The following is a 104,552-nucleotide window of genomic DNA, read 5'->3' as shown; positions in this document are numbered from 1 at the left end:
GACCAATTGGAGTGGTGATGTCTATGACTTTGTGTATATAATTTGGAATTTTGTACAAATGTAGGCCAATAAGGAATATATGATATCATTTCATTCTTTTCAAAGGTTTATTTGCATGACGCACAAACAGACACAATTGAAAGGTACAAATGTGCATGACACTTATTCAAAAGTGGTGCAGATGTGTGTCACCAGTTGATCTGGCTGTAGGCTGTGGCACTTGGCCAGAGGTGGCGCTGGTTGACTCGACTCCATGTTAGTGCACAAAGTAAACTGCTCGCTTTAGTTGTGAAGCAAAAACGCTGAATTCGGAGAAATAAACCGTGCGAGGGGAACGATAACGACGACAAGGTTCTCCCGATCGTTTACTCTTGCTGTCCTGTGAACAACATCGGCGTGGTGTTACTTGTTTGCTGTTTTCGCGATCGCGTCGCGCATGAGGATATCACCAGATAAACTCGCCACATTTTTATACATTTTGTTGTTCAACAGCATCAAGACTGACGGAGTGTGTTTGAGACAACCTCACAAGTGTCACAGATGACACATTTGGCGTTTTTTTTTGCTGGTTTGTCGGTAGTAGCTACTGAAACGCAAGACTGCCACACATCTGTTCGACCAACGCCAGTTGATCTAAACGCCAGTAGATCTGGAACACCGGTAAAAGTGACCCAAAATAGGCACTCTGGTGGAGTTACTTTGTGTGTGTGTTTATAAGTAGTTTTAAACCTTGTGATCCACAAAACAGCATAAGAGTAAAAGAGTAAAAGAAGAACTGACTGCGTTACAGCACCTGCTGCTTGTTGAGAGTAAAAGCCATACGTGCTTTCACGTCTTTTTTAGGGGTCTGAAAACTCGCTAAATATAGCGACAAAGGCTACGTTCACACTGCAGGCGAAAGCGCATCAAATCCGATTTTTTTGACCCTATGCGACCCATATCCGATCATGGTATGACAGTGTGAACGGCACAAATCTGATATTTTCAAATCCAATCTGGGTCACTTTCGTATGTGGTACTGAATCCGATACATATCCGATGTTTCAGAAAGCAACTGCTGTGTGAACGGTCAAGTCGCATTAAAGCCATCTTTTACGTCACTGACACGAGACAGACGCCACAGACGCAAGCTCCTTTGACTACGATGACCTGGATGACTGAGAACCTTCACATACAAGACAGACGCCAATTATCAGCGCCAAAGAAGCGCCCGAGAAGACATCGCGAACGCCTCCTGGCCATCCGGTGAAACTGCTGGGAAGACAACGTTGGAGAAACGTGAACATTTTATTTGTACTGCATAACCTGCAGATTCTGACATAAATCTGCAACTATCCTTTGAAGCACCGCTCCTCTAAAACAGCAATAAGGATCATTATTAGGTTATCTACATTATTATGTAAATAACAAAATAACTTAAAGCAAAAATTGGAAAACATGAAGTCCGAAGTCTTTATATTAAGGGCCATCAGTCAAACAATATAGTTTGCTCTGGGTCTAAACAGAGCGCGTTGTGTGTGACGTCTTCTTTTGCGCATGCGGGCCGCTTTGAGCGTTCACACTAGAGCGCGTTTGCTGTCGCATTTTATTTGTAGTGTGAACGAGGAGACAAAAAAATCGGATTTGATCAAAAAATTGGAACTGAGCATTAAGACCTGCAGTGTGAACGTAGCCTTAGGCTACGTTCACACTGCAGGTGAACGTAGACCTGCAGCCTATAAGGCTACGTTCACACTGCAGGTGAACGTAGACCTGCAGTGTGAACGTAGCCTTGGCAACACTGCTCATTTGGGCATGTCCTTTACGTCATGCGCCACGCAATTGCCGACGCCGACCAATGAAATCGTGAGTTGAGGCTGCTGTCACTTGGACTTCCTGGCATTGATCATGGCTGCGGAGGGCGATTTTCTGGCGAGATACCGAGCTGTGTCAAATAAACTGAAAAAGTAAGGCTTTGAAATGGCTTTGTTTAAGAAGAAAGACGGACGAATATCGGGAATAGCTAAATGTTATTTAGACTGAATGCGAGGTAACGGCTTTCAGCTAGTGCTAATAGGCTAAGCTAGCGTTACTGTTAGCCATTTGCTCGTTTTGTAGTGAAATATTTGGTCATTTTGAGATATTTAGCCCAGGTTCATCGAAAAATAAGCGATGAGTTGTTGGTGCTGTTTGACAGCTAATTGTAAAGCGCTTTGAGGGCCCCGAAAAGCGCTATATAAATGCAATCCGTTATTATTATTATTATTATTATTATTATTATTATTAACCCATAACTAGCCGGTAGTTTGCCACAGTACTGATATTCTATGTTTATCTAGCTGGCGTGTATCACAGTTGGCTATCTAAGATGTTTTAAAATGTGAAAATACTTTGTTTTCTTTTGTAGGCGTTTTCTTCGGAAGCCCAATGTGGCAGAGGCAAGTGAGCAATTTGGTGAGTGCCACATTAGTCCATCCATGTAAATGCTGTGATCCAGCCTATACTGCCGCACAGAAGAGTCAGCGCCTCTCCTGTGCTGTTAAATGATAGAGGCTGAATAAATGTCACCAGGCTTGTCTTTACCTGTGCTTTCAGGTCAGCTGGCAAAGGAGCTGAAGCAGCAGGACTGCCTTCAGTATGCTGCCTTCTGTAACCTGGCCATGGCTCGGTGAGTGGATCCGTATTCATTTTAACTGAATTGTGCCAAAGCACAGCAACAGGCACCTTACGGTGTAAAAGCACCTCGCACAAGTAAAGACCCCACAATAATCTGGAGAAAAACCCCAACAATTAAGCAACCCACCATGAGCAAGCACTTTGCAATGGTGGGAAGCAAAAACTCCCTTCTAACAAGAAAAATGCTCTTGCAGAACCATGTAGAACAGCAGCGTTTGTCCTGCATACATAGAGCAACAGGAATAGCAGCTAGCCAGCCTCAACAGCTAAGGACTGGACAACCAGAGTCCCAACTAGGGAATTTGTGTAACTAGATGGCTTGTTGCTATTGTCACTAGTTTGCACAGGATGTACTAGTCGTTTAATCTAATTGTTTTGCATTTTAATTGATAACCAATTCTGATAAATTGTTGCGTCCTAATGCTATGTAGCTATCTGCCACCAGATGGTGTGTCATTGCCAGAGTAGTGCAGGGCTTTCTAGATCAGTGGTGTATCCTGAGACTTCCTTGGCCAGCATTAACCCTGATATGTTTCCTATCTAACATGCCTGGAACATGCTGAGTCAACAAACAGGGTGCACTGCACAGCTGCAGACTGCACTCACCCTGGAATGGAGAGCAGTTCCTCAATAACATAATATATCCAGACACTTGTGCAGTCCATGCAGAAACCGGTAAAAATGCATAGATTTCAAATACAGTAACACAGACTTATTGCCTTAACACAGACACACACTTTTGCTTTTCTAGTCTAGCTGAGCACTCAAAGTGCTTTACACAACTTCCCTCATTCACCCACACAAGCACTTTTATTCTATCCTCTTTCTTTAAGCGCTTTCTGCCTAACATTTACACACATTCATATTCTGATGGGTGAGACTCTTGGGTTGGTATCTTGCACAAGGATATTTGGCATGCAGATTGGAGCAGCCAGGGATCGAACCACCAACCCTTCTGATTAGCAGATGACCTGCTCTGCCTCGTGAGCTGAGCCACTCCACTCAGTAACGAGGCGCTTGATTTCACTGATGTTCTTGTAGAAGACTGTGAGTAAATCCTTCATGCTTGTTTCCAAAATTTCTGGGATCTCTGCCAGGAAACTGCAGAAACTTGCTCATCATCATTATTTTGGGGTGAAATGCTCAAGGATCACACGCAGGTTTATTGATCAAATATTCACACGCTTGTCCTACATTCAGGTCATAAAAGATTCAAGTGTAGAACCAAGCATAAAAGACTTTAAGAGGGGGCTGACTTGAAGCTTGAAAATAATTCTGTTACTCATTGTGGTTTCACCACATAACGCTGCCGTGTAATAAGTCAATTTTAGTTATTTTTCCTACATCCGCTATCATTTTTTTCAGAAACAAATGATGAAATTTTTGACAAAAGTATAAGTAGCATGTCCTCATGAGGACAATTAGATAAAAAAAAAAAATCACACTTTTGTTATTATAATTATGTCATAATTATCTTATTTAGCTTTCAAATGGCACGCATGTTTGTTATCAGTTTTTTAAGGTCTATAAATCTAATATTATATTTTTAGCTTAAAATATTTAGAGCAGATCACTACTTTTCTTGTTTAAAAAAAACAAAGAAACAGCATGTGAGGTTATTACATAAAGGTACAGTCGGTGGAGTGATGAGTCCTCAGTGGTCAGCAGTAGTCTTAATTGGCCCACAGGGAGAGCGTAGCATTCATAGTCATGACAGTGACCTATCAGCTGTTGTTATACATCCTCGATGTCTTGACTGCAGGTGTGAGCAGACTCTCTTTAATGCTCCTGGAGAGGCACTGGCATTAACTGACGCTGCTCGCCTCTTCCTCTCATCTGAGAAGGAGAACAGGGCACTGCAGGCTCCAGGCTTTGATGAACACCTCCAGGCTGCACTCAACTGCTACAGCTTCGCCACTAAGGTATGATCAGCTCTAGTTTTCAAATCGATTTTTAGAGTTTGATGCAGTAAATGCACTCCAGAAGAAATCAGCAAATAAAGCAGATTCACCATGGAATATTTCATTAGATCAGGGTCTGGAGAAAAGATTGTGGAGTACATTCTTGTATAGTGACTGAATTCTGATGTACAAATGAATCGCAGGTGTATATTGAGATGAACCAGCCTGTGATGGCAGCCAGCCTGTGTTTGGAACTTGGCAACGCGCTCAAGGTAAAGCTGCTGTCTCTGAGGATAAATGACCCAGAATTGGTTTTTTTGGGGATTTTTTTTTTTTTTTTTTTTTTTTAAGCAAATGATGGAAAAAATGATTCATCGTTACTCTCCTGTCTTCCTCAATAGGAGATTAACAGACCAGGAGAGGCTATTGTTCATTATCAGAGGGCTGCAGAGTTACAGACGCAAACACCCATCGAAGCTTTGCTGTCAATGGGAGAAATGGCCACGTGTAAAATCCTCACCCGTGAGTTCTGTCGGTTCTGATTGAGTAGCTGCAGTTTGTTTGCTGTGCAAACAGGATCTGACGGGACTTTTGTTTGAGTTTGTGTTACTTGTGTTTTTATGATTTTCTTTTTTCTTTTCCAGGTGATTATGACGGTGCTTTGTCAGTGTTCACAGAGATGCAGCTGATCTGTCAGGAGAAAGGACTGCAGCTACCAGGCTCCATCACCCCTGTTGGTGAGCATCTGATAAAAAAAATGATATTAGCAGAGTTTTGTAAAGATGGGGTGTTATTACAGCCTTAGCAGTTTGTGTTTTCTTAACTAAAGCTGTATCCAGCATCTTAAATTGATTAACACAATTCAACTTGAAAACTGGGATAATTAAGAGCTGCATTCCCTCGTGATTGTCTTTTTTTTTTCGTTGCTGTGCAGATTTTTCATGTTATTTGCACTAAGAGGAAAAAATGTCTTAATTTCTCATCTTTAATTTTACTTTCTTGACAACAAAGGTGCCTTTTTGGACATTGTGGCAAAATGTGAGATATCCAGGGTGCTTCTGCTCATGTTGCTTGAGGTAAGCTCATCGGTTTTGCTGATAATTAAAACAACCTCTCTCACTGCAGACTTGAGTGCAAAGTCATGTTCAGTGTTGTGTTTTTGAAGGTATGATTCAGGCCATTTGTTTAAATTTATCTAAATATGCACTTTAACAAGTTTTTATTTATAGGTAGTTGCAATAAATACCTTTAAATTCACTCTTCAAACATACTATATTGCCAAAAGTATTCGTGCAGCTGCCTTCTCACTCATATGAATTTGAGTGATGTCCCATTCTTAATCCATAGTGTTTAATATAATGTCGACCCACCCTTTGTAGCTATAACAGCTTCAACCTTTCTGGGAATTCATTCCACAAGGTTTAGGAGTTTGTTTAAGGGAATTTTTGACCAGTCTTCCAGAAGCACATTTGTGAGGTCAGTCACGGATGTTGGGTGAAAAGGCCCGGCTCGCAGTCTCCACTCTAATTCATCCAAAAGGTTTTCTGTCAGGTTGAGGTCAGGACTCTGTGCAGGCCAGTTAAATTCTTCCACACCAAATTCGCTCATCCTTGTCTTTATGGACCTTGCTTTCTGCACTCGTGTGCAGTCTTTTTGAAACAGGAAGGTACCATTGACAGACTATTTCTACAAAGTTGGGAATTTGAAATTGTCTGAAATATCTTGTTATGCTGAAGCATTAAGTTTCTTTCACTGGAACTGAGGGGCTGAGTCCGAGGGGCAACATGAGGTTCGAAGGTCTGTAGCAGTCGACTCTGCAGAAAGTTGGAGAACTCTTTGCATTGTGCGTCTCAACATCCACTGACCCCACTCTGTGATTTTATGTGCTCTGCCACTTCATGACTAAGTTGCTGTCATTCCCAATCACTTCCACATCATTATAACACCACTAACAGCTGACTGTGGAATATTTAGTAGTGAGGAAATTTCACAACTGGACTTGTTGCACAGGTGGCATCCTATCACAGTACACAGTTGGAAATACAGTGTACTTTAAATGCACTGCAAGGAGAGAGGAGGCACAGAGTGAGAAAAAGCTGGTCCTAATGTATCCTGACACAAGTACTGCACCTCCACATGCGACACACAGTTTGACGTGACGTGAGACTCGAGCTATTAATGCAAGCATTTCTCATTTGGCAGCTTTGGACCCTCCGGTTTCACGTCTCTTCACTGTCTCTCGCACTTAATTCTCGCAGCGAGGAGCTGAGACTCGAGTGAGAGAGCTGAGGAGACACATTAGCATAATGAAAGCACCTGTTGTGTGCATTGCATAGAGTTTCATTTCTTTATTTTAACCACATAGATTCAGCAGCTTAAACACTCACCTGTACTTGAGTGTCAAACAGCCTTCCGCTGGCCAATCAGTGAACTGTTAGAAAGCAGAATAGTTTTTTAAAGCTGTTTTAAACAATGCAATTACACTTAATGACAATGTTAATTATTTATCCAGCATCTTACAGTAATTACTGTGCATCTTGAAAAATTCAGGATTGTTGGTGCAGCAGAACTTAAATGGTCCCACGTTGTTGTGGTTTTGTTTGTTTTTTTTTTTGGTGCAGCCTCCACCTCAGAAGTTGTTACCAGAACACGCCCAGACCCTGGAGAGATACGCGTGGGAGTCCTTTGATCCTCACAGCCAATGTAAATTCACCTCAGCACTCGACTACTTGAGTATAATAATGTGTCATTAATCCTGCGCACTTATTGAAGTTGCGTAAATGTTGTTTTTTGTCTTCTGTTTCAGTGACCTTCCTGCCTGAGAATGTTTTCCTGCTCCTGCAGTCCGTAGTGGTGAGTTTCATGATAACACGGTCTGAGTCTTCCTGTCTCGTACAGGAAAAATAATGGTCTTCACGCCCTTCATATGACAGTGATGTATTGTGTGTGTTGAAGTTTGTTTTGTTTTTTTTCCTTTGGCAGTGAAGTGATTCTTTTTTTGTTTGTTTGTTTTTGCTTCAGCATTTGCAGTTTGCCAGCTTTGTGTAGGTTTTCTGCCTCAGAATTTTTCCCTCTTACACTAAAGATATTCATTTTTTTCCCCAGTCACAGTAAAAAGAAGCAACACATGACACATTACATCATGTCGGTATTTTTACAGAGAAGCCAAAATATAGAAGCACTGTGTGAAAAACACCTTTAGTTCTTCTGTAGGTATTAAGAGAGTAAGAAGCAACCAGGTGCTGCTAATCAAATGCACAGACGTTTTGGCAGTTTGTTGGCCTGCAGCATTCATAATCACAGTGCCAATGTGGAAGACATCAGCAATGATGTGAGAGAAGCAGCTGTCGCTGCCCTTCAATCTAGGCAGGGTTACAAAGCTGATTCCAAACAATTTGAGGTCCATCATTCTGCAGTGAGACAGTCACAAGTGGAAAACATTCAAGATAGCTGTCAGTCTTCCCAGGAGTGGACGTCCCAGCAAATTAATCCCAAGATTAGATTATCCAGTGGTCAGAGAAACCGCAAAGAACCCAAGAGCTGCATTTCATAGGCTCAGTTAGCAGGTTACATGTTAAATTGCATGACCATACAGTTAAAGCATACGATAAAGCCTCTGCTTTCAGAATATGGAAGCATGACTTGGGTTTGCAAAGTTGCATCTGAACAAACTACAATACTTCTGGAACAGTGTCCTTTGGACCCCAAGCACAGCAGCAAATCTTAAACAGAGAATGGCTGAAAAAGAAAAGAAACAAGGCCCAAAGTTTAGACCACAAACTTAAGAGAGCTGTGCATAAACAAAGGACACACACCTCACCACTAAGGTTGTTCTACAATTTACTGAATCTTGAGTTGATGTTTTTCACACACTGCTTCTGTTTTTTTTGGGTTTTTTTTAGCTGTTTTGTTAAATAATGATGAAATGTCTCAGGATGTCTTTACCTAATTTTAAGACCTACTATGGACCAAATAATATTTTTTACTGCGTCCTGATAAGGAACACATAAGAATTGACAGAGGCCATCCTTTTTTCTTTTTTTTTTCTTTTTTTTTTTAAATAACTGTATAAATAAAAAAAAAGTTAATAAAAAATAATCATGTGTAATGTAGAGAAAGATTCTTCTCGAAGGAGCACGCTCTGTCTTTGGGAATGAATGGCCGGTAACAGAGAATAAATATTAACAAGTCAGAGGCCTCGTCAGGGTCCTCTGAATCTGCAGTTATGTTTTTATTAGTGCAGTGAATAACAACAGATCTGTTTTGCAGATGGCGTGTCAGGAGAAAGACACAGAGTCTCTAAAGTCTCTTCAGACTGAGCTATGGTAAGCATTTACAAATGTTAATTTCCATCATGTGAGAAAATATCTTTTACTGCTTGTCATTCTTAATTTTCCATATTGATCACATGCTTTATGCGGTTTTCCCATTGCAGGCCGTTTCTGACAGCTGAGCAGAACCATCTTCTCCACCTGGTGGTTCAGGAGCGCATCACGCCGTCTGGTCAAGGCATTTAATACAGTCCAGTTTTTATTCGCTTCCTCTGGGAACGATACTTTATATAATGGAACATTCCTGTTTCTGAATGGGTCTGTTGTAAGGCCCGGAGAAGGGTTGTTTTCAAACTCCAGTGTTGTAACTTGGACTCAGAGAAATGTTAAACTTTGTGCTTATTCAGTCACGTAGGTTTGGAAATCAAGCTGAACTGTCTTTGTTGTCCTCAGACGTGCAGATTGCTGTTGCCAGGAATGCTTAGCTAAGAATAAATGTTGTGTATGTATCTGAGTGGAGACTATAAAACTGGACCACGTCATATGTTTTTATTATGTAAAAGTTTCAAATGTAGAAGAACTTATTGTGTTTACAGCTGGTTAGTAGATTAAACACGAATGCTTTGTTTTATCATTTTTATTAATAAATGACATAACATGGCTTAAATTCCAATATAACAAAATCTTCTACTGCATAGTTCTGTAATATGGTGCAATGACACCTCTGTCCTCCATCCCTGGGTCACTTAATTTTCACTTGTACAAATGCATGTACTTTTCTTATGATAGCAGCCCCCTACAGACACATAAGTAAACACAATAATAAAAAAAACAAAAAGGAGCTTAAAAATATATGATGGTTACAATGTACATAGACTGATGTATAATGTATTTGTTTTTTTTTTTGTAGCTGTAAAATAACGATTAACAGCTAGTCGTAAATGAAGGATTGTTATTTCCTGATTGTTCAAGTACTACAACAGGAATGTTATTTGTCGTTTTTTACTCCTCAGTTAGAATTTTAACATATTAAATGATAAGATTTAGTCTCCATCAACCTTTCTGAACCTTAAAGGAACTGGTAAACATTTTGGGACTAAATTATTTACTATCTTGCTGAGTAGGAGATTAATACTACCGTAATTGTCGGGCTATAAGCCGCTACTTTTTGCACAAGCTTTGAACCCTGCGGCTTTTAGTCAGGTGCGGCTTTTCTATAGATTTTCCATGATTTTTGTGATATCGTAAGACGATTTGTTTTGTTTGTTCCGCTGTTGTACGGCACTACGTTGCCTGGCGGAAGGATCGGGGTTCAAGAGTGGTATGTTGGTCACATGTCCATCCGCCAGGCAACATAGTGCCGTACAAGTAGCGCGAAAAACAAACTTCAAAGTAGCGCTATGCGTTCAGCGGGAGTCGTGGATGACGAGCGGCGATAAACTTGCGAAAAGCAAGTTGTGCTCAACTCCACCGGTGGATTCTGACAGCGTGGAAAAGTGTGCAAACATCCACGATCACCAACGGATTTTGAAGGGCTGGACTGCTGCATGATGAAGAGGAGGACACCGCCACGGCCCTTCAGAGGGTGTTCGACTCCGACAATGACAATGAGGATTATCTTTGGTTTTGAAAGTGACAACGAAGGAAAGAAGCTGAGAGTGGATGACGTAGCCATCCTGAGCCTGTTCGTATCCGACACTGGAGAAGAGGACTTTGGTGGTTTTAGTGCGCAGGAAGATGGTGGTGAATGACTGACTTTTCTTCTTGTTAAAGCCGTGTCACTGCACCTGAGCCTAAAAGGTAGTCCGAATCTATTTTTCTGGTGTGCTGTAGGTTACTGTTATGTACTACATTTGTTACTCATTTATGAAGCACAGCACATGTGCAAATATGTACCCATAACTTGATTTTCAAAATATTAATAAAAGGGGTGTGTCTCCAAACAGCCATCTCTTTCCTGACAATTCGCTTTGTGCATATTCTCTTACATATGATAAGTCAATATTGAAACACCTGCGGCTTTTGGTCAGGTGCGGCTAATGTATGTACAAAACAGGATTTTCCCCTGATTTTAGCTTGTGCGGCTAATATTCAGGTGCGCTTTGTAGTCCGGGAAATACGGTAATTGTTTGACTTTGTACACTAAAGAGGACCAAGGTTTTAAAAAACAAAACAAAGACCGTGACCATGTAAAGAGAGTTTCCTGAGCAGTTTTCTCTTCCCATCGTCTTCTACGCAACCACGCTGCACAGATTTGCCCCCTGCTGGTCATTAGGAAGAATGCAGCTCGGAAGTTGTGACCATCTTTTATGCACAGTCTTAGCAGAAGAACTGAAAATGTGAAAACACTGGCTTCAAACCGCCGTCACCTCTGAAGTTAGAGTCTCCCCTTTTTGTTTGCACCCAGCCAAAAATGCTCATGTACAGCTCAGTGACTGTTTCACTAAAGCTAAGGTGACCAAAAGTTCACTCAAATCAATCTTGCCATTTTTTTTTTTTAGCACAAAACAACAAACAAAACAACCCAAAGCGATTATAAGCCTTTCTCAAAATGTCACACTATTCCTTTAAAGTACTTATGTCTGAACTACTACTACTATTTAAGACTAAACTGATTTATTAGCTATGTTCTGGTAATATTCCCAATAATTCAGCTCTATAAGGCGTTTTAGTCACATTATTAAAAAGAAAAAACATTATTTTGTTTGTCAGTTTTGCTGAAAAAATGTGTTTCACACTTGTAATGTTAGCATTTGCTCCATATCATTTTATATATATATATATATTTTTTTTTAAAAAAGCTGTATAAACAAATGGCTCTCATTAGCATTTGGACATTTTGCTACAGTCGTAGCTTCAGATGGTGTTCATCAATTCTAAAAGAGGAGAACGAGCCCTGCCCTCTGTTTTTCCTCTCACTCTTTCTTCTTACGCAGGATGAAATAGGTGAGCGCTAAGATGAAGGTGAGGACAAACGAGATCCACGCCAGGATGTAGCAGTGTCCGTAACCTCCAGATGTGTCATTGACATGGAGCTTGGCTGTGTAGATTGAGGCTCCTGTCATTATGCAAAGGCCTGCAAGAGGGAAAATTATTATTACATGCAACCAAGACAAGGCAATCAAGAAGTAATTATTTTTCTATTATAAGATAAAGCTCGTGATGTGACCAGTGCAATCACAAGGAAATGAAAGACATGACACTTCCACCTTGTTAATTTTCCAGTGTTATGAACTCATGACATTCGCACTTTGTGTGAGTTTCTCATGTGCTCGTAGTACTATCACTGATAATGCATAATTAACTTAAAGCATGAAATTTTAATCACTCGGGACCTTTTTTTTTTTCTTTTACATCTGACATGGTGGCAAAAAACTGACTCGGTTTGTGGTCTTTTTGTTAGGGAGGATTTGCATGAAAATGTTTCTTGACTAAAATAAAAAGCAGCCAATGTCCAATGAAACTTTAAAGAACCTCCAGGAAGCCTGGAGAACTATCGCTTACTTTAAGAAGAAAGCCTGGCTCCTTGGAAGCAAAGCATAGACATGACAGGTGGTTCGGGCTTTTGTGAGTGAATACATTTTCTAGATTTTGCTCCTCAAACGTGAAAACATGATGCTTTGTTGCACATTGACGGCAAACAAAAATGTTTGGGGGTGTTGTTGAGAAATCAGCACACCTGAGAATGCTGGAGCAGGTGTGCTGGACAACTTTTCTTTCTAGTGAACCTCATGACATTAACAGAAGCAGCACACTGTTAAATGTGATACTGTTAACTATTTGAAGTGTCAAAATCATTCATTTGTGACACCTAAAAGACTAACACACTGCTGTGCTGTGGCTGAGATCAGCTTCTACTGATTTTCTACAGATTTCATGTGTCTGAGATGCAAACACGCTCACCTTGCTGATCCATCACAGTTCACTGGTTATTGCAATGTGTGAGGTACACACAGAAAGTGAAGAACTTCTAATCACTGGTTCGCTGTTTTGTACAAACTAATGAGAATTCAAATCCACTGAGTAGTCAAGGGTCTCTCAAACAGTCATATCGAGGGCAGATTCATCTTGTTCAGCACCAAATGAAAGTGTTTGAACTCAGGACTACTGATGATTACACGACAGGGCTGCAGCTACCCATTATTTTAGTAATCTATCTGTCTATTATTATTAATGAGAAATAACAAATATTCAAAAGAGAAAAATGAACTGTTCATTGATTTTCAGTTTAGAAACTGCAAGAAAATAGCAAGTTTACCTGCAAACATCTCTTAATAAAAACAAACAAAAATAGACCCTTTCCTTGTTTTTACTCGCCATATTAAAATGATATTTTTAAAAGACAACACTTTCTTAATTGCAAAAACAAATAATAACAAGTACAGTAATCTCAAATACATACAAGCTAAACTAGCGCATGAAAATGAAACGGCTTTTACTCTCTCTTCTCAGAAGTCTTTCTTACATTAAGAGCAGGCCAAAAGAGTTCTGGTGGTATTAATATCTCCTTAATGAGGTAGATTTAGTGTGTGTGTGAGTGTCTGCATGCTTAGATGTGGTAGTGAATGCGCAAATATGCCTTTAAGTATTTACGCAAGTATGTGGCGGCTGCTATGAGGAAAAGCAGGCTAATCAGCATTTTCAGAACTGAAGCTTTGCCCTGTGCTTCGATGCAACGTTTCGTGCTGCAGAAGACAAACATTACCATGGTGTGGATGTCAATAATGTTAATGTTAATAATAACAATTTAGTATCCAACCTCCAGCCTCAGGTCAGTGTCTCGGAATCTGACTGGCCCACTTAAAATAAATGATATAATTTAATTGACTTATTTATATTTTATATTATGAGATAAATCTTATTTTTTACAGATTACATTGATCTAAATCTGCATAATAGTGTTGAAATTAAATGATGTGCACGCATCAGGATGTCACTGCTCTGACAGTATTACTCATGTTATCAACACTGGTAACAGGAAAGCCCTGACCACACCTTCCTAATTTGGGTGTCAACCAGTCAGACCACTTCATCCACATCCATGTAGTGAGAAGCCATTATATGACCTTTGTGTGTAAGTCGATTAAACTCTGCCCAGTACTGAAAGAGGAGTGGTGATTGTTGTGAACTGACACAGATAGATAGATGCCTCGCCATGCAATGAGCTCATTGGTCTGTTGAACGGATGAGGCTAAAAATTAGTTTAATTATTTACCAACATCCTTTATGAAGCTTTAAGTTCGAGCGTCGTGCTAACTTATTTAGTTAGACAAAAATCACATATGTCAGGTTTGTCAGTCGCACATCCTCCAGAGAAAATCATAAAGTCAGCCAAAAGAAACAAGACTGCAGGTAACTTACAGGCGATTATCTGTAAAATGCCAGTGAAGGTGAACCTCATTCCTTTGGGCAGGGTGAACAGCTGGGCCACAAATACAAACAAGGCAAGGATGGTGAAAACGCAGGCCAGCACTGAAGTGGCCTGCACCGCCTGGAGATAATCTGCAGCAACAAGATAATAAAAAAGTCAACAATAACACAGGCGTGAGGAAATATTCGGCCTTTTCAGTTTTATGTTTGTATTAACACCACTACCTACAGATCTACTCATTTCAGACTGACAATATTTACTGTAAACAGTGTAATACGTGATTTGTTCCGTCATCATCTTTGCCCTTCATTATATAAATAATGAAAAATCACTAACTTTAACAGGGGGACAATCTGTGGAGTTTACCTTCTGGGTAGCCTTTCAGATTTGTGTAATGCCACACATTGTTTGATAAGTCCCACCTGCCCCACAGGTCAGCTGACACTAAATCGTCGACCCACCAGGCCTGACGACACAAAGGAAAGATTTAAAGTTCATGCAGATATGTTACACATTTTCTAGAAACCGCTGTCAGATCTCCTCCAGTTAATACAGAAAATAACATCATCTTACATTGTCAATGGCAGCCACCAGGAGCAGGATGATGGTGGTTATGTGCAGAACAACGATTGCTGCCAGCATCAACATTATGGCCTTCTGAAAACTGATAATGGGGTGGGGGAAGTGGAAGGAGGCACATCGTTATTTATTTTGCAAGCGCAGACGTATGTAACACGGACTCGTACATGAGGGAGTATTAATTACACACACACACACACACACACACACACACACACACACACACACACACACACACACACACACACACAGGGAGAGAGAGAGAGAGAAACTGTGTGAAATAAAGAAATAACAGTAACAGAGAAGAGAGCCGTTTTATACAAGCCCAGACTTGCCGCAGAAATCATGCAGGCATAAACATTTTTGAATAAAACACATCTGGTGTCAAACACATCAGTGCTTTCAATCTTTGTCATTACGTTTATTTATTATTTATTATATTTAATCAGCTCAGATTCATTAGCACCAATCACTGCGCCTGTAAACGCCCGCAGTTTGCTTTGAGCCTCTTTTTTTTACGTCTTTTGAGCGTTTCCGTCGACAATAAAGGCGCATTTGTTAAGACGGCATTCCCAAACGGATGACACACACAGGGCCCGCACTGTAGTCGATAACTTTAAAAAGAGCGCGATAGTACGACAACAGAAAACAATAATAAGCACAGCATAAACTCACGGACTATTCAACGCTATGTTAGTGCGCCAAATTTCCAGTTGCGCGTCTTTTTAGGACTTTTTTGCGCTCACGGTCAGTCATATTTCTTGCGCTTAAAGTAACTGAAGTTTTTCCTACAGGCTTAAAAAAAACCCACTTCAGCCATCCGTAAGAGGGTTTCACAGAGTGTGCTCCGTAAACCGTCGCCTTTCTACAAGTAAGCAAAGAGCAGAAACGTTACCTGAACGCTCTTTAACGCACCGCGCGGGAGTTATTTGGGAATGTGAAACTCTGTGGACCCACCCAGCTTTGAATTCACAGCACACACATCACCGTGTTTTCCCTCTTCTTCTTTCCCCTCACCAAGCCCCACCCATAACGTTTCTCGAGTGAAAAGTCCCAATGAAATAAACGGTGTCAGGTCGCCTCTTCCTGCAACTCCAGTGTGTGCGTAAAGGCGAGTAAGATCTTCGAAGGATTGCGTATCGTCAGATTCATTTACAAACGAAACAAACAAATAAACAAACAAACACGCGACAGCTTCACACGCACTATTTTAGTTGCTTCTTTAGTGTTTTACCTGGAAAATGTTTTTAATATAGAAATATCTTCATTCTCTCTGAGCGGCTCACCTGTGTGAGCTGTAGCTTCACTTTTTTTTTGTCGCACATGGATACAAAATGCCATTTTGGACACGCTTGCAGAGCAGCCATAGTGTATCCTGGACTTGTTTTCAGGCCACTCACGCGCAATTGCCGCTTCATTGCGTACCTAAATTGACTTCTCCAAAGATGGGACATTAAGAAGCCGTGCATGGAATATCGCAGTGCATTGTGAGCCCCAGGGAGCTCATATTCAATTCAGCAGCAGTTTCACTCTGATGGCTGAGACTTACGTTCAAGCAAGTGAAAAACAGAATTCGTGTTCATGCAGATGCATTTTTGACTGCTACAAACAAATGAAAGTAAGATCGTTCCATTGATAAAAAGATATAAATAGATTCTTACCTGCGCCTCACACGCTATGCACTTTTATGTTTCGTGCGCCACTGCCAGAAAGCAGAAAAAAAAACTGCTGAAACATCAGAGGGTCTTAACATATTCATACTGTCCGAAACAATACATGGATAGTTTCTTTACTGAGAGATGTAATTACCTCTCAGTGAAGAAAAGTAAGAAAAAGGTCATGTTACTTGATGTCACACAGACTGCAGATCTCAGTGGGCCGGGCTGTGTCACGGCTTTGGAAAAACTCTGTTTACCCCATAAGCAACCAGCCGGTACAAGGATTTGCACACTTCACACTGTGTTTTGAAAGAAAAAAAAAGAAAAAAAGATTTTCCTCAAATGTTCGTCAGAAACAAAGAAGAAAAGATGGATGTTCAAATGTAGACAAACTCCAGCCGAAATAAGAGATGGCTGAAAAATAATCAGCGCCCAGCTCACTTCATTGTGTTTCGAGGCCACATTTTAAGAGAAGTTAGTGCTTCACTCATCCGTAGCACAAGATATTTATATAAAAGTCAGTAATTGCAAGTCATGTGACATGTGTTCACAGTGAAATAGTTGCTGCTGTGCCAGAGCATGCTTAAACTTTTGTTTTCATTATTTATTGTTTCAGTCATCATAAAAAGAAAGTACTCTCCCTGTTAGCTCTACATATCAGGACACAATTGGAAAAAATTATCTTCACCGAGTCTTAAAATTAGGTAAATACAACCTCAGATGAACATATGAAATATTACACCATGTCTCTTGTAAAGCAACCTTTAGCAGCACTATCAGGCCACTCACACACAGTTTCTCAGTCTCTTACATCATTGTGGAGGAATTTTATCCCAGCGTTTTTTTACAGCTTTGCTTCAGCTTACTGAGGTTTGCTAACATTAGTTTATGTGCAGCTCTCTTAAGGTCCCATCACAACTGTTCAGTCAGGTTGTGGTCTGGACTTTAAACCATTGCAACACCTTGATCTTTTTCTTCCAACCTGCTGTAGTTTTGCTGCTGTGCTTGAGATCATTGTATTTTTGCATGTCCCACAAGCTATGCTTGTCTTTAAAATCCTTTGCTTTACAGAGGAGCACATGGTTGAGTCAGAGACTGTAAGGTACCCAGGTCCGGTGGCTGAAAAATAAACCCAAATCCTCAGCCCTCCACCACCGTGCTTGACAGATGGTACGAAGAGTTTGTGCTGATATCCTGTTTGACTTTCACTAGACATGGCACTGTGCACTGTGGCCGAACATGTCCACTTTGGTCTCATCTTTGCAAACGTGTTCTTCTAAGACAGAAGACGTGTTGCAGCCCTCTCAAATAAATCCATACTGTCTGAGTCTTTTTCTGATTAACTGTCATTATATACTAACTGAGGCCTGTAGAGTCTGAGGTGTAGTTCTTCGGTCATTCCACCTCAAATCAACACAGGCCTTTTGCTGATGAAGCTAAAATGTGACAGAAATCGTTGTAATTCTGGACATAAAATCTTTATGCAAATCACAGATGGTCAAGCAGAAAATGCTCTAAATGTTGTCTGATTGGTGATGGACTGACCCTCTTGAGGGTTTTAATGGTAACCTCTCTGCTTTTAAGATTAGGCTTAAACATAAATTAAGCATATAGTTATGGCTACATCAGAATGAAATGTATCTTAGTTTTACTGCAATACGCTTAAGCTGCTGGGGCCTTCCCATGATGCACTGTTTCTTCTTCACTCACCTTTTTACACTCACTATGTGTTTATACCTCTCTGCAATTAATTAGTGTAGATGCTGATCATCCACAGTATTGAGATCCAAATCTTTATTATTAGTTATTATTTATCTCTGAATCTCTTCCACAATGTATCTTTGTCCTGTCCTGCCGCACCTCTCTGAGCCTGGTTCTGCTGGATGTTTCTTCCTGTTAAAAGGGAGTTTTTCCTTCCAACTGTCGCCAAAACACTTGCTCAAAGGGGTTCATATGCTTGTTGGGATTTTCTCTGTATTATTGCAGGGTGTTTACCTTACAGTATAAAGCGCCTTGAGACAACTGTTGTTATAATTTGGTGCTATATAAATAAAATTGAATTGAATTAAATTCCTCTAGACATTTCTGCAAACTCAACCTTTCATGGGGGAGGAGGGGGTCTTAAGTGAATTCCTAGTTAATTTCTGGTGTTTTAACTCATGAATTCTTAGTTTTTAGAAAGTGTTTTTAGTTTAGTAACACTGTGATACTATGGGCCACAAAATACAAAATACCATATGAGTGCAATCTCCAAATAGTGATCATACTCAAAAGTGTGGTTAATTTTACAGGTGATTTACAAAAGTTGTGCTGTTTTCTAAGGATAGGAGGCATCAGGTCATTTCAATATAAAGTGCAAAAAAATAAGACGTGCCCTTTTTTGTGTTGAATATCGGCGCAACTAGCAGCAAATTGCATGTCACGATCTATTAGTAAATCAGTTTGTGTATTTAATTCAAACATTTTCTTCCCTATATTTTGTGCCTTGAGAAAGGAATTCCCAGAAATACATATGCAGCAGGGACAGTTACAAATATTCGGCAATTTCCACCTCTTGCACACAATTTTGTTGCTGTGTTCTAGTTGTAAATACCGATAGTGCTTTTTTAAAATGTAAATGTGAAAAGCCAGTTTGTCTGGTTCGACTCATTAGTTAGTTTGTTTGAGTTTTGGATTTTTAGTTATTCTTCTTGTTATTCTTAGTTTGTCCAGCTCCCTCAGTTTTCCCGTCTTTCTCATTTTGTTTCTTTTCAAAAACACAAAGTGTTTTACTCAGGGGGTAAAAAACAGAGACCCAGAGTGTGATGCCAGCAAACAGTGATGAGGTTAAAGCAAAGGTAGGGTTAAAACAGAGTGAGAGAAAATATGCAGAAATGCCAAAATGTCAATATAAAATAATAAATACCAACAAAAAGAATAAACTCAATAAAAGAAATAACAGTAACAAACAATAAAAAGATAATTGAAAATGATAAAAGGACAATAAAAGACAACTGCACATAAAAGGACATTTTTGTGTCTATGTCAGAGTGTTTTATTAAGCCATTTAAAGAAAATTACTCTGTTCTGCAAGTCTCATCTCTTCAGCAAAGTTGTTCCAAAGCTGAACAGCCCCGATGACAAACGCACAGACGGCTTTAGATTTAAGCTTCAGCGTGATGATCTAAGGCTGCCAGGGGGTTTGCAATCCCAAATGACATTACAGGGTTGTGCTTTAAAACTGGCCAGTAAAATGCAGAAATCAATAAATCAATTCTAAACCGTACAGGAAGCCAGTGGAGAGAAGCCCAGACTGGGGTTATGTTTTGCTCTTTGCTAATGCTGGTAAGAAAGCAGCTGCTTTCTGAAGCAGCTGGGACTGAGATAGGCAGTCATTACCCCAGAGACACAGACACGCAGTAAAATACCAAAAATACTGAGGTACTGACATTCAAATCCTGGGTATTTTCAGGTAGTTTAATGAGGCACGCAGTGGCCTGAGCTTCCATCAGAAATGCAATTTATATAATATACACATAAACCTTTTCTGACCTTTATGAACTCGTGATAGATCGCCGATAGATTTAGTTTTCCTCCGAAACGCAAGCCTTTGCTAAATAAGAAAACAAAAGGGTAGGAGTAACGCAGAGAATAAATGTCAGTGATGAATATTAATAACGCCTTATGTTAACATACATGAGGCTTCAGTTATAGACAAACTGTCATACTTGAACCTCAGAAACTGTCATATTCTAAACTGACATTGTCAGATAGCTCTGCTTGTCGGCTCTGGTCAAATAGAACCGCGTAATTAAGGGATTACTTGTCAGACAGTGCACATCTAGAAAAGCTTTTCATCATCTGTCTTGGGTTAAAGCAAGCTTAAGCGGTTATGGATTTTCCCATTTTCACATAAATAGCTTTATAAATGAACGTTTCTATCTGGATGTGAAGTTTGTTTGCCTGGCAGGCCCCTTATCTCCCCTCGGGCTCTGGTAGCTCACTAAAGACCAGACTCAGGTCGAGACTGAGGAACTTCTGGTGTTAGTGCTACAACGGTGGCTTTATCCTGCAGGAGGCGGGATGAAGACAGATACAGTAATTGCTTCCTTTGCTCTTTCACTTATTCCCTCATTTGTTGACAGTATAGATTCAGTCCGTATGAGCAGCCTAACCCGGACAGTTTACACAGTTCAGTGTTGAAAGTTGAGAATGTACAGTAGAGCAGGAGGGGGGATGTATTTTTGTGCAGTTTAGCACGGAGCTCCACTTAATTACTTCAGCCTTGAGCCAGAGTGAACATGTGTGCCAAATCTGATGAAACCTTTTCATAGAGGGGGAACTTGGATACATAGACTCACTTTAAGTATTCCTTCCTAACACCGGGTTGGACCTCCTTTCGAGTTCAGATCTGCCTTAATTCTTCCTTGCATAGATTCAACAAGCTGCTGGAATCCTCTGAGATTTGTACCCATATTGACACAATAGTATCACTATTGTGTGGATGCTGGATGCTGCACATCCACGATGTTTCACCACATCTCACTGGATGGGATCGGGTGACAGTGGTGGAAATTTGAGTATGTAACCTTTTTTTCCCCCCTATTTTATTTTAGTGTAAAGCACTTTGGATTTTTTAAAACTGGAAGTGTTTTTCAAATCTTCTGTTGTTCAATTTTGGTGAGCCCGTGTGAATGTAGCCTCAGTTTGCTGTTCTGGGCCAACACTAGTGGCAGCCGGTCTGGTCTTCTGCTGCTGAAGCTCATCTGCTTCAAGGGTCAACGTGTTGTGGATTCAGAGATGGCCTTTGTGCTTGCTGTGGTTGAAATGAGTGGTTATTTGAGTTACTGCAGTACGGCCAGTCTCCTCTGACCTCTGATGGGATTATCATCCACAGAACTGAACTGCATGCCTACATGCATTGAGTTCCTGCTATGTGATTGATTGATCGGGTATTTGTGTCAACCAGTAACCACCTTTTTTAAGGTATCCTTAATAAAGTGGTCAGTGAGTTTTTATAGATGTACATATGTCTGATTAGGTGAAAATCCAAAAAACATAATAAAACAATACAAAGCCAAGCCTATAAGCATCCCTAGGCCCATTCCTGTTTAGTGTGAGGAGCTCAGAACAAAGAGGAGAGACCTGTAGGCATCTTCTGTTCAAATACATTTGTAATGATCGGGCAGAGATATTGATCAGCCTTGCAATACATTCACTTAGCCAGCAGTTTATTTGCCAGCTTTACTTCCTGTGTTTGGCTGCAGCTGCTGTATTACTTATTTAAATTCATCATATTTGTTCATGATTGTGGCTGCTGATCAGGCCAGAGCGTATAACTGTCAGATCCGTCCCGCAGTGCTAGACAGCAGCTCCAGAGTGAAGTGGACAAACACAATCCAGCATCCTCCTTATTTGGTCAGAGAGGATGCTCTTTATGTTTATGTGAATGTGCAGATGCTTTAAGCACTGTTGTGTGATCACTTGATTGCAGTTAACCATATATAATATAATAACTGGGATAGGCTCTGCCCCTTTGTGACCTTGAACTGGATAAGAGGAAGAAAATGGCTATATAGAGGGATGCATGAATTTTGCCAGATCAAGCAATCAGTGATTACAGTTTTGGTGAAGAAATGAAATATTTTTGGATTCTGAACTGACGGTGATAGATCAGGACGGCATTTTTACTTTTTGACATTTAGCTGACAATTTCATTGACAAAATAATCACCAGAATTATAATAATAATGATCAGCTGCAGCCGTAAATACATGACAGACACACAGTTGAAATGCCATTCAACCCAAATGTCTCCTTTGAAGTGAATACATTTCTCACAGGCTCTGTGTTACATAACCTTTTGCAATGGCGTCTGGGTGATAATAGAGCTAATAGTGTAGGCCTCTGTTTTTATTGTAGTGCTGCTGAGATGAAAATCATTTGAGAGCTATATTATTGTCAGAGGGTGTGGGAATGAACTCGGAGAAGCATTTTCTCCTGGCAGTAAGTCTGAATAGATGTCAAAACCATTACATCTGACCCCTGACGGTTCGTCATATCCTCACAGTAAATGTTGAGTGGGTGCGGAGCAGCGCTGGTTCCCATTTTATGCCACTTCTGACTCAGTGGAGTTTTCTATTCCTGTCACAACATGTGGGCCTCTGCAGAGTGTGCAGTCTAACATCCATTGTGCAGTGGGTGTCCAGTGAAAGGGTATTATGCAGAAGTAGCTGCTTCTAGTTTAAAATCCCAAGGAATCGATGCGAGCTCATCTTTATCTTTTACTGGGGTGTATTTTGGGGAAAACTTTGAACTGTTAGTCTTTTCAATTATGTCTGTGAATAAAGGTTATTACAATCATTTGTCTGCTGTTTTCTTGGTTAATCTGTTTATTTTTTGGCCTTAAAAATATCTCAGTTTTATGGAGAAGGTCACGTTTTTCTAAAGCCCCGTTTAATGTCCTCCAGTGTTGGCGCACAGCTCATAAAGTCTTCTATTTGCTATCTTAGCAGACCAATAAAAGCCTCCGCCTCTTCCCCTCCAACTAAAACACTGATGTGATGAAATAGTTGCAACACCCATCTTCCCACATCAAATCACTTTGCTCTTCTTAGACCAGTCTCCTCAGCTCCCTGCAGTACTGTCGCGGCACAGGGCGTCCAATCTATTAACAAAGCCATTTAACTTTAGGATTTAGCCCCGTCCTCAAGCAGCGGCACAACAGCCAAGAAATATTCCACCATTATCACGCTCCCATGAATCTCCTCCTCGTGTCCTAACACCTCGCGACTCTCTTCGCCAAATCATGTAAATATGGAATAAGGAATAAAAATGCTGAGGGACTTCCAGTCGCCCTGTCTGCCTCCTCCTTGTTGACAAATTTTAAGTTGGGTACCTTAAAATTCCTGGAGTGCTGAGAAAATAACTTGAAATTTGACTCAGTGACTGAAGCAAGCTTCCATCTCTGTCAGACCATGAACACTGCAACTCAGAAAACAGTATTATTTAAAAAAAAAAACAAAAAAACCCCCCCATAGTTACAAGTCCGCAAGAAACAAAACATTTCACAATAATATTTCATCAATTCGAATTTTAAAGTAAAAATCAACTACTTTGATAATTAGGTAATATTTTAAGTTTGTATTTAATTTCATAAAAAAATTACAAAATACTGAGCTTCCAAAATGTTCTGATGTCTTTGAGTTTCAGGAATTGTTAGAAATGACGTTAAAAATTACCTAACATACTAAAACTGATGGACCATATAATATAACCTTAAAACAATAACAGCCAGACTCACCCAAAGACTTGCAAACATATTCATTCTGGTGCTAACGTTATCAAATTTCCCATCAAGCCTTTCGCTCGACAGCCTCTCTCGCTCTCTCTCTGTGCAGGCTTTTTAATTGGCTCGTGCTTGATGACTTAATTGATCACCTTCGCGTTCAGGTGAGGCCCTCTGCGCGCACGCGGGCAAGAAGCGTCCATTCCGGCGATGTCTTGCAAACAGAAAAGAGGAAAAAGTATATTTTTATTTGTGGCAACTGTTTATTTTTACGTGTTTCAGCTGTGTTGTTCAGTAAGTTTAGGACAGTGGGAGGATGGTTTTACAGCTACAGAAGGGGAGAGGATTAAACAGGACAAAACTCCAGCTGGACAGCACACCGGGACAGGATATGGTGATCTGCGCGAATCTAACGAACAGAGACTTCACAAGCTTCAACTTCAGCCTGGATCTGGAGAGCCACACCCACATCTTAGTGCACAAGACCTTAAGAAGTCAGACGTCAAATTTGTGCCCGAGAGTTTGTCTTGGAATATTGGGAATGTTAGCGTGAAACCAAAGTCCTCGACTCCAGAGTCTGTACATGGACATCAAGCAGATTTTACAGGTTAACCTCAAACTCTCATATGTTATTCACAGGTGGTTTATGTGGTGAGTAAAGGCTGGCGTTTATTAAGCCTTTAGTTGCTTCAGTAGGAATTCCTTTGAGTCAGTTTGGGTCGGGTATAGTAAGGATACCCATATAGCTGCAGCACACCTGAAAACTAAACTGTGAGCGACTTGCATTCTGGGAAATGTAGGGCGCAGCCAGCATGAAGGATAAAACAGTCACTTCTGCTTCTGCTACACATTTCTATCATTAACAAACAATACCCAGCACATCTAATGACTGCTATGCCAAACTGGGTGGGTAATTTAAAGACAAGAACTACATCTTTGATGTGTATTTGGCTTTTTAATCCTCTAGGTTTTCAGGGGGAGGTTTTGGGCCTATCCTCTGAGTCCAGTACACATTTTTCTGAGTGGCAGGCTATGAGTCCTCTGGTGGAGTGTGATGATGATGTCATGGTCTTCACTGCCTCCGGTCAAGGATTTACACACCTGTCAGTGGACAGAGGTAAGTTTGTGGTGTTGGAAGACATGTCTTGTGTGTTTTGTTTTTTTTTGTTTTGGGGTACTTCTTTTTATTTTTATTTTATTTTTTGTGCCATTATACCATTATATTCAGAGGGAGGGCTCACCACATGTGATTTCAATATATAAGAAATTAAAAAAACAACACACCACCCCCCCCCCCCCCCCCCCCCCCCCCCCCACAGTTCTTTACACTTTTTGTTTCTACAGTGGGAACCTCTCCGATCTCGGTGTTTCAGTTGCCTCCATACTGTGGTTACACTCTGAGGACATCGTGGAGTGACCTTGAGATGATGGTGCCATACGACGCCTGTTACATCACCCAGGAGGTACCAGCAGCAGCGTTTGACGCCCATCATCGTCTCTCGTGGTCTGTGTTAACTGCCCCTGACTTTGTCGTGCTGCTTTCTGTCAGAATAACAGTTACATGCTGCCCCTGCTGTGGTGGGGCACCCCGCTGAAGCTCTCCTGCCCAATTCGGATATCCACTCCTACACCCTTGTTCCCTCTTTCACCACCCTCAGTCTTCTGCTCCTCCTTTGGCATGGCAGTGCAGATACATGCACAGGAGAAGGATATACCTGCATTGGGAGTGAAAGGTTTTTTGTTTTGTGTGTGTATTTTATGTAAAGTTAGGAGATAGCTTAATGCTTCTGGTCTTGAAGAATAGTGGAAATTTATGCAATTTTTAAACACTGGTGGTTTTCATTGTCAATTGAGTAAAAAAACAAAAACAAAAGTATGTTCAATGTCTTGCAGTGAATGGAGCTTTGCATCCATTTGTATCTGAACAGTGTGCGTACTATATAGACTCCCAGTCTGAGGAGCATACTTTGTTCATCTACTTCAGTGCTCCTTGTTTCACCAGTAGAGTAAGTTTTCCTATTTTAACTGGATTACCAGACTGTTTGCGTGCAATAATATCTGCAACACTTTAATTTTTTCCCCCCCCCACAGGATGGTCTCCAGCTTGAGCTTGTATTTGGTGATAATGAATACATTCTCTCCTGCCCAGTCACTTCTTGGTTCCCCTATGCACCCTCTACACCTTGGTCTCCACCTTTGTCTCCCGACAACCCTCAGTATCCCAACATCCCAGATCCCGTTGGACCTTCCCCTCCTCCACCTCCAACCCCAGAACACGGAAAATTTCCGGGCTATCCTGACTACAGCTATCCTGGTCTCCAGTTCCCCCAGCTGCCCCAGTTCCTCCAGCTCTACCCTCCTGGGCCACAAGCCAAAGAGCCACCTCAGCCCACTGGTGACAGTCCTCCCGGTTACCAGCCCAATTTTCCTGGGAAGTCACCTTATTCTTTTGGCTCCTTGAAATATCCACCTTCTCACTACCGTTCTCCAGTCATGGTGCTGGCCAGGCCTGATCCCAATCCTCGTCCACTTGAAAATGGACAGTCTCCACATCAAGTGCCTAATTTACCTCCTCAGTATCTATTTGATTACTCCCATATGTCATTCTACTACCCAACAGTGACACCAGCTACAACCACACCACCTCAAACCACCACTACTACTGTTCCTCCACTTACAAAACCAGCCAAACCTCCATCACATCCTCTTTACCCTCAGTACTATCTTCAGATGCCTTACTATCCTGAACCAGTAAACCAGCCACCTGTTCCTCTGCCTCCTGGTCCACAATATCCTCCTCCATCTCAGTCTAAACAGCCTATAGGTCCTCCAGCTTCTTCTTACAGCTCCTATTATGGTTATTGGCCAGTGTCCTACCAAAAACCTTCTGCTGCTCCACTTGACCCTATTAAAACCAGGGGTTACAACTTTCTCTCAAATCTGTTTTACCTACAACCAGCTGAATCTCCAACACCTGCCAATGAGGAACCTCAGAAACCAGTTCCACAAGAGATCTGTCTGCCTTACAGTCACACAATATGTAGCTCTTATCCTTACCATGTTTATCATACTCTCTACCCACCACACTACATTCCACCCCACCCCCCTCTGCCTCGGTATCCAGAGATTCAACCACCTGTGACGACACCAAAGCCTTCCACCACCACTACTACTCCCCCCACCACAAGCTCTACAACCCCAGCTGGGCCCTCTCCATGGACTCCTAATCTCCAGTGTATGACTGGGAGGATGGTTGCTTTCTTGCCTTTTACTCACCCAGACTCTATACAGGTCAAAGGTTGGTGTTTGTCCAAACATAAGAGCTCTTTGTGTTGGCAAGTAGTTAGATAAACAGACTAGCTGTGACACTTTATATTATTTTACTGCCAGCTGCCTCGGTTAAAGAAGAAATCCTTAGTCAGGTATATTTGTGATTTGAGGTGCTGCTGAAGAAATCACAGCAAAATATACTTAATATTTGACATGTATGTTTATTTTATTTTTTAAACCATAACTCTAACTCATAACTAATAAGTATTTAACTAGGTGTCATGTTTGCTGCATTAGACATACAAATTGTGCAATTACTTAAGGGGAAAAAAAACCCAGTGATGTATCCCATGGTGGTGGTCAGAGGGCCCGGTGGCGCCAGTGTCCGGCAGCCTCGCCTCTGTCAGTGCGCCCCAGGGCAGCTGTGGCTACAATGTAGCTTGCCATCGTGTGTGTGTGTGTGTGTGTGTGTGTGTGTGTGTGTGTGACTAAATGTAGTGTAAAGCGCTATACAAATACAGGTCATTTACCATGTAGAAGTCTCAAACTTAGTAAAACTTATGTACCAAAGATGAAACCTACAATGGCTTTAAAGAATTTATTAATTTTTTCCCTCAAAGATTTAGTTTTTTCTAGTGGAAGGTTCGACACAATTTGTCTTCATCACTTTTTGTGGAGGCAGGGGCGCACTGACTCAAGTATAATTTCCTGTGGAAATTAATTTCTAACCAGGCTCTGACCTGTTTAAATGTTTTAACATTTAAACCTTTCAAACACGGTGAAACATTGTTTGTTTAGCTTCCGTATGTTTTTATTGTTGCATTCATAATTAATCAGTTATAGTAAGGTAAGAATTTAGAATCTGACTTTCAGAAAGAACAAGCTGGTTTGTTTATTTTTGTCACCAGAGACATTGGAGAAAACCATGGTTTTAAAATAAGCGTGCATTTACGTCTGAAATAACGTAGCTTTTCCCAGATGAGCTTAGAAACACTGTCAGTATGTTTGAATCAGGTTTTACTTTCAAGATGAAAAATGTATGTAATCTGCAGTTATCTAACTAATATTGGTTCCTACTCCAGACCAAACAAACATCTGGACTTTCGTCTCCAGTGTGGCTCCATTCTGTGGGTACATGCTACAGATGACTGAGGGCTTTGGGGTAATTCTCCACTCTCCTCTGCCTGCCTGCCACAGCTACTTACAGGTGGGATCAGTGCGTTTAGTCTGTCATTTTTGTGTTTGTTGTGGGGTTTTTTTTGCATTGTTGCTTTGTGTGTTTTGTAATGGGAGCATAGCACACTGATTCCCAAAATGCCAACTGTGTGCATTATTGAAAATGTCTAACTTGGAAAATAAGGCAGCCGTTGTATGTCTTTTAATCGCGTAATGTTGCTGATGATGCAATGTCCAACTTCAGGCGTGTAGTCATTGAATTGGAATGAGACGTCAACATCGGTCAGACACAACTTTAGAACCACCTCCTGAAATTTTGTGTAGGTTCAATTTATCCATCAAAGCAGTTCTGACTTGTTATGGCATTGACACCTGACCTCTATCTGCTCAGATTGTAATGGTGTTTAGGTGGGTGTTGTCATACTAATGAGCCAAAAGGATGCCAGGTTCCAGCAGGTTAAAGAGAACACAGCATTGTAATGACATGATCAACGATCGATGTTTCCTTCACCTGTCAGTGGTTTTGTTCTTGTGGACGATTGTTTTGGATATGCAGGATAAAATGGCACATGCATTAAAAACAAGGCAGCTCAAAGGGAATCCTTGAGTACTGTGATATTGAGTGGTATCACAATGACAGACTGACAGGAAAATTATTCAAGTGTTGGTTAAACTGTTAATTTCTGAGTCTGTTGCCTGGTTGCTTTCCATTTTTCTTTTGTCTGTTAAATTTTCATTACTCTATGAATAAATGGATGGGGGGAACAAATGCACAGATGAACTGCAGTCCTCTACAGCAACATGGCAAGATATAAAGCTATTTTGAATTGCTGATGATGGCAGTTTGCACCATTTGTGTTGTCACTACAGCAAGTCCTGCTTGCATATAGAACACAGCCGGGCAGTTCTTCCTAGTCAGCAGCGCATATTTATGATTAATCCCATATGGACTATGCAGCACTGGTTCTGCATGCATCTGTGTTGGGTGGAGTTTTTTTTTTTTTTTTTTTTTTTTTTAAATATGTTCTCTGCAACCCAACTGCTGAACTGTTTTGTGACCTCCACTGGCAGACTTTATTTTTGAATACAGGCGCTTGAAACCATGCGTGGTTGCTCTTATTGATTTTGATTTCTCTTGCTGTAGACTCCCACGACCATTTCCTTACCTCTACGGTTTTGGGACTTCTCCATGGCGCAGTACAGGACTGTGGACCTGGAGTGCCCATTTCAAAGCCCCTCTGACAATCTTGCTACAGATGCCCCACTACCCACACCAACCCCACCAAGCACCACCAAGGATGGGATCGGCCCGTCTGCTGTTCCAAAGCCTAAAATCTTCTGCTCTTCTCATGAGATGACTGTGGAGCTCCCCTTTGGTCCCATTTCAGAAATAGTTGTTAAAGGTGTGTGCGTCTGTGTGGTGGTGTATGCGTTCCAGGTGCATATGTTTGCCATCATCTCTGCATGAGTTGCCTACTACATAGTTCAGGGGCTTTGGTTTACTGTGAGTGGGAGTGGCAGACTTGGTCTTTATTTTGACTGGGGAGTGCTTAAACGGAGCCCCTTACGCCTGCTGAGATCTATAATTGTGCCGCTTTAAAGTGCACACAAAAATAACTTGTTGTGCGTTTCCAAATGTATTTTTCAGACATCAAGGGGAACCAGATGAACCTCAAGGATGCCCCAAAGCAATGTGGGTACTCTGCAAGCAAAGGCAAAGATGGCAAAATCCATTTGAATCTACAGTTGCACTCACGCTGCCACATGAGTGTGCAGGCAAGTATTGACTTGGATTTCACACTGAGCATATGACCTTTTTGTATAATTGACTATTTTATGTGCCTATTAACTCTGGTATAAACATTTTTCTCTAAAAGGGTACACTATACATCATCACTGTCATCTACATGACACTAAATGGCAAAAAGGAGTCTCAGTTTTCCTGTCCGGTTACCATCTCGGGGCCCAGGCAAGGTAGATAGACTTAATATTTACTCCTCTGAAAGGCTGTTCAATTTGCCAAAGGATGTTTTCTCCTGGCCATTCAGAGTTATTTTAACTGTGTGGCTGACATTTGTCGTGCTGTCCCTCAGAGTGCAACCTTCCTCACGAACAGCGTCTCCCCTGTGGATCCAGCTCTCTATCCCAGACACAGTGCCTCTCCATGGGCTGCTGCTTCAACAAGCACCCCCCTGCCTGCTACTACCCCATGGATGGTGAGCTGCAGTCTGCGTCCCCACTGGCTTTTTCACACCACTTAGCTGAGTACATTTGAGATGTTTTGGGTGCAGAAATGTAAGCGCTACAGCTGCTGGATGTGTGAAGAGGGATATTCAGGGCCAGCGCAGCATGATTCAAGCTGGCAGTGACACAAAATGTGAAAAGGGTATAAGATACCTTGGGTCTCATTATCAATTGCCTCCTGAGATTTCTGACCTTTGGTTCATCTGACCTTTACATAACTGTGCATGTGTATCTGTGTTTGTCTTTCTGCATCCCCCTCCAGAGTGCACTATTGACCGCCACTTTGTCTTCTCTGTGCCTGCCTCCATCACGGAGCCCCCTCTTTCCCCTGCCCTGCTTGTCGCTGCCGGCAACTTCACCTGCAGACCTCAGAAAGTGACTTCTGACTACGCCTTGTTTAAGATCCCGATGGATGGCTGTGGGACACGCAGAGTGGTGAGATTTGACCAGTGCACAAATTTACTTCTAATATTTAGTGTTTCCTATAGTTACTAGAGTGCTGATTTAATGAGTCTATAGCTAATTGGGGAAAATAATGAAAAGTCCAGTTGTATTCCATGATTCCTTTGGTTTGCATTAAGAAATTTCTTTTCCCCGTCCTAACAGATGTTGGGGGAAACTGTTGTCTATATGGTAGAAGTCATCAACATGGTTCAGGCAATCAGCCTCAACTATGGCACTATCACAAGAGATTCTCCTGTCAGGTCAGACCCATATTTACCTTTAATATGCCCACAGTGTTCACAGAAAGCTTCGGTCATGTCACTGAAGGATGGAGTGAATAACTCCATGATGGACAGTTTGGTGGATGAATAACATGCAACAAAGATGAAGAAATGACAAATGATTAAACTGTCTAGATATTATTTATCACATCTTCTGTCTTAATTCTCAGGCTGCTGGTGGAGTGCAGGTACATGCCAGGAACAGTTCTGACTGTGAGCTACATAGTTAAAACTCCCACCCTCGGTCCTGAAATTCAGTCCTATGGGGCATTTGGAGTTCAGCTAAGGATTGCTGAAGGTAAATTGTACTAATTTCAAGACAAAATGCTTTTTAATATCAAATAACCATTCAACACTGGTTGGGATGGATTGGAAAAATAATTGAATAACAAACAATTGTTGGGAAATTAAATATTTAGGCAGTGTATGAATATCTTAAACTGCATCCAGTTCAGCTTTGAGATCTTGTGCTTGCTTATGAAAGAGTGAAATGCTATTCCTATATACCTACACGGCAGATGACCAGTACAAAAGGTACTACCCACAGTATCACCAGCCCTTGAAGATGATGCTGGGGAAGCCTCTCAATCTGGAAGTGCGGCTCCTCAACTCTCCAGATCCCACTTTAGTTCTGCTGGTACACTTTTGCGTGGCCTACCCCCGCTCTGGAAAAGCTGTGTGGGTGCTGCTGTACAATGGGTAGGTTTAAAAATGTGAAAAGAACATAGGAGGGGAAAAAACTGAGCTCGTAGGAGGAGGAGAGGTCCGTAGGAGTATCAAAACTTTCTTCTCACAAATATTTGATTTTTACATGGAAAGTAAAACGTGTTATCACATTGGCTCTCATCTATTCCACAGATGTCCCAACCCTTTGGACCCAGCACCGCCACAGGCTGTTCCATCGCATCCTCAGCCACTTTCTCCTGATGCTCAGACCCGCCGCTTCACCATCACAACATTCCAGTTCCTTCCTGATGGTGAGTTTAAGGATCTGGATGAAGAGGTAAGCAGGAACACAGCCACTTGAGTTCTGCATATAATGGTTTTGGGCTACTCTATAGGCATGTAAATACTTCTGTAGACATAGGATTGTTTGTTAAATTGGGATATGACTTTTTTTTTTGATGCCATGGCTTTGCAAAAATACACCTTTCTGTTAGCTCAAAGCTTACAGAGACACAGACCTGCATGTTAAAATCAAACTTGAAATGATAAACATGATTTCATAATGTCCTGTGACATAACAGTTGACATGTATACATGTACAACATTTGTTCTGGATACACTTATTGGGTATAAACTGTTTTAACACATGTTAAAAATTACAAGTGTGACTCCTTGCAAGGAAACTGTAAAGACATGAGGGGTGACTCGGGACTCTTGCACAGTACAGTATCCAGGCTTCCTGTCTTAATTTGGTTAAAATGTGAACAAATGTGTGCTTGTTAGACTCTCTATTAGTGCCAGTTCAGATGAGTTATCTTTTCATCTAGTGGAAACGTGTTGTCTGAAGACTATTTGTGGCTATATCTCTAAATCTCTTAGGCAGCATTCCTAATGAGATGTGGAGGAGCCATTTTGTAAGCTGCAAATTCTGGCCCCATCTCAATTGCCAGCAGCTGTTTGTAATATTACGCTGCACACTCTGGAGACTGGACACAACATTAAATCCTGCTCTACTTTTCTTCCCTCTCAGATCTACTTCATGTGTTCGACTGAAATCTGCTCGCCACGTGATGGTCCTTGTGTTGAAGGATGCTTTGGCCAGTGACGGTGAGGATAATTAGCGCTCTGTCCTCAAATCACCCAGCACACTCTTGTGAACTCGGGTGGATCGCAACAAAACTGCCATGAATGAACTCCTTCACAAGCCGCCTACTCTCCGAGAACAGCCAGAGAGCCAGTAGTAGCTACAGTTCCATATGACAGCAGGACAATGTTTTAGTAATGAGGACAGTTTTGAATTATTAATTCAGACGGAGCCATTTCCTGTTTTTTCAGTTACACCACAGTAAATGCATGAAATTAGCCAAGATGATTGTCTGACTAGTAAAACAGCTGTGTTTACGTCTTGTTTATATACTTCAAAGTTAATTTCTTAACCATTTCTTTGCCCCTTTTTTTTTTTTTTTTTTTTTCTCCCCTTTTCTTTTTCAGGCCTCAGCCATCACTCGTAACTACCAATAAAAGCTCTCAAGTAGCATGTGTGGGTTTTTTTTATTTTATTTTATTTATTTATTTTTTTATTTTAAACTGACAGCCATTAGCTTTTACAGTAGGAAGTGGCAGTACATCAAAAAAAGTGGGAGGCAACTTTGTGTGGACATGCTATCATTGTGGAGTAGACTGAGCCCACATGGGCTCAGTCTATGTGCATGTTTAGAGCAGGATGACTGGAGGCTATGCACGAAGAATGAGGTAGAAACCTCAGCATGGACAGAAATGACATGCTTGACCTCATTACACAGTATCCAATTTTATTTATAAAGCACTTTAAAATACCCAGCACAGGAACAAAGTGCTGTACAGAAAAGAAGTTAAAACAATAGAATAACAGAAAAAACCAAAATAAATAAAACACAAACACAAAATTAAAACAGCCCTATATTAAAACAAAAACAAGATAAAACGGCATCGAATCAACTAAAATAAAAACCAACATCTCACGGTGTCAAAGGCCAGGGTAAAGAGGTGGGTTTTCAAGAGTGACTTAAAAACGGATAAAGAACTGGCCTGTCTAATCTCTAAAGGAAGCTCGTTCCACAGTTTGAATGTGAATGTTATTCATGATTATTATGCAGCTTCAAGTAGTAATACAACTGTGACTGAACACATTCTACAAAAAAGCCACCATGTATGCCAGGGGAAACCTTCTGATGGCACTTCCCAACTCAATTTGAGTACTTAGTACAACACCCCCCCCCCCCCCCCTCCTCCCTCCCTCCCTGAAAGAGGTGTCACAAATGAGACCCAATGGCAAGAATTGGACTGGCAAAGCCTCCAATCTGGCCCACTGGACAACTTTGGAGAATGTAGTGGTGGACTTCTATTTTGGACAAAGCATTACAGGTTGTTTTTTTTGTATGTAAACCTTCCCTACACCCTGATAATTTCTTGATTTTTGGTACATTTCTAAGCTAAAAATTTTATGTAAATCTGTCAGCAGAACTCTTCTTCTACTACAGCTGCACTTCTTTATCATGTAGGAAAAACTGAGACATCCTGTTAATTTAAATTATTTTCCTTATACTAACTGTCTTGGAGATTGTATATTTTAGTTTCTGTACACTCAAAGAAAGGGGTGTTTCACTGGTCTGACCCACATAAGATTAGCCTGCAATGTAAATGAGTTTGACATCCCTGGTCTTAACACTTTGTCTAGCATTCACACATGTGCCGATGGATGCATTAGGGCCAGCTTGGTTCAGTAACCTGCTCAGATATACACTGACATGCAGACTAGAGGAGCTGTGGAACAATCCATCATTACCACCTCAGCCACAGATGCTCCAATGTCGCCCCACTAATAAGGGCTGAGCTTCGAGTTTATTTAATAAGGCACAAATCACCTAAAAGACCCTTTTAGGTGCAACTCACAGTAAACCCCTGGCTCTTGGTGTCCTTGGGCAGTTGTCTACTTTACTATTAAGCTTGAATTTTATTATTTTTGCATAGAAACTAACTCTGAGAATCCACATGTGAAAATGATAAATGTAAGGCTGCAGCTGTCTGTGTGGCATAAAGGCTATAAAGCATGAGATCCAAAAACAACCGTTGCATATTCTTAATGATTAAAATGCTAAACCTGTGCATTGCGGTAATGTGCAAGGGAGACTTTATTGTGCAGAAGTCACTCAACTGTGATTATAAGTGTATATCCCGAAATATCCAGTTATCAGAGTTGGGGAGGGAAAACGAGAATGTTTGCAAGGTAGAGTGGGAGGAGTCATGGCTCCTGCAAAAGGTTTTTTTTCCAAAATAAATTAAACTGGGACTATTCAGGTCAAGCGACTGGAGATTGTGCTGAACCAACACATGTAATAAACCTCTGCAAGTCTGCTCTTGTTTGTATTTTAAATCGCTACAACAGTTCCCCTTTGAAGTGCTCCTTTCCCATGGTACCCTTTGACCACTGGGTGTCATCCAAGCAATAAAAATGCCAGAGGAACATAAGGTACTCCATGCTGCATGACTCACAGCTGGGCTTGTGTGAAGACCTTGGCCTGCGTATCGGTTGTGTAATGAGTTAGGCATGAAATCTTCCCGAGCAGCCCACCCCTTTCAATATTCAGCCATGTAATGTGGCCAACATTAAAGAGCAAAAACTTTTATTTTGAAGAACTGCGCACAAACAAAAATGTGAATAGTAAAAGCAGCTTACAGTTACAGTTTTATTTTTTGGGGAGAGGGGTTGAATTGTAGTGCGTGTCGCCCCTTCTCTCTCTCACACACACACCTCCCCCTCGGTGAAATGTATGGAAGCACTGCGGCACACTGCGTGTATTTTGTAGGCTGCATGGCTGCCTGGCTCTGCGTTCAAAGGCAAGAGCGGAAGATAGGAGGAGGGGAATGACTACACCAAGAGAGTAGGAGGAGGGTGGAAAGGAGGGAGGGAGGACAGTTTCCTTTCTGTAACACACACGCTACATGAACACACCGGGAAAGCGGAGAGCGGAAAGAAAATAATAAGCGAGAGAAAGAGAGGGAGAAGGAAACGCTGCAGCCCCGGCGTCCGTCCGTCCGCCTGTCCGTCCTTCGGTTGGTTGGTTGGCTTTATTGTTTTTGTTTTTTTGGGGGGGAGGGAAGAAGCCGTCTTTTCTTTAAGCGCAGACTTGCGGACTAACATGGGAAGAGAGAGCTCCTGAGGAGGATTGACTTTCAGTGAACCTCTGCTCTGTGGTAAAAGTCTGTGGCTAACAGGGAGGAAAAAGGGCGACGGGGAAGACATGTTGAGGGTTTTTTTCATCTTGAGGTTGCGGTAGGGTATTGATGTTGTGCTCTTAAAAAACACACAGCTCTCCTGGAGTGGGGTTAAAAAAGAGAGAGAGAAAGAGAGGGGGGAGCAAATGGAAACTAGGCAGTAGGCTAAGCTCAGGAGCCATTGTTTTGATCGGTGTTTGTTTAATTGGCTTGTTATGATCTGAAATAACGTAGGCCTCTTAGGCATCCCCGCAGTAAATACATACACGGTCAGCAGACAGGGGCTACAGAGCTGCAAATTAGCCCGACAGAGCTGCTCGCATTACAGGGGACTCTGTTATGAAATAACAGGGAAAACGGTGCTTGTGTGAGATTTCCTTTTATATATATATATATATTTTTTTTCAAGTGACATTTTTTAAGCCAGGCAGCCAAAACATTTCCAGATACATCAACTCACTGGGGGGGAATCATACAAAGGCCCAAAATACAGTGAAAGCTACTTGGATTATTAAAAGACTGTTTTAATCCCTCCGACGATTTAAGCACAGAGGTGCACTAGATTAGGTTATTTTAGCCCCGTTTAGCTGAAGAGAGGGAACAAAAGATTTTTAAATGTTAATGTCGACCGACGTTGCATCCATCATGCTGCCTGTATCCCGGGGTCTCATAGACCGGGATAGAGAGCTGGACCCCATGGCCGGGGTGCATCCCAACCCCGGTGGCGCTCCTGCAGCTGTTCGCGGCATGAAGCGAGGAGACCCGGAGCCCGACGGACAGACAGCGGCGGCTCTGGTGGACTCGACCGGCGCTGAGTGCAAGCGTCCCCGCATCGACGGCACAGGAGGAATGGGCGAGGTTGGTCAGGTACAGAGAGGATTGTTTTTTGTTTTTTTCTTTTTTTTCTTTTTCCTAATACAATAAGGCAAAGACGGCTAAACGCAATCGTGGTGCAAGGCCAGGTTTCTCTTAATAATTTGGCCTATGCTGTTAATGTAATCTCACGATTTACCGGTGTTTCAGATGCGTGATCAGTGTGATAGTTGCGGATAGTTTAGAGCTGTAGCGGAGGGCCCAGCACACAGGCCTGTGACTGCTCATCCCATTACCAGCTGTGCAGGAAATGCCACCACAGCTGTAGATGACTCTACATGCTGTTTGAAGATGGAGCTGGATTAGTAACAAAGTAACTCACTGCGTTAACTGGACTGTTATAGATGCTACGGTGAAGCTCAGACAGTTAATTTAAAGGGGAATGTAAACACATCCAGCATTTTACTACACCAAACACGAAAGAAAACATTCCTATGTGGCATAAGTGTGTACAACATTTGCTTTACAACGAGTCAGTGTCCATATCTGACTGTTTGACCTTTTTTTTGGTGGGGGGGCAGACTGCAGGCTATCTAGAGTAAACAATGATCATTTTACCAAGGAGCCTAAACCTCATCAGTCCAATTGCCTGGATCCTAACACCCCTGCTTTTATGAGCACCACTGCTAAAATGGACTAGCAGTCAGCATAATCAGTTTGTTGTTGTTTTTTCCCCCCTTTCCCTCATTGATCCCAAAATGGTCAAATATTGTTATTAATAGAGCGTCACATGAGGACCCGAAGATGCTCTGGATAACATTAAAGTGGATTATGTAGGGTGAAGTACTCCAGTGGAAGACAGAAAGCTATTTCTCCATCGCTGAAAGCTCCAGTAATGGAGGTGAAGTGGCTTGTTTGCTCCAGTTTGGAAAACTAAATGGCTGGCTTTAACGTCGTCCTGCTGTCAGTCGAGGGAGTGCTGACAGACACGGCTAGAAATGTAATGCACTTAAAAACAGATGTGCAGGGAAAAGAGTGTGTGTGTGTGAGAGAGAGTCGGAGAGAAGAGCACGGATCAATAGCTTCAGCCCCTAAAACGTATTGAACGTGAACTGGCTGGACAGTCCGGAAATTAGAGTAGGAGAACCCCCTCCTTCCCTAGATGGTGCAGGAACAGATTTGCCCTATCACTGGCAGCAAAGAGGCTTTGTTTCCAGCTAATGGGATCACATCTCAAACTGGAGGGGGCATTATAACCGCACTGATCCCTGAGATCCTTATTTAAGGCCCTGGATTTTATGGGATGCCGTCACACAGATATTGGTGAAAACCAGATGAAGCTTATATACTGTAGTCCATTGTGTAATGCTCCTAGTGCACTAGCGAGTTATTAAAAACATCTTCCAGCCCTATATTTTTATATAGCAAGTGAATTTCTCTTCTAATGCTGTCATTGCAGGTCTGATGAAGTCAAACAAATGAAGGGCAGCCGTTAGATTCATTTCCAACTCCACGTTAAGTGTCCTAAAATAATCCTTCTTTGGACCTTTGTCTAGCTCAGGGGTCAGCAACCTTTAACACCCAAAGAGCCATTTGGACCCGGTTTCCACGCAAAAGAAAACACTGGGAGCCGCAAATACTTTTTGACATCTAAAATCAAGATAACACTGTATATATTGTTTTTTACCTTTATGCTTTGTGTGAACAACTAAGGTGTGTTGCTTATGAAATCCATGAAGTGCTACAGAGAAAATTACATTTTGTTTATGTAATTAACACATTTTGAACTCTTAAAGAAATATAACAAAAGGAAAGACACCCAGCTGAACTAAAATGATCCAGCAAACAAAAACTGTTGTGAGCCGCCACCCTTATATCGCCTTTGGGATTTTGGAGCACTATGCTGCTGAAAAAAGAAAAATAGATATTTGCAAAATTCTGCCTAAATATGTATTTTACCTGGTTAATGTGTATGACGGGGCGTGGTCTAGGAGGACGTACCTGAGCGGCACCCGCAATCGCGCCTCGCCGCCTTAACCTCTGTGCCGTCTATGCTGTTGTTGGTATGTGTCGGGTTGTGAGCTGAAAAGCTACAGCCGGCTGTATGCGTACAGCAACCGTGTGTGAGAAGTGGTCAATAAAGATATGCTGAACATATGTTTGTTTACAAAGGGACTTCTGCTCCCGAACCTCTGCGCACAGCGTCTGCAAATCGGGGCTGTACGAAGTCACGTCATCTTTACGCAGGGCTGTAAGGTGTCATCTGTGAGGCGTGAGCGGTGTTTGTTTTTAACATAGCTCACGATTGAGAATAGCTGCTGTCATAATGTGGATCCGAAGATCCATAATTAGCCTACCTGGGGTTGAAAGTCTCGATAAATGCACGGCGTTTCGGCGGGTTAACCGGCTTCCGCGCTTATTTTGAGCCATGGAAAAAATAATAGAATATAATTTTATTTTTATATTTCAATATCACAATAATCTTCCAATTTAGAACTACAAATTAAAAAAGATCTAACATAAATAAAATACACTTCAGCTAAATACTTCAAATTTATTTTCCCAAACCACGCGGAGCCGCACTATACAGACTAAAGAGCCGCATGCGGCTCCGGAGCCGCAGGTTGCCGAGCCCTGGTCTAGCTCATCACTTCATGCTGTGAATCGAGCTGGTTTAATTCCTCTGCATTTAAGGTCACATTTCTTTTAGACTGGATTGGCGGCCCCTCTTAAATAAAAAAAGTGGGCGGAGCTTCTGTACTCTCACAGCAAGAGCTGAGATGGCAGTTTTCGAGATATCCCCTGTCATTGACATCACACAGACCCAAACGTAAAAAATGAAAAAAAAAAGCAGTCTGAAACTAGAGCACCGAGCTTCAAAATTTTGAGTGTTAAATATGATAGCACACCACTGTGACACTGTACATATGACAGAAAATAAGAAAAAACATACGTGGTCCTTAAGTTTAATATTCATACATTCTGTACGTGCAGTTTCACCACTTTTCTATGTTTTCTCATTAAACATGTGCAGTCTGAACGTTTGAAGACATGAAATGTGACCATAAACTTTCTTTCTGACATTTTGCAGACTATAAAAATTAACCAGTAAATAATGTCATTAAAAAAAGTAAAAGGCAGAAAATTCATCCATAGATTTATATTATTACTCCAAAATCTCCACTGGGTTTAAATTTTTACCGTTGGCCTTTTAGGGAAAACAAAAAATAACAACCCTCATCTGTACAGACCATTTTTCCACTGTGCTTTGTGCCACATGCTTAACGAATTACCCCCCTCCCCCCAGACTCAGTGTGTGTATGTAAAACACTGACGTATTTTTATACCTCTTACCCGCTGACACCATTAAGGTTTCAGAAGCAAACTGGGGTGGGTGACGTTCAGTTTTCCTTAGTTCCTTAAATCGGGACGCTTGACTTTCCAAGAAACGTCTATAAAATCACAGAGAAGGCCGTCTGTAAAGCTAATCTTCAGGAGGAGGGTAAATACTGGAAAATGTTACAGCATCTGGTACCCTGGCTCCTGCAAAGCACGCTGTCTCCCTTCCTTATTTTTTTTTTCCATTCTTGATTTTTAAAAAAAGTCTTTATTGCTGACGACACGGCAAGAGTTGAACTCTGACCTGTGAAGCCAGCAGAACAGGGGTGTGGTTGCGGTAGAGAGAGAAAGTAATTTATACCGCTGTGGCCTAATAATGGGATCTTTCCCGTTTGGTTATTGACACTGCTGTTTTTCTCATTAGGCTCTGATGTCATCACAGTGGAGTGGGAGGAAGTGCTCTGTTGAGTCAAAGCTACAAAGTAGCTACAGAGCAGCAGTGCGTTTATAAATCGGTGCAGCAAGCAGTGAATGACTGAATGCTCAGCTAACGAGGGCAAATAAAGCCAGTGAAAGGAAGAAAAAAAAGAAAAAGGGAAGAAGAAGCTGAGTGCTTTCAGCAGTATGAGTTCAGAGAAATTAGCTACTGATTTCCTGCCTCTGCCGTTGCCCTTCTCCGATTTTAAATGAGCGTGCTGCTCTCCCCGCCAACCCAACAACACACAATCAGTCTGTATTGCATTCCAGTGCAGCACCGGGGAAGTCCTGCATTTTTCAGGGTGACAGAGGATTCATAACGGCACCCTGCATCTTCAGCTCTGGTCAGATTTTGGGAATTGTCGAGAGTAGCTTGTCGGCTTCAATATCCATCTGGCCTGCTGCTGAGCGGCCCGTGTTTTGTTGTCACTCTGCGTAGGAACCGGGGCTCTCTCTAACCTAATAAGGTCCTGCCTGGGGCGACAGCGCTGAGGACAAATGACTTGACTAGGACGTTAATGTAGGTGGATCACCCTGCTGTACTTTCATCTCAGCCCCTGCACTGAAATGGTATGAAAATGTCAGCAAGAAAAATGTTCTTTTGCAGCCGGTGGAGAATATTTGTTTAGTTTTTGGGACCCTGATTTTCTGTGATGAATTGCAAGGAGAAATCTCTCGACTGATTCATGTTGAAGACCGGCGGTGTTTTGAGACTTGGCTTTGGGGGGGAAATTTGATGTTGCTACAGTGTACTTATCCTTATATTAACTTCAGTCTGGAGACTTTACAGCATTTCTAGTGTTGATGGTGTGTAACAGTGTATCAGTTCATGCTTATTTGAAAGGTAGACATCAGTCTCAGTGTTCGAGAATTTCCCAAAACGGAGCTATTATTGTCTTGTATTACCCAGTTTTTGCATAATATAATATCTTGGGGTGATTTTTAACCATAGCACTAAAAAGTTATTCTTTTGAGCTACCAAATTGTGCGGTTAGGGGATTTACCAGGATTTCTGGCTTTGGATGGGGTGTAGTGTTATACTGATGTTTATTTAAACATTGCTCTTCAATCTCTATTTGCAAACTGCACAAAACGGTGCTATTATGGTCTTTCTCCCCTATTAATAAATCATTATATATATAAGTGTATAGTGTATAGTATGAATATTAATGACTTTCAACCACCAATAATAAAATGTTTAGTGTTAGATAATAAATTGTGATTCTCTGAGTAGCTAGAAACAGTATCATTTCTTTAATAAAATAAGTTATTACGTCTTAAATCCAACATGCAGATTGTTACTGGGTCTTCTCTCAGTTCCTGTTAGTTAAAGTGAAGAAGATTGAATCACCTTTACCTGAATAAATGAATACTGCTTTAGCCAAAAGAGAAAAAAAAAAGTAGGTGAAGCAGATTTATGAAACCTTTTTCTCTTTTCTTCTTGTCTCCATATTTTTCCTCCTAACTGCTTTGATCTTTTGCTCATACCGAGGCTGCTGGCTCGTGGCTAGCTCTGACTTCTGGATAGCTTTAGCTTTAGCCACTTTCCCTTTGCTAGCTTCTTTAAAATGTCCATTTTCAGTTGAGTGAGGGTGATTTATGACCCCGATTAGGTTTGTTGCTACGAACAAATCTATTCAGACTTGCCAAAGTAAGCCGTAGCTTTTCTTCTGGTTTGCTTTGGCAAACTTTGTGTCTTTGCTTACAGTAAGGAGCTTCAACACTAATGATATTTTGGCATGTGAATGTGAGTTTACGTTTGACTTTTTCCCTGCCCCGCAGTGTGTGTGTTGTGCGTGCATGAAACGGACCAGCTTGTAATCAGACAAATGTGAGGCTGACCGGCCGGTCACCGGTCAAAGCCAGGAGCGCTGGATATCAGCCGATTCCGCTCCCTGGCTGGTTGATCCGCGCATCTCTAGTTTGATTTTTAATTTTTTTTATTGGTACACTTGGTAAATTAATTGGGAAACCATTTGAGCATTACATCTGGGGCATAGGGCTGAAAAATGTGATGATTTTTTTGTAGTTTTTGTGTAATATTTCTTAAATACAGTACATAAAAGAGATGATGTATGGGTCCAGTTATTGCTACTCAGTCTTCCCATCAGGCTCCACCCTTTTACAGGAGTTTAACTGCCTTTTAGAGTGAAGTCTGACATATTAAATGTAAAAATGGGGCCAGCAGCCACAATGTCATCAACATTGGTTCCAAAAATCCAATACTGGTCTCTGGTTTCACTGGAATGAAGGGATAATGCAGATTAATCATTATGGGCAATTATGTGGTGCCGTAAATAATTACATACAAATGTTAATTCTCTCTCTATCAGATCTGAAATAAATTGGGGGATCCAAATCACAATTGTGTTCAGCGGTTTCATTATGTAGCATGTGATCCAGCAGCTGATGCTGCTTCATGATTATCTTCATGCCAGAAGGGTCGAAGCAGCCTCCAAAACCCCCCCAGTGACTCCAACCAGCGTACCCTCAAAGAAGCACGTGTAGGTTTACTGTGTGAGGTATACCGAGGGGAAAATAAACTTTAGATCTTCTGGCCAACAGTTTGGAGGCTTAGCACATAAGTGCTTTGTGGAAGAAGTGGATTCACATCCTCTCGAGTGTATGCAGTGCCCTGCTTTGCAGTTAGGTAGGATGACTCTCAGAGTAGTGAAATGTAGTTCCTATTTTCCTCCTCCTCATCAGAACAGTAGCGGTCCCAAGGCGCGATAGGAATAGACACGAGTCTTGTGACCAAATTAGACATCCCACACGTGCTAAACAATCACACACACACCTACCCCACCTGTATTTATTTTTTTTGAAGAGCGGTATCAGGGTTCATGTGTACAGTGGGATACTTCTGCTGAGTGAAGGAGAAACCTGGAGGTAACTGTGCCTCTCATCCTGTGCTTCCTTTCAGATTTAATTATTACAGGACTGCTCCCGTCTCCCCTCCACCTCCTGCAAGCTGGTCTCTCTCCCCTCTCCTCCTCCCCATCTTTGCCATCTGTTGACTTCAGGTCATTTTGCTACTTTCTCGTGATTGCTCACCCGGTCTTCCCCTGCAGTTTCTTCTGTTGTTTTAGCCCCCTCCCCAGGAAAAAAGTCATTACCATCCCCGGAACGAGTCAGCGCGCCTTTATTGACTACCTGAAGTACAGAGTTTTCTATTTTCTCATGTTCGGTGCAAGTGGCCGCGGTGTTGAGTGACACTGAGATACACTCATCCTGAGCTGACTCCAGTGCACTGCCCCCCTCCCCCGCTCATCCCGCTGAGTTGCTTAAGGAAATTAAGCACATGACTCCACTCGTGTATGAGTCATTGTCTTTGCTCCCTCCATCCCCCCCCCCCCCCACTTTTTTCTTTGCTGCCCATTTCCTGTTGAATTTCCAGTCCTTCCCTATTTTCCTGCTCATATGTTTCCAGATGTTTGCCTGTGAGAGCGCCGCCCTCACTGTGACGCAGCGTGCCCGTTCCATGAATCTCGTGCGCCCCCATACCTTCAGTGTTTTTTTTTAATTTTTTTGTGTTTAGAGTTTGGCCTCACCGTAAAGTAAGGTTCATACTTTATTCATGTTATTCAAGCCTCTAAGAGGTGATTCATTATTTAGAGCTTCTACCTCCCAAAGCCAGTTCACTAAGTACATTTTTGGCTCTGAGATAGACTCGCGCAAGCTGCATTTTTCAATCACGAAGACGCTTCCTGCTCCCTCCTCCTCAACCGAGCCTCTTACATTTGGAAATGTTGTGCTTAGTTTTAGTGAAACGGCCCCATGGGGTCCAGAGTTAGATGGCTACAGTATTAATCAGGCGAACTCAAGCTGTGAAGCGCACAGAGCAAAGTATTCCCCCTGGGTACAGAGCAGACGAGGGACATTGGTTCCAGATGAAAGGAAGATCAGAGGGGGAAGGACAGAGGGAGGAGGGAGAAGCTGGGTTGTTTTCTAATCTAGTGATATGAAGTCAGAGACAGGCAAATCTGTTTTTTTTCTCCCTTCAAAGTGTGTTGTAATTGCTGTGAAAAGCGCCTCCATTTAATGGAATACATTAGCATAAAAGCTGGAACACGGTATTATGAGAGTGAATAAAGTGAGTTACAAACTATTTTAGGGAGTAGAGGAATGATTTATGTTTAATATTTGGCCATAAACAAATTATTTTTTTGTCTCCTCTGCATCTTGTGTTACTGTAATTACTCACCAGATGTTTGATGTATCCGCCGCTGCTTTGCACAGCCAGAACATTGAGAGGGATGTGTTGGAGATTGCATCAGGGCTCATGATCGCATTTCACACCGATGGGCTTCATGCTCGCTGACACTCCTGACCTATTTATGATTTAAGAGCCGCGGTGACACTCATTCTTTCTCTCCCGTCTTTCATCTACTGCTCGCATGATCTCACTCGCCCCCGTTATCACGGCTTTGCAAGCAGACAAAAGATCCACTGGGTGGAAAACTCTGGAGGAGACTGACTTGGGAGATAGCAGGAGTGTGTCACAGAACAGAGTTAATTTGATTAGGAGTCAGAAACGGCACGCAGCTGCAAAGTCAAATATGGAGGCAACAGCTTAGTGGGCATAAAAACAGAAGGAAAAAAGTCTGAGTGAATAACAATGAAGCATGAAAATGTTTTTAAGCGACTTGTCCTTTTTCTTCACAAATTTCTGACCATGTTTCCGAAAAATCTGCTCCTCTCTTTCAGAACAACGACCCCTTGGCGCTCAGCTATCACGGATACCCGTCTCATAGTCAGGTAAGAGGAAAAACATGTGCCAAAATCCACGTTGTGTAATGTGGCCTCATTCCACTCCTTCCATTTATACAGTATTCAGATAACATTAATATGGCTCAGTGTAGCTCTTCAAACCACAAGGTGGGGGTGTAGATTATAAATTAGCAGTCGTGTAGTAAAAGACACGCCTCCACAACCCTCCAGTATTACCCTCCACCCACTTTCCTTTCTGTTCCCAATAATGCACACTTAGTAATCATCTTTCAGATGGCAAATCCAACTTGTTCTTTCTCTTTTAGCACCTTTAAACATGCTGATGTTATAGTTTTCTGCCCACAAACACGCACTCCCACTGCATTGCATCTTGTTTGTGTTTATGTGTGTGTGCGTGTAAGACTACAGCATGTTTGCCCATCTTTGTATTAGCCTGCTGATTGTGTTATTAGACTGCTCAGTTTATGTGGTTAATCCTTAGATCATCCTCCGTTCATCCACTCATCCTCTCATGTTCTGCCCGTAATCTCCTCATCCCTCGCACTCCGTGGTGCCCGACAACCTCCGGCTGCTTATCTGCACTTTATCTGTCTTCACTTGAATGCTTTTATTTGCCCCAGTATGAGAATGGGCTTTTTTTTTTTAGTACAGCTAAGTGGGTATTGCAGAAGCCTGGAAGTCAAACAGACAGTTTTGATTTCACTCTTAATCTTACTTTTGATGATGATGTTTTAAAGTTTCGGCTTGTCTGAACAGCCTCTTGTTGGGATCGAAAGAAGTCATTCAAGGACTGCTTGGGGGCTTGGAGGTGTGATTTGGCCTCTGACCAGGAGGGGGGAAAAAATGACAGAGAGGAAGAAAACAATGCCGGGCAGTGGAGGCTTCCACAACACTGAGGTGCTAAACTGTCAGCAGCAGTGTGAGAATGATGTGATCAAAGACTCCTGGAAGGAAGAGCCTGGAGAGTAGCAGAAGCCCCAAGTGTGAAGGGGAAGACAAGCTCTTTGCAGATGGAGTATGAAACTTGGCAGGCTGCCTATTGAAGTAGTTTTCAAACTTTTTTTATATAAAGTAAAATCATCAGGTAATGGCTTGGCATGGTATTTGTCACCCGGTGCGCAAACCTGTGCCGCGCTGGAGTTCTGCATTTGAGCAAAGGATTCACGTGCAGTGTGCTGTGCTGAAGATTAATGCCACTTCATTACTCGTGTAGTCGATGGTCGTTATTCAAGAAACGATGGCGATTTGTTCGGCGGGTGCTGGCATCTTTTCTTGCATCTTTGATGAGCCTTCCTGCTCAGGGCGTGTTTGGTGCCCCCAGTGGTGTCGTTTTCTTCTGAGAAAAATCTGCTCAATGCTTCAATATGTTTAGCTGTAATGATGCTATCTTTAGCTCTCTGCTGGACGCGGATTACCGTGGGGGTTTGGGAGCTGAAACCAGGTTGATACATATTTTTAAAAATGCAGCGAGCGCGAAGCCAAAACAATGATCTAAAAGGTGCTAAAATGCTCTGTAAACCTAAGGGGAGCTGCAGAGCTTACACCGCTGTGGCTTCATCCTCCTTGTTTTTATAGAAATATCGTCCGACACAGCTTTAAGTTGAATGTGATAACAGCCAGACTTGGGCCATGTTGGCGGTGTTATGAAAAACGCTGCTCGGTATGACCTAGTATCGTTGCAGTCGTGACTTTTGCAGGAAAAAAATGACTGATGTGTAAAATTACCGGCTCATTTGCGTAACAAGGTGCGTGTCTGAGAGAGAGAGAGAGAGAGAGAGAAGAAAAGACGTCTATTGCTCTCTCCCAGTGGTGCCAGCAGCCCCAGTTAACTCACCTACATGGAGAAAGAGAATAGAAGGAGAGAGAGAGAGTGAGGAGAGGAGAGGAGAGGAGGACTGCGACATGAGAGGAAAGCAGAGGGGAGGGGAAAGTTTGCAGGTGTGACAGAGGCAGAGAAGTAGGAAGGGGGAGGCGTTAGGCTATCTGGGTGAGATAGGAGGAGAGGAGGAGGACCGGAGAAGAGACAGAAGAGATGAGCAGGCAAGGGCACAGCAGCAAAACAGAAGGCTGGGGGTAGAGGGAAAGCAAAGGAGCGAGTGGGAGAGGGAAAGAAAAGACTGAGTGGGAGTCGGGGAGAGAGAGAGAGAGAGAGAGAGAGAGATAGATAGAGGGGAAGGGGGGGTTGAAAGAAAAGAAAAGCAAGCAAGTAAGCAAGTGAGGGAGAGTGACAGGGACAGAAGCCAGGAGAGGAGGAGGAGGAGGTGGGGAGGGGATTGGCAGGGCAGACAGAGCGAGCGGGGGCAGAGAGAGGGAGATTTTGAATCTGTGAGACAGACAAGAGAGACTGAGCTGGTGAGGTGACACAGGCTCGGCGAGGGAGAGAAAGCGAGGCAGCGTGAGAAGAGGAAAGGAGAGAGAGGAGAGAGGAGCGACGACAGTTTGAGTTGTTGCACAGAATACGATGATGGGACTGTACTATCCTAACGTGCTGTCGGTGAGTGTTTATCCCCGTATCTTTTCATATCCTCCTCCGCCTGCGTGCACGGCCGCTGCATCTCCTCGTCGGCGCTCGGGCTCGGCCGTACGCGAAACGGCATCAGAACGGGCTGTCATCGAGCATTAAATGTTAATTAACTACTAACAGACGAGGAGTCTACTTGACCCGATCGCTAGAGCGGGTCCAGTCAGAGAGCGTTTCGGGCTCTTGTCAGGACTCGGCAGCTACTTGCTACGAGTGGGATATAAACACTGGAAGTAGTGTAGCAGGCGTTGATGACAGCGAGATACAGGCTGGAGATCGTATCTCCACAATTATGATTCGTTATGCCGAGCCGCACGAGCGGCAGTGTGTTATTGTACGCTGTTATTGTGGCATCTGTCCCCCCCCCGACCCTGCCAAAAGCTAGAAGTGCACGCAGTTTGAACATCAAGGGCTGCCACTGCCAGAAACTGCGCTCAGCCATGTATTATGTATGGTCAGGAGAATCTTATGTGAGCATACAGTACAGCGTGTCAGCTGGATGTAGCGGTTCAGTGGCGCTATTTCTGCTAGTCAACTATTTCGATATATCTGAAGCAGGAGAGTGGAAGCAGAGAGGGAATTGGAGGGGGGAGAGGAGAGGTAAGTGGAAAACTCTTTCTTCTTTATTGGCCCTGCAGCTGTCTCTGTACATCGCTCCAGCCTGTGAGCAAAAGGGACAGGTGTCCACAGAACAGTTGTCCCTGCCCTTGTGTTGTGTTTTCCTTTTTTTATTGCTCGTTCTTTCTCTCTCGTCCTCCCTTCTGCATCTCTTCTATTCAGCTAACAACACCTCCTCACTGTAATTTCTGTGTCACACATTTCACAAACACACACACAAGCTCGAGCACACAGTGGGCTGCAAAGTTGGTGCATGAAGTGTCATGTTCATATCATTACATTTCAATTGGTGTGAGTCAGTATGAGTGTGTGTGTGCTTCTCTTTCAGCTGTACCTTGGATTCCTGCTCTCTTTACTGTTTGACCTCTTTTCTCCCTTCTCTCGCTCTCCCCGGGGCCCTGGCAGCTGTTATCTCAATGTTTTCCTTTAAGAGCCCCTGGAAGAGAGGGGGATGGGGTTTGAAGGGAGAGAAGGAGAGAAGGAGAGAAGGAATGGGAGCACGAGGAGAAGATTTTTAAAACAATTTTAGGGTGATGGGACACCCCACGCTTCCCCACCGCAGTCAAGGAAGCTCGTAGGTGAGGGAGCAGAACAGACACGGGCGAGCAGCATGAAAATCACATATTGTAGGTCAACTAGAGGCGGCTAGTTTGCTCAGTGACGCAATTTCAGTGTGTAAAGCTGACTTTGCAGTTATGTCCATATGTGAGTGTTCCGAGTTTGTTTACAGCGGGGGTAATTTATCAGCTCCTTGATGGCGCTGCATTTGCTAATTTTATATAACTAAATATATATATTTTTTAAATTGTCTCTTTCTCCTGCGAGAGAGTTGAGAGCAGCAGATTGGGTGCAGAAGAAATATTTTCTCAAGCCCCACCTAAGCGTGTGCCCTGAGGCAAGGGAGAGACGCCTACCTGCTGCAAAAGCTATGCGCAGCCTGCCACGCTTGCACAAACTGGAAACGGGTCGTGAGGATTCACCCCCCCACACACTGGCACGCCTCCACCTCCCAAATCTTGTTATCGATTCTTTGCAGGGGTAACAATGGTGGTCGTTAACTGATCCCGATGAACCGTGTTGCCGTGGCAACTTGGATGAGTCACTCATTTTGCGCTGATTGTTAGGTGGTTCGAGGCATGAGGCAAAATGTTGATGGGAAACCTTTTGTGATGTAAACACCTTTCTGGACGGGGGTAAATCTTGAGCGGGCCTCCTCCTCCTCCAGCTGTGTGCTTCCCTTAACTGCTCTAAAAGTGCTCAGCGTGAGGCATCAGTGCAGCTTTAACAAAAAAAAAAAAGGAAAAAGGCAGGGGTTGCCCTTCCTGACTCTTTAGGCGGTGCAGTTGACAGTGACAACACCGTCCTACAGCTGGCTTCCGTATGTTTTTAAACCACACTGGACAACCAGGCGATTAGTGCAGAGCCCTCTGTGAGCGTCAAACAGGACAAACTAGTTTCAGGGTCATGTCTAATGTATTGAAAGAGGCATAGTCATGTTGGGTTAATACATATCTGTTTGCAGGTTTGTATGCTCACCTGCCTGTGTGTTTGTCTGGGATGGCGTGTGGATTCTAATGTGGAATAAATGTGAACAAATAATGTCATCATCCTTTTTGTTTTCGGGTGTTTATCTTTCATAAAATGCCGCAGTGGTGCTGAACGGACCATTTATGCAGCTACTGAGGAGATGACAGGGGAAAGTCGGGGTTGTGCGTGTGTGTGCATGCGTGCACGCGCGAATGCATGTTCCTGTGCACATGTATGAGGCTGGGGAGTCTCCCAGAAATGGCGTGCGAGGAAGGGGAGACCCTACAAGGAAAAGGATGGGGGTGGATTAGGAGGGGTTTGTTTGACAAGCACACATGTTACCCTATAAGGAAATGGAGGAGAGAATGGAAGGAGGAGCCTGGATCGCGCTGATATCCTGTTGCTATGAGGCAAATGAGCTTGATTGACATGTGTGGGGGCGGGACGTATGCGAGGGTCCCGTCTGGATTTTATGAAGCGTAAAGAAGTGAAGCGCACAGCAGAGAGAGTGGGAGGAAAGGGAGAACAGCAGCAGAGAGGAAGAGCGAGTGAAGGGAGGAGGGGGGAACCGATGGAGGAGGGGTTGATGTTGGATGGAATAATTTAACAAGAGGGTGTCTCCTGGCTCATCGGTATGCCACAGGCATGTTGTAAAACGTTTCTCCAGCTGTTTGCAGCTTGGGTAACAGCAGCGCAGACTCGGAAGCCAAGATCTGAGCTGAACACCGAACTTCACCACTTAATCCGATTATTGAGCCAAAATACGAGCTGCTGCTAACAACATGAATCACGTTTTCCATAGTCCAGTCTGTTGAATTAGGCATTAGCGTTATGGCCGGAAGCCAGAGAAAGTACGATTCTGAAACGTCATTATTCATGTGAAATGACCCACTGATGCCCCAGTTAGCTTTTAACCACACTTCCTCTCCTCTCTCCTTTGCTCTTCTCCTTGTCTCCTCGAGTAGCGTAGTGAGACTGCCGCAGACGGGCACATTTTATAACATGCCTCCTCAGACACACTTGCTGCTGCTAACTGACCCGAAAGTAAGCCAGCTACAGCTACCGCTCTGAGTCACTGGCTTTGCCTGGCCAACGCATGCACTTTCACAACCCTTAAAATCCCTTAAAACACCGGGAGCATACACCGAGACAAGCGCAAGACATGCACACAAACAAAATGTACACAAACCTTGAGTGCTGACACAAATGAACAGCCTACAGTTTGCTTGTGCACAGGGCAGCACTTCTCCAAGAATGCCCTCCTCCTCTGCCTTTGTGTTCCTCCTCTTATCCTGCTATCTGTGTGCATTTATTCAGTAGATGCTTTTATCCTGATTCGAATCACAAAGGCCACTCGCAGTCAGCAAAAGGCCCCAAAGCCTTACAGAGGGAGGGAGACGAGGAGGGGGGCACATACTGTTTTTGGAGATACGGGGTTGTTAACACAGTGCATCAGGTATAGAGAGGCCCGTTGAGATGCTGCAAAAATGGATCTCCTCTGAAAAGGCCAATCGTCAAACACAAATACAAGGTTGTTTTTGGCTTGCATTCCCGCTTCTATTTTGGGTCTGGCAGAAGGAGCGGCAACAGCCGGGGTTGTCCATTCTCCTGCGAGGCTGTAGTCTGTGCATGAGCAACAACAATGAGGAGAAGAGAAGAACCGACAGAGTTGTGATCGGGGGTCTGTGTCAGAAAATAACTTAAAGAGACTCCGACTCTAACCACAAATTTCTTATTTTCAGTCCCAGAAAAAGCTCCCAGTATTCCTCGCTAAGAGCTAAATATAATTGAACACGGGGAATTTTAATCCAGAGAAGCTAGAAATGTGAATCAGAGCTGGTCTTGAGATTTATCCTCAAAACTACCAGTGGAGACTGGAGTCAGCAAGTTTGCACTATTACATTTATTTCAGCACAGCTCATTCATTCACTGTTTTCTTGAATTTGCCTTAAAGTTTAGATTATTTAGCCTGATAAGGACAAGACACACATGTATGTGAAAACATGGGTTGCTGTTGATGTTTATTAATACTCAGATCCAGAGAGATCTTGTTCACTACCTACCTCTACTACCTTTACTTTGGTTTTTCTTTGGTTTTTAGTGATTAGAGCTGCAACACAATCGTCCTCAACCAGAATTATTCAGATGATCTGTCCAATATTGGCTGCTATAACTTATTTGTTCCATAGGTGCGACTGTTTGCTTATCAATGAAGAAATGCTTCCTCATTGATCAGTCTCTTAGGCATCTAAAGGTTCATAGAGATTGCTACATTAATGCATTCTTAATGTGATTTTATGCCGTGCCGAGGATGAATCCTGCATATTTACAGATCTATTTCTCTATCATTGGTGACATTCGTCAACTGGTCTATGAAATGAACTGGTTCCAGTACCTTTGATATCGATGATACAGCTGATTCAGGGTTGGTATAGAAAACCTTAGAGAAGGCTGGTGAGGCTCACAGGGTCACAGAGTTTATGTTCCTCCTCCTTTCAGAAAAAAAGATCAAAGATTTGAAGTCGTCATCTCTAAATCTGCCTCCTGGGTCATACCTCTACTCAGTGGTTTGTGCTGCTGAAATTACATATGTATATTGCTGCAATCAGAAATTGAGGCTTAAAGCGTGCGCTATTAACATCCAAGTCACTATCATTCTGTCTAAGTTGCATCACAACTTGTCAAGTCCAAGACTGACTCATCTGTAGTCGAGTGAGATGTGTCATGAGTCATCAATGTTGGGACTCAAGTACGACAGCAGTAAAGCGGTGATGAACAGTAGGAGGGTGGTTTTCCCATCAAATTGGACAAAAGATAGACTTTTATTGCATTTATTCATGTAAGCCTCTACAGCAGGGGGATCCCTCAGTTAAAACAATCTTCCTTTTGACCTTTTTTGCTTATATGTTAAGTTTTTTTTAATTCATTCCATTGAAGCTCTTTAATTTGCAGTAAGATAGAAATATAAAATAAATGATAGCTTTAGACTTTAAATAAAAGCAGAGCTGTCAGCGTATTCACTCAGTGCAGCTTGTTGGACGGTGGAAAAGCATCTGAAGGTGGGAGGGGAGGCGTGGAGGTGCTTTGAGCTCAGCGTTAATAACATGGCGATATTTATAAACAAATATCTGCTCATTTTATTTTAACCTTTGCTTTTTACTTATATGAATATGCAGAATCTTTTGGGAAGTGGAGCGGGAAGCCTTCTGGTTTCCGTTTGTAGCCCGGTTAACACTAGTTGGAACACAAACAGTCGCTTTTGAGCAGGCTTTGTTTGCATGCAGGTAAACAGTCCCAATGAAAGGCACAAGAGAGGCTGCATTTTTGAAAATGCAGCCTCCAAACCACCAGCTATCATCTAATGCCAATTTTGTTTTTAATTAGTTTTAAAAATGTATCTCAAACAATGACTGCCAGATGGAAGAGGAAGTCTTGGCCCAGGTCATCAGAGCAGAAGACAAGCCAGTACGTTCTCTGACTGACGACATGGTAACACCCGTAACGTTTACCGTTTTCACCGTTTTCACCGTTTTTAATTTAGCCTGTTAGCTAAATAGCGAATATTTGGCAGTCAGAGCACAGAACTGCATTATGATGCGGTGATGCCACTAGATCAAAAGTGAAAGAGATCATTAAAATTTAATGGCGCTGCATTTAATAGCGGCTGAAACAGTTAAAAGGTTTCCCTCATTGCCACAAAATGTTGCCAGCCTATTGTCCCCTTTCAGCTTTTCCCGTTTCACCGCTTCACCCAATCTGGGGTCATCAACTTTCCCTTTCGAAGGAAGACACAGGAGCGGGTCGAGTTTCTCTCTCTTTCTGTTTGCCACCCAGGTTAGCTCCTACCTAGTGACCCAGAATTGCTTGCTCCACCTACTCTCATATTCACCTCCGCAAATGCATTTAATCTAGGATGGGTTTATGCAAAGTGAAGTCATTCAGTGTGTCACTTAACATGTCTGTTTTTTTCCCAGCTGCAGTTAAAAGCTTGATCTAAACTAGCTAATTTCCACATCTCTGCTCTCTCCTTTTCTTTTTTTTTTTTGCATCTCTGAATTGAGCAAATGTAATGAATTCAGGATCTCTCATCAGAGGATTGCAGCTAATGTTCACATTATTGCCACCAGTGAAGTAACAGAGTGTTGTTTCTTTTCCCCCACAACAAGGAGAAAATGCATGTTTTGTTCACTAATTGGAGCATAAAATCATAATGGCTAATAACAGAAACCAAATTAATGAGAGGGTGAAGTAATGCAGGAAAAGAGATGCAGCAGTTCATTTCTCTTTATTTATTCTGGGAACTTGGAAGAGCTGAAATTTTGCAAAGCCGCACCTCTAAAAGCATGCATCCTAAAACCCTGGCAGGTTATAATAATCACAGGAACAATCTGTGCAAATCACAAGCACGGCTCGCCAAGGTGTAAGGTGTTTGCGCTGCGACGTGAAACTTAGGACACGGAGGCGAGGCTGTTGAGGAGCGCTATCTTGTATCAAAATCTTAATTTGAGTGCTTGTGGGCGAGATTGGAAGAGGTTCATACAGCTGCAGAGTTTAGATGAGCGGACACAGCTGCTATCTGAAAACGTGAATGAAGTTAAACTTGGACACTGTGGTCAGTAATCTGGTGGCTGTATTGCTCAAGTGGCAGCCACTGAAGATGAGGATCGCGGTTTCTGTTTTGCCCGAGGTGGTGACTCTTCACCTGCCAGGCGAGCTGCGGGGATGTGTGCGCGCGGCGAAATGGTGTGGCAGCGGCGCTTCGGGGTAAGGCTCACAGTGTTGAGACGAGCGATAACATGCATTTTAGTGCCCGTTATCGGTGAGCGAGAGCCAGGGAGATGGCAGGATTTCTGTTTGTAATTACACTCCTGAAATCACAAAAGGCAGAACGCGGCTGCAGCCTTTAACGGACGAGTTCAAAGCATTCCTCTTAAAGCGTCTGGTTCTGCCTCCTTTTTGCCTCACGACGGCGGGAAAGACAAGTATAGGTGCGATGCAAAGAATTTTCTGCACCAGGAATCTTCCAGTAAATGATTAGATGAATAATTATATCATTCTTTTGTTGTTCTTTAAAAAGGCAGCTTAAAACTCATGTGTTCAGACAGACACTATGTTGTTTTTCTTCATTCATGTGTGTCCACTTTGCCTTTGGCGTGGGCTGGATTTGATTAAATTACCTCTGTAAAGCAATTTGTGACCATTCCTTGTCTCAAAAAGCGCTATAAAAATGAACTTTACTCATTTACTTAGCGACTTGTGAGTTCCGGTATATCAGACATGATTATTCTTAAGTTTTAGACCCCGCTTTGCTTTTAGAGCTGCATAAATTCTTTGTGGCATCGATTCAGCGAGGTTCTGGAAACATTCCTCTGAGATTTTGGTCCTCACTGGCATGAAGGAATCGTGCAGCTCATGAAGCCGTTTTTCTTTTTTTCTTTTTTCTCCTTTTGCCCGTTCCCCCACATCTCAAGGGTGCTCGATTGGATTGAGATGTGGAGACTGTGGAGTATACTGAGGATACCACTGAGCCCATTCTCCTGCTGAAAATAGCCATTTGAAGATGGGTACACTGTCATTATAAAGGGATGGGCATGGTCACAAACAGCATGAGGTTCAAAGTTTACCATAAAAAAAAACACATCTGCAATACAATTACACCACCAACCTGAATCGTCGATATAAAAGCAGGATGGATCCGTGCTTTCGTTTTGTTTATGCCAAATCCTGACCCGTCCGTCTGAGTGCTGCACCACAAATCGAGATTCATCGCGACCAGGCAACGTTTTGTCCCAATTTTTAGTGAACCCGTGCCACTCAATTTCCTGTTCCGAGATGACAGGAGCGGCACCCGGTGTGGTCGTCTTCTGCTGTGGGCCATCTGCTTCCATATTCTTTGTGCTGTGTTCGGCGATGCTCATCTGCATATTGGTGGTTATTTGAGTTGCTGCCACGTTTCTGTAAGCTCAAACCACTCTGGCTGTTTGTCTCTGGCCTCTCCAGTCAACAAAGCATTTTCGCCCAGAGAACTGCCACTCACCGGACACACCACCCCCCCCCCCCCCCCCCCCCCCCCCCCATTCTCTATAAACCCTGGAGATGGCTGCATATGAAAATCTCATTAGATCAGCAGTTTGTCAAACCAGCCTGTCTGGCACCAACGGCCATGCCACTTTCAAAGTCACCTAAATCACCTTTCCTCCTCATTCTGATATTTGGTTTTAACTTCGTAGGAGTCTCCTGACCAGTGCCAGTGTCTGACTCAGTCCATTGAGGTTGTATATAGGTACATACAGGAACGAATTTCTTTGAAGTGTGATGGGCGGCATTTTCCTTTTAATAACAAAGCATTTCAAGGACGATGCTTCTGACTGATAAAATGTCTTAAAAAAGTAGTCCAGGAAGAAATCATTAGATTGATGTTTATAGTAAATGTACACAAATCTATGTTCTGTATTTAGAGTTAGGATTTATCCAATAGAAAAAATACTTAAGTTGTTAAGTTTAACAAATTCCAGCTTTATTTGCTTAAGTTTGTCTGCTTGGTACACGGCAGAGTTTCTCTCTCACTGCTCGCTGGGAGCAGCTCAGCTGAAGCTGTTCTCGTGTCACGATATCGATGTGATCCGTGTCGACCGCGTGCATCCCCCGGTTTGTTACTGAGTCGAGGGGCCGGACTACAGTGTCACAGGTGTGACGCTGAGAAAGGTCAAAAGCTGGGAGACAGATGGCATGCTCGCAAACGCACACACAAACACACACGCACACATACGTACATACTCACCCTCCCACACACTTATAACACTCCCAAAGGGACAGTGATCTATTGTGCAGCTCAGATGGGCATCGCTGCAGCCTGTCACTCACACACACACACACACACACACACACACACACACACACACACACACACACACACACACACACACACACTTGAAGTGAGTATAGCCAAGCAGATGTCAGGTAGGCTCAACTGAGTCTATTTAGAAGTGATATAATGCCGACGGGGGGGCGACATTGTAACTTCTTTTACTAATTAATTATTGTATTACTGTCTTTGCGAGTCTGTCTTACATTAGTACTATTCCTAATAAAGCAATGATGATGATGATTGTAGTAATTAGTTGTTACAGTCAAATGAGAAGAACAAAGAGGTTAGAAAGACACAGCAAAGGAGAATAGGCTGAACAAAAAAGGCTACACAATGGGTGCTACTCCGGGTTTCTAGATATCGTCATCATTTGTATCTATTGTGATTTACAAATGTATAATTTAGTTTTTATGATTTTGTTTTCTGGTGCCGGTATCAGGTTGTTTAGTTCTCATTTTCTGGTACATTTTAATGTCATATGTATCAGGTGTGGTGAAAAAAATATTGAGAGTTGGTAGAGTTTTTTGTTTTTTTAAATCAGGGCTAACATGCTAACGTGGCTCACGCCAGATTAATGATGATGGTCAACTGGATTTTGACAATCAGTGTGATCTCTGCAACCACTTGAATGCATTACCACAATAGTTTTGTACATTCTTGGTCCCCAGTAGATGAATCTTACCACTAAAAATTTGATTTCATTCGGTTTGATTTGTATAGCGCCAAATCACAGCAACAGTTGCCTCAATGCACTTTATATTGGAGGAGAGCCTACAATAATACAGAAAAACCATTAGGCAACAAACTATGAGCAAGCAATTGGCGACAGTGGGAAGGAAAAACTCCCTTTTAGCAGGAAGATGCATATAGTGAATACTTTATACCTGCTAAATGTCGGTATGTTAAGTTTGTTGCTTTTAACTGTTTTTACACTTTCTCTGCAGCCCTTAGCATTTCTCACATCACCTGACAAAGGTGTTATGGCAGTGAGCAAATCTCCAGTGCAATCACTTTGGATGTCAGCTCATCTACCAGCATGTGAGAGGTCAGATTGTACCGGTTGACAAATCGCTCCGCTAAACGTCCACTGCGTTCACAGCTACAGTAAGTGAGGGGGTGTCGCTTACTGCCTTCTGCATGTCTCATCCAGGCAATCTGTTTCTGGTAGTGTGACCACGTCGTAAGTAGACCGTTTCATGCTTTGCGGTACTTTGCGTGAAAAAGGACAAACTCAGACAATGTCCTGATTTATTTATTTATTTTCTTAAAACGTGCTGACATTAGCATTTAAAGCATCCCTCTCTGAACCAGAAAACCATCGTAGTGTTTTTATAGTCTTTAATAAAATGACCAAACACTGCAGTTATTGGAATTAGAAATCTGGTGAAGTTTGAGTAATCCTTTGCAGCTATGGATCGGGCCTCGTCTCTTGAATCTGTCATCACCTTTTATCTTCAAATCCCCCAGCCCGGCCCCGTCCTCTCCCATCCTTGCTGCCTCTCTGTTACCATTTAGGGTATCCATACCCCACTGCCAGCAGTAAGGAATGTGTGTGCGCGTGTGTGTGTGTTGTGTTAATGCCTCTGCCATGTTTATGTGTCTCTACCATGTGTTTATGGACGCCTGTGTTGTTCTCCTACAAGCTCGAATTTTGGCATCTTACACATGCATCTTCTTGGGGGTGGGGGGGATAATATGTACGAAGTACTTGGGCCGGCTTCCTTGCAAACAGTTGGTCTTTGTGTGAGCGTTTAGGTGTGTGGGTGTTTGCGTGTCAAAGGTGGTTTGTGTGCAGAGGCGTTTGTAAGTGTGCGTGCAGGCATTAGACACTCATCATTGTGCAACACACTGAGCATGGAGGCATCTGACCCTCAATAATAGATGTGGCAGCAGTGAATATTTAATGGTTGGGGGGTGGGGGTGGGGGTGGGGGGTTAGATACACGCACACACACACACATACACACACACACACACACACACACACACACACACACACACACAGGAAAATGGAAATATAATATCCATGCCTGTATGACTTTTAGACTGACGCTCTTGGGGAAGTGGTCTCTGTGTGGTCGGGTGATGCTCTTAGTAAAAGATACCGTGGTATTTCGCCAGCCGACCACTTTAGTTCTCACTCCCACCTCACTTTTCTCTCTTTTTCTTCCAACAGGGTTCTCAGGATAGTGCTGGCGGTCAGGAGGGACTCGTCCCCCCACCTTTCTCTGCCTTCCCGCCTCCTCCACCACCGCCCCCCCAGAACGGCCTGGCCCTGGATTACGGGGGCAGCCTCTATGCTGCAGGGGCCGTCCAGGGTCCCGTGGAAGCCGGCGGAGCAGCGAATAGCGCAGCCAACGCCGCTAACAGCCTCAGTGCCCAAGTGAGTACCGGCCTCCTTCCTCTGTTGGCAGCCCACACCCAGGCTGTGCCTTGAGAGGGCGCTTAGTGAGTGGGATACACGTTACAGACTGAAATGAGGATATTATAAGAGCACATTACTAATTGTGACCACAATTCAAGTTTTTCTTTTCAACTGAGCTGTAACATTTTCACATGTTGTTTTGTTTTTATCTCGCTCGGATTAAAACGTATAAACCTCTCTGTGTTACGATCGTTCCTCCAAACACAAAAATAATTCCACCTGTCATAACCGATTCTGTGGCCACTTCGCTGTCACAGAAACATACACTGAGAGAGTGTGTGAAGTAGGGGTGGGTTTTTATAATCGATTCATCGATTAAAATCGATTCTGGCTTGGATAACGTAAAATCGATTCATTAAAATCCTGAATCGATTTTTTAATATAAATTTATTTTGTCCGAAATGCCAGAATCTCTGGTGACATCTCACAAAATTTCAAGAACCACCAAACAGTAAATGAGAGCAGGTACAGGGATTCTGCACATAGACTTAAACACACAGCGCGACCCGCGGATCAGAATCAGTTAGATGTCGCCTTTCTCACAGTCGGGGCTGAAAGCCGACAGCTCGCTGATCCGGGTCCGCGCTTTGTGTTCACGCCCTTTATGCGCTGATTCTAAAGCTGTTAGTTTGATCTCTCTCCAAACAATATTGACCGAACCAGCAGCAAAAGAAGATCCAAACGCTTCACATAAACATCGTCATGAATTCACTCTTTTACTGTTTTGCTTCCATTGCGATGCGCAGCTCTCTCTCTCTCCCTCCCCCCCCCACCCTCTCTCTCTCTCGAACAGTTTCCCTTTCTTCATTATTCGCTTGCTTGTTACACAAGTCTACTGTTGTTTACAGCGCTGTCGGCCGCTGTTTTTTTCCCTTTTACATTCTTCCGAAAAGAAAACCTCATTTCTGCTGTTCAATACTGAACAAATTTAAACTTTTTAATATTATTCAAAATGCAAAATGCTTAGCCGTGTGTCTAATAAAACCGCTGTAACGTCAGAGGTAATGTTCATTAATTAATGGTTTTCTTTCGTTTTTGATGTACTGCAGAATATTTTTATAAAATCCCAGGCCAGGAAAATCACCTTCATGTTTTTCTGTGTTTTATCTTCAGCTACTTTGACACAAAGGCATCTGCTGTGATGCTCACACCTTGGATAAAGTCTTGCGAGTGTCAGCTTCCTTTTTATAGATACAAAAATATGTAAATGTTCTGATCTGAATTATACTTCTGACTGTCAAAATTTCCCAGATTTAAATCGAATCGAATCGAATTAAATCGAATCGTGGATCGAATCGATTTGGGACCTTGTGAATCGGAATTGAATCGATTCTAGAAATCAGTGACGATACCCAGCCCTAGTGTGAAGGCTGCCTTTTTCTGTCTGTCATCAAGTTTATGTAAAAACTACCAAACCGTATTTTATGAAACTGTGGAAAGGTGGAGCGCGGGCAAAGAAAGAACCCATTAAATGTTTTGGAGGCAAGAGTGGGAGAGTTCTGGATCAGTTTCTTTGAAATTGCAAAACAGGTCATTTGCCATGGTTTGGTATTCACTCTCTAAGTGCTTTCTATCATTATGATAGGAAAACAGCTTCTTTTTTTTTTAACTCATCCAGCAGTTAGGGTGGAATAGCTACATTTATTTGGAGGGTTTTTGTTTTTTTTTTTCTTCTCTGGTCGACTTGCAAATTACAGCCCAATCTTCACTCTTCTTTTTGCTTTGTTTGTCTTTGAGCACTTTGACATGCAAAAGCCCACACAGCTAAACGCTCACACAAAGAACGACTGTTGGTAACATTGCCTACCCAACTTTTTAAAAAATGACAGAAGTGTGAAAACACAATTTGCTTAAAGCAGGAATTTGACATGGGTGTTACTGCTGATGGCCGCCACTTATATAATGTTATATGCAATGTTTTGTCACCACAGTTAATTTTTATCCACTGTTTTTTCTTCAGGTGGAAAAAAGGTGAAAAATTCAGGTTTCATTTTTTTCAGATGGTGGTATTTAAACATCATCAACAATAAATCCTTATAAATTTTGAAATTGGACAGCTGAGAGAAACTACATGTTTAGATTGGACTGTGTGTCTAATTTTGCAAATCCAGAGAATGACAGTACTGTGCAAAAGTCTTGACCCACACCTCATTTCTTTATATATAGATTTTCTGAAGGTCTTTTGAAGTTTTTCTTTGGACATTGGCTGCTTTTCTACTCACTCCAGTCCCTAAAGTTTCTCATTTTTAAAGTAATGTTTGCTTTTTCCCCCCTTGTCGTTGTTTGTTAAGCAACTTAACACTGACTTATGAATAATTCAAGCAAAAGAAAAAAATCCTTAGTCAAGATATGAAGCGGTGTTGTGTCTCCACACAGCAGACAACTGAGCAAAGAGCCAATTTTAGATGATATCTTTGGCACTTCTGGCACCGTTACTAGCAGTGTGTCACAAAGACCCGTAATTTTTTCCCCATTTCTTTAGTTGAATCTGTGAAAAATGCCAGCGATAACACAATTTGAAATTGAAATTTTATTTTTGCACCAACAAGGTGATTATCAAAGAGCTATTAGCAGAAAACTTGGCATATCTCAGCAGGGTGTGCAGCGTGTCCTTAAAATGCTGAGGAAACTGGCCAAATGGAGGAGAAAAGAAGTGGCAGGGATAAAGAAAACTACCTACACCAGATAAACAGAAAGTCATGTCCTTAAGAAATAAGAAGAAATCCAGTAAAGATCTCACAGACAACACAAATACTTGTTGCCACAAATTTTATGCAGCAATGAATCCAAATTTGACATTTTTTGGTACAAATTGTTGTCAGTTTGTAGAGAGGAGGTCAGGATGGAGGTGCAGCAGTGAGTGTCTACAGCCATCTGTAAAACACGCTGCAATTGTACAAATTCTCTTTTTGCCTTATATACTATATTGTGCATGTATGTTTGCACGTGTTTCAATAAATCACTGCAAACCTTTTCAAATTTTTCAAGCAAAATATAAAGAAATGAAAGGTGGCTCAAGACCTTTGGACTGTGCCATAAGTATTTTTTAAATCAAATACTACAGCGTCACATGAAATAAAATTTACAGTGAATAAAAACAGTCATGGTTTTCATTCGTTGTACACTGCTGCTTATAACCAGAGGCAATACAAATATGTTGAGGTTAAATCATTTATTTATTATGTTCTGTCGGTTGTTTGAGTCAATTCACAGATTTTTGCAACGGTTTTAATTTTCCCTTTAATAATTTTGGACTCTGTTCAAGCAACACGCCAAAAAATGGGAAAAATACTGTCTTTGTGTTCTTCTCACAGGGAAAAAGCACAAAATATCGATTATGAAACATAATCGATATTTTGTGCTTTTTCCCTGTTTCTAGGCAAAGCGAGTACTTGGACATTTTTCCTGTTCAATCCATAATTTGTGCAAGCTGATTAATGAACTAATCAGCACAATAATCAGCTGATTAATGGAAGCAGCGAGCAGCGCCTACTGCAGTGCAAATCTGACAGATGACAGTCTGTCAGCTAATGGTGCATTGCGTATCGTCTTTTCGCAACCCTAACAAGACCTCTTTGTTTTCGTCTGTCTGTCTCTGTTTGTCTTTTTGCATCCTTGTGTCTAAGCAGTCAGATGGGTCCTCCCAGATTGACGGCCAGTCTGGGGTTGGCTCGGGAGGTGGAGGCGGCGGGGGGAACGCTGGAGACGATTCGGACTCCAAGGCCACCCCCAAACGCCTTCACGTATCTAACATCCCCTTCCGCTTCCGAGACCCTGACCTACGGCAGATGTTTGGGGTAAGCGGACCAGAACGTTGCCTTTTTTCCCCTCCACTGTGTATCGTTACATAACAGAGTAAAATCCCCTCTAAACTAAACCCCCCTCATCTAGTGACTGCAGCCCTTTGCTATCTTCTAGTGACGCTTATATAAAAACAAGGGTTTGCCATGCTGTTTTTTTGCTGAGCAGAATCCATTGTTTTATTTGATTATTTAGATTTTCAGCTCTCCAGCAGCTTATCTAAAGTGAAGTGTAATAATCCGGCCTGGTTCCCTCCAGTTTTGCAAGAGGAACGGCTCTAAAATGCAGTGCAGAGAAAAGAACAGAGGAAAGGAAGATATGGTAGAAGACCTAGCAGCCAGTGTAGGCTCAGTGCCAGCTCATCGTGGTTGAACAGTGCTGACACCCCGTGGCGAGAAGCAGTGTGTGTGACTTACATGCTCGCTCAGCTTCTTCATTTTCCTTCTCTTTTTTTAATTAATTAATTCATTATTTTCCTGTTTCTTGTTTCAGCAATTTGGCAAAATCCTTGATGTGGAGATCATTTTTAACGAGAGGGGATCGAAGGTAGGACACTGAGGAAAAAGAAAACATGTCAGGCATTTCAAAATGCAGCAAAAAAAAAAAGAAAAAAAAGAAGCTTAACTGCAATCTCCTTCTCCTCCTCCTCCTGCGTCTCCTTGTCGTTTCTTTACCCTCCTTTGCTTGCAGGGCTTCGGTTTTGTTACGTTTGAGTCGAGCGCAGATGCAGAGAGGGCCAGAGAGAAGCTCCACGGCACGCTGGTGGAAGGACGTAAAATCGAGGTAACGGCACGCTCGCCTCTTTTTCCTATTTTAATTTTTTTTTTCAACAGTGACCATTTTCTCCTCTGTGTCCCCTCCATGTCCAACTGTGACCTTAATTCTTCTGGCCCAGAGAAGGTTTCCGGATGGCTGTTGTTTAAACCCCCCTCCCTTCGGCTTCACTATAGCATGGTGCAGTGGTGCCGCACGCAAAGGCGTCTCTTTCGAAGCCACTTCCTGTTGATGTTCGTGCTGTTAATGCTGTTCTCGTTCTTCTCGATATCGTGCGCTGTCCCATTGCACCTTGATCCTTAAAAGTCGTGTGGTTTGCAAAGCATGCTGGGTGGAGTGGCTACACAACAGGCATGGCTGGTGAGAAGTCACTACGACACGATTGCTGATGATATCTGCTTACATCACAGCATGGATGATTTTTTTTCCTTCTTTTTAAATTACTATTATTTTTGTTTAATCTGTCTTCCTGCACCTTTTCCATCATCCTCATCATCATCGTCACTTCTTCCATGATCATGACGAGTGGCCATTCTTGATTTATGGTTGTGTTTATGACTGGATGAGCAGTTAAAAGCCTCTCAGTTATTTTCCTCTTGGGTGGGGGGGGGGAGAAAAGTGCTTGCTGCTGGTGTAAGAGGCTACTGTATGTTGCATGGATGGAGCACTGGCTCAGATGTTGTCAAGGATTTTTCACTCTTTTCACTTGAAATTGCGCAGCTGCCACTGAGTCGTAGTTTTTTTACGTTTGGTGTGTTTACGAGATTGATGCATGATGGGCGTTGGGGTGGGGCATTTTCAGGGGGGCAGTTTTGGGAATAAGGCTGCTGTGAGAAGTGTGGTGTCATTTCTGATGCTTTTGTAAAAAAAAAAAAGCCAACAAAAAACACCCTTTAATCTCAGATGTGCAAGATGAACGGTTAAAAATAAAAAGAGAAGTGTTGTTTTACACACACACACACACACACACACACACACACACACACACACACACACACACACACACACACACACACACACACACCTGCATCCAGCGCTCCTGAAAAACAACACTAGATCTCATGGAAGTGCTTTTTCTTGTGACTTATTTTTCCTTTTTTTTCCTTTAATTTGTTAGCATGAGCTCGGATTTCAGTTGCAAATGGCCTGGGAGATCAAATACACCGTGCTTTCGCCATTTGCTCTGGCTCTTTTGATTTTAAAATCACGCTTTTGATTTTTTTTTCTTTTTTAAAAAAATATTTCTACTTGCTACTAAAGCTCTTCTGCATGGTCCTGAATGTCCTGCTCTCTTCTCTGTCTCTTGTGTGTGGGTGTGGAGAATGTTTCAAAAAATGAATAAATAAAAAATATGGAGGGTGGAGACAGAACAAACAAGTGAAGAGAATAGTCATCCCCTCTCCTGTCCTTTTATTTCATTGGTCCTCCATCTTTCTCCACTCTATTTTCCCCCCCACCCGGCCAGTCAGTCTGTCTTTCCCACTCTGTGTCCCATATGCATCTTCATCTCTTCTGTCCATTCCTACCTAAATTTCTCTGTCCATTTCCCCCTTCCTGGGATGTAGTCAGGTAGCACAAACACCAGAGAGTGGGAATCAGTTAGACTTTGAGTGATAACTTTGTCAGTTATTTGAATATAACCTGGACAATACTATAACGTGTAGTTTCCTTCCCCAAGTTATATTTTAATTTCTGACGTTTTCTGTTTCCGTTCTATTTCTTTCCTTTGTTCGCAGAGGGTTTTTTTGTTGTTGTTGTTTTTTTAATTGTTTTTTTAGAGGCTAGATTGTTGTGATGTGGCTGATTCTTGTAGGTGACTGTTGACACGTGACCTGTTACATCACTTCCTCTCTACCACAGGGTGGGGGTTGCTTTTCATTACCTCGTTTTGTTTATGTTTACTTTTTTTTTTTTTTTTGGTTTTTTTGGTTCATCATTTCTTTCTTACATATATTTTCTCTATTTCCCTGATGATTTTTGTATGTTGTTGTTGTTGTCAGTCTCCACGGTAACTGCTCGCGTGTCCTCACGCCGTTTCCCTGCCAACGGTAAGTTGTGTACACATGGCATCATCTTTGAATGACCCCTCCCCCCAACCCCATCCGTCCAAATGAAATTAAAAAGAATAAATAACGATGCACCCAACACCCAAATGAAGGACTCCTCTTACTTAAGGGAGGCTTGATTGGTCGATTGACAGAACCTGATTGGCTAATCCTGTGATTGATTTGGGGAGGTGGTGAATGAAACGATTTACGTGATTAGCCATTGACCGCATGGCATTACAAAAAGGCCACTTGTGTAACTGAATGTACTGCATCTATCTGCAAGTGCAACAACTATGACTACCACTTCTTATGCGTTCATTCCAATCACCTCTCTAACTGCATTCAGCATTTAATTCCAGAGCTGTATCCTGCATGGTTTACTCTCTTTCTCGTCATCTGTATGACGTCATATAGTACTATGTCATCTCTCTGTGTCATGTGTCAGCTGATAGCTGCATTTTCTGCACCTTAGTGGGACAGCATGCTAAAGCATGTGTGCAATGTTAGCTTAACTGGAGAGGGGATAATAGTAGTCTGTATATCATGGCGTGCTGTAGTGCTTGACTACAACCTTCTGCACCAATTTGCGGACTGCAGACAGTTGCAGAGATACGGCTGTGCAGACGTGACATTTCCTCTTAAAGCTGTACCTGTGGATGAATAGTGTGTTGCCCTAAAGGGGATGCAAGCATATCGTAAAGCAATTTTACTAAATGTGGTAATTTGAGAAAAAAAAATACAAAAGATTTTAAAAAAGCTGTCATGAAATAATTAGTAGAATTTTTTTAAAATCAGCGACAGCTTTTCTTTGTTCTGATTTCTGTTAAGCGGTTTCCTTGTTTTCGATAAGTTTGGTTCTGGATGGTGTGTGTTGGTGGTTGTGTGCTTCGAGGTGTTTCTGGCGTGTGACACTGATCTGAAATGCCTGGCAGTGTTTCACAGCCGTGGTTTCTGTTTGATTTTTTTCATTTGATTTTTATTTTTTGATTTGAGGAATGATATTTGCATCCCCCATCCTCTCTGTCTTTTATCTAGACTTTTTCTCTTTCTGTACTCGTTCTTGCTCCATCCATCATTTCTCCATCACTGCTCACGTACAGTTAGATCCAATGTAGGCAAACGGTCAGATGAATGTTGTACGAGTGTATTGCATCTTATTGTTCGTTTGTTTGAAGAACTGCACATTTGGATGGACTGTTCACTCGCTGTCTCTCTTCTCCACGTCATGTGTGTGTTTTTTCTGTGTGTTTTCATGTGGACTGGCTCCTCCTTCTGCATCCCTTTTATATTTCTGTCCTTTCTCTGTTGTTCTCTCTCCCTCCTCTTCCTCCTTTTTTCTGTATGATGTGTATTTGATTGGGAGGGCTGCCGACCTTATTTGATTGGTCTCTTGCTGCATCTGATGCTTGCTGACTGGCTAGTTTTGCTCACCTCTGGTGATGTGATGCGCTCTTGATTGGCCGTGTGTAATTTGTGTATGAACTCTTCGATTGATGTTTTTTGCATTGTGTTCAACTGATGAATCTGCCGCTTAATTCACCTTCTTTTTCCCTCCTTTTTTTTAAGGTAGCAAAATAATGGTCTTGGATTTCTTTTTGAATGCCTTTGATCTCAGATATTTTGTTGTTTTCTTTGTTCTGTGTGCCAATGGTTGCATTGTTTGCGTGCAAAACTGCCTGACTACTCACCAGGATCCTTGTTTTCAATGTCTTTCTCCTTCAAAAGAAGCGCATGCAACAAATACCATCGCTGCTCATCAACAGAATTAACCCCTGTCATAAGTACAAAACTGTGAAAAGTAAAACGACACCTCACTGAATATGAAAGCTCCAGTAATCATATGAAGTGTCACAGACAAAACTCAGCGTAACCTGACCTGTGATTGGACTGTGCTTGTGTCAACCATTAAAAGTGAATGAAATGAGCCTCTGATCACTTTCTTTGGTGTCCAGGTTAATAACGCCACAGCCAGAGTGATGACAAACAAGAAGATGACCACGCCGTACTCGAACGGAGAGGGCCTTGCGGCACTGCCATATGGTAATGCATTTTGCACGGTTGGACCAGAGAGAGGGGGCAGAAATTATTGTCACTAAATTAAAGCGGCAGACACTACCCCCACCCCCTCCCCAAAGAAACAAACAACATGCAAGAATGAGTAAATGTCGTGTGAACCCTGGCTGCCCGTCGCTTCTGTGACACGTTTCTGTTTACATGTTGTTGTCAATTTTCTTTATTATAGCTGGATGGAAGCTGAGTCCTATGGTTGGAGGCATTTACAGTCCTGAGCTCTATACAGGTAAGAAAGCCTTCCTTTATTCTTACCTGACTGATACCCAGCAAACATTGCTTGCATGTCTCCCAAAACTGATCACAATAAGAGGTCAGGCCAAACTTTTCTGATTTTTACAAAGTGCAAAACACGGTTCAGATTATTTATTTATTTATTTATTCTTAACAATGACAGCTAATTTAGCTAGCACATTGTTGTGTGAATGTCACCTCAACATCTAATGACATCTTTTTTTAAATAGTTAAATAGATACCCAAATTACATTTCACTTGTTACCGGAAGAACTTGATGCATCACACGCTTACACTTCTCCCCTCGCTGTCTGCGATGTCAGCATCTTAAACTCAGGAAGGAGTGCTACTACTGACACGTGAAATCAATTAACTCAGTGGGAGAAGTGGTGGACCCGAAAGTGTGAGATTGTGAGTTTGAGTCACTGTTGAGGTGTTTTGTTTTTTCTTTCCCATTCTCTCTCCTTTTTCATTGAGAAACATGTTTTCATGTAGATTTTTTTTTAATCTCATCTGGGAATAAAATTCCTTGAAAAGGAGAGCGATGCAAAACAAAATTCTCAAAACTCTTACAAGGATATCCAGGTAACGTTGAGGTGACCTCAAACTGGCGTTATGGTAACTTCTGCGATGTCAGTTGAATTTTTTTCCCGGGGGACTATTATTCAGTCGTGACTAGACATCTAGAAAATACCGCCAGCCCGAGAGTTAGTCTGCATCGAAAAGTTTGCTGTGTATTGGAGAAAAAAGAAATGCAAGGATTACTCAGCGTGCTGTTCCAGTATTTTACAGCTGTTTGACATTTATGCTTAAAAATGAAGGTGCAATACTTTCTGTGTGTTAGATAGATTTATAATAGATGTTGATAGGTCATCTTTAGTTTTTAGTTGAATTTGAATACATCAGTTGAACTCTGGGGAGTTATAGCAAGCATTTGCTGCTTTTTATTGATTTGTAGGACAAATGATTGTGATTTCAGTCAATCTAAATGTTTAATCGACATCAGTAAAAATAAACCGTGTTTTAATTCTGTCTCTCTTGCTCTCAGTACCAGGGTTTCCGTACCCAGCAGCAGCAGCAGCAGCAGCTGCCTCGACCGCTGCAACCTTTCGAGGCGCTCACCTCCGAGGTCGTGCTCGGCCAGTGTACAGCGCAGTCAGGGCCGCTGTCCCACAGCCTGCCATCCCCACCTATCCTGGGTAAACACACTCAAAAATAACAACACCGCTAATAGTGACGATGATGTCACAGATCGGATCAATCGTCTTCTTAGAAGCATGGCTGCACTTTTTATGTAAAAAAATAAAAAATAATGCATGCTGTGTGTTTGAATATAATTTTTTATTGAGAGTTGACATTGATGGTTGGCTGAGCTGAAATACCATTTCCTTGTAAGTCCAAAATGGTAATGATAGCTACATTGAGTAGTTTTTTCAATGTCTAATAAGCAGCCGAAGAAACAGTAGTATCACTTTGAGGCATTTGCATACAAAGAGGTGGTATTTTTGTCCTGCATGTTGCACGGTGTGTAATAATCTCACCCTTCTTTCTCTCTTCTCTCTCTCACAATCTGTTTGGCACCGTTTTCCCATCTTTCCCCCCTCAATCGTCACTCTTCTTTGTTGTTTTCTGCACTGCCCACATGGTGGCGCATCACACCATTTTTTTTCCCCTTTTGTTTCGTTTTGTTTGTTTTGACTTCCCACCACCGCTCCTTTTTCTACTCTCTATCTGTCCTCCCCCCTTTCTCCTGTATTATCTGTTTCTCTCTCAGTGTGATGGCCTATCAGGATGGTTTTTACGGTGCAGCTGATCTCTATGTAAGTACGCCTGCCTCTCCTCCACTGCCTCCCTCGTCACCTACCTTTCCCCTCCCCCTTGTTGCCTTGTGGGTTTTCAAGTGTGAAATGGCACGGATCAAACCCGTAGAGACGTGTACTTTTGAGTGTTTTGACTCATCACCGCTTGACATTTTACTGAAACTTAAACGAGGCCTTTGATTGAAATCAAAATTTGCACAGTCTCACATTCAACGCGCCAGCGTTCGCTTAGCTGTCCAGCACAACACGGCAAAACCGTGCACTCATTCGTGAGTAGACTCCTCTAGGGTTTGTCTCTGTGCATTTGTGAGTTAGTTTGTACCAATGTGATTACGAGTGTGTGCCTGTGTGTAATGGTGTGTGTGCGCGCGTGTGTGACCAGGTTGACAATAGATGTTTCTGTTCTCTCTGTAGACTAGTGTTTCAGGACATTAGTGGCAGATTGCCCCAGGTAGGGTTTTACACACTCTGTGTGAGAGCCAGTGTGCATCCTCCTCGTCTCCAATGACTGCGTGCTGCTAGACATTATTGACCATCTGAGATTGAAATGCCTTCTCTGTCTTCTTCTACTAACTCACTGGATTCTGACATGGGCGGAGTTGCGGAAGGGGGAGGAAAGAATGCAAAACACATTAGGAAAAAACAAAACCAAACGGCGGCTGGTCTGATATGTTTTTCTGTAAATTAAGTGCAGTATCCAACGGAAGTAGTGGAAAAGGGATCGAGGGATATACGTTTGGTCAGAGCTTGAAAAACTCGATTGAATCTGATCTATGCTGACACTTCAGCTTTCCATTAGTGTGCACACACACGCAGTGTTAAACACATTCATTAGACCACCACCAAATGTTTGGTTTATACCACAAGTGCCCTGAATTAACAGGATTTGTAATTAGCAAAATCATTTTTTATGTTTCTGTAATGGTTAATCTGCCAGTATGCACAAGCTCTTACTTTTAATGCTAATTATTGTTGTAACTAATGAATTAAAAATGTACTGTTTGACAGTAAAGGCAGAATAAAATAGTAAAGCTTTTTTTTTTTTTAATTAAGCGGCTAAATTACAGGTATTTACTTGCATCCCTGAGCAGAAAAACATAGTTTTAGTGGTTTTAATGTTAAGCTTGATTAATTTCTGACCTCTTAGGATGCTCGGCTCCACTTTGGGTGTAAAAATATGAAATCGGTCTATTTGTCTAATAAACATAATCCTTAGTCTTTGAACAAGACTCATTTGTGTTTTCTTGTATTTATGACAGGTGGTCTAATAAATTTGTTAAGCCCTGTAGACCCGAACATGATCTTTTTGCTTCTTGTTGATGGAACAAACAAATGTTAGGCTTCATGTTTTAATCACTGCGTTTTGTTTTCTTTATTTATTTTGTGAGAAACTCCCTGAAAATTGGGGTTGAATCGCCGTTGTCATTTTTGAGTCCGAACGCTTGTTCATTTTGTGAAACCTGCTTTTTAAATTTCACTTGAGCGATCGTGCACCGTAGCTTTCCGAGACGTCGCATTTCCTGTATTAACGAAGATGAAATAAGCTAAATAAGTAATACCCAAACCTGTGATTTGAGTACAGAGAGTACTCGCAGTTTTAAAGGGATGTAGAGAGAGATTTTCCTTCATCCAATTAGCAGATCATTCAGACCCCTTCCAGGAATCTCCCTATCTGTTTCACCTGTGGCATGCTAACTGAATCAATGTCAGCATGCAGACATACTTACAAGGCTGACTCCCCGCCCCCCATCCCGTGTATTTTCCTCCCAAATCTTCTCCTTTTATTTCTGCCAACCTCCCTTTTTATTCATCCTTTCCTCCTTTGACTGTTAAAGTAGACCTTTACTAAAGGTTCTTATCTAGTTCAGTACTTTCTCTTCCTCTTCATTTTTATTATTATCAGACCCTTCTTTTCTACTCTTATGTTCTCTGTGGTTTCCCACCTTCCCTCCTATCCTTTTCCATCACCTCTACTTTCTCTGTCTCTCCTTCCCTCATCTTCCCCTCCTCCCCCGGTCCAGCCTTCCTCCCATAGCAGCAACTGTGTGGTCCTGAATGCAGGAACTGATTCCTTAGGGTAGAATGCAGTGGTGTGTGTTTCTTTCCTTATTTATTTATTTTTGTTTCCATAGGGATGTTTGGCCTAATACACTGTTTGTTCTGAATTCGGGAAAGCATGCTGTGTCTGTCAGTGATTGGTTGCTGGCCATGTGAGAGTGTGTGTGTTTGCCCTCTTTTTTTTCATTTTTTAAAATCCGACTGGCTGACTTGTCTTCTTACACCTGTAGTTTTATTTTTGTGTCTGTTCATCAGCTGTTCATCCAAACGTAGATAATGACACGATCATCCTGCCACTCCTTCCCCTTTCTTTAACTGTGTGTTTTTGGTAGGGGAACCGGGGTGGGGCACAGTTATGGCTGTGAACTCTCTCTCCCTTCATGTCTAACTCACTGTGGGATAGATGAAGGCGATTCAGAGCTACAAACGCTAAAAACAACAACAGCATTGTGTGCAATTAAGGGTATTTTTTTCCCCACATTAGCCATGAAGTGAGAGAGCCACACAGAGCCTGAGCTACATCCTTGTGAATGCTGTACTGCACCAGATTAGCCAGTTTTGCTGACTGACTGCTTGTTAATCTCTCGCTCTCTTCTCAGCAGTTTTTTTTCTCACAATGTAACACGTTAGATTCACTGCTAGTGTTTTTTAATAGTCTGCAGAGAAAATATGGCAAACTTTAAACAAGACCTTTCTCTTCTTTCCGTCCCGTCCTTCCTGCCCTTTCATTGCATCTCTTTTTCTCTCTCTCTCCTCTTTTCCTCTGCTCCACTCTTCCCCTCTTCTCTGTCCTCCACCTCTCTCGTCTCCATCGACTCCTCACAGGGTGGCTATGCAGCGTATCGATACGCCCAGCCAGCTGCAGTAGCAACGCCTGCGGCGGCAGCAGCTGCAGCGGCAGCTTACAGTGACAGGTGAGCGGAGTGTCCTGGACACTTTTTTATCACAATTGCTACTTTTGCGTAACTACATCGTGTCAATATCGATATATTAAAAACATTAAAATACTCTGGAAATACTGTGAACAGCAAGGCCTATCTCATGCACCAGCATCCTGAGGTTACATTAGCAACGTGAGCAAACTTTTACAGAAAAACCAGGCTTAGGTTGACAAAGCTACCTCCTGATTCAGAGCCTCAGTCACACGAGTAAAAATAAGACAGCAACCTTTTTACATCTAGGAGAAAATCTGCGGCTGAGTCTGTCTTATGGCAACGTTTCTGGGAGGTTTTGTTTCCTCGACGATCTCATTTTTGCAGAAAAAAGATAAGATACGATAAGATGACCTTTATTAGTCCCACAGGTGGGAAATTTGTTTTGTTACAGCAAAAGTGCAAAGTTATGCAGCAGATATTAGAAAACACTTGAATGCAATAAAATACAATAGAATAAAATAGAATAATATATACAATAGAATAAAATAGAAATACAAATACTATATACAATAGGAAAATATAAAAACACAACAATATAAAATATAAAATACAAAAACACAACAAAATACAAAAAATAACTGAAGTCAGATAATTTTATTTTACTGGATAAAACAGATATTTGCAAAGTTTAAATTTGAGGATCTATTGTACAGTTGAAAAAAAGTGATAAATTGCAATATTTATAATTGCAGTACTGAGCGTCTGGTGGTTCCCATGTCAGATGCATGTAGAGGTGATTGTTGTCATGCTTGTGTCGACTGGGACGCCCTTACAAAAGAGACTTTAAATCTGAGGAGTCATTTAATCCCGGTTAGGTAAAGGTTAAATACAAAAATGAACCTTTAGCTTACACGAAACGATGTGATCTGTTCTTAAACTTTTGCAGTGTCGTGTTTCCTGATCTAAAATACAGGGAAAAGTTTAACATTTTGTTGACGTCCTCCTCTGTAATTTGAACACTTTGGGTGGGCTGTATGTATGACACTGTTGTAGTTTCTAACAGCTAGCAGAAAAAATACTAATAAGATAAAATTAATTTTGTGTGCCTAACTTTCTTCACATTTTGAGGTATCTTGGGCCTTCTTAAAAAGACACAACACTTGTTTCTCTCCTGCACTATGTCAGAATCATTTTGCAGCTAATCTAAATCAGCTTGTGTAACCCTTCCCCCCCCCCATAGTTATGGACGAGTTTACACGGCAGATCCCTACCACGCTGCACTTGCCCCAGCTGCCTACGGCGTTGGAGCCATGGTAAGTCCACGTAGGGCGTGAATACTGTTTTGTGGTCTGTTCGCAAGAAAATGTCAATATTTTTAGTATTAATCAGTATTGTTTGAATATGTTATGTTGTAGTCACTGATTAATATGTATAATAGTGTTTATGCAACTAAGAAAGAGCCTGAATTAAGGAAAAATGAGCAGTTTTATTTTACCAATGTGTATCTGGCATAAGGGTTCTGTGTACTTTTATTAGGCTATGCGTACACCAGCAACTCGTGTTTGACAAATCAATTCGTTTTGGTCTTTTTCTGTGATGTATTGACGAAAATGACGAATCACAGCTTGAAACAACTGCAATTCTGACTCTAGTGAACGATTTTATTCACTAAGTGTTCCTTTTATTGCTTTGTAGGCTACGCTGTACAGGGGAGGCTACAGTAGATTTGCTCCCTACTAAAGACACTACATTTCCCAGGAGCTCCTCTCTTCCATTGAATTACTTTGAAAGAGCTCCCCCTGTTGTCACGGAGGTGGACTGCACCCAGTTTTAAAACGTGGACTTGACCACAAAGAAGATATTTCAGATCCCACCCCAGAGCAGTCCCACGTTTTCTTATATACGCTAATACAGAAATAGAGGAATGCTGTATTAAAGACTGAAGGATGGCCTTAATGTTAAAAAAAAAAGAAGAAGAAGAAGAGAAAAAAATAAGACTTAAGATGGCCTCCTTCCCTATTGCACGGCTGTATTATAGTCTCCCCTTCTTATTCCCTCTGCACTCAGCAGCACAAGATTTGGGACAGAGCCCAGATGTTCTTCCAAAGGCTGCATGTGGATAACTGACACTTAAAACAGCCGTCACCCGTGTGCGTGTTTGTGTGTGTGTGAGTGCATGAAAGAGCCGAGCGTTGTGTGGCCTGCACACGCTCTCCGCTGAAGGAAAAAGAAAGGGAAACACACAATGGAAGTGTCCACAAAACATCAGGGCAGTAGGAAGAAAGACGGTGCGCAGAAAGAGCACCGAGAAAACATTCTGAACCAGAATGACGAGTCAAATGATAAAACCACCCACGGATGGATTTTATAATTCCTCCTCGACGTGGGCGGATAGTAAGGAGAGGATTTCCAATCCCGCGGTGTTCTTTCTGGCAGAGGGAGACTGAATGTGGCAGCTTGGAGAGATGATGTGACGGTTTATAACGCTATAGAAATCACGTCCGAAAGCTGAAGGAGGGAGGGTTTATTAGAGCTGTTCCTTACCTCAAGTTTTCTTAGTATGTGGAAATGGTAAACCTTTAAACTTAAAATTGTTATATGCAAAGAAATTAGTTTAGAGAGAAAAAAAAGTTACCAAATTATTATTATTAATGATATTTGTAATTGTAATTATTCTCATTATTACTCTTATAAAACCATTCTTATGTTTGAGTCAGCAGCCGCTGCTGTCATGGATTCAACAGTGAACCCTGGGGTTAAAAATCATTAACAAAGTACAAATATGCTGTCAGGTATATGAAAACAGCTTATATCCGTGCACGGGACTTCACCCGACACTACAAACATGGCAACACTACACAGAAGAAGAAGGGGGGGGGAAAAGGTTCCCGTTTAGTGGAGTTTACACCCAAACTAAACCCTGGGGTTCAAATAGTGGTTGGTCCTTTTAGTGTAGGAATATATTATTTGGATCCCCCTCCCCTCATATTCCATCTTTTGTAGAGTGTCCAGCAATGGATGAGTCTTCCTGAAACATACTTCTGTTGGTATTGTGTTTAAGATGCTGCAGCAGCAACTGCTGAGCAAGAGAGAGAGATTCAGTTAGTGAGTTTGTAGTAAATATTTAAATGCAAAACACAATTGTGCATATTTCTATTCCATTGTATTCTATATTTCCAAAATGTGGCTTTTTTTTTATTTTTGGGCTTTTGTTTTTGTTCCAAAGATTTGTAGAAAGCACATTTTTCTGCCGTATGTATAAATATATTATCTTTGTTATTGTTATTATCATAATCCTACAGCTGTTTTTATTATTTACTTTCATCTTCTGTGTTGTTCCTTGTCCTGTAAGGTGCAAGGACATTTTCAAGTGACTTTGTTTTTTCTCTTGGGAGTAAAGTTCTTCAGCTGGAAAGCATAGCTGGTTGGGGACAAACAAAGGTATGCGTGTCACACCACCAAACTTTTGTCCTTTTGGTTGACTATTCAGTCATTTTTTGTTTGTTTGTTTGTTTGTTTGTTTGTTTTTGATTGATCATAGGATCTGCTAGCTTGACATTTATCATATTTCAAAATATACAGTAACACTTTTTTTTGTGTACGTGTGTCCATGTTTTGCAAGCGACTGAGCTATTTGGAATGAGTGAACATAGGCCTGTAGCACTTGAGTTAAAGCAGTCTGTATTGTTTTGGTTTGAAATCTTAATGATTCCTTACATTTCACTGGCTAAATCTGTCAGCTTGGCTACTCTGGATTTGTTTGAAAAAAGTGTTATCGCTCATACATGCACAGGTTAAGGTTCCTGGCGAAAAACAATTTGTCAGCATTGGGATATGAAGTTGTTTTTATCCATCTTCAAAGCTACCTTTTGTGTTTTCTGCTTCTCACAATCAGGAAAACATGCTTTTCATTAACATGCTTTTTTTTCTCCCTTTCTTTTAAATGTGCTGCTGTTGGATTTTCTCAAGTCATTTAGTGTTACTTTAAAAAAAAATCTCCATATTAATGTAGAATGTGCTTCAGACACTTTTAATTTTTCTTTTTTTTTAAAAAAAGAAAAAAAAAAAGGCACTAGCCAAAGATGCTAACAGTACCCAGCATGTTCTGGCTTGACATGTGCTACACAAAATACTCTAAGATGGACTTTTGGAGCCACTGAAGGCATGGACAAACCAGCATGAGCGATACTTGTCGAGTTATATATAAAAAAATAGTTTTGCATGAATCTTGTGTCTTTTCATATTTGATTCCTGAGCAGCAGAGCCCAGCTGCGTTCTTCTTTACCACTAAACTCCATGACAGGCAGCTAGCGAATCTAAGCTAGTTAACGCATCAAAGAGCACAGTGCTGTTTGGCAAAAAGGCCCGGTGACAAACAAAATGGCTGCCGCACAAATGACACGTGGCAGCTTCATTTTTTTTCCTGACGTGGTTTTCTTGCCAGTGTATTATAGTAAACTATGTGGTCATCCTTCATAGTTGCTATGGTTTCTCAATGGACAGTCCCCTTTCCTCTGTCATGTCTGTATTCCCCCTTGACTGCCATTATGTTTTTTTGTTATTGAATGTCCATATAAAATGTTTTATATAAAAATGTTTTGTTGTGATTGAACTTCTCAGATTGTTTTTTTCTTTCTATGCATTATTAAAGTGGTTGAGTCTTATATTATAGTGCAGCTGGCAAACCCGGATGCAGATTGACTTTTATTGTCCACACTGGCCACTGCAAGCAAACTGTAACCATGATACTGTGTTCATGATAATAGGATGAACATGATGGTATCTACTATAAATAAGCATCATTATTTATTTCTACTGTCCAATCAATTTATTCCACAGTTTGTCACATTACCATCGCCTTATTTCAAAATGGAATTCATTCATTTTTCATCCCATAATGACAACGTGAAAAAAGTATTCACAGCCATCTCAGTGAAACTCAAAATTGAGCTCAAGTGCATCCTCTTTCCACTGATCGTCTCTCAGATGTTTCTGCAACTTGATTGGAGTCCACCTGTGGTAAATTCAGCTGATAGGACGCCTGTCTATGTAAGGCCTCGCAGTTGATAATGCATGTCTGACCAAGCCATGAAGTCCAAGGGATTATGTGTAGACCTCAGAGACACAATGTATCGAGGGAGAGATCTGGCAAACGCAACAGGAACATTTCTTCAACAGTGACAGTGGCCTCAGTCGTTTGGAGTTCGGAACCAACAGCATTTTTTCCTAGATAGGAAGGCCCTTTTACTAAGGTAGAAGGTCCTTAGTCAGGGAGGTGACTAATAACCAAATGGTCATTCTGAACCTTCTATAAGGGTACCCATTTCTGCAGCACTTCATCAATCCGGCTTGTATGGTAGAGTGGCCAGACGGAAGCCACTCCTCACATAAAAGCCCAACGGGAGTTTGCTAAAAGGCAACTGAAGGTGTCTCAGACCATGAGAAACAAAATTCTGGTCTGATGAAATAAAAATTGACTTTTTTTTGATGTGAAGAAACCAGGCAACCTGGCCACTACCACCTATAGTGAAGCATGTTAGTGGCAGCATTATGCTTTTTGACAGAGGACCAGTCAGGGTAGAGATGAATGCATGTACCAAGCTTGTAGCGTCATTCTCAAAAATACTTAAGCTTGTAATTGCTGCCAAGGTCCTTCAACAAAGTATTGAGTAAAGGCTGTGAATACTTATGTACATATTATATTTTTTGTTTTTTATTTTTAATACATTTTCAATAATTTCGGACAAACCTTTTCACTTTGGGATTATGGAGTATTGTGTGCAGAATTTGGAGGGGAAAAATAAATGTATCCATTTTGGAATAAGGCTGTAACATGACAAAAAGTGGAAAAAGTGAAGTACTGTGAATACTTTCTGGATGCACTGTACTGTAGGTGTATCTGTTTCCACCAGAAAATCCACATTCAACTTTTAGCTCAGTTTTGGTCACAAATAACTCTTGTGAATTGCATTTGCCACTGCCATTTCATTAGGTACAGCTGTTCAACTACTAGTTAATGCAAATATCTAATCAGCCAACCACACTGCAGCAGATCAGTGCATTTAGGCATGCACATACGACCAAGAAGACCTGCTGAAGACATAGTTTTGGTGACAGATGGTCAAGATGGAATTAGGCTTGAAACAGCATAAAAACACTGATCCATTCTGTCTTGATGGTTCAGACTGGTGTTGGTGTGAGTTCACTCTTCTCAGATGGCCTGAGGAGTCCACAGATTTTAATCGACTAGAGGACCTTGGGGATGTGCTGAAGATTCCTATCAAGGATGTGCAGCAACAAATATGCAGCCAAAGGGGGCAAAATGTAGTCCAACCCAACACTAGCAAGGTATACCTATTAAAGTCTGGTCAGTGAATCCGGCTCTTCTCATCTGTAAACCCAGTAGTTTGACTGAAACATCAAAGCACTTGGAGAGACACACACAAATCAGACCTCCCATCGTTTGCTGACAAAGTCAAGTGACTTGTTAGCATGCTGATAAGGATTTTACACTGGATGAGTGTGCTAGAAGTAAAATGACACTATCACAGATTTTAATGACCAACGGAGAATTATTTCAGTTCATCCAATCTAGTTGAGGGCCAAGGAGCAAAGCCGGGTAACCATCTATTTTGTTTTTATGTTTTTTTGCACATCTTCTTACTTTTTTCTTTCTGCTATTAAACTCTATGTAGACTAAAGATATAAAATTCGGGTCACTGTCTGACCTTCAAGCACTCTCAAGCCCTTGAGTGAAGCTGAAGGTGGCTTTAAAAGCAAGTGTATTCTTCCGTTCTTTGGATAAAGCTGAACAAGCATGAGCAAAATTCTAGTTTCAATGGGCTGAATTTATTTCCCCCCAGTCACAAGATGAAGTGGCAGAGACCATCTTCAGATAAAGCCCCACAAATGTCTTATTTTCATTTTACAAAAACAGTGTAACTGTCCACAAGGTTAAGGTCATACCTCATCAATCCTCTCATCTATTCCCAGAAAGTTGATCGTTCATCCTATTTGTAGTGTTTTTAGTGGGAAAAAATGCTTTGTTCAAATGAACACAATTTACTTTCTGGGATTTCCTGTTATTGAGCATGCACTGAGACTCTTTCACCTAATAAACATTTTGACTCCATTTTGAAAAAGTGCAGGCCTTAAACTGGGTCTAGATTCTCACAGGCTAAAAATTTGCAATGAATTTTCACAGCTTACAGAGATAACCTTCAGACAAAACAGATGGTTTTGAGAATCTTCCACAGCTAATTTGCAGACCACTGAGGCTGATTTAGTAAATACAAGTGAGGAAAGTGGAGGGTTTTTTATTTGTTGTTGTTGATTTAATTTTTTAAATCACAATCAGAACAACCTGTGATTGTGCCCAAGTGTTTGGTTGGCAGTATTTGTGAAATACTTTGTTCATAACCTCAAATAGCAACCTGACAGTCATTGATATTACCTGGGAATCATAACAAAGGTCCATAAACAATGTTGTGCCATATCATTGATTCAGTGGATTACTGGATAAGTGAAAGCTTTAATCTTGTGTTGAACACAGGAAGAAAAGAAAAAAAAAAACGAGGATCACAAATATCCATGGAAAGCAGTCTGTGTGATCGATATCTATACATAAAATAATACATTTCTGTCTGTTTGTCTGTTTCTTTGTCCGCATACTACTCCTACATGATCAGGAGTCGAGCACCCAAACCCGACTTGCAGGCCCATCTTAGGCTTCATAAGGTTCTTATCTATATCAGATTTCATGACATAGCCACGTTGCCCAGCAACCACCTATCAAATAGCTATAAATGACCTATGGGAGCTATATAATTTTATATAATTTACGTTAACAAAACTAAATTTTTTCATCATATGTCATGAAACCATGAGGTTCCCTTGCACGAGTTTGTGATAATACATGTAACTAATGTTGAGATGTTTAAATCTCTGACGTTGTCTGGCTCGCATAAATGTTTGTTTTCTTTGATTACCTTAAAAGTATAGTATCTGTTCAAAAAGACACAAAGGTTTTTATAGGGGAAAGTATTTATTGACATAACTTCCATTCCTACATTAATAGCATGTGCAACATTACATTCATATTTCATAAAAATAAAAATATTTTTATTTATATATTCATCATCATCTGTACATTAAGAAAAAATAACTCCAAAGAGGTGGAGGACGGGCGGAGCGGAAAAGGCAGAAGAGAGAAGGTTTAGTGATGATGCAGCTGTGAGGAAACTTGCTTTCAACATATCTGAATGGTCTCTCAGAACAAACAAACCAGCACAAAGTACAATGGAGGGAGTTTGGAGGAGCAGGTTGACACACGGACACCTCAGTGAAGCATATATAAATAAATAAATGTACATAGAGCTATTTAATGTAATATATGATAGCTTTGACACATAGTTGGATCAACCTTGAGGATAGAAGGTTTTGTGTAATTTTTCCCAAACTACATATGGGTGTAACAACCACAATAAACTTCAAGTCGGGATTTGGGGAGGGGGAAAGCCTCCTGGGCTGTGAAGTGAAAGATAAGAGGACTGAGTGGAGGAAAATTAGTGCAGGGAGGTTTATAATTGAGGAAAGGGCACGGGAGGGTTTCTAGACGATTCCATATTTCGCCAGGTCGCTGAGCTCCATGTCCCCAAAGGCTTCCCATGGGCAGACCACTGTGAAGTCTGTACCGAGACCCTCCATGCCGGGGATGTCGTCTCCGAATCTAAAAAAAGCAACAAAAGTATGTCTTAACTCTTGACCTGCTTTCACTGTGTATCGTTTAATGAGTACTCAATATCAGGTGTGTCAAACACAAGGCCTGGGTAAGACTCCAGTCCAGCCCACTGGATGCCATCGAAGAATATGAAGGAGGGGTTAGATTTGGACTTTTAACTGTATTTTCATAAGTTTTACACCTTTTCCCACTGATACACACCTCTCCCATAATATACCAAAATAATGAAGTAATATAGAAACTATTAGTATATTTTATTATCTACAATAGAGATTTCTGAGTTTTAGAATGGGCAGTTAAACTTCCTTAGACACTTAAGATCAAAGTGGGGTGTACATGGCCCACGATGTAAATTGAGCTTGGCGTCCATGCTCTGTACTATGCAAAGACTATACTCGAGCAAGGATTTCATGTGTCAAAGAAAGCAGAAGAGTTCTGTGATTGAAATACTATCCCCTGTGATTGTTTAAGTATTGTGTTGCAAATGTTAGTCCAACAGTCGATGTAACTGTTTTGAAACTAGTTTAGCAAAAATAATCCAATCGATCACAAGTTTGATCCGAATACCCGTGAAATTAAATATTCACGAGCCACTGCTTTAGTCTTCAACACTGTTCTATTATAGGATGTGGCAATATGATTTTTAAATGTCATCCCTCAAGCTAAAATGGACTACTATCTCCTAACTGTCATGCGCTAGCTTTAATATTTAGTGCGGTTGGAGCGTGAAGTATTAGAAATGTTGTGCCGTGTCTTCCTCTCACCCCTTCTGGCCTGGTTTGGGGGCCTTGCTCTTGAAGGTACGGGCTGTCCTCTGTTTGAACTTGGGAGGTGCCTTCTTGTCAGCAGGTGCAGGTGCGTCTGCCATTGTTTATGATCTGAGAGAAAAAGAATAAACAGTTAATCACTTAATCTTGGTGTTTAAGACCATTCGTCGTCCTCCTCCTCTTTGATGATATAACACTTGCAGCTTAGATCAAATTATAAACCAAAGCTACCATAGCACCTTAAGCTTTGTTACACCATCAGTGGCTATTTTTACACCTTGACTTTTGAGTTCATGTGTGGTCAAGTTAACACGGCATATATTTAGAGACCAGGATTTCTGCTAATTCTGCTGTTAGACTGAAGGTTAACCTGCGTGGTGTAAATAATAAGCTCGGGTATAAGGGGATTTGACCTGAACAACAATTTCAGTCTACTTTAATCTGGTCTTTTCTTGGCTCAGTTGACTGTGTCATAGTTAAGCTCATCAGTGCTCCTGATTACAAATGTGCTTTGACCTCACTGATGGACTTTTGTAACAGCAAGCAGATTAACTCCTAAGTATCCCACCTTTATTCAACTTTTTATAATGTAGTTACAACACCTTGCTGCTTTTTATATATATATATATATATATATATATATATATATATATATATATATATATATATATATATATATATATATATATATATATATATATATATATATATATATATATATATACATACATATATACATATATAACATTGCAATTGTGTACAAAAACACAACTACATAAATAAATTAATCATTTTAAAGAAACTAATTAATGAATATTTTTTATTTGGTTTTCCGTAAAATTTTAGTACAAATTAAATAAGGCTATAGTGACAGGTGTTATAACATGCTGAAATAATAAGACAAATAAAAGAGTTAAAAGGATGCCAGTGTAAATTAATTTTTCCTTTTGAAGGTTTACTTGAAGGTTTTTGTTTTTTGTATCAAGGGGAGCGATATATTTCATAGGTTTCTGTTAATTTCGACATTATTTGCAAACCCCCCCACAAATAAGCCTCCCTTGGCTGTCTTACACAATTAAAAAAAAACTTATAATGACTTTTTAAATGCTTTTCTAAACAGCATTTACAAAATTGAAAGCATAAAGAAGAAAAAAATGATGTAAAGAAGACATACAGTGCACAAACTTTAAACTATAAAGCTTGAAATGATCTTTTGGTTTTATTTTTTTAGAAATGTGTAAAATATATCTCCAAAATAAAGTTCTTAAGTGACTCTTACTCTTTAATTCTTCTCTTAGTAATCTTCACTGCAGAATGGAAAGTCAACCAAAGCTCACAGCTGAGTGAAAGTCAGAGTTAGATCTTACCTGTTGTTGCAGTAGCACGGGTGGCTTCTGGATTATGCCTCTCTGGTCTGTTCGTGTTGTTGTAGTCTATGGCTTGCTCCCTGCTTATATACTCTCCCCTCTAATCCCTCTAACATGCTTATCCATAGCTTTTCTGTCCTATTTTTTTACAGCACGGTCTAGGTTTTTCCCTTGATTAGCTTAGGGAGTGGCCTTATATGTTCACCCTAATGCGTCTTGCCATATAAAGACATATGTTCCTTATATAATGAAGCACAGCGGAGAAGAGAAACTAAGAGGTTCATTCAATGATATTAACCTGTTTGGGGCTTGATTCTGACTGTCAATAGAGGAATATTTTCTGGTAGATGCATTTTACCAAATACCTTTTTGTTAATCTACATAACAGTTGAGCTTGAAATCATAATCAGCTGATCGTGATCATTCTTAATTTGAAAAACAAACAAACAAACAAACAATAAATTTGACCAAAAATAATAATAATAATAATAATCCAGTCCTGCCCAGAGCTTTTAGGCACTTCTTCCAGTATTAATCAGATAATTAAATTTAGGGAAGCCCCAGAAAAGCTGTACAGTAGCCTTAAAGCTCAGATTTTCTTTCTTTCTTTCTTTCTTTCTTTCTTTCTTTCTTTCTTTCTTTCTTTCTTTCTTTCTTTCTTTCTTTCTTTCTTTCTTTCTTTCTTTCTTTCTTTCTTTCTTTCTTTCTTTCTTTCTTTCTTTCTTTTTATTGCCTTACATTAACTGTAAAGACAGCATTAGTGTGTTACTACCTGCAGACCACACCTGTCACATTGGTAATCATTCATTTAAAGGTCTACATACTGTACCTAGGCACAGTTCATGCCATGTGTTGAAGGATTAAAAGCTGAATAGCTAAGTGTTCTTTATTTGTCAGCATCTGATTTATCACCTGAAGAGAGTTCAGGGCACCTCTGCTCTTACATCACGTGGTGCTCCAGATCCTCTTGAAGCTATGTCAGGACACATTTGTTTACAAATATTATCTCCAATCCATGAAGAGGTGTAAAATATTAAATTTGGGTAAACAATGGTAGAAGAAATGATGGTTACCCCTTCAGTACAGTGAAGTCAGTGAAGGGATGCAAAATTTTACCCTCATAAATATAACCTCATGAAACACACAGGAGGGTGATGAGATTGTGCACAAAATAATTTACCTGTACTTGAAGTACAGGTGATAACAGGACTGAAAGAATGAAACACAATCAAAATGTATAAATAATTTCCTTAACTGTCACAATCTAATTTCCATATTTTCTTTTTTGTTCAGCATCGCAGCCTTTTGACGATCACAGAGCCACATTGAGATGTTTTGAACTTTGTGACATGAGGCGTCATCCTGCATGTGAAGCAGCCATCGCAAGATGTGTACAGTGGTGAGGTGTTCTGCTGCTGTAGCCCATCTGCCTCAAGGTTTGACCTGCTGTCTGTTCAGAGATGCTCTTCTGCGCACCCTGGTTGTAACAAGTGCTTATTTAAGTCACACTTGCTTTCATGTCAACTTGAAGCAGTCTGGCAATTTTTCCTCCAACCTCTGGCATCAGCAAGGAATGTTTTGGTTTACCCGAAGAACTGCCCACTGAATATTTCCTCTTTTTCAGGCCATTCACGGTAAACCCTAGAGACGGCTGTGTGGGAAAGTCCCACCAGTTTGTGATACTAATACTCAGACCAGCTCATCTGGCACCAAAAGCCAAGCCAAAATCCAGAGTTACTTAAATCACTTTTCTTCCTCATTCTTATGCTCGATTTGAACTTCATCAGATCATTCTGATCGCGTCGACGTGAATAAAATCACAGAGTTGCTGCCACATGATTTACTAATTAGATATCCATGTTAGCAAGCAGTTAAATAGGTGTGCCTAATGAAGTGGCAGTGAATATTCAGTAAATGATTGCATGATTCAGGTAGAAACTGATGCGTGTGGTGATCGATGGGTGATTGATTGATAATGTAGCTATGGCAGTTAGATAGACAGGTATCTTTCTCCATATTTAGATTTGTGTGTTAATCACTGTCGCCCGCTGCTGCCCGTGAATGGCTCCTCTGTAGTTTGCTTCAGTTTGCACATTTACAGGCATGTCTATCTTGAAATACACCTTGTATTTATATCTCACTATCCTTTATCTCCTCTATTTGTGGCTGAGCTGGTTCAGAATAGGGCAGAGCTGGCACATCACAGAGCGAACATCTGAGTGGATTAGCAGCTCGGAGGACTTTAAAAACGGGTCGTCAGTCTGAGAGAGACACCACAAGTGAGAAAACGACAGACTCGCCAGACAGCATCAGAAAAACTCTTTGAGACTTTGAACAAAAGGTGAGATGAAACTGCAATTTTGTCAGCTCTTGTGCGAGGAGTTTAGGCTATTATTGCTTTGTATTACCTCAGATTCTTTTCTGCTTTTGTAACTACATCCTCACAGCAGAGAAAAACAGAGCACTGGCTTTACAGCTTTTCTTTTCCTTCCTGAGTATCACGCCTGAAATGGAGTTGAAATGAGACATTTCATAAGAAGCAATGCTTTGTGATGGCCTTTTTGTAAATACTGCTCAAGGCACTGTTGGATTGGATTTGGGTGAACTTGCTGGTTGAGGATTTTATTTCCAATGGTTAATGCAGTCATAATTTAGTGATTTGCTTGGTTGTTTGCAAGCCTGAGTGTGAAATATAAGTGTTTCCAGAAGGGATGTGCAATGACTCCTCTGTAAAGAGGAGATTATTGATTGCTGTAGCCGAACAAAGAAAAGAGGCAAATTCAGTTTTATTTCTATAACAACCTTTAGCACCAAGGCACTGGAACTGGTTTATGTAAGACAATAAAAGGCATGAAGAAACAGCATAAAAAAAGAAACCCACAGAAAGTGATTCACAAAGATAGAAGAATAAGCAAAACACATGCTGAGAAAAAGAAATTACAAGTTCTCCTCCAATAAATCTGAATTGTTAGTGGTATCTTTGCAGGAAATCAACATATTACTGTTATTTTTTAACCTGTTTTCTCTTTCAGGAACCAAACACAATGGCAGACGTCGCAACTCCCGCTGACAAGAAAGCACCTCCCAAATTTAAGCAGAGGGCCGCACGCACCTTCAAGAGCAAGGCGCCCAAACCGGGCCAGAAGGGGTGAGATGCTTTCTTTGTTTTGTTTTTAACATCACACGTGCAGCTTTTCTTCCATAACTTTGTCTTTCTTTCTGCTGGTTTTGCTCATCAAAGCTTGTTGTTTCTTCCAATTAGATTTGGAGACGACATCCCCGGCATGGAGGGTCTTGGCACAGACTTCTCCGTGGTCTGCCCATGGGAAGCCTTTGGGGACATGGAGCTTAGCGACCTGGCGAAATATGGAATCGTCTAGAAACCTCAACTGTTTTCTTGGACCGAGTCCTCCTGTCTCTCACCTCACAGCCCAGCTTTCCTTCTCCTTCCCAAAATACCCATCCTCATATTCATTGTCCCTCATGTAATTTGAGATACATTGCACACAAATTGATCAGCTAGCAAAAACATTGCAGCATTTAGCTGTTTTTCTTCTTTTTTCCCCCCTGTTTACCCCTCATGTGGTCCTACTGTCAATTAAGCAGCTAGAACTCTACGACCTGCACAGAGGACGCAGATTTTGATGTTTTAGAGGTTTGACCTGAAAACAAACCCCCTCACACTCTCTTTTGTCTCATGCACTTTGTCACCCAACCCTCCCCCCACTTTTCCACCAATGCTCCATCGTCCTTTCCTACTTTTCCTAATCCCCAGCTTCTCTTCATCTCCCGAACCCCTCACTTTCATCTCTAATAACCCATGCAGAGAAAAAATAATATAAAAATGAATAAAAGACAGTTTGATATCTGTGATATCTTTGGACTGTTCTTCTTAACTCATCTACCACCTCTGCTCGCCAAAGCTGCTGATTAACATTGCACAGTCTATTTTGTGTATTAGCAAATTTCCCTTGTGTTTGTGTGTTTGTGCTTTTTTTTCATTATTATAATGAGAAAGTCTATAATTCACAACCCGCCTGAGTGAATTAGATAAATCCTATATTTTCTCAGTAAATGGAAATATTTTTAATGAACTCAATAAATGAGAATATTTTCCACTAACTACGTGTCTTTGTGTCTTAGCTCATATTAACACCGAAGGTTTAATTTAGGATTTTGCACACAGCAGTACAATAACCACAGACTCTGGTCTGATTCATTTGCAGGGTATAAAACGGTAAAATCCACAGTTATTAACTCAAATTGTTTTAAAAATAAAAAAATAATAATAAAATAAAACAAAACCGGCTTCAGGGATAAATTGTGAGCAAAAAATTGAAGACGAGGAGCGTAACTGAATATACTGTTTCCATGGCAACCAGACCTACTTATTCACAGAAGCAGTCTTTTGTTTTTTCTTCACCAGTGCAGAGAAAGGTTTGATAAATGAACACTGCAGCAAAGGTCGTGTTAGGTTAGCCGATCAGCATCAATTAGGCCGTGCTTACTAACGGCAGATAAAAACTAAAACGCACGTGTGCAAACAAATTAGTTTGCTTTTTTAATTTTTTACAGATTAATATTAATTTTATTTATAAATATTAACACACAAATCTGAACTGGATAAGCAGAAGGGAAAGGATGGATGGGTGGAATTAACACTTATGCGTTATTGGGTCTTTCATCCAGAATGGGATGGTATCCTTTTATTGGTCAAACAAGAGGAAATAGAGTGTGGTGCAACAGTTTAGGTTAACAAATACCACAAATAGCTTTTAGAATAGAGAATTGAATAATCCTTTAATTGTCCCACAAGGGGAAATTTGGTTGTATCAGCAGCAAAGAAAACCCACACACATACAAAAAAGAACAGGACACAGAACAGAAAACACAATTTTTACATATTTACATCATGGACAATAGTTACCAGAGCAGAGTACAGTACAGTTGTTAAAATTAGCGTACAGATAGTGTGCAAACAGAGCAGGATACTGAAAGATGTTTAAATAGTTAAGAATATTTAGAATAATTAGAAAAGTGCAGACTGTGTATTGTACCTGTGCATTAAAAAGTAGACATGTAACTTCCAATAAGTTAGTGTATATATAAGCTGAGAAAAGTAATGTGCAGTTATAACAGTAGAAGTTGTTACAGCACTGATGTAAACATCTGTGTTTGTTGGGAGCAGTTTTGATTGTACAGTCTGAGAGCTGCTATTTCTCAGGTAACTTCATACACATTGTGGCACAAATTAACAAAGATATGTAAATGAAATCTATTATTTATATGAGAATGCTTCACACTGAGCACTGCACAGGTAGGCTGCGTCAGGTATTTAAGAGAGCCTGCCTCAGTTCCTCTTTCTTTCTTTCTTTCTTTCTTTCTTTCTTTCTTTCTTTCTTTCTTTCTTTCTTTCTTTCTTTTCACCGTACATCCATTACCATGACATACTGCATGACAAATTGGTTAGTGAAACTTTTATTAATAACACACGAACAACAACAGTAAAATGGTTAATTTGTTGTTGTTGTTTAAATACAGTTATGGTTACACACACTCTCTCCCCACCTCCTTTACTTGTAATTTTAACTTTAACCTTTTTTCTCTATTCTGATGCTCGGTTTGAACTTTAGCAGCAACTTGACTATATCTATATGCCTGAATGCAAGGAAATCCTGCCATGTGATTGGCTGATTAGATATTTGTGTTAATGGGCAGTTAAACGGGTATTCCTAAGTGACTGGTATATTTCACACATTAGAAATTCTGTTAATAGGATGTTGTGTCAGGGTTTTGTCTGTGCTCATGGAAGACAGAAATAGTTTTTAAAATGACTTAAGCGTGTCTACTTGTTACTTAATTACACTGTATTCTGAGCAGCATTTAAGCTTCTCAGTGCGACTTTGCAGTGCAACATTTTGCTGCTTGCGTGTGTCTGGTGCTTTTTGTTGGTGCCAGTGACAGTATGTGTGAGGCCTCCGGATACTAATGTGCTTTTGTGTCACTGCATCAATTAACTGTTCGAGCCTCTGAACTGTGAGCAGACAAAAGGGACACTGCCTCGTGTAATGAGGCATAAACATAACAAACATCTGTCCAAAGCCTTTGGCCAGTTCATTAAAAAGAGGGCCTGCAGCAGAGACACGGCTATTTGACCACCAGAGCTTTAGTCTGCAACAAAACTGATCTCATCAGAAGCGGAGTATGGGTTAGTCACTGTGAATATGAATGAATGAAAGTAGTAAAAATAAAATGGACAAAACCTCAGCAGGTAAAAAAAAACTACTAACTTTACCTGCAGCAATAAATGATACATTTCTAAAATTCGAATAATTTTCAAAGCCTTGATGCGTTTAAAAAAAATCCATGAATTTACATGAACATTAGGGGAAAGTCTGCAAACTTTGTGAGCTAGAACTTCTTTAAAGTGCCACTGGGCAAAATATTCAAGGTCTTTTTGACAGTCAAGTATTTTTTAACATTCAAGCATTCAAAGAGAATTAGAAAAAGAAAGCACTAACAAACAAAACTGTGTTACTCGTAAAAGGCAAATGTGAGCTGTTTAAAGACAGCCATGTAAGATAATTAAGTCTTAATGGTGTTAATTGTCTTAAGCTTTGTCAGTGTGGCTTCCAGTTCGCCTTAAACTGCTTTTTCAAGTGCAGCTGAGTGCACCTTAAGTTGCTTTTTATAGCTGCCAGTTGCAGCTCAGAGGGGGCTCGACGCAGGCGCAGCTGCATCATCAGCATCAGCATCGGGCGACTGTTTCAGGTGTTGTTAATGAAATAAAAGCAAGTTTCTGAATTACGTCTTACAACATTTTTTGGTTTTGCATTTGTTAAGCTCAGCTAAGCTCAGAGTGTATTTATAGTTACGTGGAGCAAAAATATCCTCTACTGTCTTTTTTACAGGATTACACTCACAGACAGTCTGTGCAGTGTACAGAGTACACCTTGTTTTGTGTTCTCATTAAGAATATATTATTGCTGAATCTACAGATGTAAACTGCAAACTGCTAGTGTGCAGTGAACCTGACAATGCAACAAAATTTAGCCTCTAAATGCCCTGAAGCATGGACAAAGACCACCATATGCAATATGATGCATTTGGCACTAATGGGCAAACCTGAAAGTGTCTGCTGCATCAATTTATTTGATATATGCAACAAAAATATGAACGATTCTCACTGCTGCAAGATCATATACCTGAGCCACAACCCTGTCAGTCAAACTGCTGCCTACTTCTTCCACAAAACTGAAAGGAGGAGCATTGTATCCAGAAATGTCCCCAAATTTCTAGTTTTTGAGTGCTACAGGCAACTGTTGGAAGCAATAGTTTGCGAGTGTATTAAGAAGCAAATCTGTCACAAACTGCAACCTGTACATCCAAGAATCACCCCCACTCCCCCAACTCTATATGTATACTGTTAAGTTATTGAAATGACACAGTCTCCCAGTGCCGGGAGTACAGGAAGGGCATCCAGCATAAAAATCTGTGCCAAATCACAAGTGCAGATCCATCCACTGTGGTGACCCCTTAGACATGCTGTTTGCATGTTCTCCTGTTTCCATGTTGTTTCTCTCCAGTTGCCTCCCGGATGCGCTATGATAGCTGAGATGGGCTCCAGCTCCCCCACGAACCTGAGTTGGGTAAGCAGAAGAAAATGGATGGGTGGGTGGATGAACCACATGAAAAGCAGGGACTATTGTGGAGGCAGTTATCTTAAACACTTTGTTTCTTCCCAAATTTGATCTGCAGGGCTGGAATGCAGAAGGTAAGAACAAGTGCAGTGAAAAACCTGGAACCTCTCAGGTGATTCATGCTATGTACTAATCAGCAGTTCCCCGTTTGTCACTTTGTTCTTTGGTCTGGCATGAAGGCGTGACTCTTCACTCTGTGACCAGACGAGCTGGCAGCTTTCGTGGCTGTAACGAGATTGGAGCTCGTCCATGTGGGTCAGAGGTTTGTGGCCAAAGCTTTTTACAAGCAACACATTCATGTAAAAACTGGGACTTTTTCACTTAAATTAAGGTTTTTATGTATTAATATTCTGGACACATGCCAACACACATTTTTCTCAACCCTCAATTTGATTAAAGTTCCAAATCTGAAGAGCACATTTGAAAGGATTTGCACCTAATACAACACATACGATTAATATCAGTAAGAACAGAACAGGACAGGAAGCAGAGAAAGAGCAAAAGGAGTTTGGGATCAAATTGGCAGCCTGCATGTAAATGTCAAGATGTTGCTCTTCCTTGGTAGCCATGTTCTATATTGATCTATATTTGATGGGAGGAATTTTAAATTAGTAATAAGATTATGAGTCAGGCAAACAGGTTCAGGTTCACTTTCAGGTTCTGATTTACGATGGAAAGGCAACAGTCTGGCAGAGAGCAGGTGGAAGTGAGCAGTATAAGTACTGAGAGGGTGAGTGGAGATCAAGGATCAGCTGAGCAGATCAGGCAGTCTGTAAGTTGTTCACAACCCACCCAAGAAATCTACACAACAAAGACTCTGTCAGCGCTCACACAGCAACCATGACCAGACCAAACATGACACTAAGAAAGAAATCAGCAGCAGTTGGAATAATAATTCAAATAATTTAGCTCTGCATCATTTTAAATAATAACAATGTTGCCAGTATACTACTGTTTCATACATACAGTTAATATAGTTCTTTTTAATCACATTCTTTTTGATGTTTGCGAGGTCGGTTTTGTCTTCATCTTGCTGTTACAGGTAATTTCTGGCCTTCATCAACATCAAAAAAGGGGAAAAAGCTTATAAGAATTTTTCAAGACCTCCAATAATAAGTGGTTATTTTTCATGCAGACATTTTCAGGGAACTGTATGTTGCATATTGTGATTTATTTATGAAATTTGCCCCTTTTACAGCTTTTTCATGCAACCTCATTCATTCTTTATTCTCATAATTATGTGTAGGAGAAAAATGCAAAAAGGGACTCCGGGCTTTTAAGTCATAATTTCAGCTCCTCTTTTTTATAATTTTAAGTGCTTCTTCTTTTCTCCGCTTGATGTTTCTTCTTCCTCATGACAAACATGTGCAAATTGCATAAGTGAGCCACCAGCAGATGCAAGAAGAAGCTCAACAGCAGGGTCTGGGGATTAGTCAGTTCGCATACACCGAGGATATAACAAAGCCTAACAGGTTTACAAGTTGTGTAACTGATGATTGAGATAAAGTGGCAGCTTTTATCTAACCACAGTCTAAATACCTGAAAGCCATCTGCCTCAGGTGTGTGTGCATTATATCACCGCCACGCCACTAAAATTTCATCTCTGTCTGCAAGTAAACTCATACAAGGAAACTTTACAAAGCAAATTACTGAGTGAAAGAAATAAAGTGTATTTAATTTTGACTCATTTTAAAATTCTAGGTTTATAAACACCATAAAAAAGGGCCTTTTTATGGTGTTTCATGTATTTTGCATATTTTCATGATTATTTTTGCTTTTTTTAAATTTAGTTTTTAGGTTTACTTGGAGTCAACCTTTAAACGTGCTATTTAAATAAAAGTAACTTGAGCGTTTCAGCTCTGTATTAAGAATATGTACAAAGAAACAAAATCACACTATTATAAAATCTTCATGGAGTGTATACATGTAAATTATGAGCTAAATGTACTTTAGATTCATTTTGTACCATGAGAACATCACGTAAAATCTTTATGAACTCTGGTTTTCTTCACTTTATGCATCAGATTTGATCCAAACCCTAAAAGCCAGTGTGATAGTCACACATGTAACAAATGATGCTGTGAAAACTACAATATTCAGTATGTCTACTTCTGTCCTCTGGTGATCATGTGACCTGTTATTCCATTACACGTCTATAAAGAAGTGATGACAGATTGAGGACACAGGGCTCTTGCCAAGTGCCATGATAGCCTTTAATCGCTACAGGAGTATCCTGATCCTTATAGTCTAAAATGCGATTAACTTCTTTGATTTAATAACTGTACAAGAGAGGTTGTCGTATATTCAGTGATGGAAATTCAAAAATTATCTGGTGTAGCGGTTATAGTCATGCATTTGCAGATCTCCGAGCATTTTTCATCATGTTTTTACTGACAAAGTCATCTCGAAATAGGAAAACACACAGTGTCTGTGAAGGAAGTCTCAAGTTTTAATTTCTGCCTCTGTTTATAATGTAATCATTACTTCTGCTTTGTTTATTTGCAGCACCGGCTATATGAGCGCCGGGGTCTGTAATTTTAACCTAAACTGCATCCTCTTAGAGTCTGTTGAACATTTTACACCAGTCCAAAAGGAATAAAAAATGTTCTCTTTATTCCGGTCTGTTCTTTTTCTGACTTTCTTTAGTTGTTTTTTTTTTTCTTTTTACCATCCTTCTTTCCTCTTGATATTCTCTGGCATGCTTTTGTGTCAGGAATGCTGTAAACACTGACTTTACTGACAAGCATATGGGTCTCTGTCGCAATGACTTAAAGAACATCATGAAAATCCTGCTGGAAACATGAAGTCTTTGAGGATAACGATGAAATACGTTTCTGAATTCATGCAGATATAAAGATGTGATTAAAGCACAATAGATCGTGGCAAGTGAACTGATTTCAGAAGGTTTTTATATCAGTTCTTACATTAAATCTCCCAGAGCTGCACAACAATATGACTCTTACACTTTAGGCTATAGCACACAAGTTGGAGCGTTAGTCTTTTTGCATGCAGGATACAGAGAACCTGCTAATAACAGAAAGCGAGGAAGTACAAAAAACAAGAGGTTCAATTCTGAGTCTCACAATTCTTACTGCAAGTTAAAATTGAGGTTACAAACAGGGTACCTGCACATGCACGTCATACAAAGCAACTAACTTTATGTAACTGTAAAAAATAAACAGAAAATAAGGATGTGCAAAAGATGAGCATTGTACCCCATTATATTTAAAGAGGTAACCACAGTTTCCCCTTGTGCTGTCAGGACACCTTTCGTCACACTGTTGGCACACTAAATAATCGCACAGTGATTTGTGGGCTGTAATCTGAGGTGTTGCCTTTAGCTCTGAAGTGACAGAATAAGTATTTGTAAGAGGCTTTATTCTTACTTCTTCTTACAGTCGCCTGCTCATGCTGCGAGTGTCATGTCGCTCGTGACGTATGGATTCGCGCTATTCTCTGAAGTCATCGGTCTTTACCGGTAACTGCTGCCCTGATTTGCAGTATTAGTCTTTCCCTGCTGATCTCGAGCTCCTGTGTAAACACACATCACATACACCAGCTCGAAAACAAGCAGAGACTTTCCACAGCGCACCTTAGTTTCAGACAATTTCAGAAATTTATCCACATCTGAGTCTAATAAGTTTCCATATTATTCAAGACTTTTTACGATTACTGGTGGAAGCCTGTCCACCACTCTGGTTCAGACTGAAACATCTCAACATTGTCAGATTAAATATTTTACAGACGTCACACAGTTCATGCCTACAGGACCTGCGAGCCTCTAACTTTACCTCTGATGCAGCAGCAGATCAAAATGTCATGTGTCTTGTGAAACATCTCACTAAAATACTCCAAAGAGAATTACATTAGACCTGTGGGGATGGGGCCTAACAAAGCTTTATGCTACTTTGTTAATATTTTCTGATTGTCTGATCTGACTTTTTGGGCATTTAGCTTTCAGCTTACATGTTTGATTCTTTGTTGCTTTTTTAAGATTAATTTTTGGCGCCTTAAACAGCAACTGTCTGACTAAATTTGAACTTTTAGAAAACGCTTTTAGGAGAACTCAAAGTTTCAGCAGGAATGTGTTGGGTTCCCAGTTAGAAGAAACCTTTTAGATTTAATATTTTTAGACTTAAATGTGTTCACGTAATATTGAAGCAAAAAGAGGAAGTTTATAGGGTTCAGCCTAAACCCGCCAAACTCTGTTCCTCAAGAGTTCATTGTATTTTGGGGTTTTGAGTTTTTTCCCCCCTCGCGGTCAACCAAACTGTAGCATTCATGCAATTTTTGGCAGATTTCTCTTTAGAGGAACAAAGCCACTTGTTGAAATGTCAAGCGTCATATAAATCGTGCTTTCTTTGTTTTGTTAGATAATAGCTTTGGTGCTGTTATGAATAAATCTGTCCGTCAGAAGTATTTTGATTTTGGTTTAACATCAAATGTGAAGCAGCATTTCTGAGGTTGGTTGAGCTGCTCTGGCAATGTGGGCCTTTTTGTTTTTTTAAGGTGACAAAACGCTTCATGTGTTTTTATGTATTTTGAATTTGAATTTGAGTTTTCAAATTTTGAATTTTAATGACAATCATCAAAGCACTTCCTTATTTAGTGCACCTACTTTGCTTCTCATGGATTAGTGGTGACTGGTTTCTTCATGCAGCAGAAGTACCCTTGTAGGATTTCCTTAACTTTCTAATGCTCTGTGAGTTTTAGAGATTATAACAAATCCTTGCTGTCTTTAAAGTGTGTTTTTAAAGTAACTTAAAAAAAAGAGTTAAAATTAGAAAAGAAAATTTGTTCTTCTTTATATTACTGGTTAACAAAATGCCTGATTTCAGTGTTTTTCAAATACCCCCAAAAGTATGAGGCCAAAACTGCCGTCTTCATGATCCATTAACAAGTAGGAGTTGTGTCCCTCCTGTGGCGATTCATCCAAACTGCCGCCGGTTCTCTGAACCTCTCCTGCTCACACAGGCCTACATACACACTATTTGCAGCCTCCCTGGTTAAATTATAAGCACTAACCAAACTGTTATATTTTCATACACACAGCAGGTGTAGATGATACTTACATGTGAAGGGTGGAGTGGTTAAAGGCTGCTGCTAAACACAGGTCAAGACACAAGAAAGGGTGATGTGGGTGATGTAGCACAAACGTCTCTCTCTCTCTCTCTCTCTCTCTCTCTCTCTCTCTCTCTCTCTCTCTCTCACACACACACACACACACACACACACACACCTTTCACTGAATGACACGTAACTCAAAAGCCACCCGCCAAACTTATCAGGAGCACCTGGCTGATTCCCATAAAACTTCCAATCACAACTCAGAGAAGTCACAGTGGCCACACTGGGCTGCCATGTGGCAACCATCAGAGACAGAGCAGAGGTGACAAAGCTCTTTTTAAAGAGTCAAACAGCTACAGGTTCTCCTACACTTTCCTTGGTTCGCTCCTTGATCACCCACCTCACCCGTGTGAGTTGAATCACCCAAAAACATGCCGGGCACCCTGTTTCTCTGCCTCCTAGTGTCTTCTGTAATCGCTGCAGAAAAAGGTAAACTCTTTAAGAATTCTCTTGACTCTCTTTAGTTCTCGTCACTGCTCTAAATGTCAAATATTGCAATGGGAATGTCTTCCTCTAAGTTCATAACAGTGTTGCAGATTTACTGATGTCCTGTACACGTTTGAGCTACTCTTTCACAACTGTGCTCCAGACTAGAAGACCTGTATGTTTTATGGATGGTTTACCCATTTAAAGAAAAAAATAAATAAATTCCCGTTTCCTAAAAAACTTTCCAGCTCATTTTGGTGATTTCCTGACTTCCCAGTGATGGGGATCTCGCTTGTGAGAGAGAAAGGCATCTACAGGGTGAAAGTAGTTAAAACTGGGACACTTTTTCACAAAATGTTAAGAAAGAATCATAACAATTACAGATACTCATGTATTTATCCTTGTATCCTTGTAAGTGTATCATATTTTAACAGTTTGGGTTAGTTTTTTGAGACTTTAGCATCATCACTGTGATTTCCCCTGGAAAAAAAAGTAAAACTGGCACGATACATTTTTAAGCATTACATTGAAAAAAAACTCAGATGTCGCAAATAGGGATGGGTACCGGTGTCCGGTGCCATGATGGCACCGGTTCTGACATAAACGGTAGTAACCAGACCGAAAAGCAGCGCACATTTCGGTGCTTTTTTTTTCCTGAGCTGTGATACACTTCTAGCCAATCATTTTACATTTCCGAGGATAGTAGGCGGGTCCAGGTATGTACGTTCTGTTAGAGCAGAGCTACAGATTAAAAATGCCCAAGGCAAAGCGGTCAAAAGTCTGGCTGTACTTCACAGCAAAATATGCAAACTCAGCAGCCTGCAACAAGTGCTTTAAGCTGATACTGTGATACTGTCAAAGGAGGTAACACCAAGAATCCGATTAAACAGCTGGCGACGCATAGCGTTTTTTTTAAAAGCCGAGAAATGCGCTGTATTTGATAGCTTGCTGCGAGACCTCACACCGTGCACGTCGGGTGTGGTGCCAGTTATCGGACCGGAGCAACATCCCCCAAAAACCCGAAGAATAGAGTCCTGGCCCCTAGCCCTGCCAGTGTAGCAGAAATGATGAGGATGATGATGCAGCAGCAGCAGCCGTTCTTCTCTGCATGAGTAGCTTAATGTTGTTCGTGTGTAATTTACGTTGAGTAGGCTAACCACGTTATTACATTAATGCAGGTAAGGTGAGCTAGCAAACATCATCATAGCTACATGCAGCTGTCTTCTTGTTTGATGGCAGATACTCCCTTCAACCTGGCCAAAAAGGCTAAAATGACCAAAGAAAAAGTGGGAAACAGTTAAACATGAGAGGTTTTTGAACAAAGTTTGTGTTTTTTCCATTGTTTAAGCACTGCTTCCAGCCAAGAGTGATGCCATATATGCCACATAGCTGCAGAAAAGGCTAACATTGTTATCTTTTTACAAAAAAAAACCAAAAACAGCTGAACATGAGAGGTTTTTGGACAAAGTTTGTGTTCTCCATTCTTTAAGCACCGGTTTGAGCACCGTTTAAGCACCGGCACCGTTTCAAAAGTACCGATTTGGCACCGGTATCGGATAAAACCTAAACGATACCCATCCCTAGTCGCAAATATGAGAAAAAGTAAAACTCTTATATACAAAGTACTATTTCATTTATTTTATTTCATCAGAAGATTCAATAACCTCTACATTAAAAAAAAAAACTTGACTTTTCTTGAATTATTTGATGATTTGGGGTTTAAAGGGTTAAAAAATATGCTATGCCACTTCTCTAATTCTTTTGTGTCAGATGCCATCTTCTGGGTTAAACAAACCCTAAAAATAGCCCATCACTGAAAAGATCAGATCAAACTGTACAAAGTGTTGTTTCTTTGCATTTTAGTAACACATAAAATTGCATTTCATTGTAAACAAATAGGTCACATTCTATAGCAGTTAATAAATCCACAAAGATTTATTGAATAGGTTAAACTTCAAATACAAAAATACTTTACAAAGTCTTTAGTAGAAGTAAAAGCATTATGATGAAGACTCAATTTATTATGTTTTGGTTTTTTTTCTCTGAGACTCAATTACTAAAATTCTTTATGCCTCCTAAAATCTAGCACAAAGCAAAATCAGTTTCCATCGACAAGACTCCTTTTTGGTGCCTCGTTTTTTTCTTATAATTCTCATGCAGACGCAGATTTATTGTTTCCAATTTGGAATATTGGTGGACTACCAATAAGAAGGAAAGTCCAGGACTTTCATTCTATACATTTTGATATCAGCCATTTATATTATTATGTATTAGCAGTGCTAGCAGCATGCCTTCAAGACTAGCAGTCGTGGTAGTGCAGTCAGCAGGTTAAAGGTCAACCACTATGGCCTTCGACAGTCCTACTAGAGATGACACAAGCCTGTAAGGACATTTTTCTTTATAGTATAAGCACTGACATCCTATATCGGGGGTCTCCAACTCCAGGCCTCGAGGGCCGGTGTCCTGCAGGTTTTAGATCTAACCGTGGGTCAACACACCTGAGTCACATTTTTAGTTCGTTACCAGGCCTCTGGAGAACTTCAGGACATGTTGAGGAGGTCATTTAGCTATTTGAATCAGCTGTGTTGGACCAAGGACACATCTACAACCTGCAGGACACCGGCCCTTGAGGCCTGGAATTGGAGACCCCTGTCCAATATACTGCATATGTGTGTGTGTCACTAAGCGAGTGCAGACTTTGTTTCCTGGTCTTATTGAGACACTGAAAAAAGGAAGTAAAATCTCTCTGCACAGTTGAGTGTTTAGTGTGTCTCCTGTCTTCCTGCCTCAGACAGCGCCCTTCCTGGACTGAATAACACCAAAGATGTTGAAGCCTTCATCGACTCTGCTGAAGTGGTGGTCATCGGATTCCTGGAGGTCAGACAAGAAAATTGCATGTGAATAAAAAAAGGTCTCAATCATAGGCTCAGATAAGTTTGGGGATTTTTTTTAAAGCAAAGCCCACAGTAGCTGTTTTGCGGCTTAGTTTATTATGTTAACATGCATGTGGAAACCCAGACACGATGAGACAAATTAGCTGAGAGTGAGACCGTGAGGTCTCCAGAAATACAGCCTTTGTTCGCACCCCGGCCTCGGTGATGCTGCTGTCACGAATACGTTTTGAAAAAGGATCTGCTTCCCGTGGCCACACCTTTGGCAGTGCTGGTGCTGTAAGGACACAGGGTGGCTGGCTGTCCCACGGTGGCGAGCTCTTTGGCCAGACTTTGTGTGCGGGGGAAGATGGCAGACTTGACAGGAAATACATAGGCATCTGAAGATCTGTGGGATTGGCTCCATTGCTCCTCTCATAAACAAGTGCAGAGACGAGGGGAAGGTTCAAGAGAGGATAGTGGAGGAGAAAGACAGAGAGCACACAAGGATAGTTCATAGCCGGACCATGATGCTGAAGGCAATAAGAGACAAAAATATTGGTGCTGTGACTCACTGAGAATGAACACATATTACAGGCTGCGAAATGAGAAAATGGACTGCCAGAGCTCATGCAACAGACTCTCAGAAATAGACATGATTCACCTTCCTTTGAGTCAGCCTCATCTGTCTTTTCTCCCTGGCAGCTGCACCTTCCAAATTGTTGAGGGTTTCTAGTGTCCCCCTGGAGACACTGGTGTTCTCGCTCAAATTTTACATAAGATAGGACAAACAGTAACAAACAAATAGTGAGGGGGAGAAAAAGAAGGGGAAAAAAAAGAATTTACATGGTAAGTTATGAGAGGAGGTTGAAACGGTCTCCCTCTTTGTTCCAGGGAGAGGAGAGTTATGGCTATAAAGAACTGGTGGAGGCTGTGAAGCAAGTCAGCTCTGTCCCCGCAGCCATTTGCTCCGTGAAGGAGGTGTGGGCTGAGTACAACCTCTCCTCGGATGCCATCACTCTCTTCAGAAAAGTACTGCACATATTTTCAGTAATAAACGATGTACGATGTCTGTTTTCATGAATGCGATGGTGATGCTGTGTGTGATGCTTGCAGGCAGATAACCACCAGGAGAACATTGATCTTTCTGAGGCCAAGGACTTAAAAGCTGACGGTCTTGTAAACTTTATTTCTGTGAACGAGATCCGATACATCACAGAGTACAGTCAAGTGGTAGGTCCCACTCATGTCTTCTTCACGGTCCTCTCCTTCTATCTAATATTATCTGTTAAGTTAACATTTCAAATACTTTTAATTAATTGAAAAATTAATGAATAAAAAGCAAAGATCCATCACACAAAATCCCCGGAAAAAGGTGGATTGTTAGAATTTTATTTCTCACATTTTGAACCCCACTCTTTTCTATGTCCTCATCACTCTCTTTTCTCTTCTGTTCCTCTCAGACAGCAGTGGGTCTGTTCAATTCAGAGGTGAAGACACATCTCCTGCTCCTTGCCAACAGGGGGAGCAAAGATTTTGTTGAGCTCAAGGAGCGACTGGGAGCCCTGGCACCCGAGTACACAGGCAAAGTGAGAATATTCCTTAGTGTAATTCAGGTGTAAAAGAGCAGCTTTGAATAAATCTGAGTGCTATATGCATCGATCAGCTTCACTCTGGAGTGTGGAAATAGAAAGGGCTCATGAGAATACAATAAGGTTTGGCTTTTTTGCTTCAGTACATCATCATAGTGGATTGAAAATCAAACAATCCATAAGTGACTGAAGTGCAGACTTTCAGCTTTAATTAAAGAGGTTTAACAAAAAAAAGTATTGACTGTTTAGGAATTACTTTCATTTTTAATCGCTTTAATTTCAAGGTAACTGGGTAAGCATAAGAGCATAACACGTTATCAAGTCAAACATGGCAATGTTATGGCATTATGGCTACTAATGGAACCGGCTTAGGTGTGCATTGCTCATGCCAAGTCAGTCACCTGATCTGAATCCAATAGGCATTCCTGTTCAGTTACTGAAGACAGTGAGGTGTCTGCAGCTCATGGCAGGAATAAATATGAATTTATGAGGTTTAAATATCAATTTCCTGCCTTTAGGTGAGAGGCAGGTTACATCTTGGACAGGTCACCAATCTATCGCAGGGCTAACATATAGACAGACCATCATTCACACATGTGGTCAATTCAGAATCCCCTATTAGCCTAATCCCATACAGTGAGAGGAAACCAAACACAGGGAGAACATGCAAACACCACACAGGTGGGAACTTGGAAACTGCTTGTTGTGAGGCCTCAGTGCTAACAAACAGCTTTAATATAAAATCGTGTTAATTTGTCCAATTACTAAATCCTAAACAGTAAATGAAATACTTTTGTTAAACCTCTTAAGCTAAAGCTCAGAGTCTGCACTTCAGTCACATCTTGATTGTTTGATTTAAAATGCGCTGTGGTGGAACACACACAAAACTGTGTGGCCTGTTTCTATACTAGTTGATCATTAGACTGCAAACCACGTGCATCCTTCATACAGCACTTTATTCTACATCCTTTTATCTATCTCACATCTACACTTACAGACCCTTTTTGAATAAGCAATTAAGCTAACACGCAAGACTTTGGACCAAGTAGAACTTATTCAATCTGGCCAACGAAAGTATAGACAGGGATACAAAATTCTTTAATTACATTCTGCCAAAAATCAAATAACTTGATCTAATCTAATTATGTAAAATGAACCGCCTGTGTTCCAGTTCTTGTTCGTGCTGCTTAATGGAGCGCTGAAGTCCAACTTAAAGCCACTCGAGTACTTTGGCCTCAAGCCGAAGGACCTCCCACGAGTTGGCATCTACGATGGTAACTCTGACACGAAGTGGCTTCTACCGGAAGGAGAAATTTCTACAGAGCGAGTGCGGGAGTTCTGTGAGTCTTTCTTACGAGGAGAACTGAAGGTGAGCAGCTGTTACTAAAGCTTAGTCACTGCTCTTGACCGAACACATCTATGGTTGCGGTGTATACAAATCCAGTTTGAAGATTTTAATTTATTATGGCAAAATGATCATTCTCTTGAACAGAGGTCAGTATCCTCCAGGAAAAATTGCAATTGCATTAGCCCACACTAGTAATGTACCATGAGCCATCTTCCATATATGAGCCACACAAAAGACAGGAAACCCCCCCCTCTGTGTATACCAGTTTGCTCTGTTACACCCCACAGAGCTCCAGCTGGCTGTGAGTTTCCACATCACTAAACTGTGGCATTAGAAATCTGAATTCAACTGACATCATATTCATTAAATGAATCAGCCCTTAAAAAAAAAAAAAAAAGAGAGAGTTAGCAAAAATAACAGCAAAACACAAGAAAGCATAATCTGCTTAAAGGTTTAATCATAATAATCTTTTAGAGAGCACAATTGCTGATGAACCTATCGATGAGTTAATGCTTCTTTCTCTACTTCAGATTATAGTTGTTATAGTCTAATCCAAAATGTGTCATCAAAAGATGTATTAAGACAGAAAGAAAACCTGCCACTGCTATTTGCTTGCTTTTTATTTTGCGTTCAGTTTCTGGTGGGCTTTTTTTAAGCTCTCAGCTGCAGATATACTTTAAAAGGAAAAGCTTTGACTCTCATCTTCCTTTTATAAATGGTTCAATCACATATTTACTTGAATAAAGGAATCCATTTAGCTTATAAATATGTCACTTCCCCCAGACGCTGTCTTCTAAAATGCTAAAAGATGAATACATTTATAATGTTCAGGATTAAATTACTTAAAAAAAACAAACAGATGTGGCCAGCGTAAATGAAAGTGCTCATAATGCATCCGTGTAGCTGCCATGATTGTAGTTTATTCATGAATTGCAAGACTTTGAACTTTCCTCTGAATAATGCTGAATTGATAAGCTGTCTTCTGTATTTCACTTATTGCACCTTTATTTATTTATTTATTTATTTTCAGGGGATGAAAGAGGCTGAAGAAAAGCCTAAAACAGAGCTGTAGGACTCAAGAAGAAAATGAAAATGAGCTTCTTATTTACAAAATAAAATGAGTAAATTTGAATGAAAAAACTAGATTGATGTCTCTTTTCTCATAGGACTTATACCCTTTGAGCAGACAGGGAATTGTTTATATTTATGAGTGTCCATAAGTATATTATGTGTCCTTATTTATTTTCCAGTATTTGTTATGTTTTGCCTGTTTACACGAGTGTGAGTCCGTCTGCAGTCTGGTTAGTTGACCACAAGTCACTGGCCGCAAGTCGCAGTGATCTGGCGGAGTTTGTTAGTCTTGTCCACTAATGTTATTGTCAGAGCCACAACACACCAACCTCAGAGAGACTGACAGAAAGCATGCTGGGAAGATGTGGATGGAAGCACTGTAGTAAGTGGTAGTTTCTCGAATGATTCATTCTGAGGAACAGTGTTCAAATAAAGTGAAAAACACCATCTGTACAATATAAACTAACATGAAAATCACACACAGCCCTAAAGCGGGGCATCTAATTCAAG

At 41.2% G+C, this 104,552-nt stretch overlaps 7 protein-coding genes across 17 annotated transcripts; 5 read left to right on the top strand and 2 right to left on the bottom strand.

The window, feature by feature from the left end:
* The first annotated feature begins 252 nt into the window (after window positions 1-252).
* f8a (coagulation factor VIII associated) lies at window positions 253-9,382 on the top strand. 2 transcript variants are annotated; one of them, XM_085410076.1, is made up of 12 exons: window positions 253-660; window positions 2,387-2,433; window positions 2,575-2,647; window positions 4,418-4,577; window positions 4,760-4,828; window positions 4,958-5,078; window positions 5,201-5,293; window positions 5,568-5,632; window positions 7,178-7,259; window positions 7,363-7,409; window positions 8,826-8,881; window positions 8,992-9,382. In XM_085410076.1, exons 3-12 carry the CDS (start codon window positions 2,640-2,642, stop codon window positions 9,071-9,073), a joined length of 783 nt encoding a protein of 260 aa, XP_085266202.1. In that variant the 5' UTR covers window positions 253-660; window positions 2,387-2,433; window positions 2,575-2,639; the 3' UTR covers window positions 9,074-9,382. The 2 variants fall into 2 exon arrangements, with proteins under 2 accessions (XP_085266202.1, XP_085266201.1); XM_085410075.1 differs by lacking the exon at window positions 253-660 and adding an exon at window positions 1,747-1,946.
* A 336-nt stretch (window positions 9,383-9,718) lies between these two features.
* Window positions 9,719-16,461, bottom strand: emp1a (epithelial membrane protein 1a). 4 transcript variants are annotated; one of them, XM_085410081.1, is made up of 5 exons: window positions 16,439-16,461; window positions 14,772-14,862; window positions 14,565-14,664; window positions 14,189-14,329; window positions 9,719-11,903 (listed from the first exon to the last, which is right to left on the bottom strand). In XM_085410081.1, exons 2-5 carry the CDS (start codon window positions 14,844-14,846, stop codon window positions 11,743-11,745), a joined length of 477 nt encoding a protein of 158 aa, XP_085266207.1. In that variant the 5' UTR covers window positions 14,847-14,862; window positions 16,439-16,461; the 3' UTR covers window positions 9,719-11,742. The 4 variants fall into 4 exon arrangements, with proteins under 4 accessions (XP_085266207.1, XP_085266203.1, XP_085266205.1 ...); XM_085410077.1 differs by lacking the exon at window positions 16,439-16,461 and adding an exon at window positions 15,673-15,806; XM_085410079.1 differs by lacking the exon at window positions 16,439-16,461 and adding an exon at window positions 15,735-15,787.
* A 6,993-nt stretch (window positions 16,462-23,454) lies between these two features.
* Window positions 23,455-33,388, top strand: LOC146668200 (uncharacterized). Its single transcript, XM_085410074.1, has 17 exons — window positions 23,455-24,308; window positions 24,669-24,818; window positions 25,046-25,164; window positions 25,251-25,434; window positions 25,595-25,707; window positions 25,793-26,999; window positions 28,054-28,178; window positions 29,292-29,550; window positions 29,796-29,923; window positions 30,025-30,121; window positions 30,241-30,363; window positions 30,654-30,826; window positions 30,998-31,095; window positions 31,287-31,414; window positions 31,635-31,815; window positions 31,975-32,119; window positions 32,813-33,388. Exons 1-17 carry the CDS (start codon window positions 23,912-23,914, stop codon window positions 32,885-32,887), a joined length of 3,702 nt encoding a protein of 1,233 aa, XP_085266200.1. The 5' UTR covers window positions 23,455-23,911; the 3' UTR covers window positions 32,888-33,388.
* A 2,327-nt stretch (window positions 33,389-35,715) lies between these two features.
* rbfox2 (RNA binding fox-1 homolog 2) lies at window positions 35,716-77,164 on the top strand. 7 transcript variants are annotated; one of them, XR_014912134.1, is made up of 13 exons: window positions 35,716-36,903; window positions 45,373-45,423; window positions 59,106-59,312; window positions 62,981-63,151; window positions 63,648-63,701; window positions 63,846-63,938; window positions 67,930-68,017; window positions 68,220-68,276; window positions 69,330-69,480; window positions 70,056-70,101; window positions 70,516-70,552; window positions 72,985-73,073; window positions 74,275-74,324. XR_014912134.1 is itself a non-coding variant. In XM_085410071.1 (13 exons), exons 1-13 carry the CDS (start codon window positions 36,652-36,654, stop codon window positions 74,772-74,774), a joined length of 1,368 nt encoding a protein of 455 aa, XP_085266197.1. In that variant the 5' UTR covers window positions 35,717-36,651; the 3' UTR covers window positions 74,775-77,164. The 7 variants fall into 7 exon arrangements, 5 of the variants coding, with proteins under 5 accessions (XP_085266197.1, XP_085266194.1, XP_085266195.1 ...); XM_085410071.1 differs by lacking the exon at window positions 70,056-70,101 and adding an exon at window positions 74,730-77,164 and having other exon boundaries at window positions 35,717-36,903; window positions 74,275-74,347; XM_085410068.1 differs by lacking the exon at window positions 70,516-70,552 and adding an exon at window positions 74,730-77,164 and having other exon boundaries at window positions 35,717-36,903; window positions 74,275-74,347.
* Window positions 77,165-81,098: 3,934 nt separating this feature from the next.
* On the bottom strand, window positions 81,099-84,026 carry LOC146668198 (retinal cone rhodopsin-sensitive cGMP 3',5'-cyclic phosphodiesterase subunit gamma-like). Its single transcript, XM_085408617.1, has 3 exons — window positions 83,909-84,026; window positions 82,539-82,652; window positions 81,099-81,762 (listed from the first exon to the last, which is right to left on the bottom strand). The coding sequence occupies exons 2-3, from the start codon at window positions 82,640-82,642 to the stop codon at window positions 81,645-81,647; spliced, it is 222 nt and encodes a 73-aa protein (XP_085264743.1). The 5' UTR covers window positions 82,643-82,652; window positions 83,909-84,026; the 3' UTR covers window positions 81,099-81,644.
* Window positions 84,027-85,959: 1,933 nt separating this feature from the next.
* On the top strand, window positions 85,960-87,940 carry LOC146668197 (retinal cone rhodopsin-sensitive cGMP 3',5'-cyclic phosphodiesterase subunit gamma-like). The gene is made up of 3 exons (XM_085408616.1): window positions 85,960-86,249; window positions 86,941-87,056; window positions 87,171-87,940. The coding sequence occupies exons 2-3, from the start codon at window positions 86,953-86,955 to the stop codon at window positions 87,286-87,288; spliced, it is 222 nt and encodes a 73-aa protein (XP_085264742.1). The 5' UTR covers window positions 85,960-86,249; window positions 86,941-86,952; the 3' UTR covers window positions 87,289-87,940.
* Window positions 87,941-96,962: 9,022 nt separating this feature from the next.
* erp27 (endoplasmic reticulum protein 27) lies at window positions 96,963-104,068 on the top strand. The gene is made up of 7 exons (XM_085408615.1): window positions 96,963-97,164; window positions 99,953-100,038; window positions 100,926-101,063; window positions 101,148-101,264; window positions 101,495-101,620; window positions 102,795-102,992; window positions 104,002-104,068. Exons 1-7 carry the CDS (start codon window positions 97,107-97,109, stop codon window positions 104,041-104,043), a joined length of 765 nt encoding a protein of 254 aa, XP_085264741.1. The 5' UTR covers window positions 96,963-97,106; the 3' UTR covers window positions 104,044-104,068.
* Window positions 104,069-104,552: the final 484 nt, after the last annotated feature.

The sequence above is a fragment of the Rhamphochromis longiceps genome, linkage group LG6 (assembly GCF_057381845.1).
Source record: "Rhamphochromis longiceps isolate RC_006_pf linkage group LG6, R_longiceps_female_GT1.1, whole genome shotgun sequence".
Lineage (NCBI taxonomy): Eukaryota > Metazoa > Chordata > Actinopteri > Cichliformes > Cichlidae > Rhamphochromis > Rhamphochromis longiceps.
The sequence above is the reverse complement of the archived record's forward strand: the minus strand, read 5'-3'. Positions and strand labels throughout refer to the sequence as shown.

What these genes read in the sequence shown, in the direction of transcription:
- f8a (XM_085410075.1), top strand. Translation starts at nt 1,888, where the DNA reads ATGGCTGCGGAGGGCGATTTTCTGGCGAGATACCGAGCTGTGTCAAAT. An exon ending in GTGTCAAATAAACTGAAAAA is followed by an intron (nt 1,947 to 2,386) that starts GTAAGGCTTTGA and finishes TTTCTTTTGTAG; the next exon opens with GCGTTTTCTTCGGAAGCCCA. An exon ending in AGAGGCAAGTGAGCAATTTG is followed by an intron (nt 2,434 to 2,574) that starts GTGAGTGCCACA and finishes CTGTGCTTTCAG; the next exon opens with GTCAGCTGGCAAAGGAGCTG.
- emp1a (XM_085410081.1), bottom strand. Translation starts at nt 14,846, where the DNA reads ATGTTGATGCTGGCAGCAATCGTTGTTCTGCACATAACCACCATCATC. An exon ending in TGGTGGCTGCCATTGACAAT is followed by an intron (nt 14,665 to 14,771) that starts GTAAGATGATGT and finishes TTGTGTCGTCAG; the next exon opens with GCCTGGTGGGTCGACGATTT. An exon ending in TCTGAAAGGCTACCCAGAAG is followed by an intron (nt 14,330 to 14,564) that starts GTAAACTCCACA and finishes TTGTTGCTGCAG; the next exon opens with ATTATCTCCAGGCGGTGCAG.
- LOC146668200 (XM_085410074.1), top strand. Translation starts at nt 23,912, where the DNA reads ATGTCTTGCAAACAGAAAAGAGGAAAAAGTATATTTTTATTTGTGGCA. An exon ending in CTGCTACTACCCCATGGATG is followed by an intron (nt 30,364 to 30,653) that starts GTGAGCTGCAGT and finishes ATCCCCCTCCAG; the next exon opens with AGTGCACTATTGACCGCCAC. An exon ending in ACAAGAGATTCTCCTGTCAG is followed by an intron (nt 31,096 to 31,286) that starts GTCAGACCCATA and finishes CTTAATTCTCAG; the next exon opens with GCTGCTGGTGGAGTGCAGGT.
- rbfox2 (XM_085410068.1), top strand. Translation starts at nt 36,652, where the DNA reads ATGTTAATGTCGACCGACGTTGCATCCATCATGCTGCCTGTATCCCGG. An exon ending in GATACCCGTCTCATAGTCAG is followed by an intron (nt 45,424 to 59,105) that starts GTAAGAGGAAAA and finishes TTCTTCCAACAG; the next exon opens with GGTTCTCAGGATAGTGCTGG. An exon ending in CCTACGGCGTTGGAGCCATG is followed by an intron (nt 74,348 to 74,729) that starts GTAAGTCCACGT and finishes ATTGCTTTGTAG; the next exon opens with GCTACGCTGTACAGGGGAGG.
- LOC146668198 (XM_085408617.1), bottom strand. Translation starts at nt 82,642, where the DNA reads ATGGCAGACGCACCTGCACCTGCTGACAAGAAGGCACCTCCCAAGTTC. An exon ending in CCCAAACCAGGCCAGAAGGG is followed by an intron (nt 81,763 to 82,538) that starts GTGAGAGGAAGA and finishes TGCTTTTTTTAG; the next exon opens with ATTCGGAGACGACATCCCCG.
- LOC146668197 (XM_085408616.1), top strand. Translation starts at nt 86,953, where the DNA reads ATGGCAGACGTCGCAACTCCCGCTGACAAGAAAGCACCTCCCAAATTT. An exon ending in CCCAAACCGGGCCAGAAGGG is followed by an intron (nt 87,057 to 87,170) that starts GTGAGATGCTTT and finishes TCTTCCAATTAG; the next exon opens with ATTTGGAGACGACATCCCCG.
- erp27 (XM_085408615.1), top strand. Translation starts at nt 97,107, where the DNA reads ATGCCGGGCACCCTGTTTCTCTGCCTCCTAGTGTCTTCTGTAATCGCT. An exon ending in CACCCGAGTACACAGGCAAA is followed by an intron (nt 101,621 to 102,794) that starts GTGAGAATATTC and finishes CCTGTGTTCCAG; the next exon opens with TTCTTGTTCGTGCTGCTTAA. An exon ending in TCTTACGAGGAGAACTGAAG is followed by an intron (nt 102,993 to 104,001) that starts GTGAGCAGCTGT and finishes ATTTATTTTCAG; the next exon opens with GGGATGAAAGAGGCTGAAGA.